General features: G+C 56.1%; 39 protein-coding genes across 43 annotated transcripts; 16 read left to right on the forward strand and 23 right to left on the reverse strand.

Annotated features, from left to right (window-relative positions):
- Nucleotides 1–4165: 4165 nt before the first annotated feature.
- Nucleotides 4166–4838, reverse strand: JDV02_001841 (uncharacterized protein). Its single transcript, XM_047982811.1, has one exon. It carries the CDS (start codon nucleotides 4718–4720, stop codon nucleotides 4289–4291), a length of 432 nt encoding a protein of 143 aa, XP_047838779.1. The 5' UTR covers nucleotides 4721–4838; the 3' UTR covers nucleotides 4166–4288.
- A 16976-nt stretch (nucleotides 4839–21814) lies between these two features.
- COX11_1 (Cytochrome c oxidase assembly protein cox11, mitochondrial) lies at nucleotides 21815–23712 on the reverse strand. Its single transcript, XM_047982812.1, has 3 exons — nucleotides 23364–23712; nucleotides 22874–23282; nucleotides 21815–22821 (listed from the first exon to the last, which is right to left on the reverse strand). The coding sequence occupies exons 1-3, from the start codon at nucleotides 23683–23685 to the stop codon at nucleotides 21906–21908; spliced, it is 1647 nt and encodes a 548-aa protein (XP_047838780.1). The 5' UTR covers nucleotides 23686–23712; the 3' UTR covers nucleotides 21815–21905.
- Nucleotides 23713–23899: 187 nt separating this feature from the next.
- On the forward strand, nucleotides 23900–25535 carry JDV02_001843 (putative secondary metabolism biosynthetic enzyme). Its single transcript, XM_047982813.1, has 5 exons — nucleotides 23900–24101; nucleotides 24216–24576; nucleotides 24642–24846; nucleotides 24914–25168; nucleotides 25237–25535. The coding sequence occupies exons 1-5, from the start codon at nucleotides 24065–24067 to the stop codon at nucleotides 25426–25428; spliced, it is 1050 nt and encodes a 349-aa protein (XP_047838781.1). The 5' UTR covers nucleotides 23900–24064; the 3' UTR covers nucleotides 25429–25535.
- JDV02_001844 (Cyclopropane-fatty-acyl-phospholipid synthase) lies at nucleotides 25426–27188 on the reverse strand. Of its 2 annotated transcripts, none has more exons than XM_047982814.1 (3): nucleotides 26751–27188; nucleotides 25688–26684; nucleotides 25426–25621 (listed from the first exon to the last, which is right to left on the reverse strand). In XM_047982814.1, exons 1-2 carry the CDS (start codon nucleotides 27129–27131, stop codon nucleotides 26010–26012), a joined length of 1056 nt encoding a protein of 351 aa, XP_047838782.1. In that variant the 5' UTR covers nucleotides 27132–27188; the 3' UTR covers nucleotides 25426–25621; nucleotides 25688–26009. The 2 variants fall into 2 exon arrangements, with proteins under 2 accessions (XP_047838782.1, XP_047838783.1); XM_047982815.1 differs by having other exon boundaries at nucleotides 25688–25946; nucleotides 26014–27188.
- Nucleotides 27189–27804: 616 nt separating this feature from the next.
- JDV02_001845 (putative NRPS-like protein biosynthetic cluster) lies at nucleotides 27805–31496 on the reverse strand. The gene is made up of 3 exons (XM_047982816.1): nucleotides 31213–31496; nucleotides 30918–31125; nucleotides 27805–30858 (listed from the first exon to the last, which is right to left on the reverse strand). The coding sequence occupies exons 1-3, from the start codon at nucleotides 31391–31393 to the stop codon at nucleotides 28533–28535; spliced, it is 2715 nt and encodes a 904-aa protein (XP_047838784.1). The 5' UTR covers nucleotides 31394–31496; the 3' UTR covers nucleotides 27805–28532.
- Nucleotides 31497–31794: 298 nt separating this feature from the next.
- JDV02_001847 (uncharacterized protein) lies at nucleotides 31795–33072 on the forward strand. The gene is made up of 2 exons (XM_047982817.1): nucleotides 31795–32494; nucleotides 32597–33072. Exons 1-2 carry the CDS (start codon nucleotides 31982–31984, stop codon nucleotides 32927–32929), a joined length of 846 nt encoding a protein of 281 aa, XP_047838785.1. The 5' UTR covers nucleotides 31795–31981; the 3' UTR covers nucleotides 32930–33072.
- On the reverse strand, nucleotides 33042–34047 carry JDV02_001848 (uncharacterized protein). Its single transcript, XM_047982818.1, has 3 exons — nucleotides 33819–34047; nucleotides 33620–33762; nucleotides 33042–33550 (listed from the first exon to the last, which is right to left on the reverse strand). Exons 1-3 carry the CDS (start codon nucleotides 33953–33955, stop codon nucleotides 33123–33125), a joined length of 708 nt encoding a protein of 235 aa, XP_047838786.1. The 5' UTR covers nucleotides 33956–34047; the 3' UTR covers nucleotides 33042–33122.
- Nucleotides 34048–34746: 699 nt separating this feature from the next.
- JDV02_001849 (Tripeptidyl-peptidase I) lies at nucleotides 34747–35846 on the reverse strand (the record flags this gene model as incomplete). The annotated part of the gene is made up of 2 exons (XM_047982819.1): nucleotides 34747–35497; nucleotides 35578–35846. 2 exons carry the CDS (start codon nucleotides 35844–35846, stop codon nucleotides 34747–34749), a joined length of 1020 nt encoding a protein of 339 aa, XP_047838787.1.
- A 141-nt stretch (nucleotides 35847–35987) lies between these two features.
- Nucleotides 35988–37004, reverse strand: JDV02_001850 (Tripeptidyl-peptidase I; the record flags this gene model as incomplete). Its single annotated transcript, XM_047982820.1, has 3 exons — nucleotides 35988–36181; nucleotides 36265–36707; nucleotides 36787–37004. The coding sequence occupies 3 exons, from the start codon at nucleotides 37002–37004 to the stop codon at nucleotides 35988–35990; spliced, it is 855 nt and encodes a 284-aa protein (XP_047838788.1).
- Nucleotides 37005–40475: 3471 nt separating this feature from the next.
- JDV02_001851 (uncharacterized protein) lies at nucleotides 40476–40700 on the forward strand (the record flags this gene model as incomplete). Its single annotated transcript, XM_047982821.1, has 1 exon — nucleotides 40476–40700. The coding sequence occupies one exon, from the start codon at nucleotides 40476–40478 to the stop codon at nucleotides 40698–40700; it is 225 nt and encodes a 74-aa protein (XP_047838789.1).
- A 2221-nt stretch (nucleotides 40701–42921) lies between these two features.
- Nucleotides 42922–44709, reverse strand: JDV02_001852 (uncharacterized protein; the record flags this gene model as incomplete). The annotated part of the gene is made up of 3 exons (XM_047982822.1): nucleotides 42922–44195; nucleotides 44274–44376; nucleotides 44491–44709. The coding sequence occupies 3 exons, from the start codon at nucleotides 44707–44709 to the stop codon at nucleotides 42922–42924; spliced, it is 1596 nt and encodes a 531-aa protein (XP_047838790.1).
- A 606-nt stretch (nucleotides 44710–45315) lies between these two features.
- On the reverse strand, nucleotides 45316–46212 carry JDV02_001853 (uncharacterized protein; the record flags this gene model as incomplete). The annotated part of the gene is made up of 2 exons (XM_047982823.1): nucleotides 45316–45827; nucleotides 45894–46212. 2 exons carry the CDS (start codon nucleotides 46210–46212, stop codon nucleotides 45316–45318), a joined length of 831 nt encoding a protein of 276 aa, XP_047838791.1.
- Nucleotides 46213–46896: 684 nt separating this feature from the next.
- JDV02_001854 (uncharacterized protein) lies at nucleotides 46897–47216 on the forward strand (the record flags this gene model as incomplete). The annotated part of the gene is made up of 3 exons (XM_047982824.1): nucleotides 46897–47025; nucleotides 47102–47151; nucleotides 47210–47216. The coding sequence occupies 3 exons, from the start codon at nucleotides 46897–46899 to the stop codon at nucleotides 47214–47216; spliced, it is 186 nt and encodes a 61-aa protein (XP_047838792.1).
- A 380-nt stretch (nucleotides 47217–47596) lies between these two features.
- Nucleotides 47597–49691, forward strand: JDV02_001855 (uncharacterized protein; the record flags this gene model as incomplete). The annotated part of the gene is made up of 2 exons (XM_047982825.1): nucleotides 47597–48134; nucleotides 48193–49691. The coding sequence occupies 2 exons, from the start codon at nucleotides 47597–47599 to the stop codon at nucleotides 49689–49691; spliced, it is 2037 nt and encodes a 678-aa protein (XP_047838793.1).
- Nucleotides 49692–50275: 584 nt separating this feature from the next.
- On the reverse strand, nucleotides 50276–52210 carry STE2 (pheromone alpha factor receptor; the record flags this gene model as incomplete). Its single annotated transcript, XM_047982826.1, has 2 exons — nucleotides 50276–51243; nucleotides 51403–52210. The coding sequence occupies 2 exons, from the start codon at nucleotides 52208–52210 to the stop codon at nucleotides 50276–50278; spliced, it is 1776 nt and encodes a 591-aa protein (XP_047838794.1).
- A 1015-nt stretch (nucleotides 52211–53225) lies between these two features.
- JDV02_001857 (uncharacterized protein) lies at nucleotides 53226–53564 on the reverse strand (the record flags this gene model as incomplete). The annotated part of the gene is made up of 1 exon (XM_047982827.1): nucleotides 53226–53564. One exon carries the CDS (start codon nucleotides 53562–53564, stop codon nucleotides 53226–53228), a length of 339 nt encoding a protein of 112 aa, XP_047838795.1.
- Nucleotides 53565–53822: 258 nt separating this feature from the next.
- Nucleotides 53823–56284, reverse strand: STP22 (suppressor protein stp22 of temperature-sensitive alpha-factor receptor and arginine permease; the record flags this gene model as incomplete). Its single annotated transcript, XM_047982828.1, has 4 exons — nucleotides 53823–55664; nucleotides 55717–55955; nucleotides 56047–56134; nucleotides 56234–56284. 4 exons carry the CDS (start codon nucleotides 56282–56284, stop codon nucleotides 54486–54488), a joined length of 1557 nt encoding a protein of 518 aa, XP_047838796.1. The 3' UTR covers nucleotides 53823–54485.
- Nucleotides 56285–59842: 3558 nt separating this feature from the next.
- BNA2_1 (Indoleamine 2,3-dioxygenase) lies at nucleotides 59843–63233 on the forward strand. Its single transcript, XM_047982829.1, has one exon. The coding sequence runs from the start codon at nucleotides 60231–60233 to the stop codon at nucleotides 61785–61787; it is 1557 nt and encodes a 518-aa protein (XP_047838797.1). The 5' UTR covers nucleotides 59843–60230; the 3' UTR covers nucleotides 61788–63233.
- Nucleotides 62112–63055, reverse strand: JDV02_001860 (uncharacterized protein; the record flags this gene model as incomplete). Its single annotated transcript, XM_047982830.1, has 2 exons — nucleotides 62112–62484; nucleotides 62709–63055. 2 exons carry the CDS (start codon nucleotides 63053–63055, stop codon nucleotides 62112–62114), a joined length of 720 nt encoding a protein of 239 aa, XP_047838798.1.
- A 1051-nt stretch (nucleotides 63234–64284) lies between the features above and the next one.
- JDV02_001861 (uncharacterized protein) lies at nucleotides 64285–65367 on the reverse strand (the record flags this gene model as incomplete). The annotated part of the gene is made up of 1 exon (XM_047982831.1): nucleotides 64285–65367. The coding sequence occupies one exon, from the start codon at nucleotides 65365–65367 to the stop codon at nucleotides 64285–64287; it is 1083 nt and encodes a 360-aa protein (XP_047838799.1).
- Nucleotides 65368–65530: 163 nt separating this feature from the next.
- JDV02_001862 (uncharacterized protein) lies at nucleotides 65531–66414 on the reverse strand. The gene is made up of 2 exons (XM_047982832.1): nucleotides 66144–66414; nucleotides 65531–66082 (listed from the first exon to the last, which is right to left on the reverse strand). The coding sequence occupies exons 1-2, from the start codon at nucleotides 66211–66213 to the stop codon at nucleotides 65856–65858; spliced, it is 297 nt and encodes a 98-aa protein (XP_047838800.1). The 5' UTR covers nucleotides 66214–66414; the 3' UTR covers nucleotides 65531–65855.
- Nucleotides 66415–67368: 954 nt separating this feature from the next.
- JDV02_001863 (uncharacterized protein) lies at nucleotides 67369–68378 on the forward strand (the record flags this gene model as incomplete). Its single annotated transcript, XM_047982833.1, has 4 exons — nucleotides 67369–67600; nucleotides 67755–67784; nucleotides 67853–68077; nucleotides 68140–68378. 4 exons carry the CDS (start codon nucleotides 67369–67371, stop codon nucleotides 68376–68378), a joined length of 726 nt encoding a protein of 241 aa, XP_047838801.1.
- An 812-nt stretch (nucleotides 68379–69190) lies between these two features.
- RPB2 (DNA-directed RNA polymerase) lies at nucleotides 69191–73700 on the forward strand. The gene is made up of 3 exons (XM_047982834.1): nucleotides 69191–71930; nucleotides 71985–73213; nucleotides 73264–73700. Exons 1-3 carry the CDS (start codon nucleotides 69510–69512, stop codon nucleotides 73424–73426), a joined length of 3813 nt encoding a protein of 1270 aa, XP_047838802.1. The 5' UTR covers nucleotides 69191–69509; the 3' UTR covers nucleotides 73427–73700.
- JDV02_001865 (uncharacterized protein) lies at nucleotides 73593–74676 on the reverse strand. The gene is made up of 2 exons (XM_047982835.1): nucleotides 74214–74676; nucleotides 73593–73974 (listed from the first exon to the last, which is right to left on the reverse strand). Exons 1-2 carry the CDS (start codon nucleotides 74307–74309, stop codon nucleotides 73807–73809), a joined length of 264 nt encoding a protein of 87 aa, XP_047838803.1. The 5' UTR covers nucleotides 74310–74676; the 3' UTR covers nucleotides 73593–73806.
- A 321-nt stretch (nucleotides 74677–74997) lies between these two features.
- On the forward strand, nucleotides 74998–76493 carry JDV02_001866 (Triacylglycerol lipase). The gene is made up of 6 exons (XM_047982836.1): nucleotides 74998–75229; nucleotides 75335–75373; nucleotides 75503–75536; nucleotides 75662–75670; nucleotides 75812–75912; nucleotides 76049–76493. Exons 1-6 carry the CDS (start codon nucleotides 75227–75229, stop codon nucleotides 76208–76210), a joined length of 348 nt encoding a protein of 115 aa, XP_047838804.1. The 5' UTR covers nucleotides 74998–75226; the 3' UTR covers nucleotides 76211–76493.
- Nucleotides 76314–78616, reverse strand: JDV02_001867 (uncharacterized protein). The gene is made up of 3 exons (XM_047982837.1): nucleotides 78363–78616; nucleotides 78261–78309; nucleotides 76314–78198 (listed from the first exon to the last, which is right to left on the reverse strand). The coding sequence occupies exons 1-3, from the start codon at nucleotides 78387–78389 to the stop codon at nucleotides 76484–76486; spliced, it is 1791 nt and encodes a 596-aa protein (XP_047838805.1). The 5' UTR covers nucleotides 78390–78616; the 3' UTR covers nucleotides 76314–76483.
- Nucleotides 78617–79105: 489 nt separating this feature from the next.
- On the forward strand, nucleotides 79106–83662 carry JDV02_001868 (uncharacterized protein). The gene is made up of 3 exons (XM_047982838.1): nucleotides 79106–80541; nucleotides 80594–83078; nucleotides 83135–83662. The coding sequence occupies exons 1-3, from the start codon at nucleotides 79720–79722 to the stop codon at nucleotides 83320–83322; spliced, it is 3495 nt and encodes a 1164-aa protein (XP_047838806.1). The 5' UTR covers nucleotides 79106–79719; the 3' UTR covers nucleotides 83323–83662.
- Nucleotides 83663–83953: 291 nt separating this feature from the next.
- On the forward strand, nucleotides 83954–86579 carry GUF1 (Translation factor guf1 mitochondrial). Of its 2 annotated transcripts, XM_047982840.1 has the most exons (4): nucleotides 83954–85432; nucleotides 85503–85685; nucleotides 85744–85931; nucleotides 86067–86579. In XM_047982840.1, the coding sequence occupies exons 1-4, from the start codon at nucleotides 84036–84038 to the stop codon at nucleotides 86276–86278; spliced, it is 1980 nt and encodes a 659-aa protein (XP_047838808.1). In that variant the 5' UTR covers nucleotides 83954–84035; the 3' UTR covers nucleotides 86279–86579. The 2 variants fall into 2 exon arrangements, with proteins under 2 accessions (XP_047838808.1, XP_047838807.1); XM_047982839.1 differs by having other exon boundaries at nucleotides 85503–85931.
- JDV02_001870 (uncharacterized protein) lies at nucleotides 86431–88229 on the reverse strand. 2 transcript variants are annotated; one of them, XM_047982841.1, is made up of 3 exons: nucleotides 87990–88229; nucleotides 87610–87867; nucleotides 86431–87312 (listed from the first exon to the last, which is right to left on the reverse strand). In XM_047982841.1, the coding sequence occupies exons 1-3, from the start codon at nucleotides 88042–88044 to the stop codon at nucleotides 86708–86710; spliced, it is 918 nt and encodes a 305-aa protein (XP_047838809.1). In that variant the 5' UTR covers nucleotides 88045–88229; the 3' UTR covers nucleotides 86431–86707. The 2 variants fall into 2 exon arrangements, with proteins under 2 accessions (XP_047838809.1, XP_047838810.1); XM_047982842.1 differs by having other exon boundaries at nucleotides 87610–88229.
- A 266-nt stretch (nucleotides 88230–88495) lies between these two features.
- On the reverse strand, nucleotides 88496–90215 carry JDV02_001871 (uncharacterized protein). Its single transcript, XM_047982843.1, has one exon. It carries the CDS (start codon nucleotides 89787–89789, stop codon nucleotides 88659–88661), a length of 1131 nt encoding a protein of 376 aa, XP_047838811.1. The 5' UTR covers nucleotides 89790–90215; the 3' UTR covers nucleotides 88496–88658.
- Nucleotides 90216–91086: 871 nt separating this feature from the next.
- LEU2_1 (3-isopropylmalate dehydrogenase) lies at nucleotides 91087–93087 on the forward strand. Of its 2 annotated transcripts, XM_047982844.1 has the most exons (7): nucleotides 91087–91235; nucleotides 91308–91328; nucleotides 91383–91454; nucleotides 91542–92136; nucleotides 92194–92310; nucleotides 92376–92410; nucleotides 92484–93087. In XM_047982844.1, exons 1-7 carry the CDS (start codon nucleotides 91185–91187, stop codon nucleotides 92682–92684), a joined length of 1092 nt encoding a protein of 363 aa, XP_047838812.1. In that variant the 5' UTR covers nucleotides 91087–91184; the 3' UTR covers nucleotides 92685–93087. The 2 variants fall into 2 exon arrangements, with proteins under 2 accessions (XP_047838812.1, XP_047838813.1); XM_047982845.1 differs by having other exon boundaries at nucleotides 92376–93087.
- A 2789-nt stretch (nucleotides 93088–95876) lies between these two features.
- On the forward strand, nucleotides 95877–98084 carry JDV02_001873 (uncharacterized protein; the record flags this gene model as incomplete). The annotated part of the gene is made up of 5 exons (XM_047982846.1): nucleotides 95877–96254; nucleotides 96325–96419; nucleotides 96482–97133; nucleotides 97226–97561; nucleotides 97635–98084. The coding sequence occupies 5 exons, from the start codon at nucleotides 95877–95879 to the stop codon at nucleotides 97674–97676; spliced, it is 1503 nt and encodes a 500-aa protein (XP_047838814.1). The 3' UTR covers nucleotides 97677–98084.
- A 166-nt stretch (nucleotides 98085–98250) lies between these two features.
- On the forward strand, nucleotides 98251–99130 carry JDV02_001874 (uncharacterized protein). The gene is made up of 2 exons (XM_047982847.1): nucleotides 98251–98545; nucleotides 98623–99130. Exon 1 carries the CDS (start codon nucleotides 98339–98341, stop codon nucleotides 98540–98542), a length of 204 nt encoding a protein of 67 aa, XP_047838815.1. The 5' UTR covers nucleotides 98251–98338; the 3' UTR covers nucleotides 98543–98545; nucleotides 98623–99130.
- Nucleotides 99131–100707: 1577 nt separating this feature from the next.
- JDV02_001875 (uncharacterized protein) lies at nucleotides 100708–102333 on the forward strand (the record flags this gene model as incomplete). Its single annotated transcript, XM_047982848.1, has 3 exons — nucleotides 100708–100737; nucleotides 100823–101920; nucleotides 101989–102333. 3 exons carry the CDS (start codon nucleotides 100708–100710, stop codon nucleotides 102331–102333), a joined length of 1473 nt encoding a protein of 490 aa, XP_047838816.1.
- A 183-nt stretch (nucleotides 102334–102516) lies between these two features.
- BTS1_1 (geranylgeranyl pyrophosphate synthetase) lies at nucleotides 102517–103419 on the reverse strand (the record flags this gene model as incomplete). The annotated part of the gene is made up of 1 exon (XM_047982849.1): nucleotides 102517–103419. One exon carries the CDS (start codon nucleotides 103417–103419, stop codon nucleotides 102517–102519), a length of 903 nt encoding a protein of 300 aa, XP_047838817.1.
- A 1603-nt stretch (nucleotides 103420–105022) lies between these two features.
- On the reverse strand, nucleotides 105023–106134 carry JDV02_001877 (uncharacterized protein). Its single transcript, XM_047982850.1, has one exon. The coding sequence runs from the start codon at nucleotides 106037–106039 to the stop codon at nucleotides 105239–105241; it is 801 nt and encodes a 266-aa protein (XP_047838818.1). The 5' UTR covers nucleotides 106040–106134; the 3' UTR covers nucleotides 105023–105238.
- Nucleotides 106135–106921: 787 nt separating this feature from the next.
- Nucleotides 106922–108720, reverse strand: JDV02_001878 (uncharacterized protein). The gene is made up of 5 exons (XM_047982851.1): nucleotides 108491–108720; nucleotides 108305–108433; nucleotides 108159–108249; nucleotides 107440–108105; nucleotides 106922–107379 (listed from the first exon to the last, which is right to left on the reverse strand). The coding sequence occupies exons 1-5, from the start codon at nucleotides 108701–108703 to the stop codon at nucleotides 106961–106963; spliced, it is 1518 nt and encodes a 505-aa protein (XP_047838819.1). The 5' UTR covers nucleotides 108704–108720; the 3' UTR covers nucleotides 106922–106960.
- Nucleotides 108721–110188: 1468 nt separating this feature from the next.
- On the forward strand, nucleotides 110189–112780 carry JDV02_001879 (uncharacterized protein; the record flags this gene model as incomplete). Its single annotated transcript, XM_047982852.1, has 3 exons — nucleotides 110189–110485; nucleotides 110611–110731; nucleotides 110781–112780. 3 exons carry the CDS (start codon nucleotides 110189–110191, stop codon nucleotides 112778–112780), a joined length of 2418 nt encoding a protein of 805 aa, XP_047838820.1.
- A 6271-nt stretch (nucleotides 112781–119051) lies between these two features.
- Nucleotides 119052–120808, reverse strand: JDV02_001880 (uncharacterized protein; the record flags this gene model as incomplete). The annotated part of the gene is made up of 4 exons (XM_047982853.1): nucleotides 119052–119296; nucleotides 119362–119483; nucleotides 119569–120692; nucleotides 120749–120808. 4 exons carry the CDS (start codon nucleotides 120806–120808, stop codon nucleotides 119052–119054), a joined length of 1551 nt encoding a protein of 516 aa, XP_047838821.1.
- Between the last annotated feature and the right edge of the window lie 8279 nt (nucleotides 120809–129087).

Consider the following 129087-nt stretch of genomic DNA (forward strand, 5'->3'; position numbering starts at 1 on the left):
GGCATTGTAGGCATTATTATACCTTGACATTCTTCCCGGGTCTTTAAATAACTCAGCCAATCTCTCCCATCGTAAAGTCACCCTGGTCAAGGTGACTCTTAAACCATCCACGTACCTCCTTAAACTTATGCGACATGACATGGACCTTATATCCTTCAGGCCTTCTTAGATTCACAAATGCCTCCTCATCTAGAGCATTTTGACTCTGCCAAGCAGTTATAGCTTCAAAGTTCTTACACTGGTGCTCAATATTGAAATCAGGAAACGGGTGATCCACGGTATCTGTCCAGAAGTGCGTATATACGTCCGTACTAGCAGTACACATAATCTTCTGCGCGAGTAGCCATACACAGTGTGATAAATGGAGCTGGTGAATCTGTGTGGTTGTGTTAAATCCGCCTGGGTACGAATGAGCATAGTAGTAATCCCAGCGTGCCTCGCGCCGGAGGGCATCCAGACAGTGAAGCTGGTGGAACACATCGATCCGCCCGAAATAACTGTCATTTCCGTGGCCCCACTCAGACGGGATCTTTACGGATGTATCAGGGTCCTTGCCGATCGCTAAAACCTGCTTTCTTGTGAGGGGTACTGGCCGAGTATCATAGAGCGACTCCCATGCCTTATCAACTTCCGAGCTAGGCTCGCGACGGTAGACAATTGGGGGCTCTCTATTGAGAAGAGTTGCGTCCATACGTTTCGGAGAGATGCGGACGTCTATGTCGTCAAGTAGTGGCGCTAGTAAAGGTACCGTTCTTAGACAATGTTTCGATAAGAATTGTAAGAACGATAACTAACAAGGCATCGATAGGGCTTTAAGATGGTAGTTTCTCAACTGGTCGTCAATATGACTGGTATAGAGGGGAGCTTGTGGCTGTACAGAAATAAAGAACAGCGTGCTCGATATTATGAAAAGGATCATATTCAGCCATACGAGACACAGCAACGATCTTCGAGATTTTGAGACATGTTGATGTTGCTGATGCGACCTAATTTGCCACAGGGTCTTGCCGCCGGATTGCTGTTCATCATCTGGCTCCTTGATGGAGGAGTATTTCAGGTTTTTGCAGAGGGAAGGAAATAAAGCATTAGAAAAGCTTAACACTGACCTCATCGTGAGATCTAAGTGAAGGACACCGCTTTAGGGATATTTGGCCATCCAGTTTACCTCCTCTATTTAGCTCACCTGATGCTACAATGCTGTACAGTACAGTAATATACGACCCGGTACGCTCTCCACAGCGATGCATGTTAGGTCTTTGCAACGATATTCCCAGCCGCCCCGTCAGCTGACCAACGACTGGGTCAGCACACACAGCATGAACCACCCGACGAACTTATCGTTGCGTCCTTCTTCTCGACGGGTGCTCGTAGGTATTATCTGTGCGGTATAAGACCATAGTGACTTACAGGCTGGTCGAGTTTCTCTTTCAATCCAGTGAGTCTTATTTGCTAGAGATCAGATATCGGAATGAACCGCCAAAATTTGCGCATGCGCATCTTTCGCCTTGTGTTTGCGTCGCTTCTAGCAACGACATGCGCTATCATGCTGGTGCCATTAGTGTTTGTCAAAATTGAACATATTGATTTTGCTTCTCGCTTCCAGGCCCCTGGCTGGGGACATAATGAGACACATAGCAGCTGTCACAGCAATCTCGGCACCCTTGGAACACGGGCAATCACATTCCTATTGGATTTGGAACATGACAAGAACAATAGCTCTCTCTTGCAACAACTCGAGCAATATCAGGGCAATGTATTCCTGCAGATGAAAGAAGTAGGACACCAGAAGCCGCTGCTCTATGGAATCTCAATGTTCCACCAGCTGCACTGCTTGGAGATCTTGAAAGCCGCTCTCCAGCGCAACACACCTGCGCATCATCCCTCGCATAAACGTTTCGGAAAGGGTATGGGGTTTGATCACGGAGCGCACGTCAGTCACTGTCTGAACTATATTGCTCAGGCACGTACACCCGGAGCTTCTGACACCTGGGGCAGGTTTAACTAATTAACGATCGACTAGGGAATTATGTGCGCCGCTGATGACACGATTGAGTCATCGTTCCCTATCGAGACGAGCCCGGGACAGCACATCCAGATCGTGAATGGCCATGGAATTGTACACAAATGCAGGGAATCGGCTGCTGTCTATGACGTCGCGATGGGCAGCCTAACAAGACCAATTTCATAACAACGGGGGCTGCAAGAGGGTGATACAGTACGAGGAGTTTAGGGAGATAGTATTAGTAATGAAAAGACTTAAGAACGAGGTATAGGAATCTTAATAATCTTAATACTAGGAGACCCTAGGGTTAAGTTATTATAGGTAGCGGTAGAAGCATTATAACCCTACGACAGGCTTACTTATAGTATAGAGTAGTGCTAGCCGCATAGATAGAAAGTACTAGCTATATAGATATTCTATATTTTAATTTTTCTTAGCCAATCTTATACTATATAGCCCGCTATACCTAAATAAAGTTTATAGCGCGGGTTAGCGTAGGGCTACCCTATTAAAACCGGTTATATAGTTAGGCCTATAGTATAATAGGTGCCTATACTAACTTTTAATACTATTATAAGTATTATATTATAATACCTTCAATACTATACTATAATATAAGTAGCTATTGTATAGCTCTTATATAGGCCTACGACTATAATATAGATCTTAGTCTTCTTCTTAGTATATTTTAATAGCTTATCGATAAATAACTTACCGATAAGTAGCTTATTAATAAGTAGCTTACTAATAAGTAGCTTACTAATAAGTAGCTTACTAATAAGTAGCTTATTAATAAATAACTTACCGCTAATAATAAGTTTCTTATAGGCTATAATACTAATAAGCTAATTAATAAGATTTTAATATAGGCTAGTTAATTAATAAGGTAGCTAATAATAACTTTATTAGGGCTGTGAGGTAAGACAAGAACAAACAGAGACGCGCGTGCCTGGAAACATCAGACTCACCCGCAGCAACCGCGCCCGTATGTCCGGGACCTTACGAATCAGCATGCCAGCGCGCGCTGCCCTGCTGGGCTCGCTTTGCTGGCCGTGTTTGGGGAAAAGTGCCAACATGGCCGGGGCAGCTCGCCGCCGATGATAGTCTGGCTGCCCAAGAGTCAGTCAAATTGAAAAGTAATAACGGTAGGCTGTCGCCACGCTCCGTCAGCTAGTCAGCCTGATGAAGTCGCTGCAACTCAGCCGAGGCGGCAATTGTGACAGGGCATACTGCTTGTGGAAATGGCTAAATCGGCGGGGTGATTACGACTATTCGAGTCGGTCGGTTATGGGCACGGCGAAGCTGCGAAAGATATCTAGACTTTTTGCTGCGGCAGCAGGAATCGCGACGCCTCGTACGTTCATGGTGCCGAAAATGAGGGGCAGCACGACAAAGAAGTCCAGATCAACCCGTCGGTGCACCAAGCGCCACCAACCTGGTGCGCAAATGCGCAAATGCTAGGGTGCATAACGCGGCGTCAATATCGAGAGCACGGGGCGAACCAGCACACCCGGCCGCGGTCGACGCTTTGTTGAACATAAACGCGGTCTCGGCAGTGCCGTGGCGGGCAGTGTCACCAGCCACTAAGTTAGTATATAGTACAGTACTATTGGTTAAATCTGCGCCAGGATCGTGCACTACAGACGCCAAGGGCAGACATCGCACGATCGCAGACCCAAGTTGGGGAAACTATTACCGCCCTATTGCATCAGCATCTAGAGATAACCGGGGCAATCGGACTAGACTGAGAGCTTGCTGGGCCCCCTCCGCCGCGTATCGAAGCAGCCTAGCGTGCACGAGGTTGCTGGCGAGACTGCGAGCGACGAGAAGTAACCAGACGGTAGCATACATCAGAGGCTGCCTGTCATTGCCTGGAGGTCCACCTGTGTCTTGCATTCCGTACCGCCGCGAGACGGACAGCTAACTTTATATGACATTAGAGGCCCCGGTGACTAGACCAGGTGTGGGCGGATTGTATGCAATATCAATTGTGTGGTCGTTGGTTCTGTTATCTCGATGGCATCCAGGAGCACTAAGGCGCTGCTTACCTTAGGCGTTATAATTCCTCCGTGACCAAGTTTAGGCTATGTGAGCGCCCGCGTGTACCTTAACGAATATAGCAAGGGCAGTACCCTTTTACCGTAGTCTCTAGCCGAATGCAACTGGAGTTTAATAGACTTTATTGATATGTTGAATATCGTCTTTAGATATGGTGAAGGCCAGCTAACACCACGGGCTGAGACTATACTATAGATTGGAAAGTTGCTTCTCCCAAGGCGTGACTGTCTACTGAGTCCTGTGCGCATGCGCAGCCTTAGCCTTCTTTGCCTTTCTTGCCTTCTTTGCCTTCTTCCCCTTCCTTCCTCGCTTTCCCTTGCCCTTCTTAGCACACTTCTTTCGCGACTTCCTCTTCCCCTGCCCTCTCGTCTCAAGTACCTCCCCGTTGTTCGTCTCGCCTTCGTCGTTAACGCGAGCAGCAATAGAGTTGGCTTCCTCTAAAGCCGTGACGGCTGACACGTCTTGTTCTTCATCACGGGCTGTGACAGAGTAGGCTTCTTCCAAGGCCGAGGAGCGAGGTACATTAGCCTCGGACACGTCGTCAACTTCTCTTACTGTGACGTCGTTTCGGTCCGAATCGAAGGCTGTGTCGGCAGCTGGCGCAGCTATGGTGGCGCCCAGGAGGCACGAGACAAGGAGCCAAGTGGAAGAGGCTTTCATTTTGCTCGGTAAATAGTGATGTAAAAAATATTGTTTTGAAGTTTGTAGAAGACTGTGAGTCTGAGTTGTGGAACTATCAAGTGATGAGTCTGAGATGTTGATTTGAATGCAATGGAACACCAGGGGACCTCAACGCCTTTATACCTGTTGAAGCTGTAGTGACCAGTGTAAGGGAACTCAAGTATAAGCATCAGCCTCCGTTGCCCAGCTGCGCGATTCTCACAAGTTGACGCAGTATGTGAGTCCCCCCTTTGTAGCGGCGCAGCCCTGGGCTGTGCACAGGAGTCTCTGAATTGTGGTTACTGTCTGCACTGCCTTAAAGGTGGCGAGGCGATTGGTAGTATGGCATAACGGTCCTCACAGGTTGATTCAGCGTATGAGCCCTGCCTACACAGCGGCGCAGCCTTGGGCTGTGCATAAGAGTTTCTAAGTGGCAGCGATTTGTTGCACTGCCATACCAGGGGCAAGAAAACTGGTACTAGACCAGTAGTGCCATGATATACAGCCTGGATCGAGGTGGCAGTGTGCTGGCTCAGTTCATTCGGATCAGTAGCTTTATGGTTTGCTTCGTATTTTAAGGGAGCCTTCGGTCTCGAATTCTTTCAAGGCTCAGTAATACGGGTTAATTAGTAACACGAATTAGTGAAGAGACCAAAATTGGTTAGTAATTTAATTTGAGTCGCGAAACCGCTTGCCTTGCTATAGACAAAACTCGTCTGCGTATGAGTATAGTTGATGTAAATGGTTTTTGCTCTCCTTAGCACTTAGACTGTATGCCTGAACTAACGTGGGGTGCTTTCACATGACTCGCTTCTAGCATAGCCCATAACAATAAAGACGGTAGAATACGTCTGGTATATCGTCCTGAAACACCTAACGAGTCATTTTCTGCCGCGTCCTGGCGTCTGGCATAGAGCAGCTATATGGCTTACAACGCCACTGGCTCATTCTCTCTAGTCGAGTGACAGTTTCGAAGGGGAAAAGAAGCTATTACTGAGTTACGATCAAGCAGTTAAACGAAACATAGTAGACTTCGGCCTACTATCTAATGTATTACCGCAATTATATAGTATATATATAGGGGTAAAAAATGATATTCTATAATAGTGATATACGATCGTGATTTCTAGTAAGCGAAGAGCTACAATAGCTATGCGTTATAAGGTTAGTACCAGGTTAGGAAATCGGCGGGTGCTAGAGTAAATTCGTAGTTTACGTAGTTGTCGCACTTATTTGCAAATGGCATAACGATAGAGGTATAACTTAGTGAAAGGGCGTGTTGACTAGAGTGAGATACTGGCTAAGCCCTCTCGGCCGTTGGATACTTGTCTGCATTTCCGATGCGAGATATTACCCGCTGCCGCCAAGAAGCAAGGCTCGGACAGATATATAGCAAGGCTCAGATGTACATCTTGTCGTTGCGCCACTAAACAGTCTATAAGCCATAATATACATAGCCTCTTAGTCACCCTCTACCATAAAGAACAGCGGTAATACTAAAATGGTACGAGAACTAACAGTGCTAAGTAGTCGCTCTTCTATGTAAGCTAATCGATGGTTAGCCTGGGCTCAAGTTTCAGGCTAGTAACAGCGGGAGATACAGGCGCTAAGCCTTGAATTGCCTAAACGCCATGCTGCGGTGACAGGTGAAACAATGATATATCCTCGGTAAGAGGCGCAGGTGGGTTAAGGCGTCAAGTATGAATGCAGCTTGTTTCATTATAGATATTTTGATACAATACGACAAATCTCTAAAAGCCGTTTCCCATTAAGTTGCGCCTGCAGACAGTTACATGTGTATATAAAGCCTTTACCATCCCCCAACCGATGTTTCATTCTTTTGTGCAGGCCCTCGGCTGGTTGTGCGGTAGTAAATATGCTGCAAACTGGTATCGGGCGTGTCCGGATAACAATGTTCTATCCCTAGACTGTTTTCGTGCAGGACGTAACCGCTGGGCTGCAGAGACTGCTGTCTGTATGCACCACCGAGCTCCGGAACGTGGATAATCGTCTCCATGGACGGATGGTAGCCAAAACAGCTCCCCCGAAGGCCAGTCAAATTTCCTGTTGAAAATTCCATGCCATAACCTGTGCCTGTGCCAATGCTTCCACGTTCATAGAGTAAACACTGGGGATCTGTGGCAATAGGACTTGTCGGTGATGCAACTGCCTCTCCTGCCATGGGCGCCTGCATGCAAAGAGCATCAGGGGAGGTGGCAACACCATTTTGGCGCAACATGGGGGGTCCACCAGCAGAACCGTGCCACATACGACGTAGCTGGGTATCGCACAGCACAAGTTGCATCCCCGTGCGATTCATGGCGTAATTTGCAGCAGTGATGCATGGAGTAGTACCCGGTATGGCCGACGCCGTTCGTCCGTCGAAGGTGAGTGCTTCGCCTTGCCGTGTATCTGAAGGCACAGGGATGATGCTTTCACTGAGTGCATACCGCTCGGCCTTATGGAATGTTTGCTGGTGCTTAACCATGGATGCTTTGCGGCAAAAACTAGAACTCCGTTAACGAGGGAATCGTGTGAGATCACGCCCTTTGGTTCTTACCTCTTAAGACAGCCATCAAGTGTGCATTTATATGGTCGCTTTCCGTCATGAATCCGACGATGTCTGGCGAGGCTCGAGGACTATTCAGGATGAGCTTCAAGACCCTTAACACAGGTACTTCCACGTACTGACATCAGAGAAACGCTTGTCGCAACCCGGGACGGTACATTTGTGAGGCTGTTCACCGGTGTGCGTTCGAATGTGAACTGTTAACGCACTGCGTTGGATGAAGCCCTTGCGACACCCTGCTATGTCACATGTATATGGCCGTTCATTGGTATGGCTTTTATGATGGCGTTGTAGGTCCGACTTTCGACCGAAACTCTGAGTATTCAATCAGTCTCCATTATCGGATTTTTGTCTCATAAAGAGTCGTACCTTTGTGCATCCTTCCCAATAGCACCTGAACTGGCGAACGGTTCTCAAATCGTTGACAAGTTCCATAACCTCCATTGCTTTGTTTTGTAATCCTGAAATGCGCCGCGCTGCGAGTGCCGTAAGTTAGTTCTCGAGCAGCAGGAGGCTGTTCGAAGTAAAGTAACACCTGCTAGGGGCGCAGAGTTAGTTCCAGGGTCCGATCTTTATTATGTGTAAATCACGAGAGCCAAGAGGAACTTACCGCATTGCCTGTACGTCACTGCTACGATCGTACTCTGTGTTATTCAATGGGTGCACATGGCTGTTCTATAAGACGTCCACACTGCACCAGCCCTCCTTTAAGCATTGCAAGCCCCCTTTTCCTTATCCCCGTCGGGCCTTTGTACGGAACATCAGGCTCTTCAGAGGGGATTTATGACTGACTCGGTTGTTCCCCGGCGTTGAGCAGGTACCAGCCACAACTGCCTTAGCGGTGTGTTGATCCGTCCTCGTATCACTAAAAAGGAAGCGCTGTCGGGATCAAGCCAAATTTGTACTGGCGCTGAGGTGGAGGCATGTACCCATCTGTTTTGTGCCACTAGCAACGTTTTCGGCACGGCGGAAAAGTTCCGAATGTAAGTGGTAACTTCTTCAATAACACTTCGCTGTGCGCCTCGCCAGGACGCTCACGTGCAATTCACACTTCAGCTGTGCGGCAATGCCTGGATGGGTACATTTCCAACTAAAAGTTAAGCTAGGCAGAAGTAATTTGTGCAATAAAATTGGAGGCGTTTGATGAATCGGGGAAGTCTTCCGTTCCACGTCGTATAAGGCTAAGGCAACGAGGAATGAGCTGGGCAGTGATATGGATATCTTGTAGGGCAATATGCCCATATTGTTTTGGTATGTTTTATCGGACGCATTATCCCTAGAGAGTATCAGATGATCGCGCTGCGTCTACGACTCTTGGGGATCTAGGAGGCAAACTTCACGAATACTTGCACGCGTCTAGACACGTACAGCGGGCGTGCCATTTGAGTCTTCAATCGTTTAGGGAAACACGCGGTAACCTGGTTCACATGCCGAACACCAAAAGCCAGGAGAGCTCCTTGAGAAATGATACGCGCTCAATGACATCATTTCGGTGCAGAGCCCTTCACGTACCCGACACACATATCCAGCAATTTTGGTTGAGATGTACTGAATCTCCTTCTTTCGACGCCAATTGATATCATCGTCGCAAGTCTTAAATGGGGGAGTTGATGATCGGATAAGGATGATTCGATGCTTACCTACAATGAGTTGTCTCATGTAACGAGAAGGTAGCGTGTTTCGTCCCGTAATTTCGGTAAGAAGCCCTCACCAGGACAGCGCACTTAGAAGCAACTGCGTTCGATCACTCTCCTCGACCTTCAAGACCCCGACCTGGCTTGCACAGGGCTAGCATGTATACCAATCCGCAGCTGTTTTGGACCTGTCTCGTCGTTTTGACTAACCCTAACCGCAGTTCCAATTATTTCGAACGAAGCCTATGGCCGTGAAGCACACTCGTTTCATATAATCGGGGCGGTAGGGAACGGATAAGACGCACCCGTGATGGACAAAGAGAGGAGCAATAGATCATGTGGATCAAGCTGCCAGCGCCACGAGTGAAGTATGGAACAATTGCGACGTACAGCACTCTTTGAGACGAGAATTGGAGGGTCCCGCTGGGCAACCTCTGACGGTTGTTGCTCTGCGTCCGAGGGGACAAGCGCACCCGCCAGATCCAAGGGTACCCTGTCCAACGGGCGCCTATCCGAAGGAGGATTTCCCGCAACGGCAAAGCAGCCTCCAAACCGGGATCGGAGGTACAGAAGGGTTACCCCCGGTGTTCCCCACGCCGTTGATCCGCCAGTTCCAAGACGGTCGGGTGTTTGCGTAGTAAACGCAGCCTCAATCGTAATAGTAAATCTAGGTCCCAACACGCCCGGACGGATGCGAACGGGCTTAGCTAACAGTAACAGTATGATAGACGGCAACGAGAAATCGACGTCTCGTCTGCGCGGATGAGAGAACAACGCTAACCAGTTTTGCCCGCAATTACAAATAATCACTTGCTGACAGATCATGTGATGCTGCGCATTGTGGAGGCAGGCTGTACGCCAGCCCCACTGTCGAATTGATGCCTCGCATTTCGTGTCAAAGAGAAGGGTGAGGAACGTATCCGCTTAAAAATGATGAAGAGCGGCCGTGCCGGAAGCTTCTCAGCTTCGGTGCAGCTGTTGTGTGGCAAAGTGTATCAAAAATTGTTCCTAATCCTGCGCTGCTTATGCTCAGCTGGCTGAGGGTAGCGACGAACCTCATGGCTTTGATGAGATGGCCGAGTCAGTGCAGGTCCTGTATCAGTTTCACACCAACAATGGTCTGGGGGCCTCATTCTAACTTTTGCCACAGAATCTACGAGTCTTTGCGTCGCCCAGGGTACCAGGGGAGGCTAACGCCCCATACCACCAGCTTCTCGGAGGCTGACTGATTGAGTGATGGCCAGAGCGGCAAAGCTATTCACACTACATGTGCTGAATTGAGACCAAATTGTGAGGGGGTCGGCCGCATTGCCTTTCACCCAAGTGCAGGCGCAGTAAATGTCCGATGAAATCAGAAGTTCGACCGCACGCTTGTTGGAACAAGAGCACCAGCAGCAGCAGAGAAACGTGTCGCTAGTCGCGGCTGCCGCCACGACAGGGGACTGACTGCCTGATCTGGGTTTCCCCCCGTCGCAGGTTCGTGCTCCTAGACCAGGAACCCGGCACCCCGCACGTCATCAGCCAAGCACAGCACAGACCCCGTGTCCATTCTGTCGGGTGCACGGTGGCTGGGTGGAGTCTGAACGACGTACGGAAAACGACCTCAGCCTTTCATGCGTCTCTGATCGTAGGCTCTCCCACTTTCCATGCCGATTTGTTGTCGACCGTATCTAATCCAATCATGTTCGGACTCGCCCTCGCAGGCCGGCTCGCCCGTGGACCTCGGAACTCTGATTCGCCTTGACACAATTGCGGCTGAGGCTCAATCCGTCTTTTCCTATCCTGCTATAGTCATATTTCGGCCAAAGGTCAGTTAGGCGTAGCCTGATGCGGTGGCGTTTGCTCGCGAGGCTTTGACATTCTTCGAGGTGTTCAAGTGATTGGTTATAAAGAACGGGAATGCGAGCCAAGGCGTGCATCGTCAATGCGGTTGTAACTTGGCGGGCATTACGCGATATGAGCATGAGCAGGCCGGACACAGATCGGCCATGGCAAGACTCCGCCCTGCCTGTCTTACTGACCTGAGACAGGACATTCATCTGGCCATCTGAGTGCAAGTTGAAGAGAAACAGGGGATTCCCCAGTTCCGTGTTTGGGGTGTTCTCCTTGATGCTCATCATGCAACCCTAGAGTGCCTAGAAACGCTTTCTTCGCAGCCTTTTGTTGCATGTGGAAAAAAGAAGATCAAGTCGGCCGCCTTGGTGAGCCCTACGGGGCCAAAGCTGCAAGGCGCCTCCGGCAACGACCACTCATAAGTATTGTCACCGTTCCACTCTTTGACTTGGCTTACGCGGTCTGACATCGAGTCAGAATACCGATGCCCCCAGCGCTACCACTCACACACTTGGTGGCAAATGCTTTTCCTGCTATATGGAATCTACTTATCGTCGAAGCATCGACCAGAGCCAAGGGTCGAGTCACGTTATGGCAGTAATGTCGCCTGATTCAGCGTCTAGTAACCCAGTCAAGCCTCCAAAGCCAAAGCGTGAGTGAATTCTAAACCGAAGACACGACGTAGGGAGAGAGTCATTCTAACTCGCGCCGTCTTATCTGCTATGTCAGGCTCTAGAGTAAAGTCTACCATGACTCCAGAACAACTTGCGCGGAAACGAGACAACGACCGGAGGTCACAACAGGCAATTCGTGTCCGAACGAGAGCCCGGATAGCACAACTCGAGAAGGAACTCTACGATTTACGGAATCAACGATGTAGCAACTGCTTGAATGGCGGCGACACTGTTCAGGAATTGCTGTGTCAGAATGCAGCCCTGCAGGTACAGCTAGCACAGCTGAGGGCTCGGCCTCTGCTCGGGGCAGTGGCGCATCCGCCTACGACGCTTATACCGAGGAGCTGGTCTGGAGAGTCACACAGTAATGCCATGAGCGATGTGGCAGTATCCTCGGCGCCAAACTACTCTAATCACTCTGCAGGAGGTATTGCATCGGTCAATATGCGAGGCAATATAGTTGTGAACCAGGGTGAGAACGGCTCCGGCCCTACGACAACACCTGGAGCTGCTAGAGCGGGGATATTCGAGTTAAACTATTCTTCCGCTTCTACTTCGGAAACGACCCGCGATCCTGGTCACGGCCTGCTGGCAGAAGACGAAACTACCCCGATGGTGGCCTCAACGTCAAGGTCGTTGGATTATAGCCTCGACACTCAATGGGGCATTGATACCCCTGCATATTCGACACTGGCAATCCGATATCACACCTAGCGACAACTGTGTAGCGACGATTTAGGGCGATTGTCAGCATCTCAGCTTCGTAGCTCCCGGGAATTGGGGGCTACTCTGTGACGTCCAGGAGAACAATGCGACTTCGATGCATCTTCCGCACGTCTAGGAAATGTGGCATTAGTCTGGCTATTATAGTTAGCTATAAGTCCATGTAATTGTAGCCACATTGCAAAACTTCTATTTCCGAATATATGTAGCACGGAAGAAGGCCATATGTCAGTATTATAGAGTGCAGCAAGAAGAATTACGCAGCGTCGGCCGAAGGGCTATTTATATCCTGATGAAAGCCACGATGCACCCTCGCTCATTTCTGTGATAGTTGCCCACAACTGCCCACGCCTGCCATAGACTCGTATAGTCACTTTAGCACGGTATGCCCGTGGGATGTAGGAGTTCATTCTACGACCCGTATAATACTCTTGGAGCTATTACCCAAGAAACACCGTATTGCGACAGTGTCGAGACGGAGTATGTGTGCCCAGTATGTAATGGCAAATTCGCTAATTAGTTACTGTAAGCGTAACTTACTAGAGTGTAAGCATCTCCTACTATGAATGCTACGGTATTATTTCTCCTGGAGGTCCCGTGGTGCACTGGACGAACAGGGATACATTGGGCTGATGCCTGGCTGTCCTTGGGCTCACGCTTGTCAGTGACCCGATTCTGACCCGTGGCAGACAGATGTCAATTTGGCTTTTCACCTTTCCGAAGTAGGTCGTCCAGAGATGACAACCGGCGGGGAACGATGTCGTTGTTGCCTGGACGTTCTCCGTGGCTGCCACGGGCGTTCCAACCGGCACGGAGGGGTCCCGAATCCCGATTCTGGCGGGGGCTGTGTTTCGGTGTTGTGAAACATCCCTACTGTGAAAATCACCCCTCTCCTATCCCCACACCCCCCCCCCCTCCTGGGGATCTTTGTTACATTTTTGACCCTGCAACCCTGTGCGTGCAATCTCGAACTCCACTATGGATGTGCGCGCGATGAGTGCGGAATTCCGCAACACACCCCGGCAGCCGATGACAACGCCACATATCCATTGACGCCACACATTTTCCAGAGGATGCCGCATAGCCCCTGACTGATGCAGTCTAGAGGCCATTACAATAAGAAGGGGACCACGGTGATGTGTGGTAACTAAACAAGAAACGAAGGGAGTGACTGTTCTGTTCAGTGATCTAATGTCACTAAGTCTATACGTTGTGTCAACCTACCACCTGCCCATCTACAATGCCAGTGATGACGCCAAACAAAGAGCGAGCAGAGCTTAATGGTGGAACCGGAAAGCCCATGCACTTGCTGCTCGGATTGGCTAAGTATGCGAAACCAAGACTACAAACATATCTATGCCTACTTGTATCTACCAATTTATTGTTCTTGCCCCTATAATTCAGACAGCAAGCTGGGCTATTAAGGGCATTGTGTGTGATTTTCTACATTTCGAACCTATATGTCATTAGGCTTGGATTTATCGGAGTGTTCCCATTTGTCGTGGAACAGTTTGTGCTTTCGTCGAGCGCGGTAGTTTATTATGTGTATGACCTTTCTAGAACTTAATTAAGACCAAACGAGCTGCAAGGTATGTCATGATTTGCCGGGCCAGTTTCAGGGGTGATGTCCGGAATGACGCTTTTAGGGCGCCCACCCAGGTTTTCGACCTGACCCACCTGATCCTGTACTAACTTGGCTCAGTTCATGCCTAAGAGTGGGAAACATCAGGATTGAAACCAACCCTCTTGTGCGGACTAGAAGAGACGTAGTAGAGGGTGTAGAATATCTCGCCCTATCGTATCATACTGATTGAAAATGCCACTTATTATGTTCTTCTCTATTGGGTATAGCCTATAGAATAAGTGATATGACATCAAAAACAAACCCTGGCGGTAATAGATGTCTTGATATCGATAGGCTGCCAATTGAATTACATCAGCCTGGAGATCAAAGAAAATACGAGATGCGGCTACTTAGTTCTCAATGCCTTTATCGTATTCGTTCGTGGCAGTGGATTGGAAATGATAAAACCCATTTGTTATAGTACATGAATGTTAACGGCGGATCTTTTAATCAACTCCTCACGTGATATAATAATAGCCATATTATGATGCAAGGAATGTCGTTATACTAGTCCCTTTTGTGCGGAATCGATTCAGGGCCAAGGACAGCTTGGTCTAGTCTGAATCGTGCATGCTGTGCTAAAACCCCGTGCACTAAGGACCTGAGTTTGTAGCTATAGCTCAATGCCACATTGGTGGCGCCATGGATCGAGCACGTGTCGGTTTTATATGTAGTGAATGGGAGAGACATTGTCTTTCCAACTGACGTTAAGCTTCAATACGGCAGCTGCAAAACACTGGGTTGCTGCTGCGACTGAATGAATTGAAGCATACGCTCAATTTCTTGTAATAGATTTCCATTGTTTCACGTATTGCTCAGAGGCAACATCGTTTCGGGTTTTCTAACGTCTATGCTTGATGCCCACATAGGTTCACAGCCACTAAGCCAAAATTATACGGTGTTGCGAGGCGGTAAGGGTCGTGGCTGTGCATTACCGTCCAGGGTCTCCCGGCAAAGGATTCAATTAGGAAAGATAACGTGGACGGGAGTTGCCCGACTGAAGGATTAAGCTGGTCTAAATGCAAGGTCCTGGCTCACCATCGTGCGTTGTAGATCGCATTGTATCACTCCGCGAAGACCCTGCTGCATTTAACAAAGGGGAGTAACATTCGAGCAGAGGGTCGCTATTAGCGAAGAATTCCGTGTGTTTCGAGCAAATACGACGTTTCTCGGTCTACGCAGATAAGCACTGAAGACGAGTTTGGCCCTGTTACCCCCTACGTATGCAAAACTACTTTCCCCTTTATACATTAGCAAATCCCCAATTCCTCAATCGGCCGCCATCTCCACACGTCGGCATCAAATCAGCAATCAACAAGTCGTACGAGTAAAATTTCAGGACCTCACGCCTCCCTGGCTTAGCTGTGCGTGGATGCATATATATTGTATAGACCAGACTTTTGCAGACTGATCGTCGGCGTTAGGAAGAAGAAAGCCCGAATTGGTACAGGCTTTAACAGATATATAATCTCATGCCCGGTCGCAGTCCCGCTACTCTCACTCATGCATACCCAGCTTCGCTCAACCATCTGACATCAATGTTATAGCCGCCCACTCTTCAGTGTTGGCTATTGCACCTCCTATATCATGTCGTCTAAGCTACGGGCGTGCGATGCATGCTACAAGCGAAAGGTATCTTCAATCTTTGAGCCGCGCCCTACGCCGATGCATCTCCCGTTTAGTGCGAGTCGATACGGTGGATTCTCATTGTTCACTTCACTCACACATGACTCTGTCAACTTTAGATTCAGTGCGACAGATCAAGCGCGACCGCTCAATGCAACTGGTGCTTTCATCATGACCTCACTTGTGTGACGGACGTGAATAGAGGCCGGAAAAGGAGACGCCAGTAGGTTTATCCACTCTAGCTTGTGGGACGGCCGTGATTGCCCATTACACATACGCTAGTCCTCTTTTCTAACTGAAATTCAGCTCAAAGGTCGACACAGTCCAGCTCCCCAAGTCACAACGCCCCAGGCTGGCCGGGGATAACCCTAGCCATGTAAACAATCGCCAACGAGCTGCTCCGGGTATCATCGAGATGCCAGATGGCAAGGTAGAGGCCCCACACGACAGCTGTTTTACTCCTACGGAGCCACGCACCTGCAGATTTTGCTGGCGTGATCTTTCGGGCCAGATGTCCCAAGTACACCCTCAACACAGTCCTCTCCGGTGTATCTACGCCGACAACTTGATCTTGAGCTCTGCATGCGCGTCGCACAGCATCCCCCATCTGACATTCGAAGGAGAACAATGGGTTTTTTCCCAGACAGGAACGTGGCCGCGTTTCCAAGAAATCGAGGCCAGCATAGAAGAGTGCCCGGAAGTACCCACCAAAACAGCGACTACGATACCAAATGGATATACAACAGGGCAGGAAGCCAAGTTGCCTGAGCCATGGGCTGTGTGGTCTATGCTCCATGCACTGCTGAGCTCCAACTTCATGGTTGAGTTTCCCTTTGTCGACGCTTTCCTATTTGAAGAGGTCGTCAAACTTGCATACGCGTCCGATCCTTCAGTCACCCCTCTAGAACAAGCTAGAGCAAGGGCATGTCTTTTTGCCTTGCTCGCGTTTCTAGCAGTCCAATTTCCTGACTCGGAACAAACATCCCTTTTTGACAGCCATGCGTGCGCACAAGAGGCACGGGACTTCACGCAGCAGTTCCCGAATGACATGAGCATAATCACCCTGCAGACTCTTGTAACACTGGCAAGCATTATTACTGCCTCATCGCACAACTCAATGCTGATTCTTTGCAGTTTCTCAGGGAGGCATGTATTGGACACTTGCATGCTGCATCTGTTCATCATGCGATTGCATGCCGGTTGGTGTTTGCCTTGGGAGGACAAAGCCTACATTCCGCATCGCCTTGGCAGCATGAAGACACGATGCTGGACCACGAGCGGCGACATCTCCGCATACTCTTTTGGACATGCTATGTGTTTGACAAGAATATCGCTTTGCAGATACGTCAGCCGCCCATTATCTGCGACGAATTCTGCGACCTTACTCTGCCGCCAGATTGGGATGGATATCGCTCAGTGTGCTACCCAGCCACAGCGAGCAGCCTCGCTTCGCCCTGGCTCGCCGCTAGCTTGCGTCTCAGCCTCATCAAGTCAAGGGTCTGGAAGCTCTGCTCCCGAATGAATCGTCTCATTTTCGATGCAGATGACGTACGCGAAATTCGTGAGCTGGATGAGGAGCTGGAAGAATGGCGCGGTTCATTGCCCATCCATGTACCGTCGGCGCTCTCTGAGCAGCGGGCAACTCAGCTGACCTCTGACCTTCAAGAGCCCTTTTATATTATAATGATCCGGCTCCATTTCGACTACTACCACATTTTACAAATTCTCCACGTCAGTTGTGGACGGTTCATGGTTGAGAAGGTCGATATTGCCTCTGAAAGCCGAATCTTGGGGCTACAATCTAGCCTCGATTTGTCGTTGCAGGCCAGCCGATCAATGGTCACGTTGGGGTGTGCTAGCGCAGTTATGGATCGGGGCAAAGCATTTCGGTACGACATGGGCCGATACATGATAGTCATGGATACCTCACTGATCACTCACAGTCATTTTATGCGGGAACCTTTGCCTCTCATGATCTTGTTCTACAATCTCCTGAGAGACCCTTTTCATGAGGGCGCGATTCAAGACATGACCCTACTCAGTCAAGCACTAGAACTGATGCGAACTCTGCCACAGCGGTGGAGCTTGACGTCGCAGGAGACAGGTCTATGGTGCCGACGACAGAAGTTCTTTTCGGAGCTGGATCGACTCGTGAAGTGTGCTACAGATAGAGTTCGTGTCACTTCGAAAAGGTGTTAGCTGGCGTTTTCACTCTCTCAACAGATTTGACCAGGTGGCAGTTGAGTGCGCTGCGCTCAATGAGCATCCTCGCCATCACTCTTGGAAACAGCTGCTGCGATAACCTGGAGGTGATATTTCCCATCACCGAGAGTCCGGATTGCGGATATTTTCGCTGCTCGTGAGAACGGACCGGGCTTCGTTCTTTCACTTAGTGCTTAGTGATTCGGATATTACATGAGCTCCAAGTCTAAGTTACCTTACTAATGCTAATAGTAACCATTTATCGGCAGCTTGTAAAAGAGATTCTAGCTCTCGAACAGGGCAGCAGGCAGCTTGAGCAGCCACGCAGCCACGCTTAGATGGTATGCGATGATTCATACCCTCGAGTGAGTCTGTGCTCCCATGGCTTGTGTCAAATGTGGTGGAGTACAATTTTGGAACATGCTATAAAGTCCGCGCATCACTGGTGGATGCTGTATATATATTTCTGGAGAATTTGATATGTGAAGGCCGAATCGGCAATTAATGGGATATGCACCTCCATAAAGTTTCAGATGCTGGATGGTTCAAACCCACCATCCTGCATACTGGTCAAGCCAACAGACGTTCCATCAAGTATGCTGACAAGCACACTCCCGGGAAGGGTACTTCGATAAGAAGTGCGGCAGTGCTTGGAATACCGGTGTCTACGACGCGATCGGGAAAGACGATGGGAACAGGGCTGGTGCAGAGCGGTCGGATCCCCCCGAGTTTGTCCGCTCGAGGCGGTATTTGCCAGCATGGATACCTCAACGATCACTGAAGGTCAACTCGCCACCCAACACGAAACAGCCGAGAGCACAGTTCTGCAAGACGCGAATCACTTCAAGACACGTTGTTCCCGGAGAACCACCAATGCGGACGAGTCACGTAGTGGAACGTGATGTACCTGCCTCTGGCTGATGTATGGAGAGAGGAAGAGCACCGCGAAAAGAATTACCCAGCTGCGCCAGATCAATGCTGTATGACGTCGTGTGTTCAATACGAGTGAGGCGACCACCACGTATCAACATACGATGACCTCAAAGTCCTCGTCGCAGAGAAATTGCCCCTCCCCCCCCTCCCCCCCCTTCCAGCAGTCGGGACTCAGGACTACCGAGCAAACCACCATCTACTGCTTCGCACTGATGCCACAGCAGCCCCAGACACCCCCCAGGACAATCGAGGGCAGCTGTGGCAGTTCAGTCAGTGCTGGGGTGTCAATTGAGACGGGTACAATGAACAGCCTCTAACGGACGTTTGAAGGATGTTGGCGGGGCTGGCTGCTCGAAGAAATCATCACGTCAAGGGTCAATGCCACCAACGTGGAGGCAGCGGTGAACGAGCCAGTCGCTTTTGTCGGCAGGATCGTGACAATAGGCAAACGTCACCCCCCCCTCCCCCACATACCCGGGTTTCGCGACTTGCTCCAAGACAGGTCTGGGCTGTGGTACGACAGAAGTTCAACCCTGTCTGTTGCAGCAGCCCAGGTGGAACCCGAGTCAGTGTAACGAGAGGCCCGCCGAAACGAACCCCCAGTTTGTCACGATGATGCAGTTGAAACAGTGATTGGCACGCGTTGCGGCGCAGTCGCTTGACATGGGCATGTGCCTGCGTCGGGAAGTCTCGGTAGTCACCAGACGACGACGACGTGCGAGGTCAACGTCGTGTCAAACTTGTATGTAGAGTGAGTGGGTGGGCACTTTGTCCTGCAAGGTCGTGTTATTCAGTGACCACATGCAGCCTAGCTCCGCAGCCACAAACGCTGCTCTCCACGCCAGACCCCGGGCGTGTGCGGTGGTGTGCAAGAGGGCTTGACGAACGGCAAGTTCACATCCAGTACGTACATACAGTACTCCCTTACTTTCATGCATGCATGCAGCCAAGTGAGTCGTACTGAAACACGACTCTTGGCAACATTCGTGTGTAGGGATCGCGACACAGAAAGTATGCTTATTATTTATGTATGGCAGGGCCGCACCGCCCACGCTGCATCGAGCACAGCTGACGAGACTTTTGCCATGGGTCTGCACGTATCTTTGACTACTACTCCGTACTTATATTGTGGTTAGAATCTGCATTTCGCATCACGGGAGTCGCGCTCGGCAGTTCCAAGTCCAATCCGAACCCTGTCGCGCACACCTAGAGTAGACGGATTGATTACCCGCACACTAGAGTAGACGGATTGATTACCGACACAGCCCGCGCACGTGGGGGCATGAAGATGGATGGGTCATGTTGACATCGGGAACTACTCTCACTACCCCACTATTATATCCGGCATCTTGGGCCCCTGATCCCGGCAAAAAGGGGGGCGAGGAGGCTGGGGGGGAGGGGGGGTGGTTGTGTCGATTTGACACAACTGTCGCAGCGGGGCATTTCCGCGCTCTGACAGCGCCTCGTGCACGGCCACCTCTGTTTCGGACAGCAAGTGACAGCTGGACCATGCAGCCGAGAACAGTCCATCGATGTTGCCACGCGGAAATTGCGGAGCATTGATCCATTTCGGCATACTGCGCGAGCTATCACCAACAAGGCGCTGTGAGGAGACGGCAGTCCGTGATTGGCACACCACCAGCCTCGAAAGCGATGTCGGCATCTACCGTATTGGGGATCATCGCAGATTTGGAGGGAAACCCAGGCCATGGCAGCATACGTGGTAGCCCCCATGCGGTGCGAAAAAAAAAGCGCCGCCTTGACAGCACATCCAAAAACGCTCTCACTGCATTGCACAAGCTCAACACGCCCGATTTTCTGATAAAAAAAAGAGAAGCATTGAAGATTAATGGTAAACCTATAGTCTCATCTTTTTTTTTGTACTCAAATACGTGTTGGGCTCGTCTTTCGACGGTCTTGACAAGAAGCTCACCCAGCGTTTCTGGCGTAAAGGCGGCGATTAATTTTCGCCCCGCATGGCCCCTTACTTGCCGACGAGGAGCAAACCTTCCAACCGCTCACTCGTCCTTTTCTTGCGCAAAAGCCTGTTCCTTCATGACGGAAACCTCGGGACCTGCTGAAAGTTGCTAGAATTATAAGGACCTCATGATCTTCGTAACCAGCTGACTGAGAACATCAACCTCCTTATCTGTACCCTCCAGTGCAGCCGCCATTGCTGGCGGACCACGGAGGAACACCCTATTATCCTGCCTTGGCATGGATCCCGCCATCTCATCGAGTAGCTCTCTTGTGACAGTGCCCTTTCAGTAAGGCGATCAATGCGGATCGTTTTCGACGTACAAAATTTGAGTCAATCTGGATGGCAATCTTGGATACGCCTAATTTCCTTCTCCCGGATGACATCTTTGTCGGACTTGACGCGGTATAAAATCGTTGCGGCCGTTTTGTTAGCTGGGTTGCTAGATATAAATACCCTGGACAAGTGGATAGACTGGCGTTGTGCTACTGCCTCCAGCAATTGCCGTGATGTGTTCATACCCGTTGGGCCACCACTGGCAACCCCCCGTGTCGGCAACAAAGCGTAACCTGCCTTCTGGATGTAAGGCGTGGATAGTTACCCTGACTTCTCACCAGGACAGCACTTTACCAGTAGATCCAAGAGACCGCGGCTATCTAACCCGGTTATGCTTCGCCAAACCAAGACATGTACTACTTAAATATTGGCCTGGTGCTGCAAGCCTGAGAATGGGGAGCTATTCTCCTTTCGGCGATGACATGGTCATGATGGCACCTTGTTTTTGTTGCGTGAGCTCGTATGTTCATGACGTCCGGCAAAGAGATATCTGACACTTCACATGCCAGGGGCAGCCCACTGATTGCATCGTTCTGAGGGGCAACCTGTATCGCAAGCGCCTCGTGTCATGGCCAATGATCTCCGAGCTCTCACAGGTTAGAGACAGGAATCATGGATTGGTTCCAAACGCTACATGCGTGCTCCCGGTGTATAAACGAGCATTATTAACGCAGAAACTAGAATTGAGGCAGATAATTATACCACCATCGAGGAGTGAGGTGATCCAGTCGCGACCGATGGAGCAACTATAGCGAGGTCAAAGCTATAGTCGGCAGATTTAGATACCTGGTGGGTTCGAGGACGGAGTTTAACCACTTAGTAGCCACGTATAGATATCACATTCAGGTGGTACCGTTTTTTATGAACATTGAGAGCCTCTAGTCGCTCTGAATACCAGACATTACAGCTAGCATTTGGCGGACAGCTAGAGTCTACGGATTCAGATATAACAATGCATTTAGGTGTGCGACGTGACCCTTTCACACCAACCACATATAACACGAATGTTGTTTATCTAGCGATGCCCTCGGAATCTGTTATATCTGCAGGTATCTACATCGCCGCTTTCGATACATCTCTTCTTCCGTCCCGCGCGTCCTTGTGTGTCCACGACAGCTGTGACACAATGTCCGCAATGGTCTCCAATGGCTGGATCACAAGTGATTGAATAAGTGTGATGAAGACACGGATTGCGTAGTCGATGATGCTCAAGTGGGGTATCTTTCCTCGGCTAAACGAAGAGTCGATGATTTCAAATGGAAGTGTTGCACCTAGGTGATCCCGGGCTACTCGTAATCCGCTGCTGAAACCGTCTTCGTGGAAGCCGTAGTTCGTCCAGGCCCCGGCAAAGCTAATGCCTCTCTTGTTCTGGATCTTTTGTAACCTCCTCTGTGCGGCAACTGCCTTCGACGTGTATATGGGGTGCGAGTAGTCGAAACGACCTTGGGTGAGTGCCGGCGTCGGTTCATGAAGAGGGTTGAGGGTTACCAAAACATGGCCAAACTGGTCCTTTGGAATATGTTGCAATGTGTTCATGTTATATGTCAAAGACACTACGTCAGTGGATGACTCTGACCGAGGAGAGAGTGTCATATAGTTCCAACTGCACCATGCTCCGCGTCTTTGGGGCATGTGAGTTAGGTCTGAGTGCAAAACAACCTCATTCTTTGATGTCTTAAAGCATGAGAGTATCGATCTCTCCTCATCTGTCGCTGCAGAGCCCAGTATCGACAGCGCTTGGTCACCATGCGTAGCCAAAATAACATGGTCAAAGATTTGCGGTTCATCATTCGTCGTGTAAAGCGAAATGTGTCCGTTGTGATTTTCCACACGCTTCACCGGGGTGTTTAGGAACACATGATCAGTTGGAAAGTCGTCCATCACAGCATCGATATAAGCCCTGGACCCATTTTTTAAAGTGAGCCACTCGGGCCGGGAGGAGAGCGCTGAGAGGTTATGATGGTTCCATCTTTAGACGCGTTAGATAGCTCGTGAGCTGCCGCACGGGGCCAGGGACTCACAAAAATCGGATAAGGGTGAGAACAGGAAACTCATCCATGCATGTTTTGGGTTTTGTGCTCCATACTGATGCAGTGATTGGTATCAGATAACCATCCCGAAATGCGTGAGAGTAGCCGTGGCGATCCAGATAAGCGCCAATGCTCTCATCGTTGCCGGGATCGTCTTCGCTCTCGCTTTGAGACTCCTCTTTGGAGTTGATCAAGACATCCAGAGCAAATTGATTGAACCGAAGGACATCGAATAACATGCGCCACATCCGGATGGAGAAGAGGTTCTTGGCCTGGCAGAACACAGATCGCAGACTTTTCCCACCCCATTCAAACGCCCCGTAGTCTCTTGACACGCCGAGAGCCATATCAGTCACCTCAGTGGCAACGTTCAATAACTTCAAAAACCGGATGAAGTTTGCTATGAGGTGTCAGTTGGGCTTAGCTATGATTTACCATTTCGGCTTCCTTCCAGCTGTCTCGGGAATGGCATCGTACTCACGATAAGTAGCCGTATTCAGCACGATAAACCCCGTATCGACCCCTACCGAGTATTTCCCATTCTGCCACTGAACCGTGTTGGAGTGGCCGCCGAGCCGAGCGTCTGCCTCGTATAGGTAAACATCGTGTACTGTGTTCTTCAAAGCCCACACAGCTGCAATGCCAGAGCAGCCGCTGCCGACCACGGCAACTCTCTTGGCTGCAGGAATCTCAGTAGCAGGACTCATGATGGGAAAAAGCGATTCAAAGAGTGGCAGCGTTCGAGCTGGACTCGCGGATGATGAGCAATGCAAATATGACGAGATATTCCTCGAGACAGACATATAAGCACTAAAAATGAAGTCTTGAGGCCGATACGACGTCAAGGGCAATTGTGACACGATCGGGTGCTGAGGGGCATTTCTGCACCTTTTGAGTCGTCATCACTTCGGCCATGCCCGCAATAAGCTTAGTGCAGCAAGCATTGCTGGTCATGTCTTGGAAGGCCCGAGACGTCGGGCGGTCACCGCCCACAATCTTTTTCGGATTGCCGAACCTGTTCCCAGGTAATGAATGACTATATGGCTTCGGCTTCGAATCTCTTCTCTATTGACTGAATTACGCTAGCGCTTGTGTTTCTGCTGTTCAGCGACTGAACGAGCTAAGACGCCATCCCCTGCCTTTTGACGCTGGAGGTGACGCTCTCCATTAGTGTGGCTGCTGATGGTAATTGATTGTTGGGCTCGCATGATGGACTACGGTGAGTTTTACTCCGCGACGTTGCTCAGTGTAAACTCCAGGGCTACTTACAGCCCCATATGTTCCCCGTGGTTTCTCGGCTGTGATTCCAGGTAGCTGACAGTTCGTGTCGCAGATTGGGCGATTGACGCGGGATATGTCCCTGAGACCATTATTAGATTTGGCACCAGACGGATACAGCAGGCACAAGAGGCAGCAATCGCGAAGAGGACACTAACAGAGGCGATGAGTCAGAAACTAGAATATGTTGCAAAATTGCGCTCCCAGCCCATCGCGATACAGACAACCACTGCCAATGAGCAGCAGTACGAAATCGGCACAGGCGTGTTTGAGGCATTCCTCGGCCCTCGCATGAAGTATTCATGCTCGCTGTTCCAAACGGGACAAGAAACGATTGCGGAAGCGGAGACGGCGATGTTACAGACATACGCATCAAGGGCGGAATTTAAAAACGGCATGAGTATCCTTGACCTCGGGTACGTAAGCTTCGCTCACCATGAAACGCATCTCCCTTTCCCGCGACTAACAACAAATGATATAGATGTGGTTGGGGATCAGCAACGCTGTTTTTCGCAGAACAGTATCCAGCATCTAGAGTGACTGGGCTATCCAATTCAAGGACCCAAAAAGACAAGATAGTTGCCGAAGCGGCAAAACGAAACCTGACAAATGTTGAAATCATCACGGGAGACATCGCAGAATACAATTTCGAACCTGAGCAATTCGATCGCGTGGTTTCCGTCGAGGTAATGACGCTTCTGCGGACAGCAGGTTGCAATGAGTGACACATCGCTAACGACGATTACGCGGAAGCTATTTGAACACATGAAAAACTACGAACTGTTAATGGCCAAAGTTGCTACCTCCCTCAAACCGGGTGGCAAGCTTTTCGTCCAGATCTTTTGCCACAACAGCACACCATACGACTTCGATGAGGGTTGGATGTCCAGATATTTCTTCGCCGGCGGTACCATGCCCTCTGCGGACTTGCTGCTGTATTTCCAACGTGACCTACAGATACAAAAGCAGTGGTGGGTGAATGGATCAAATTACGCAAGAACTTTACAGGTAGGTTCTCTTCAATTGACTATCAGCGCGTTGGCGATGCTTTTGCTGACCTGCTACCGTCCGGTCAGTGTTGGCTTTCGGCGCTCAGGAACAACAAGCAACAGGTATGGCCGCATCTTGTGGAAACGTACGGAGAGAGCAATGCCTCGTCTTGGTATAATCGGTGGCTTGCGTATCACGCAGCGGGGTCCGAACTTTTCGGGTTTGGCGGCGGCGACGTCTCAGGCACCTGTCACTACCTGTTCGGCAAGCCCGAGTGATGATGAAGTCTTGGGACATATATAGTGTATATAGTTCAAATCGTGTACTTGAACCGCAAGCCAGGCAGCGCGGCACAACAATCTATAGCGGTATTCCTTCCGCAAGCTCCATAGCCCCGACTCTACCCACCGTTATGATCACGTCGCCCAGAGTTCTAGTTAAAAAGCCGGCTTCGCAATACGAAAAGTAGTACTATCGTTAATTGAGCTTAGCAAATTATCCTTGTGCACTGTTGCGTGTTGGTGTAATGGTACTTACTTCCCATTTCCTGCGAAATACCTCACTGGCCTCATGAGATGTGGGTGATGAACGGTGATGCTGCATGGTGGGCGAAATGGTGCTGTCAAATTCCGTGATAAACTTTTCTCTCCACAGGCGCAGTGCTCTGGCGTAATGAGCTCCGATGTTCTCGATAGATTCAACAACCAATGTCCCTTTGGATTGCATAGTAATGTGATTGACCAACTCCGTCGTAGACGGCAAGTACCCACCGGGAAAGATGTACCGATCAATGAAGCTGCAAGATTGTGAGGTTAGTACAGGAGCGTGAACGAAGTAACATGACTACGATTGAAGTGTCCTACCCGGATTTACCATCGCCGGCGGCGTGCAAAGCCTCTGGTATAGTAATGCATTGGAACATGGCAATGCCCGTGTCTGGGTTCAGCAGCGTATGAATGGCCGCGAAGTATTCCGCCAGGTGAGCTTTCCCCACCGCCTCTATCATTTCTATGGAAATGATCTTATCAAATGGTTTTTCTGGCGTTGGTAGATCACGGTAGTCCATGAACTTGACCTCAATGCGATGAGCCAGGCCGGCTAGCTTGACCCTCCTTTCGGCCAGCTCTTTCTGCCTCCGAGACAAGGTTATGGATGTGATACGACAGCCGGTCTGCTTCACCGCCTCAATCGCAAAGGAGCCCCAGCCAGTTCCAATCTCGAGAACATGGTCCGATGCCGCTATTCTTGCTCCCTGGATGAAGCGTTGAAGCTTCCGATGTTGTGCATCCTGTAAGCTTTCCACCTCTCCTCTCGGCTCTCTAGCGGGGGCAGTTCGCCAGATAGGACAAGAGTACGTCATGTCCTTGGAAAGGAAAGCGGCGAACATGTCGTTGCTTATATCATAGTGAGCGGCCGTATTGAGCAGTGAAGTGGCACGTGAGTTGGTCGGCCGCCCTATCGTGGCGATGGCCGACGGCAACATGGAGAAGACGGTTTCGCCGTTGCCAAGCTCTGCTCTGTTGCTGATGAAAAGCTGGCAGGGACAGGGGCTGTAAATATGGATTCGTGAGAGCATTGGGTGGACGATTGGCGCACACACCTGAAAGAAGGCAGTCAAATCATTGCATTCAACGTCACCCAGCATGTAGCATTCAGCAAAGCCAATGTCGGCAAGGAAGAGTAGTCTGGACCAAAAAGCCTCGCTTTTGACAACCAGCTCAACATGGAGTGAGGGAGGAACGCTTGCGCCGCCGGCAGCCTCGTGGTCCTCACCAGTCAACGGGCTGTGACCGAAGACGTGCTTGGTGGCGCGACTCTCATCGATGACAAGTAGGCTTCCAGTCGTGATACGCGCGAGGATGCGCAGCACCGCCAGGCGGGACAAATGGGCTGTCCATGGCTGCGCCCACCAGAGAAGCCTTGCCGTGACTGCCTCCAGTGTAGAAGTAATCTGGGCTGCCATGTCGCTGTGATGCTGCATCTGATGGTTGGATGCAGCTTGTGAAGCCCAACGACACCGGCAAAGGGTCTGGCAATAGCCGAGCCTGGGTGTATGAATGGATGTCGGGCGCGATTTATCGCGGTAGGGCCACGGCTCCTGCAGGTCCCGGAGGGAGGCTCCGGGAACTTCTCTTTTGGGTACGGGCCGAGCAAGAACCCTTGTTGGCGCTGTGGCGGACTAGTAAGTTTTTTCTTTTGGTTTTGTTCACAATGACATGTTGTGTATCGTGACCGAACAGGACATGCAAGACATGGCAGCTTTCTGGCAAGACTTATTGACGACGGACAGCGCACCAAAGTGCCGCTACGGGTATCACAGCGGCTCGCCGCGACGCATTTGGATTGCATTGAGTTTGTTGGCTGTGAGCCGCCATACGCCTCCGATGGGAAGTTTGGCTTCTTTTCTTTTTCTCATCACAGACGGCTAGTGCTCACGTCAGATCAAAGCGGGCTAATAACGTAATGCCACAGTTTACACCGCTGAAAGCGAACCCATGCGTGTCTCCGGGGGATGCCGTGTCACTCACTGTCTGGTAGCGAGGCGAGGCAAGGCGAGATCACGGGCGCTGCCACTGAGCCTGGGCGACAAGAGCTTGAGGCGAGAACTACGCTAATGATAACATCCGCTCGCACCAGCAGAGTTTATTATTCAGGCCGCAACGTTTCCATGAATCCAGCTCCACAGCCGTAGCGTCGTCTCCCTGCTCAGGGGAGCCACAGCGCCCATGCTCTCTGTAGCCGCCTGCCGAGCCCGCCCAACCTCGAGCGTTGGCGGCAGCTTCTGACCACCAGGGGGGACCCTGCCGCTGCCAACAAACGCCTGCTTCCAAAAGCCCACCAAGCCGTGCGCTGGGTGTCCTGTGGGCAAGTCCCTCTCAAGCCGGTCAAGCCAGGTCTCGGGCGAGACCACGGCCAGGCCTGGTGATGGTGCTGCCTCTGTCGCGTCACCAGCAATCCAGCGCAACATGTCACGCCACGGCGTGGAAGCGTGCGGGTTGGCGACGTGGTACACGGGCGTTGACGATTCGCTGCTCCCTTCTATCATCATCTCCTCCTCCTCCTCGCCACCACCACGAGTTTCGGGCGTGTCGCAAGGACGACAGCCTCTCTCTTGCACCGGCGGGTCTTTCAGCACAATCTCCAAGACGGCCCGCGCTGCAACGTCGACGGGCAGCCAGCCCGTGCCCTCGTGCGGCAGGTCGGGCAGACATCCCACAGCGCTCGAAGCCGAGAGCATGAGCGGATACGCCTCGCTGCGGTTCCAGGCGCCCGTGGCGCTGTCGCCGCATAGTTGGCCGATTCGGATGACCGATGCTATCGGCCCTGCTGGTGGTGGTGGTGGTGGTGGCAGATGCTGCTCTTTGCTGATGGATGTTTGTTGTTATTGTTGTTGTTGTTGTTGTTGTTGTTGGGCCAGCATGCAGTTCGCTTCCGCGCACATCCTTTCCGCAACCCATTTGGATCTGGCGTATCCCAGGGGCGCTGCGTGCAATGGGTCGTTGGAGATCGTTTCCGCGATGTGAGACGCGTCCGTCGAGCTCACCGCCGCCACGGAGCTGACGAAACAGAAGCGCGCATGGCTCTGGACCGCCAGCGCCAGCAGCTCCGAAAGACACGAGAGCTGATCCCCAAACGATGTCAGAGGTAGGTTGAAGTTGACCGGCCAGGCGCTGTGGAGGATGAGCGTGACCTCCTTGAGCATCATTTGCGTGTCTCCCGCTGCCAGTCCCAGATGTGGCTTCGCCAAGTCGAACGGCAGGCAAACCACCTGCTGGCAATGTGCGCCGGGCTGCTCATCATCATCATCATCAGCACCCCGCGGCGGCGGCAGGGTAGGAAAGCCACGGTGCACCTGGCATGCAGACACCCTGTCGCGCGCCTCGTGCTTGGTCGATGCTCTGACAAGGCAGTAGATCCTGGCCACGTCCTGCCGCTGACGCAAAAGGGCAAGAAGATGTGCCCCGAGAAAGCCAGTCGCTCCGGTTAGCAAGACGGCATTGGCGGAGGAGTCTCGCGACGACATGTACGCTGCTGAGCTACGGAGGACGTTGGGTGCCAACCTATGCCGACTCGCAAGCGACTTCATCATGCACAACAGCTGGTCGCCGTCGTCGTCGTCTCCCGCCCTATCGCCCGGCTGGTCTTCATGACGAAGACGCTGCAGATGTGCAACCAAGCCAGTGACTGTGCCCTGGTCGTAGATGACGTTGAGAGGGAGCGCGGCGTGCTGCGACGGCACCAGCTTCTTCGCCTCCATCAGCTTCCGGATCTGAATGCAGGCGATTGAATCCACGCCTTGCTGGTACAAGTCCCTGTCGGGGTCGACAGAACGGTGCATGACACGATGGAAACAGTCGGCTACAACAGACAGCAGGTCGCCATCTTGGACATGCACCGGCGATGCGGCCGCCTGCTCAGCTGGCAAAGCCGCATACGCGCCCTCTATGAGAGCCGCAAACTTGACATTGGCTTGATGGCGCAAGAACGAGCCCTTGCTGCTCTTGGGCACCTGCTGGTTCTCCCCGTCAGCGCTCGGCACCACGACCAGCATTGACTCCTCGATTCGTGCGTGCCCGGGAACGCCGGCATTGAGGCAGCGAGTCGCATCACGAACTGCGGCCAACAGGACAGACTGCGAGGTAGCGCCCGACTGGGGAAACAGCAAGGCTCCCGCGCACGGCTCGCCCGATCCGAAGACATATACCTCGCGCAAGAGCGGCGTCGCGGACTGCATTCCCGCTTCCATCGGCGAGGGGTCGAACTTCTTGCCGTTGGCGAGGGTGATCTGGGCGTCTGCCCGGCTGTGGTACCGCCAGGCGTTTGCATTGTGCGGATGCCGCTCGAAGAGGTCAGACGTAGCGTACGAGCCGTCCTCTCGATTCGTCTTACTCCTAAACGGCCATCGTGGCTGGACGATGAGTTCCCACAGGCCGTCGCTCTCCCGGGGCTCGAAGCGCAGGTAGTCGGCATCCACCCGGACCCGGAGATAGTCCCATTCCTTGTCCGCCGTGTACTCGCGATGCGACGAGAGCAAGAAGCCACACTCGGCGCTGCCGAAGCGCGACAGCAGATTGACGCCCGAGCGCACGAGCTTGTCCCCGATGGCGACCGACAGGGCCGCGCCGCCGACGCCGACCAGGTCCATGGACGCGAGGAGGCGGAGGCCGTCTGCGTCCTCGGCAAGCATCTCGAGGACATAGGGGACCGAAGAGAACAGCGTCACGGGGACGACACTCTTCCGGCGCGCCGAGTCGACAGCCTGCGTGATGTTCCGGGCCGTCAATGGGCATTCGCCGTCGGGAAAGAGCCATATCATCGCCCCGCTCGCCCAGGCTCTGAGACAGTCCGCAAGGCCGCCATGATACAGCGGCGTTGTCGAGAAAGTCGCCGACTGGCAAGCTGGTTCGTGGAGGCGCGGGAGGGCTCCCGCCATGGAGTGTCTCTGCGGCACCGGCGACGCCAGGCCGCTGGAGGTGCCCGACGTGTGGAAGTAAAAGGCCGGTTCGGCCAGCGCCGCGCTCTGCATCATCGGGGACACACCGCTGGAAGAAGAGTAGCCGTTGGGGTGGTATGGGGGAACTCCAAGGACCTCGATCCCGCTACTACCAATCTTGGCCGCCGTCGCCTCATGTAGGTCATCGCGGACCAGAATGCGCGCGTCGAGCTGGTGGCACAAGTGTTTAATGGCCCGGGGCTCTAGCTGTGGACTGAAGTCAATGTTAGTCGAAAGTGCACGTGCTGTTCGTCTTCCGGTTTCAAGACTTGCGCGAGGAGCAAGACGGGATGGCCCAGCCGCATCAACCCGAGCCACGTCAAGACAAACTCGAGGCTGCTCCCACAGAGCAATCCCACAACTTCCCCCGCCGTCTTCACCCTCTCGCCAATGCTAGTCGTGAGCGCGCGGGCCGCGCCCAACGATAGCCGGTGCAGGTCCCCATATGTCACTGGGCCGTCGGTTGACGATGATGGTGATGCTACGCAGACGGGCGGCGGCTCAGATCAGCTTTTTTTTTTTTTTTGGACAGGGACTGTAGAACACGCCCGGATTGCTTATAACGCACCTTGTTGTACGCCGTTGTGAAACCTGGCAAACCCAACGGCTGGTTCGTCGGGGCGGCGCTGTGCCTGCTGGTCCACCACGTCGATGATGGACGAGAATGGCGGCCCCGCGTCACCATGGCACTCTGCCAGGGCTGCCTCGCCGAGCGTGCAGGTGAAGTAGTTTGGCTTCGCGGGCTCCATGGAGGCTCGCGTCAGACTTCTTCTTTTCGGCGCGCCCTGTGGCCTGGTGTTGGCAGCGATGGTTCTTTAAAGGAACGATCGCGTGGATATTACTCAGATCTGCTGGCAAGCGGAGTATATGTTCCTGGACACACACATGTTCCCACCAAACGATAGCTTGCATTCACCGCTCATCGCTGCTTGTCACCTTTGGGGTATGAAGTCATTGACGCGTTCCATCTGCCCCGTTCCGTTCCATACACACCTCGAGAAGCCGTTGGAGCGTGATAGGTGGTGGCGTCATTGACCAAGCTTTAGGCTTTGTATGACTGCCGGTTGCAACTTGCCGCCCCGCACAAAAGCTGCATGGAGCTTGATGGCAAGCATCATCGATGGCCCGCGAGCGCGCGCGCGCTGTGTTCTGTTAGCTCATCTTCATCTGGACCCAATAATAACACAGGCAAATTGCACGTCGGCAGCAGTTCAATTGTGAGGCCGGGTCTTCGTGAAGCGACACACAAGATGTGTTTCCTGCTTTCACCCTCCAATTCGGCGCGCAGGCAGTCAACACATCTCCATCATCCCTAATCATCCCTCCACGCCACAATCATGTCCTCCAAGCGAACCCTCCAAGACACGCTCACCATGACCAACTCGGTCAAGATCCCGCAGCTCGGCTTCGGCGTGTACAAGTCCCCCGAGGCCGTGTGCGCCCGGTCCTGCGACACCGCCCTCGACGTCGGATACCGCCACATCGACACGGCGCAATTCTACGGCAACGAGACGCAGGTCGGGCAGGCGGTACAGCGCTCGGCCATGCCGCGCGAGCACGTCTTCATTACGACAAAGGTGCTCGTGGCCGAGGACTCGGTCGAGGCGACGCTGAGAAAATGCCTTGACAGCGTCGCAAAGCTCGACCCGGATAGCGGTTACGTCGACCTGTTCCTCATCCATAGCCCCAACTCGGGCGCTGTGAAGAGGAAGATTATGTGGCAGGCACTCGAGAAGCTGTACGAGTCGGGAAAGGCGAGGAGCATCGGCGTGAGCAATTTTGGGATCAAGCACATCGAGGAGCTCAAGGAGTTTGCTACAGTGTGGCCACCGCACGTGAACCAGATTGAGGTGTGCAAGACCGCCGAGCCCCTCCTTCATCAGTTGCCCACCCAAGCTGGCGAGTCCATGTTCTTCTGTATCATAACTGACACTTATCGTATCACCATCAAGCTCCACCCCTGGATGCAGCAACGAGAAATCGTCGAATATTGCCACAATCACGGCATCGTTGTCGAGGCATACGCCCCCCTCGTGCGCAACTTGAAAGCCGACGACCCGACACTCTTCAAGATAGCCGAGAAGCATTCCGTCTCTCCTAACCAGGTTCTGGTCCGCTACAGCCTCCAAAAGGGATGGGTGCCCCTACCCAAGAGCGACACACCGGAGCGCATAGCCGCGAATGCCAACGTCTTCGGCTTCTCACTCAGCGACGAGGACATGGCTGCTCTGGACGGCCTTGACCAGGGTCCCGCGGGCGCCATCGTGCAAGCCGTCGACAATTGATGTGCCAGCGATGCAAGAACCCCGATGCAACGCGAATAGTTAATTCACTCTCATAAGACGACCGAGAGGGCGCACTTGACAATCTCGATTGCTATAGAAACAGTCTAGCGTTCACCACTATATATATATATATATTTGTCCCATCAGGCGATCCATGGATTGGTGTTGTGGGCTGCGGCCGTTCGTAGGCTCTTCAAAGAGCCCGCTTCTTCAGACCGCACTTGGCCAGGCACGACTCCACCTTGGTAACCATCCCCTGAGGAAGAGCATGTCGCACTTTGTCAATGTCCTGTCCCTGAATGCTCTGGCCGAAAGCAGATTCGATGATGTTGTCGTTCAGAGCAAAAGTCTGGCCCACGACTGCACTGGCGCCGCTGTCCTCTGAAGGAAAGGATGCCATGGCCATTGCCGGCTCACACTCTGGATTCACCTGCGTGTGGAACGAGCCCATCGGGAAGAACGTCATCTGCTTTGGGCCCAGCTCGGTACGAATGACGCGCTGCTTGCCGGAGCCATCCACGACGCCTGCCTCGGGGACCATTTCGGTGTGGACGTGGCCGGAGACCACAACGAAGAGTTCGGCGGCGCGAGGATGGAGGTGAAGAAAGCCAATGCTGCATGCTGTCGGCGCGTATCAGCAAAAAATGCACAAAGCTCATTTCATGGGCCTGCGGGCGTTCGTTTGCTTACGAGGAAATTCCGCAATGGCCATGCTGCCGCCAGTGCCAACCAGAGCAGGGAAAGACTGGCGATTGGCGAACGGAGCTTCGCTCTGGTTGAAGGAAAAGGTGAAATTCTTGTCATCCGGAAGGAGACTATAACGCTGAGCCGCGCTTTGGGATAGGTTAGCTGCATCACTTATTAGAACTAAAGCCAAGCAGCGACTTACGTATCCGCAAGTTGCAGTTGTGCGGTGAGGCTGAGCCTGGATGTAGACCCGTTGTCCCTATGCTGAGGAGCAGCCGCTGCCAGAGAAGAAAAGGCCAAAATGGCCGAAGAGATGAAAGAGACAAATTTGGCACCCATGTTTGTTGTTGTATTTTTTACTTCTACTTCAAAGCCCAAGGTTGAGTGATACTTTGTTGAACGCCGCGGAGTCTGATGTGTTTGTTGAGAAGATGTGATGGTAAAGTGTGTTCATATTCCGTCCACGGGAGCCGGGACGATATATATACTGGCTTGCAAGCCATTCTCCATGAAGCCTTCTAGACTAAGACTCAAGACTATGGCGAATTCCAAATCTCTCTCGGTGCGAATATCTCGAGCGCAATTGTCCGTCTCATGGTCAAGGCAGTGTAGCTCGAGAGTGTTGGTGATGTGGGGTCGTCGAACGTGAGATTGAGGTTGCAATTGGCTTGGTTCCCGACCGGACGACAACGGACGAACCTAAGTGTTGCCCGATGGAGGCTGAGCCTCAATTGGTGTCATCACCGGGCATCCCTCAGAGGCAGCCCAGCCGCCTGCCTCGCACCAGATATAATTTGACATGTTGTGTCAGTTGCAGCTTGTGACCGGGCGCTGGTGCCTGACGCGGTGAGACCATCTTCGATCAACGTCGCTGTGTACAGGTCAAGCAGCGACGCGACAAGAGACCTAGGATGACGCGTTCGGGATGACGAAAGAGGCCTTGAGCCACTGAGGCTACATGGGCAAGAAGAAGTGAATGTACCAGCCGGAGGAGCCGAAATGCTAGGCATAAAGTCTCTTCATTGATACGCGCTACATCGTCAGCCGTAACCTCCTACCATCCAGACAACTTCGCCCAACCCAGTAGTGCTACATGTTCCGCTCTGACCACACCACAGGCACGAGGTCAATTACGGAAGTCGCATGAACACCTCGTGCATCGCCTTGTAATCGGGCGTCCCCATGCCCGTGACGGGATCCCAGCCCTCCTGACAGCGGAACCCTCCATTGTCGCCGCACCCCTTGTCTGTCGGCCCGCCGCGCGCCTGCGACCCCACCAGAATGTCATTGAACATGTCCGGGTTCTGGTACAGCACGGGATTGACGAAGCCGATCGGGGTCTTGCCAGCAGTAAGTCGATCCTCGTTGATGAGGGTAAAGATGGCACCGATGATGGGCGCGGACATGGACGTCCCTCCGGACAGCACCCACTTTCCACGCCTTATAACCTGCCCATTCAGCCCAGCCGCAGAGAGGTCCGGATACGCACGGCCATTGCGGTTGAAAACACCGCCATCCTGCGGCACGCGGCCGTTGGAAGTCCTATAAGACGGGAAAGACGGCGGATACTTGGTGAGGTAGTGCCGTACGGCTTTGCTCTGGTACCTCGGCGTCGTGTAGATGTTGCTAAATCCGCCGCCAGAGGAGAACACATCAGTCGCTACTTCATCGTTTCCCGGGCGCCTGTGTAGCGGCAAGTAGGTGCTTCCGACGGCCGTTATGTAAGGACAGTCGCATGTCGAGTCCGGCATGAAGATGGTGTGGTTTGCCCCCATGCACTCCCGCGAGGGATCCGCCACGCCATCGTCGCCGCTCGCTACCAGTATGGTCGTGCCCTGGAGCGCCAGCTTCATCCACTCGTCGCACTGTCTCATCAGATACCTAAAGAAATGTCGGTCAGTAACTACTACGTGTATTTTACTCCAACACGCACGAGGGAACGGATAGGTTGAAAGGATTACTTTGCCGGGTACCAAGGCTCCGTCGAGCCGTATGAGATGGAGATGACGTTTGTCCGCGGAACGGTGCCGCAATCTTGCCGAGAAAAAGTCCCGTCAATCTCTGGCGTATCTCCCGTGTAGCCGTGCGCGCTGTAATTACAATAGCTGGCATCTAGCGCGTCCAGGAAGGGGTTCCAGATGCCTGGTTTATTGGGACCGGAATCGGGGACCATGTATAAGACGGTGTTCTGCGGGTAGATGAGAGGCACGGCCATCTCAAAGTCTAGCATAGTCTCGCCACCGGCCTTTTCCAGCCCGAATTAGACTCTGCGACATTTGGGCAGTCCCCAACGTGTGGGGAAAGTGCATGATGAGTGAGTGCCACTTACAACAAGAGGGTTCTTCGATGTCGCAGGAGTGCCGTCTATCTCCTAGATATCTGGGGTAAAGTTCTGTGGAACATATGGGGCGAGCGTCTCCAGAAATCGATTCATATCAGTTTGCCCATAGAGCTGACCCTCGCTCTCGAAGATGCCAAGCCTGTTGTTTGGATGCGCCGTCTTCCCCATGGGGATCTTGTACATGGCCCGCAGGCATTCAGGCGTAATTTTGCGGGAGCAGTCGCCTACAAGGTGGTGATTCAGAGAGATCATTAGTTAGCCATGCCCTTATGAAGTGCTATTCTGGAGAATATGTAGCATTACGTACCGGGATTAGTCATTTCAATCTCTGGCGGCATCGGCATCTCTATCGGCGAACCGCCCGGACCTCTGCTGCTCTTCCGACGATGCAGACCCTTTCCAGAGCCGAGCCGCCCGAAGGCGGTGCCCGGCACGATGAAGTCGACGTGTTCCTGGACTGCTTTCGGTAGGGAGTACTCTTCGGTGCCAATGTGATCCTCGTCACGGGTCGATACGTGGCTGTATATATGGTAGTCGGCCTGGGTGAGCGACTCAAGTTGACCAACGGTCGAGTCGAAATGGACCCAGCCCTTGGTCTTGGGCACGACGATGGAACTTTTGGCCACCCCGGAGCGAACAAGCCAATCCTTCACCGCAGCGACCGAGTCATCCGACGGTGCAAAAAGGTCCATAATCTGTTCGCGCGTGTACCACTGGCCATATTTGCCCGACCCGTGAGTCGGATCGGACCTACAAAAGCGGCAACAGCCCTCGTCAGCATGAGGTGCCTTTTCCGTGTAGCCATCTGGTGGGCTGCCGCAATACATACACTTCCATGAGGAGGTCCATTCCCCGCTCCAGGTTGCGCTGCTTGAGGGCGATGCTGACCGGGACCTTGGTGGTAGGGTCCGCGGCCTCTCGTTTGACCCACGCATCGTAGTGCCATTCCTCACTTCGCTTTTGGTGCAGCACGTGTGGTCCATACGAGGCGGGTGCACTCAGCACGCAGGCAGATAGCGCGCTGAGAAGAACCAAGTTGCGCATCATGGCGTCGAGTCTTGTTGGAGCTCACAGTAACGGAGCGCTTTTGCTACTCCTCAATGAATCACACGGGCTGTCCACACTTCACCAATTTATAAACCTCACGACCGACAGTGGCATAATCGCGCGGCGGTGGCCATCTTGTTTCTACGTACTCGGCCCAGAGCCCCAATGTACATAAATTCGTTGAGCGACCTGCCTATTTTATTTGGAGCTTCCGCTTGTGCCATGTTCGTTGGTACGCTGTGAGCGAACGTCTGACCCTTGAACATGCAGTGTGATGAGGCGGACCTGGACAATCTTGTTGTCTCCCAACGCACCCCTTTGTTGGTGGTGTCGCCGCTTTTATATGCGGACTATACCTGCACAGGCAAGCCGCAAGAGCCAATGCCCCGCGACAAGACGTAGGGGGGGGGGGGGGGGTCCAACCAGCAGAGGGCAGAGCAGCCTCTATCATACCTAACCGCGACCTCACTGGCTTGTTCGGGTGAGCGTTGGTCTCCATCGGGACCGCACCAACGGAAACTATACAGTACTGTACACGATAGCTCGCGTAAAAGATCCCTTGCCGGGCCGGGCAATCGGCTTTCTCGCACGGAAGCTGCTTCCAAAATGGCAAGTCGAGAGAGTGCATGCGACACACTCAGCAACAGGCACCCGCCCCCGCTATACTGTACGTATGTGCCGTGTTGGTGCTGGGCGGTGTGATGCGCGCTGCTCACGTGGAATGAGGTAACGGGAGTGCTCTTACCATTAACTGCCGAGAAAGAGAGAAAGTCTTTTTGCCAATCGATACACCATGTGGTGGCCGCGAAAAGCCTCTCGGGAAGTTGGCCGCCGTCATGCCATGCATTAATGTTGATGCTAGGACACCTGACCAGATAAGTACGTACGTATTTCATATTAAATTACCGTAAATTTTACCTTATATCAACTATAGAAATGCCTGTCCGTCATCAGCTAGTGATAGAAGTTATATAAGCGGCGTGGATACTAGCGCCTATCCTACACTATTGACAGACTCCTTCTGCCGGGAACACACTTATACTAGTCATATTCTCGTTAACGTACCTAATCATCTCCTCTATACTCTTATGGTCCATTCAGTCCCATATCACCTGACCCCTATAGTGAGCTGCCTGCATGTGATGGGTCTCTGCGGTCAACATGCAACAGGTGTCGTATATTGCGCCACCTTTACATCTAGTGTCTCCGAGCTAATTACTCTTGCAGCCTATTATGCCTTGATAACGCTAATCGCAATCTTTATAGTAGTCAATTGTTCCACGTGCAGATTCTCAATGTCGTTATAGGTGAGTCACGTACAGTAGAGCAAGCAGAGTAATTATATATATGTTCAGGTGCATTTGACTATGCATTCTCTTGTCATTTTCGCGCACTGGATTCCTATCAGGAAATATTATTCTCTCCTCAGCTTCTGCCCATCATGTTGCGTCAAGTCTTATGCTTTCTGGCACTCATGCCACTACTCGTCTGCACTGAGCATCTGGTTCTCATCAAATGGAAAGCCAAGAACCTACCCGCCACTGGACTGCAGGATATCAGCTTTCCAATTTCTATGCCGAAAGCGCCTCATGAGAAAGCATATTACTTCGAACAGGCTGTCGGCTTTCGCCACGTCGGTAACCCTAACGGGGGAGCAAACTGCTTATACACGGGCTTGCAACCGCGCCAGGATAAGCATGGACGAAGCATTATTCATGCCGTGTTCTCGAGCTTTTTAAAGGATTCAACTACATCCGATCGTAACTGCCATGCGGGTTCGGATGCGAACTCGTATGGGGTAAGCTGCTCAATCGACGTGGCTGCGACGTATGACACTACATACAACTTGCGCATTGCCTTATCTGGCCCATCTACCTATATCGGCACGCTCATTGACACGAACTCTGAGCAAGAATGGCACATAGGAACAATTGAAACCCATGATGTCAAGGGCATGGAGTCGAAGTTCTCAGGCTTTGTCGAGAACTTCCAAACTCGGGTAGGGGACTGCTCCAAACACCCCGATACAGCCGTCATTTTTGGTACGCCTACCACGACAACACCAGGAGTCACCATTTCACTGGCAAAGCCTTATGCGAATCGAAGCTGCAAAGGGAAACTTCCGTGGACATCGAGGCGCACGGAAAATGACTCATACGAAGTTATTATTCACGAATGAAAGATCACTTACGAGGCAGTCTCGGCTTACTAGAATTATATTTTATGCATTACTGGTCGTATATAACGCAATAAGTTCAAGGAAGTATATGTGAGAGCATATAGCGAGATGAGGTCTCGGTGATGAAGAGGAAAGGAGAGAAAAGCACAGACAGAGAAGGAGAACAACACTATCATGCAATATACTTGAGAGTAGCACTACTTACAGTCACGCGTTTCTCTATTTTACACCTCGACGACCTGCCAAGTCGGGCCTATAGTGCCACATTGTCCCCCACCGGGCCGCAGCGGCATCAGGCCCAGCAGGCGTCCATAACCGGGCATGGAAACAAACACTGAACTCTTGCACAAAGTCGACACCTGCATAGCGCCTCCCCAAGCTGGCCCCCACGAATTGGTAATTGAACAGCGACGCGTTGAGGGGGAGCCCAGGGGTCTTGATGGAAGGCCATATCGCCTGAAGATGCTCTGTGGGCTTCTTCTATGCGTTGGGGCCCATGCCAACGACACCTACGCTGGGCTGCACCGTTAGGGTCTAGAGCCGGGTGCGATGAAGGCTGCTGGTGCAACGGGGGCCATCCAGAGGACTTGACCCCGTAACACGATTGTGCCTGCGACACATCTATATAAAGAGACGATACATTCCTCAATCCCGACCGCGATACTGCAGCATATATACCTTAAAGTGTGTTCGCGCGCTGTCGCGAGGCGCGGCAAAAGGGTGAGTTGATGAGGGACGAACCGAGGTCGGCGGCACGGCCGCGGTATCATCACCTTGTGCGTACGAACTACTCGGACTTTATATACGTGTATAGCTGATGAGCCGGTAGGGAACACGCCCGCGAACTTTCCACGATGACCAGGTGACTGAGCTCAGGGTGCGAACTGTCCCACTTGACCCTCCGGGTTCCAAGGAACGGGGACAGGATACCCACAGCGGGTATTTGCAAAAGATCGAACATGGCGGTACTGTATGCTACGGCTGTGCCTGTCAATGACACTCTCGGCCGGCTCGTTCGTCATACCGTTCGTGGGCCTACGCCATCGGTGGTCACGTCAGTTTCACTGCGAGCCCTACAACCTGCTGTGATGTCCTCGACCTCAGATGCTATCGAATCCTCTTCACTAGAGCAAATATTGCCGAATTCTCGCCTTGCCGAGTCATCTCAGCATTGTTACTACCCGTCGCATGGTGAATCCTGTTCTGTGGGGCAGGCTCGTTGAAGTCACAAGCCCTCGTAAGTCTGCTCGTCATCCCAGAACCGCCCGCTCATGTCCATCATAACGTCCGCCATGCTCTACGCCACGATTGGGCTTCTAGGGAAGCAGTTTTATGCCCTCGAAGGCATTAACGCGGGCAAAGTCTCTATCGATGTAGACAAGGCGGGCCTGTACGCAGCGACAGTCGCACTCGTGTCTGCTAAAGGCCTTGGGCGGATACAGAAAGACGGGACTGTGGCCAGACCAGGGAAAGAACTGGACAGGGGCGTAATCAGCAAGACCTCCATGATTCAGTGAAGCTGGGCAATCTACCCCACCAAGAGGGTCCCCAGGTGTGGTATCGGGGTTTGGCAAACTTTTGATCCCCTCAGGTCCGTCAAGGTCTATGGTTTCGCTGCATGTGTACCACGAGACTCCTCGATAGACGAGGCGTATAGCACCATTAACAAAACATCTTGGAATTTATGACGTAGACTCCCAACTGAAATATTCACTAGTACCAGAATAGCCCATGCACCCAGAGTACCGTCGCGCACCCCAACTTCCCACTCGCCTGATCGGCTGCTATATGCAGATACCGACACATGCTTCGTCTTTGAAATAGTCTAACTTGAGCCTTTGGCCAGGTGCCCAATGATAACGCCACATCACACCACACTTGTTATAGCATCTTTTGTCCCCTCGGAGGCGGTTTTCAAGGACCGATATCGCTTGCCGAACGTCCTGAGACTTGGGTACCAATCTTTTGTCGTCCCTTATGTTTTCGAAGAAGAGGCAAAATCTACCCGTGCCTGTGCCGACTGTGTAGCATATGAATGGCTTCCCGGACTCGAATTTGGCGTCCATGGGGAGCTTCGTGGCCTTGTCTCTGAAGAACCTTATCAGGCCATTTCGGTCGTCTTTGATGGTGACTTTTTCGCATTCTTTGCTTAGATTTTCGCAGTTGCTCGCCCATGTCCGGTTAGCCGGGTCCTGGTACTCGCCCGAGACAAGAGACACGATTATTCCCAGGATGACCGCGAAGAGAGGCCGCATATCTGCTTTTTTGTGCGAGAAAATGTAAGCGATGAAATAAAAATTGTTGAATCAGCGTTAGCGAAGAATCTTCTTCCTTTTTTTCCTAAGTGATGATAGAAAGTCGCTGTGCCAGACAAAAAATACAAGAGCGTAAATGGAGGAGCCCTTTATCTATCGTTTCCTCCTGACTGACTTGGCAATAATAAGCCAACTTCATACACTATTTAAAGCAGCCACACCCTCTAGGCTAACATGATTATACATCTTCGATAAGATCCTCATCCTAAACCATGTGCGATTGGTGGCGAGGGCTGGGCGTTTTCTGTTTCGTAAACGCTCGGATGGCGGCAAGGACAAGTCAAATGCCTAGCCTTACTTATTAATATATTTAGTACTTCAGAGGCGGAAACGCAACTACAGTTCAGCGGACATTTACTTCGAATTTCGTTCCAAATAATGTACGGCCCCTCCTCCCCCGCCCTGGCTGCCTGCCGCATGCTAAACGCGCGCCGGGGCCGCCATGCGGTATCGGAGCCAACGTGACCACGGGTCTTGATTGAATCGTACGGCTTCCCTCGGTGGTCGCATTGGCGTTTGATAGCTGCCGACGGGCGGACGGCAGATACGAGGCAAAACATCACAAGAAACAAAAGAGCAGGGCTGAATCAGATAACTCGCCCCCCCTGATGCTCGTATATCTCATGTCAACGCTCCCGTTTCATCTAAATACAGAAACATGCCGAATAGCATGCCTACTCAGATTTTAGACTTATTAGGGCTTGCAGATTCAACTCTTGTTGGTGCTGCACGGCCCGTCAGCCGATTGATACCTTGAAAACGGCCAACTTGAGGCAGGACCCGGGGGAGTTCCGCCAAGTCGAGATGACCGCCCGCAGCCGTTGAGCGTGACCCTTTCAGGCGGTAAACATACCTGCGCTCGCGACCTCAATATTACGGGCGACAGAAACAAAGCGCGCAGGACCTCATAGACGGTGCAGGCCTCACCATTCAGGCCGTCCGGCTGCGGTCGCTCGAGCGCAAAGGGTTCGGGCTTTCTCCGATGTCATCGACACGGCCAACGAGCGCGACAAGGGCGTCATCTACGTGGACCTGACTGAACTGCTACGGCCCCCACTGAGAGGCCCGACTTCTCGCAGATCGTCGACGCGGCGACGGCGTGGTGGGGTAGGGATCACACAGTCTTACCGCCAATTGTCCGATACAAGGAGAACAAGTCTGCCAGCCCATCTTGGAGCCATGGGACCGATGCCGTATTGCGCGAGCGAGAGCGAGACTTGGAGGGCCTAGCATTGCTAGATATATACACAAGGAGCTGTCTATCGCTAGCTGGTGGTGAGAAGAGGATCTCGTCTCGCCTCCCGGCCAGTTCAGCGCATGCTTTGATGTCACAAGCATCAGCGGTGCTTTGCATCGTGCCTGGTGTATGTGTAGTGCAGTGGGCTAGCTGAGGGCCCCTAGCCTTTGCGCCAGCGACCCCCAGCTAAATCGGATAGATGAAAAAGGGATTCTCCATGTCGGTCAGGTCCAGCATCGCGATGCGGACCTCGCTGCGCACCACGACGCCCGCTTCGTCGACGTGTTCGACCTCGCCAAACTCGTGCTTGCGTCGCTCCGCCTCGGTCAGGCCCGCGGCCCACGCCCTTCGCGCGGCGTTCCTCCTCTTCAAGATGATATGGATCACGAAGAGCACCAACGGCGTGCCGATCCAGCTGACAACAATCTGCGCAATCCAAGCTCCGTAGTACCGGGGTGCGTCCCGCGGAACCCATAGCTGAGGCGCGACAAGGTTCCCAACGCTGTACCCGAGCATGAACATCATGTTTCGCGTCAGCTTCTTGGTGTAGCCGGCGGCAGAGGACGTGGTCCACCCCAAGGCGATGCTGTACGTGTTGCCGTTGGCGTGTCCCGCCAAGAGCAGACATGCCAACAAGGCAAGCTGGTGGTTCCAGCTGATGGCGACCATGCCGATGCCCCCTGCGATGGACGGAATGCTCCAGACGAAGCTGTGGAGCGCGAGATTTGAGGGCCACCGGTAGAGGGCAATGGCACCAACGAGATATGTGCCTACGCCGAAGCTGCTTCCCGCGGCGGCCACGAGCGTCGAGCCCAGGCTTGTGATGCCCAGCGCCTTGGTGATGAGGTTCTGCTGCCCTAACGTGAGATTGTTGGATATCATGGAGGTGAAGGACTGCAGGCAAAATAGCCATGAAACGGGATCACGCAGCGTCTCGCGAAACTGCGCGACCTTGAATTGCTTCTGCTCGATGGAGCTCTGGCTGGACTCCTGAACACGGCGGATCGTGTGCACCTTTTCGTCGAGAGTGAGGAACCGGGCGGTGCCGGGGTTGTCGGGGTAGCGGAACCACACCACGACGGACAGCAACACCGAGACGCCACCTGTCACGATCATGATGAGCTTCCAGGGGAGGACCTCTCTGCTTCGGCTCCATAGCAGCCCGTACGAGATGAAGGCGGCGCACACGGGACCGGCGGCAGCGGTGACCCAAAACAAGGGCTGTAGAAACGACTGCTCTCTGCGGTTGAAGAACATGCCAATCGTCATCTCCATGGCCGGCACGACGACGGACTCGCTCGCGCCAAGCACGACGCGCAGCACCGCGAGCCCCGCGTACCCAGTGGTGGCGCAGTGCAGCAGGACCGTGGCGCCCCATGTAAAGACGAGGCCGGCCACGAACTTGCCCAGCGGGAGCCGCTGCATGGCGTAGTGGCCGGGCCACTGCGCCGCGAGGTAGCCTATAGTTAGTAAGTACGACGTGTAAGCAGGCGGTTGAACGCAGTGCGGCTTAGAGCGTGAGTCGGCCGGCGGCTTACCGACGTAAAAGAAAGTGCCCAGGTTGTTATACTCAGCCTTGCTGATGCCCGTTTCTTCAAAGAGGCCCAGGATGGCCGCGTAGCCGAGCGTCGACTTGTCCACCTATGCGGCCTTGTAAGCAGGGCGGCGTCGTCATCGTCCTTGTCATCATCCAAATCCCCGTTGCCGCCGCCGCCCACCATCCGCCAAGGGAGCTCGAAGGGGGTAGCAACGTACAATCAAGACAGAGTTGATAGTCCAGAGCACGCCCAAGACATGCCAGTACGTCTTGCGACGCAGCGCCTTTTCGGCGTCTGGAGTCAGCGGGCCAACCCGCGCGCCATGCTCCTCCACGATGCGCAGCGTTTCGTCTGCGTATTTTTCGGCAACCACCACCTCATCCCCGCCCGCAGGAGGCCCTTCGGCGCGTCCAGCGGTCCCTTCTTTGGCAGTCATGGGACCCGAACGCTATTTGTGAAGGCAAAGGAAGAGGAGGGCAGGGATAGGAATTGGCAACAGCACGGGGTGTTTGGCTGGGGGAGGCGACGGGCTGGCCGACGGGCTGGTGCCTTTATTCACGCGCGGGCCTGTCAAATTATGACATCAGTAAGCCTCTGACAAGCCATGTCGAATCCGATGTCGTATTGTTCTGCGACACCAAGTGATTTGTACATAGTCTCGCCCTGCAGCTTCTTGATCGTATCGAGCACCAGTCCCGCCGAACCGCACCAGGAGCAAAGGCTCCGTCCGCCGCGGATAGTGCGCCGGAGAATCTCAACATCTGTCGGTCGACTGACGCAGGGTTGCAATGCGTCCGTGTATTGCCGTCGAGCTTTAGTAGCATCATATACATCGTCGTGCGCGCGTAAAACTAGTCGACTTTCGTGTGACTCGGGACATGGCTGGCGCTACGCACGGTTGGCGTACGCATCCAAAACGGTCACCGGGCAGGACGGACACGACTGCAGGTCAACGAGTTACGCCGTATCAGTCTGCGTGAACGCAAGGGGCATCTCCATCGTTCCGCCGCGCGTTTCTCGAGGTCCGAGGTCCGGAAAGCCATTATATGTCCCAGACGACATCGTTGGCCGGCGCATTTTCGCCCACGAGCGGCTCTCCCAAGCGGTCGCCGAGCTTGACAATGGTCTGCTCATAGACCCTCGCCGCGTCCATGTGCAGCCTCTCTTCATCAATATCCCACGCTACCGCTTGCCTGTCCCCCAATTTATCGTCTTCGGTGGCGTTTTCGCTGTCAGACTCGTCGTCGTCGTCCTCCTCCTCCTCCTCCTCCTCCTCCGCGCCCTGGCTCATCAGCTCGACCATGAGCATGCGTGTCTGCTCCACCAGGCTGCGGCACCGCACCATGTCCGTAACTGTCATGCCCGCGCGCAGACCGTTCTCGAAGCCGGGAAGCGGCTCGCCGGAGTCAATGTCTTGGCCACCAAGCAGGCTCGCAAAACAATGATCCAGCTTTCCAAGCAGGGCGAATGTGGCGCGGGGCGCGGGCGGAAAGGACCTGACGTACTGCGTGAAGTCGCTGGCCAGCTTGAGCAGGAACGGGATCTGGAGACTCGCTGACGAGCGCAGCGTTAGTCGGGTCCCGACAGCGACAGGTTCTGCCCAGTGCGATCACTACTCACGCGTGCCGGACCGCCACAAGATGTTGACTAGCCCGTCGAGTTCCTTGCATACCTCGCTGGCGCTGGTGAAGCCCACGACCGTGTCATTTCCGTCATTACTGCCAAATTTCTTGACGTAGCGCCTGGAGGCATTGAGCAGGCGGTCCTCGACATAGCGACGGACCATGTCCTCCTTGTTGGAGCCGGGTGCGAGGGCGCGTCCGCGGGGGTGCGGGAGGTTACCAGTCGCTCGCGAGGACGCAGAAGATGGAGCCGGCGAGGGCAGCCCCGTGTGGTGGAAGAAGCCGCCCGGCTCCGGACTTGTGGCTTGGCCAGCCATGGGTGGCAGATTATGAAGAGCTTGTGAGGGTGAGACGGGCGAGGTGATCAGTTGAGTGCCGTCGGCTGGCGCGGCGATTGTCGTGTTGCTGCAGCTGGCGGTTGATTGACTGTTCCGAGGAAGACACGCAATCGGTATTAGAGACTCGGACCGCGACTATGTTGTTGGATGCTCTGCGGCTTGCGCTATCATGTTGACGCGATGCATCAACATCATCACCATCCCGTCGGCGCCTTTTGCCGCGTGCATGGCCGTACAGTGCCAATAGCGGTTATGTCCCCGCGATCTCGCACTGTCTGAAGGCCCAGCCAAGGGTTGACGCAGAGCAAGGTACGAAAAGCCAGCAACTTTGTCCGTCGTGTATCATGCGTGCTTTAGACAAGCGATCTGGTACCGAGGAAAGGTATGGTCGGGTTCTATCGGGCGTCGAGCAAGTCGAAGTCGTTGCCTTTGAGCGGCGTGTGGACTCAGACACGACAGGCAGTAGTGGAGGCCCAACCAAACATCGGCGACAGGAAGTCACATCGACCGCTAACGTCTCCACACATTACGCCGGTGTCTCCGCGTTAGTGCTCCACGGTCGGAACCTCGAAATTTTTAGCCTCGTTATCATCAACCGGGTCGCCAACCTTCTTCCGTCACCACCAAACCACACCAATCCACCCTCACCCACAAACATCCACGATGCCTCCCAAGCGCATGTACGTCGACGGGCCTTCGCGCCGCGCTCCCAAGGGCTTCGTCGCTTCGACCTACGAGACTCTCACGTCGTCGGAAAACGCCGCCGTCGTCCGCAGCATTGCCGTCTTCGGGGTACGTCTGTGACCATCATGTCGCTGCCCGAAGTGGTTGACGTGCGACTCGAACCGTGACTGACGTCTTCCCACAGGCCGCCGTCACCTTCCTCTCCAGCTCTTGGGGCGAGCTACTCCTGCCCCCGTGAGTAGTTCCGGCTTGTCCGAAGCCACACGACGACCAGCTGACAGACCTTCAACAGCCAGTAATTGATCTCTCATCCCATCAACAACAATCGAGATGCGCCATCGCCGGCCTACGAGCGAGCGGCTTGTCATGTGTATATTAGCCGAGACGATGTGTACGCTATAGCAGGAGGAGTCGGACGCGCTGAGAGAGCGCTGGGCGACCGGGCTCGACTCAGGGAAATATCGGCCCAGGAGCAAGTGTGCCACGGATGGCAATGGCTGGCTGCAATAGACGAATGATATCAATCGCCACCGAAATACCAGCTCCGTGTGATCGAGTCCTGTCTTGTTAGGCTCGGCAAGACGACTGTTGGGTTTTTGAGGGGGATTGACCCCGCCGCTAGGGACTTGCCTCACGACCCTGCCGTCTCTCTAACGGAAAGAGCGATGGGTGCAGGACCATGTTCCCCCCAAATCCAAGTTGGATGAGGACACAGATCTGGTCCTTGGCCAACGCAACCCTCCAACCTTGTGCCATTCCGCCCAACATGGCCGACGCCCGACCGCGTTTGGGCCACGAATGCATGGCAGGGCGCTGCCCCGACATCGACAGCGCATCCAGCGATCGTACAAGTAGTCGAGAGCGTCGTCTGTCTCGTCTTATCGCCAAGTACGAGTCCCTTAAAGAACCGGACAGGCTCCGTCAGTCTGTTGGCTACGTGGAATTGCCAGCAAGTCTCACGGCTCCGACATCTGCCCACGCGGCTGGTGAATCGAATCCATTCGCTTCGGGGGCCCAGTCCGAGTCTACTTGGTCATTCCCGGCGATGAAGGACACGGTGGTCGACTTTGGGCTGTCGCTACCACGACATGCCGCGTTGGGACAGACTGCCGTTGTCTCCTCGCCCGCCAAAGACGGAGCATCCGGAGTCGAACGCACGTCCATGGTGGCAGAGCGGCGGAGATTCTTTGAAGCATCGCAGCCTGGAAGCGTCCCATGTGAGGCCGTGGATTGATCATCTGGACTGCCGACAGCACAGCTGACTGACGTCGACAGCCAATTTAACGTCTGTCCACCGTCCACCAAAAGACACCAAGGCGGGTTTGCCTGCCACATGCACGCGGCAGACTTTGCGAACCGTCTCGCCGTCGCCCAGCGCGAGATCGAACTCTACGGTGCTTTATGACACTCCGGCGGCGGCCAGTGTATACAGATTGGCGGAGCGCGATACCGCGGCGAGCATGCATTCCTCGCTGCCGGACAGTCTAAGCGTGAGCTCGACAACTGGGCTGATTGACGATGCTTGCTCATCCAGCAGAGGCGCGGCCCCGGGCTTAGCCTCAAGGCTTCCGGATCAGCCGATGGACCAAGGCGCGGCAGGCAAGGCACTGCGGTGGCCTTCAGGAGCCAGACGCGAGAGGCCTGAGACCCCGACCCGGTGCTCGGGAAAGGCAGCCGTTGGCACATTGAAGCCCACGCCAAGAGAGTGCAACACTGCGATCGTAAAGACGCCGGCCGGAGACACTGCCCGCAAACTCCACCATGGTGTATTGGCGGCCACCCCGACGCTGAGGGCCGTCAGGGCCCATTCGCCCACAATTGCGAGCCTGCAGAAGAGATTCCATGCGTCCATCCAGTCTACGTCGGCTCCGTCCCCGGGGAAGATCAGACAGGATCCGGCCATGGTGCCACGACAGCTAGTCGGGACAAGAGGTTCATACCGGAGCACTCCAGACTCTGACGGTGGCCTCTGGGCCGCCAGTGAGCCGCGGGCGCAGGTGCGGGTGCATGAAAAGCGGACGCACCCGCCGCACGACATTGAAACTACGGCCCAGCAGCCAAAACTACGAGACAGGATCGACCTCTTCGAATCGTTTGGCCTTGGCGCTGAGCTGGGGTCGTCTACCGAAAGATTGCTGGTTCCGGCATCCACGACTCACGATACAAAGGGGCTCAAGCGGCCGAGTTCGTCAGACAATCGAGTTGGAGCAGCTTTGAGAAAGTTGTCTGGGACATGGAGACGGGCGCGCCTAGGAAGCCATGCGGGGAGGATGCCACCTGCATCACAGAAGGATCGAATTGAGCAGCAGTCACCTTCCTTGTCCAGCGACGGGTCGGTGGTGACGTTTCGGGGCGCTTCCCAGACCAACTTGCTGGATGCCGTGGCGTTCGACTTTGCTGACGACTTGTGCAACCCCACGCCCTGGCTGCCGTCCGCACCGGCATCTAACGACCGAATTGAGCCCGCACATCGTGGGTTGTCCGACATGGACGGATCTTTGCACAGCACGAACAGTTATGCACAGCCTCGCCCGGGGAGCGGAAAGCGGCTTGCCGAGGGTCGCACACACGCAGGGGGGAAAAGGGCCGAGACTTGGACTCAGGTAGCGCAGCAGTCCGGACGGCGCGTGTCGAGCCGACGCTGGATGTCGCGCAGCAGCGGGACCGGGACCATGGTGGCACGCGTGCAGTGCGCGCTGCAACAGCCGAGGCCAGTGAGGGCCAACGAGGTGAAGCGGCTGGTAAGCCTCTGCAAGGACAAGGTGACGGGCTAGAAGGGCCGCAATCAGACCGAGTAAGCAGAGCAGAGCGACTAAGCATGCGCTTTGAGACCGACAGCGCTGGGCTGGACTCTTGCAAGTCGTCGTTGTAGGCAAGGGGGGACGGGCGAAGCGAGGGGGAGAGAGAGAGAGAGACAGAGAGAGCGGGGCAGCGTAGATGGCAGGTTCTGGGCGTGGGCGAGTCTGCAGAAAGGGCACTCACTGCACGATATAGTTGTGTCGACGAGGGCGTCTGTCCACTCAGGTACGCGTGGTATTCACCTGTCGGTACGAGTACATGTAGTTTAATTATGAGAGGCGCAGAACATGGCATGCATGCCAGGCCTTCCTAGCCAAGACGCCGCCTGGCAAACAAAGGAGAACCCATGTCCCCGTGAGCCTGGGGAGGGGAGGGAAATGCTACCGAACGCCGAGCTCCGTTTCCTGCTGCTGCTTCCTGCTTGCTTGCTGCCGCTGCCGCTGCTGCTGTTATCGCGTGGATTCCGCCTGCCTGCCCACCATGGCCCAACAAAAGGGGGGAGGAGTCTTGCGCAACGGCTGGACCTCTCTCCCACACTCAGGGAATACATGACAAAGTCCTAGACACCCTTTTCCAGGTCTCTGTCCTTGCCTTCGCCGCCCGGATACCCGCTGTCGCGCCGGTGGTAAGGGTGGAACAAGCCGCCGCCGGGCAGGTCCGTCTCGGAGTCGATCTGCCGGAGCACAATATCGAACTGGTCCAGTGGTGGCTGATGATGATGCTGCCGGTGTTGCTGGTGTTGGTGGTGATTATGATGATATTGATGGCCGCTGCCGCCGCCGCTTTCCTGCTCGGTGGTGGTGCTGGTGCTGCTGCCCCTGCGGCCGCCGCTGGGGCTGGGGGCAGGGACGTCGGACCAGTCGAGGGCTCCGCCGCGCTCCTCCTCGGCGGCCTTTGGGATGAGCGACGCGTCGCCGCCGCCGCCGTGGCCGCCGTGTCGCGAGGGGGCGGAGAGGGTGGTGCTAGTCGTGGGGCTCGTGGCTGTGGAGGCGAGGTGGTGATGATGGTTGAGACGCAGGGACGATGAGAGGCTGTGGAGGCGAAGGGCGGAGAAGAAGGTGAGCTTTTCGTCCTGGGCTGCTACCGCCGCCGGAGTCGCCTCCTCTGCGGTTGTTGTCATGGCCGCCGCGGCGGCGCTTGGAGATGTCGCACCGTCCCTCCCATCAGCGGCCGTAGCGGTCCGACTCACAGCGATGCCGGTGGTGCTGCGGGACGTGCGCATCGTCTTGCTGGCTGTTCCGCCTCCTCCGCCTCCTCTCGTGGCGTTGGTGCCGCCGCCGCTGCCGCCACTGCCGGCACTACGATGGCACCCGCAGGAACAGGAGCTGCGACTGCAGGCCGGGTAGCCGCCGCTGCCGTCTCCGTCTCCACCACCACCGCCACCGCCGCGGCGGCCGGCCCGCGAGCGCCCGGATATCTGCTGGGCGATGAGGGTGCCGAGCGGCAGGAGGATGATGACGGAGGCGGTGACGAGGGACTGGGACTCGAAGTTTTGGAAGGATCCCCATTCGAGGCCCGCGAAGATGGCTAAGTGTTCTCTCTGGTCAGCAAAACAGAACTGTTTTTCTGGCTTGGGATTGTTCTTGGCATTCATTCATTGTATTGTTGTCAAAACAAAGGGGGGGGTGTTGCGAGGGGGGAGAAGACGCGTGGAATGAATGTGCTGGCTGAACGAGTACGACGTACCTGGGATGATCATGAGGACACCATTGGTCATGATGAGCACCTCCATCGAGGTGAGCGTCCGCATCGACGGCAGGACCCCCCAATTGGTGACGAGGTGCTTGACGAGCTTGAGGTTGAAGAGGGCGCAGAACCAAAAGACGGAGACGGCGAGGGTGATGAGCGAGCCCTGGACGGCCCACTCGTCGCCGGGCTCCGTGGGCAAGAGCTCGACGTTGGCGCGCGCCGTGACGATGAGGAAGCCGATGCGGAAGGCGACGGCCACGGCGACGACGACGCCCGAGGCGAAAACGAGGATGGTGCGGACGGGCTCGGCCCAGAGGCGGACCGTGGTCCACGCCTGGTTCATGAGGGCGGCCTCGACGACGAGGACGAGCAGGCACGACATGACGGTGCCGGCGACGCTGTTGGCGATGAAGGTGCGCGGGACGTCACTGTAGTCGCCTGCGAAGCTCTGGTAGAAGTGATTGAGCGGGGAGAGGAAGAAGGCGACGAAGATGGCGTTGCGGACGATGCACGTGGCCAGGCCGAGGGCGTAGAGCATCGACGACACGCGCCGCAGCTTGCCGAGCGGGCGCGTCATGGTGAGGAGCACGAGCAGCATGATGAGGCAGCAGCCCATCTGCATCGCGTAGTTGATGGTGACGGCGACGGTCGTGTCGTTGAAGGCGTTGATGTCCGGGATGGGCACCGCGATGGGCGTCACGCCGTCGGGGCCGAGGAACGTGACGTTTTGCGTGTACGGGTCGAACGCGGCAGCAGCATTGTTGCCGCCGCCGCCGCCCGGAGGAGGAGGTTGCGACGTCGACATGATCCGGTGGCAACTTGGGCGGAAGAGATGCGGTGAGGCGAGGGGAGTGAAGCGAGGAGGGCGGCGTGCTCTCGCGCTACTGCGCCCTCACCGCGGGCACAACAGTCAGAGAATCGTCTTGTCGTCGTCGCCTTGAGTGCAGGCAGCAAGCAATCTGCGCCGCGACGAGATGCGGGTGCGCGCACCGCTCGTCTGCCCCTGTTCCTGCCGATTGTCTGCGTTTGCGTGTGTATGTGTGATGAGCGCGTGTGCGGCGAGAGAGTCTCGAGGCGGTCTCGGACAAAGGGGACGAAGGCGCTGCGGCACACCGTGCGGGCAGAGTGCCGTAGATATGGCTACACGCTGGTCAAAGCGAACGGGGGTACGTAGCCTGAGGAGTCCGCGTTGGCGCGCGGGTGGATTCTTCTTTTCGTGTTGACGGCGTTGTTGTCGTTTTCGGTCGCCAGCGAACGGATGTCCGACGACTGGTGTAACACGGCAACGAGCGTTGGCGAAGGTGTTCACCTCGAGGCGCCGGATCGGCCAAAAGAAACGTGGCAAGTGTTGCTGTGCAAGTATCTCTCTCTTTCTTCCCGTCGGGAGCCCGCAGGTTGGTTGATGGTGGTGTGATGCCAGATGTTGTTTCGTGATGCTTGAGTGAGATGTGGAGGTGGAGATGAAGGAGGGGGGAAAGAGTGTGGTGCGCAAGAGCCGAGAGCCGGTGATGGATGAGGCAAAAGACTTCTTCGACGTGTGAAACCCTTGGCGCAAACGGGAAGAGACGAGGGGAAAAAGAGGAGCTGCAGTCTGGAGTTGAGTTTTGAGCTTCGTGGTTCGTGGAGAGCATGCGTGTGGCCCGGCCAGCACGTATTGTACCGGATGGATTGTTCTGGCCCTCTCACCGTTTTGCTGCTAAGCTGCTGCCTGCATGGACCACGAGTGCTGCAAGACTGGCTTGCGGCTGTAGATTGCCGGTTCCAAAGTTTGGCTAGAGGCCCTTTGTCTCTTTTAAACTTGTATACACACGCGCATCGTCTCATCCCAGAACGTCATCCGCACCACGGAATGAGCCGCAGCTGAAGCCGGTCGACAGCAGGCGAGACGAAGCCAAGGCCAATATCCAATATCTCAAGCGGTGAGACGCAATCTTGAGAGAGACAGACAAACACACGCCACCCCGGCGCCGTGCGTGCCCTTGCCGTCGAACGAGGAAGGGGCTTCGCTGGGCGATGAAGGCGGCGGAGGAGGACGAGGACGGCGCCCGCCTGCCTGTGAGTCCAAGCCCGCCGAGCGTTGCTGCGATGATGCGCTGCGATGCGCTGCTTGATTGCTGCGTGCGCCTGCCCTGGACTGCTGCAAGTATTGTGCTGTGCATCGTGTGCTGGCTCGCTGCTCCCTGTGTTGTGGGCTTTTTGCTTGCTCCGTCCCGTCCGTGTCGCGCGGCTTACACGGAGCTGTGGGGCCCCCGGCCGGGCCTTGACATTGTTCTGGTGGGGCCGTGGCGCCGGCCTTGATATTGTTCCCGAGACAAACATGGTGTCGATGCTCCAGCTGCGCGCCGCACGCAGACGCCTCAACGTCGTTTCCGTGCCCAACATGCATGTCAAGGCGGGTCCCAAGTCTGTCGGAATCTGTCAGATCAAGTACACGCAGGAAGACCTACTCGTGCCAAAGGTACAACCTACGTTTTTACGCCGTCGTCTGGCGGCGCCCGGGACGGCCGGGGAGGCGCGGCCACCACGACGCCGAACCCGGTCTGGTGACAGCTTCCCTTCCCTTCTCCCCACTCTCTTCCCTCCACACCCATCCATCCTTACAATACATCGCGGCTCCCTCCGCCTGTGTAGCTATTTCGAGACCCCAGCCGCCCGCCCCTGGACGACGGCTGATCTGCAAACGGGCGGCCCGCCGCCGGCAGATGCCGGCAGCCCACGCAACGCGATCGCCGCTTCTGCCGACTCCAACACCACCGCTGCAGGGGATCATTACCGAGTCACCGCCTAACGCAGCAGAGCATGCGCAAGGTGCAAGGACAAAGAGACAGGCCCGCCATTCAGTCCGTCTTTCCGATTGTGATCGCCATGACACCTAACTCCGGCGCTGTTCCATGACGTGATACTAGACTCGATACTGCACTGGTGGCGTAAGGCGGAGACGGCTCGTCGTTGCCGGCACACCATGCATATGACACTCTGCAGGCGACGGTCTCGAACCTGCCGCCCGCTCCATTTCCTCTGCCGATCTTGGTTCACTGTGCAAGCCGGCGTCCTGGCCGAGGCCAACTGACTCGCATCCCTTACGATGCCATGCCCATGCCCTGCCCAATCTTCCGCACAAGCGCCTTCTTCAGGTACCACTCCCGCGCGAGAGACCTTGTCATCTTGGCAAACACGACGGGAGAAACGCGCCCACGCTCCACGGCACGCCCCAGCATGAAGATGGCGTCCCCGAGCGCCCGCTCCTCCGCTACCAGGGTGTAGAGCTGATTCGATACTACCGTGGGAGCCACCAGAAGCTCGTCAATGTCCGGCGCCGGATGATTCTTGGAGCTTTCAATGACGCCATCCGCCTTGCGCAAGGCCTCGTGCAGAATATTAGTGTTTGATGTCAACACATTGGACAGCTGGGTGAGCTGGCTCATTTCCGACTGAAGAGCCGGCACAGCTCCCTGCATCGCCATCCGCTGCGCTCTGAGCCCGGCCAAACTTGAGTCGTTCTGCTGCCGGCTGCGCTGCCGGATAGAGGCCAGCGTTTGGGCCAGCTGCCTTAGCAGCGCGTCCTTTTCCGGGTTCGGCGGTATGGGGGGCGCCGCGACAGCCGACTTGGGGGGCACTTCGAGTGTCAAAGGCTCGTCGAGAATGTTGGGCAGCGGAGGGGCGGCCTGGGGTGGCTGCTGGGGAACCGCGGTTCCATTCCATGCTGCCGGGGCCGCTTGCCAGTGCCCTTGCGGTAAATATGCTGGAGGGTTTTGTTGCGCGTACGGAGGCACTTGTGTCCGATTATCTGGCATGGAGTGAGGGTTCGGACCGGAAGTCATTGCCGGTCCAGCAACGTGCCGAGGTTGGGGTTGTTGCGTGTGCTGCTCGAGTGACGGCGGTGGTGGTTGAGGACGGTAGCCTGCAGGACCAGCAGTCTGTGCTTGCGGAGGAAGGGGGGGGACAGAGTCATATCGTGATGATACTGGGGAGGAATTCGCAGCGGCAACTGGTGGACTGCGGTACGACGGGGAATGAGGCGAAAGCGGCTCTTGATGAGGCTTGGGGGGCGGTCGAGGCGGATGGGAGTCGGAGGAGTTCGGTCGAGGCTGCGTCTGAGGTGTCGGCGGCGCCATTTCGGGCGGCAACGGAGGCACAGGGGGCGGCGTCGGCGTCGGTCGAGCGCCGGTCGTCGGGCGCTGCGCCTGCCGGGAGATGACCGGTGGCTCCTTGGCGAAGACGTCGGACAGCACAATGAGGAAGTCCTCGATGGTCGATTTCTGCGACGCGGTCAGCGACACGCCTCGCCCGAGCTCGGATCAGGCCACGTACATCCCAAAAGTCGGTCCACCGCACCAGGTAGGGGTGATAGACCTGGCCCTGGGGGTCGACGTGCTGGCCAGGGCGGACCATCATGGTCTCGGTCGGCGTGACGTAGACGAGGGGAGGCTCGCGAGGATAGGCGTGGGGGACCCATATCGAGAGAGGGAAGCGGTACGTGTTTGCGCGGAAGATGACGGGTATCGTGCCTGAGATGTGCAGCAGCAAAGCGCTGGCGCCGTTGGGGAAGGCTGCGGGCTCTTGGGTCAGGCTCATGCGTCGAGTCTTGGGTCGGGGAAGCTTGGGAGATGAGGAGATTGAGGGGTGGTCGGGTGGACGAACTGTGTACATCGGTTCGCGGCGACAGGGTGCTGAAGCGGTTCAAGACGCGCGCGACGTCGCTATATGTTCGGTTGACATCGTGGTATTCCTGGCCAGGCAGACGCAGCGCGTTCAGTCAGCTTGCGGTGATGATGACGATGACGACGTTACCAACAGCAGGGGCAGCGCAGCGGGGATCAAGACGTACACTGGTGAGAACGCTGTAGAGCCAGTTCAGGACGTGTTGCTGGACGGGCATCGTCGCATCGCGTCGGAGCCGGCGTCGTGCAGGCCCCTGGTCCGTGAGCGACGGGGCGGAGGTGGGAGATGAAGAGGTGAGGTTGAGGAAGGCTAGGTGAAGCTCTCTCCGCATGAGCTTCCATGACAGTGGGCAAGGAAGGCACGCCGACCTGAGCCCAACAGCGAGGGAGCTTGGAGGTGGGGCACTCACCACTAGAGAAGAGGTACCCAGCACGCATAGGCACCGAGGCGGCTGCTCTTACGGCGCGCGGGCGGCAAAAGGCCGGGTGCCCAGCTTCATCTACGAGCAAGACTTGACTACCCTGTACTTCGTATACTGTAGCATTGCGTCGTTGGCGATCGCATCATCCCAATCAGATGAACAGGACTCGCAGGCCAGGCTCGGAGCTGAGTTGGATAAAGACAAATCTTGTTCGGCAGTGATATCTACATTTTAACAGTAGCTAGCACGGGGTGATTGTGGGAGGATCGTCGCATGCACCACTGCTCGCACAAGATGAGCCTGCAAGATTACGTGCGTTGTGGTGTAAACGATTGAAATGACGAATTCACATGGCGAGATGACGCTGATGCCAACGTCTGCCTATAACAGATTGATGAATCTTGTTACGTAGGTAACGAGAGCCGGTGACCAGGCAGGCAGAAGAACGCAATTGACAAACCGAGCTGATGTTGTCATTCCGTTTTGGACGGCACTTGGCATCACTGGAGCATCGGCTCCCTCATCGTAGCTATACATACGCGGAGCTATCGATCGGTTGGACACATGGATCGCAAGCCAACACGGCACTAACCTGGATCTTGGTGCATGCCCTTCCTGGCGGCCTCTTTGTTTGTGTGCCTGCTCGCCGACGGCCATGCCAAGGTTCGGGCCAATGACGATGAGGGCGACAACCAAGAGAACATACATGAACAGGTTTCCCGAGGAACTCAACGAGCCAACCCCATGACCGGCGGGCGGCTCTCCCTCACCGGAGGAGAGCGGGCGAACCGGTCTTTGGATCGACGCGGGCCGGCTCTGTCAAAATGCTCAATGGGCCACAAAGGAACAATCCACTCCTATTCGCCAGGTGCTACTCATAATTCAGCAGCTTCCTCGTGGCGCATCTGCTGTTTGGGCTGGTGCCAGCCGGCGGCCCGGGTCCGGGCGGTGGGGCTTCGGCTTCTCGGGGGTGGCGGACGATCGTGGTGAGAGGACATTGGGTTTGGAAGGGGGGGGGGGGTGCTACCTAGTATGCTGTGAACTCGCAAACCATCATGGTCCTGGGCTGCTTTGGGGATTCGGTCCGGGGTCATCGCCACCTTACATACATGGCTGTGCTGCTGCTGTGATGCGATGGCAGCACCCGAGGCAGGCGGTGGGCGGACAGAAAACTGTCATGGCTGATGACGAATACTTCGTGCGTACTTCGTATATAGTGGTTTTGGTCCTGCAAAGACAAGACCATGGGCTGGCCTAGGAGGCAAGACGGTAACTACTACAGGTACCAAGGTAAAGACGAGGAGCCGGTTGGCAGACGTTGTTGCTATAACCTTGCGTCGTCGTGCGAGGTAAGTACCGAACAATGATGTGCTACTTACCAAAGAAGCCTGAGAGAAAGTGCCTTGGAGACCCATTGGCGCATCAACGACAATGCCAGTGTGGCTTTTGCTCACGATCGCAGCGGCAACGGCAGCAGCCATATGATTTGGAATCGAATCCATCACGCCGATGAATGCGCCGGCTGTACTCAAGTACAACCAGGCGATGGAGTCCAACAACAACAACCTAGGGAGCCCGCGATGCTTCGGTCCCGCGAACTGGCCGCCCGTTGGTGGAAGTTGGTCCAGCAGCGGTCGGTGCCCACTGGAACTCACTGATGGGGTCCACTGTATTCGCACGCGCGCGCAGGGCCAAAGTGCCCGGGCGGGCATCCACGGGCCAGGCGCGCTTCCATTGGCTTGCTTCCATGGAGGCTATTATCACGGGGAGGCGCGGGAGGACCTGCAACCGTTGTGAATGGACTCTAGACTTCTAGAGGTACGTATAATAACCTGTGCTGAATGGTCCCGGTCGGGCAATTGAAATCGGAGGGTATTACTAGTGCCAACGGTTTTCCGAATGCCCTGTTTGTTGTCTGTTCTGCGATAGGGACAAAGACCCGGGAGCGCGACGCAGCCTGCAGAAGCACGTGCAGCCCAGACCATGCCCTTTGTTGCATGCGTTCGTTCGTTGGATCCATCCCGTTCCATGGCCGCGGAGACACGGCAATTGCTTTTTTTTTTTTCATCATCAGAGTCTTGCAAGGTTTCCGTGCAGAATTCGTCATGGAAACGTTGTGTGGGCGTGCGCCCAACTCATGGGTCCCTCACCGCAGCATTGGTCTGGTGGAATCGGAATGTATTCGCAAGTTGACATCGATTTAACTTACTACTAAGGTAGTTACATTAGTACTTGGTACTCAACGGGACCATGTGAGACCATGCGTCGCTCGCCATTGCCTCTTCCGCTCGACACGACACGATGCAATCAACGACGACCGCCTTCCGCAGCCCGTTTCAGGCAGGGCCCACCGATAGGACCACGCGCTAGAGAGCGCCATGTGTCTGGCCCATCTGTCATCGGGCTATTGTTGGGCGCGGTTCGTGGGCGATGGTCCCGCGTGCCGGGAGCTATTCAATTCATCGGCGGGTGCCGGCCATGGTGCCTGCCGGCCGTTGGGCGTTGAATGGGCGAGGCATTGTTGTGTTGGCGCCAGGGAGTCTGCCATGTTTCGGGGCGGTGCGTGATGAGCTGCGGTGGGCATTGAGAGTCCTTTTTGGTGTTGCGAATAACAAATAACGTACCGGATGAAGGTGGTTATGCGGGTTCCGTGGTACTGTACAGTAGGTACTGTGACAAGAAGTTGGAAAGTAATACGTGGGCGTCCCGGTGATGCATGGCGTGACGAGATGCATACACCAACGCGGAGACTCTGCTGCGCCGTACATGGTATGTACATACTTTACTTGCATGCGCTGGATGCACGACATGTCTTGCCCAACCGCACTAGTAGAGCGCAGTTGCCGCAATGAGAGCGACGGCAGCACGCCTGAGGGCTCGCACGAATTACTACCTGGTAGTAAGCTGGCAGTTGAGAGATACTAAGTGTTTTGACTTGCAAAGGGCGTACTAACTTGGCGTGCAGTACAGTTCCAGTAGGCTACCTTGCCTACTAGCCTATCCGGCATCTGCGTTTGTTTCTAGGCCACCTAGGCCCGCGAGAGCAAGCAGCAACGGGCTTGGCAATACCAAGATTGATAACAACCCCCTCACTTGAGAGGATAATATAGTAGGTATGTTACTGCTGTCCCTCAAATCAAGTCACTTTTACGTTAGTACGTACTTGCTACGCACCTACCTGGTACCGACAGACAAACGAAAAATATCGGGCAACCTTGATGATGAGATTGGAAATCCAGATCGCCCGCCCCACATGCACACGCCTTTTGTCGGACCACCTGTTTCCATTTCTACTATGTACGTACGTACGCACGTCTGCTAGTTACTGCCATAATAATAGAGCCAAAGAGCCGCGGGAAACCTAAAGTGGGCTTTTTTTTTTGCCCGGCTCTTTCTCTCCTCTTGGCCCGAATTCCCGAGCTTTCCTCTAGGCGTTAATATACCTCATCGTCCCGGCCCCCGAAGTCGCAACTCGCTTCAACTTCTCAACAACTTTTTTTTTCCCGCGTGCCTGTCGCAAACGCCGCTCGTGCAGCCCGCCGACGCCACCCAGCAGCCACCGTGACGAAGCTTCTTCTTCTTCGTCTCTTTGGCGACCGGACCGACTGATGACAGCGTCTCGGCGCGACGCACAGAGGTGGCAGTACGCCCAAGTAGTACAAACTACGGAGTAGAGGTTGTTGCAGGCCCTTCACCACCGCCCGTCACCATCACCACCACCACCGCCGCCGCCGCCACCACCATGTCTCCTACTTCTCCTCTTCCCCCTCCCATCCCCGTCCTCGAAGACTATGGCCTCTCGCCCACCACCGGCTTCCTGCCGCCGACGCTACCGCTGACGCGCCTGCCGGACCCCTACTACAACAAGTGGGAGGCCATCGCCGCCAACCTCCAGGCCCACGTCCTCAGCCGGCGCCTCCGAGGCGTTGTCGACAGCCTACCCGTGCTGTCGACCGTCGGCCTCGAGCACGACGCCGAGTGGCGCCGCGCCTACTCGCTGCTGTGCTTCATTGCCCACGCCTACATCTGGGGCGGCGACGCCCCCGCCGACCGCCTGCCCGCCTCCGTCTCCGTGCCGCTGCTCGCCATCGCAGCCCGCCTCGAGGTGCCTCCCGTCGCCACCTACGCCGCCGTCTGCCTGTGGAACTTCAAGCCGCTCTTCCTCGACGAGCCCATCGACAACCTCGAGAACCTCGCCACCCTCAACACCTTCACCGGCTCCATCGACGAGTCGTGGTTCTACCTCGTCTCCGTCGCCATCGAGGCCCGCGGCGGGCCCATCCTCGCCCTCATGCTCACGGCCTTTGGCGCCGCCCGCCGCGACGACGCCCGCACCGTCACCCGCTGCCTCTGCGCCTTTGCCGAGCGCCTCACCGACCTGACCATCATCATGCAGCGCCTGTACGAGAGCTGCGAGCCCGCCACCTTTTATCACCGCATCCGCCCCTTCCTCGCCGGCAGCAAGAACATGGCCGAGGCCGGCCTCCCCCGTGGCGTCCTTTACGAGGACGGCTCCGGCACCGAGACGTACCGCCAGTACGCAGGCGGGAGCAACGCCCAGAGCAGCCTGATTCAGTTCTTCGACATTGCCCTCGGCATCCACCACCGCGCGACCGGCGAGACCCCGGCAACGACGACGACGACGACGGGCGGTGGCGCCGCGCCGCCCCCTCCGTCCTCCTCCACCACCACCAAGCACGGGCACGGCTTCATCCACGAGATGCGCAAGTACATGCCCGCACCGCACGCACGCTTCCTCGAGGACGCCACGCGCGCGGCCAACCTTCGCGAGTACGTTGAGGCGCATCGCTCCGACCGCGCCCTGTGTCTCGCCTACGATGCCTGCCTGGCCATGCTGAGTTCCTTCCGCGACAAGCACATCTCCATCGTCACGCGCTACATCATCAACCCCTCGCGTGAGGCCCGCGCCCGCAGCCGCTCCCGCGCCGCCGCCGACGACGACGCGCCCGCGCGCAAGCGCATCAACCTCGCCACGGCCAGCAAGATCGCACCGGAAAAGGGCGGCCAGCGCGGGACCGGCGGCACCGCCCTCATCCCCTTTCTCAAGCAGGCCCGCGATGAGACGAGCGAGCCGGCCGTCGAGGAGTGGACCAGGCGCTTCATGAAGCGCAAGATGGGCTCCGGCGGAGGCGGCGCCGACTTTGGCGGCAGCGGGCGCGTGGACATGCTGCTGCCGCAGCCCGCGGCGGCGCTGGACAAGGAGAACGTCGTCGACGTCAAGGGCCTGGCGTGGTCGTGGACCATGGAGGATGACGTCGGAGGCATCTGCATGGTGTAGTACCAGAGGCTGGAGCACCTTGTCACTTTCCATGCACGACTACTAGTGCCGTACTCGGTACCTATTGTTGTTGCTCTGCATGTGAACCCCTGCCAGGCTGATTTGATGATGAGATTGGGTCAATGTCTCACTGCCACGCCGGGTACGAACAGCCGAGGTTTGCGCCACGTCGAAGGCACACGCAGACGAAGCAAGACGGACACACACTCACACACACACGGAGAGAGGTAGAGGGAGGTCGAGCAGAAGAGAGAGAGAGAGAGACACACACACATCCCACCTCATAACTAACACATCCACTCCACGCCGTCCTTCTTCCCACACTCATGAGCCCGAGGGGGCCGCCGGAAAGCTCCCGTCATCCTGCCTGACGCACCCGCTAATGGCCGTCAGCGCCGCGGGGCACTTGACCTGCTCAAACGTCAGGTCTGGGTTGTCGGCGTTGAGGAACCAGTCGAAGCGCCAGTAGCAGCCGGCCTTGAGCTTCTGGGGCATCCCGTCGCATTCGGCGCGCGACGACACGCCGCCGTACTGCGCGCCCGGGATGCCGCCGAACTCGGGCGTGCAGCCGTCGAAGAGGCCCACGCCGGCCCCCGGGATCATGAGATCGAAGTGGTTGCTGCCCAAGTCGCCGCCCGTGTTGGTCGACTGCACGACGAGCGTCTTGCCCGCGACGGGGCCGGATGTGAACTTGAGACTATTCCCACGCAGGGCTGGTCAGCCTTTTTTCCTTCCTTTGGTGTTGTAATTGTGCCCCCGACGCGAAATCATCTCCTCGCTTCCACCAGAGCACCACCATTCGCAACTCAATTATTTGTGTTTCTGCCCAGAAGAAAGGCAACATGAAACGAAGGACACAAGCCTCGGCGATTCAACACAGAGACAGTCAGGACGAAAACGAACAAAAAGACAAAGACGTACGCATAGCACGCGCAGCACCAGCTCGACTCTGTCCCGCCACTTATCGCCGTGGCCGCGAATCCGTACGCCAGCCCGTCGTCGACGGCAAACGGCGAGTTGTTGGTGCAGGCAAACGCTGGCCCGCCGCTGCATCCGCTCTGCGCGTCGGCGTCGCCCAGCGGGCTGTCGTTCTTGTCGCACGTGGTGACGGGCGCGCTCACGGGCGCCTTGCCCGGCCACGCGCACGACGGCTTGCAGCAGTCCCAGTAGCGCGTCGACTTGCCGGAGCCCGAGGCTGCGAGGGCTGCCCGCGGGAGCCCGGCGGTGGCGGCGGCGGCGGCGGCGAGAAGAGTGTCCTTGAAGAGCATGATTGGGAGAAAGAGTTGAAGGCAGAGAGAGATGAGGGCGCGAAAAGACCAGCACACTGAGCGGAGAGCAATGATGTTTATGAATGCTTGTATGATATATCCAATGCATAGGACCGCGGTGCGTGCATCTAGAAGCGAAGCCCATATGGCGGCGACCAGTCTCCCTTTATATACAGCATTTCCTTTTCCTTTTCCATACCAGCAGGTCACCTCTTCCAGTGCCATGGTAGAGGCCTCTGTAGGCAAGGAGAAGACAACCCAACCCGTCTAGTTCTCCCGCATCGAGCATGTGACGTCCGGCCGGCTATTTCTCCCACCAGTGATTATTACAAAGGAGTACAGCACCAAGGCAGCGACCACCCTCCACCCGCCTAGGCAAGCGCCTAGATCCGAAACGCCCCAAGATCGTCGCGCTGGCGGAGTGTCGCGCCGTCTTCCCGTGGCGGCCGCCGCCCGCGACGACGAGAACGCGCTCTATGCCTGCGTGTCCTCTGCCCACACGGTTGGCGCTTCTCTGGGATGATTTGCTGATGGACGGATGCCGCAGGAGGCGCATACGCAGTAACGTTTGTAAGTGAGGTACTGGACGCGATGTACCTAGTGGCGGACAAACTGCCGTCTGGGGGATATCCCTGGCGCCGGCTGGGGAGTAGCTGGTAGTGTGGCGCGCCTCGCCTGGGGTAATAAGTCTGCGGGGAAGATGAGAGGCTGTAGGATAGTGACGATGGTCAACGAGGCTGCCACATTTGGTTATGCAGCCATCAGGGCATTGACCGCCGTAGCTTCTTCCAAGTATCGCGGTACAGTTAGCCGGATCACATGCCGCGCGGAAAACAGAGATCCCCCAAAGGCACCGTGATATACTTGGCAGAGGTCGTCGTCCGGGCAGGGCTTGCAGATGAAACGGGAGTCGGTCCGATCGCGGGGAGGAGGGCCAGCGGCGCGACGGGCCGGCGTGGTAAACGGAAAGACAACAGGGAGGCGCGCGATAGGTATGTAATGTAATGCGCTTGCGATATATATTCACCACGCTGCGTTTGTGATGGACTCGTCGATGACGCATGATGGGAGATGGTGCTGCGCTGAAGTCGGCGGCGCGCACCCATCGTCCCGTCTCGTCACACGGCATTGAACCACATGGCAGCGAGTTCGAGTCGAGTTGCGAGCGTAGGAATAGTATCAACGTTAGTAGCTACCGTGGACCAGAGAGCAAAAGGCACTAATACCTTCTAACTCACCCCAGACTCTAAAATGGTGAACTGATCCCTCTCCGAGTCCAGCCTGGCCAAGACATCAAACGGCAGAGTGACCATGGGCGTCGTATGCCCAATATCCACATTCAGCAAAATAGGAAACTCCTTCTCCTTACCCCTCTCCCCCTCACACAGCAGCTCCCTAAAAACACCAGCAAACTGCTCCCTCCGCTCCTCCGTATCATATCCAAACGCCCTGCCCACCACCAAGCCCGCCGCCTCCTCAAACACGCCCTGCGCGAGCAAGTCCGCGACCGCGATGCGCACGAGGCTCACGTCGTCGCCGCTCTCGTCCCCCTGGGACGTCTCCAGGAACACGATGCGCCCGCGCCAGTCGGGCGCCAGGGCGCGCACGCCGTTGAGCCGCGGCACGGTGAGCAGGAAGCCGCCGAACAGGCGGCCCTCGGCCTGGCCGCGCCGGAGCCAGTGCCATGGCGGCGCGGGGACCACGTCCTGGACGGCTGTGGAGGCGGGGTCGTGGAAGAAGAAGGGGGGCGCCTTGGGTGCGTAGACGGCGGAGCGAGGGACGTCGCCGAGCGGCACTGGCGCTGCGATGGCGTTGAATAGGGACCGCACGCAGAACGCGAGCGGAGACGCCTCGTCGGTGATGTCGTCCGCCGTGCCGAGCTCGGGTATGGCGCTGGGCCCGTAGAAGGTGCGCAGCCCGACGAGTCCATACAGGAACCAGTGCAGGCCCGTATTGTCTGACATGCCGACCACGATTTTCGGATTCGCCCGGATACCTGCGTGTAGCTCTCGATCACGGAGCAGGACGGGGAGCAGTTCGGTGAAAGCCCCGCCGCCAATGGTGCAGATGACGGCGGAGATGCTAGGGTCCAGGAAGGCGGAACGAATCTCTGCGTGCCGGTTCGCGATGGACGATTGGATGCAGCCTTGATCTGGCGTGAAGAAGATGCGGACTTGGTAGCCTCGGCTGGATAGTAGTGCCTCTGAGCGAGCGATGGCTGCGGGGAAGACGTTGTTTAGTCGAGACGAGGGTGATATAAAGGCAATCGTTGCGCCGGCCTTTAGAGCCGGAGCAGTGATAACGGACGGCATGTTCGCTGGGAATTTGCCCCTTGATATGTCGGTTAGCGGGTATGATGCTCTGTCTGGTCGTAGGGTTGTCGGGATGCTCGCGTCCGACTTATAAGTCGGCTTGAATGATGGAGGGGCAGAAGATGCCCCAGAAAACATGATGCGGGGTGTGATCTGTATTAATGGCAAACACATGTCTTCTTCCATTTTCGGATACTACAAGTGCTTCGTATACCCAAGGCAACCCCAAGACGATCCGGCCCGCGCGCCAGGATCAGGGGCTAACTGAATCTCCGGGTTGGGCTCAAGCAGCAATGCCTTCTGACCCGTCTACTACTCGACGAGCCAGTCGTAGTCACAGCGTCATGGAGTCCCATTCCTACGCCATCCGTAAGACTCAACATGTCTCATTGAATAATACTAACAACCTTCTGAAGCTCGAGGTAGCGCATCGCCCGCCCGCCGGGCTGTGTCAGCTGCAATGACCTTGATACTTGACCGTCGCGCTACTACCCACGGCTCACATAATCCATCTTAAGAATGCTCTCAACGTCGCCCTGGACCTCAGGATGGTCGATGGCCAGCTGGGTCAGGGTGGCCTTGATGTGCTCACCGTCCTCGCGCTTGGCAGGTCGAAGCCCCCCGTACTCTGCATAAAGAACGCTCTCAACAGCGCCCTTTATGTCGGGATGGTCGATAGCCAGCTGGTTGAGCTTGTTGATTGTCTCGTGGTCCTCTGTCGGGTGGGTGTCAGTGACACAGTCGGTCTACATCACCGGTGCATGCAAAACACATACCGCTGGTAAGGGGGGCGGCAGCTGCCGCGGCGAACAAAGCCGCAAGAGTCAGAACGCTGGAGTAACGCATGGTTCGAGTGCAGATTTCGGTGGAGAGGTGATGAAAGGATAGATTCCGATGTTCGCAGCGCTGAAGCTTAGAGGAACTAGATTCTTCGATGTTGAGCAGTGAAGAGGGCCGTATCAAATGACCCAGCGGCGAGAACAACTGTTCTTATGCTGTCTGTAGAGCTGCTTCGCGCGAGCTTCCGATTACATGATTGCTCCTACAACCGAACCTACCCGATGCGTATCATTGAGAGGATGCGCATCCCTAAAGGTAACATGAACTTTTGGCCAGCACAGACAGACTCCAAGCTTCTCGGCTGGCATCTGCCCGGGCCTAACCCTAAGTTTCCACGTCGCGATACCCTTCGTTCAATGAGCGCAGTCGCATTCTCCCAAAAGATGCCGGTGTCTACTGCACACCTGCTTCAGTGTCCAAGAATTTAAGTTCGCGGCTAATAACGGTGCCCGGGAAATGAACCGGTTCCTGCGCCTCAGGGGCCATCGTTGCCAACAAGTGTTGTTGGTCAGATATTCGAAACGTCGGCAAGGCAAAATACGACATCAACGTAGCATTGTCAACCGTTTTACACACATGAACGGTACAGCGCAGTACCCGCCAAATAATAGAGTTAAAGTCCCGGACATGAAAGCTGGGTAGGCTCAGAACCTAGGCATTGACCAGGGTCGGGTCCGTCGGTTCGTTGCTCCGCCCGGATGCACGTCAGCGTAGTATCACAGGCCGTCTGGGCAGCAACATGCTTTGCCAGAATTCGGTCATGTTTTTCGTTCTTCCGTAGAAGCACGTATCATAGCCTTTAATGGCAAGTTTTGGTCGATATTGATATCCCTCTGGCAAAACCAACCACCAATTTGCAGGACTACACGTGGGAGGGCAAGAGGTCGTTGCTGGGCTTGTGCCCGTTCAAGTCAAGACCAAGAGAGCACCCCAAGCCAGCAGAGCTTCGTATCATTTGCGCGCGCTTTGAGCCTTTATTCTGTACATTGAGTATTTGCTTGCATCGTCGCGCAGCTTTGGGTCATTCTTCGTCTACAACATCGAGGTAAGGCAATGTTATGGTCCAGCTTGTGAATCACTTGCCCTCGATTTTGCACTACACTACCCACGACGTGAGGCTCATCGAGATACGCGCTATCCTTGACTTGCCGAGCCGTCGCTATGGATTGTAGCTTCGAAAAGGAGATTCCGAAATCGCCTAGGAGCTCCTGCTCCCAAGAGGACCAATCCACCATTGGTCTCCTGACAGAGCTGCGATACACTCCTCGGCAGAAGAAAGCACCCTTCACATGGCAATGGGTCTTGTACGCCACCATCATTGTGCAAACTATAGCGCTTGTGGTAGCCATGGGGTTCATCTGGGCTTCCCCGGATCCCATCCTCACTGTTTGGTGTATGTCCAGCCTATTGTTGCAGCCCAGCCCCTTCGAAGTCATGCTTAAGAGGAGATATAGCTCCCGCTCGTGACGTTGTCACACAAAAGATGGTTACGAGCACACCGTATTTCTACAACAGGAGCCCCTTTCTCGGCACTAATACTACACAAGTCGATGCACTATGGGACGATCTTTATGATGGTGCGTATCTTCAACACCACGAAAAGGTTACTTACTATGGCTGATCTGGTTGTATACAAAACTTCTAGCCGGGTTGATCAGCGTGATTTCCGAAAACGAGGCGTCCAAACTCCTCAACAAAACCCGCGCTGCTCCTAAAGCACCAGACCTATATCTCGTTCAACTCCAAGTGTTCCATGACTTGCACTGCCTCAATCTCATCCGGAAATGGGTCTACATGGACGTGTACCCCGACCAGGCGGAATGGGTCGACGGCAGATTGAACCACGACACTGTGAATGCCTTGCACGTTGGTGCGCACTACCCTTACTCGCCAGACCACCGGCTTGCTGAGTACTGACGATCACTCACGCAGATCATTGTATTGATGCTCTTCGGCAATCGATCATGTGCACGGGTGACATCACGCCGAGGAAGTTCGCCCCCCACGACAACGAGAGGCAGTACTACGTGTACCCCGACATCTACGTAACGCAAGTGTGCCGCAACTATGAAGCCATTCGCGACTGGGCCAAGGGAAGGAGAGTAGTCGAGTGGATGATGAGCTTTGACGAGGAATGGGAGCGCACTAGGTTCGACACTTCTCTGCCGTGATAGTCTCTAGAGTTTTTGCACGGACACTACATGCCTGTGCCGTGCGGAAATGCATCTTGTCAGTTTGGCTCACCAGCGCTTCTACCTCGCGACAAGATCGTGCCCCATCTTCATGGACGAAGCAGCAGTGCGTGTGAGCGAAATGGTGCGATACTTTGAACGCCCCCAAATGGTGGCGCCGCCTGTCCATTCGCAGTCTCATAGATCCCAGAGAAGTCACCGACATTGGGAGCAGCTCCGTACTTGTTCCCTCGTTGTCGCCTTCACGTGTGCATGCTGTCGCCGGCACTTGTCGGGGCAGCGCAGGCTACCTACGTAACACGGAGAAAGAGATGGGAATGATCACGCTGCGCAGGTCGGCAAACCAGGCCGACGCCACGTGCCAGGAGACATCAGTTGCTCGGAAACACACTGCGACGATTTTCCAAGAGCACGTTCAAGAAGCTTCCATTTTGGTAAGGTTTGCATGTGTTTTATAGTGTGCCGAGCTGGAGCAAATTCCCAGCGTACCTAAACATCCATCACTGAAGTGACAGGCAACAGTGGAGGTTCTCGGTTTCCTCAGAACCGAAGCTGCAGGGGCACAGGGCCGGGGAGCGACTGCGCTGAAGCGGCCCACTGTTGCCGCCACAGGCACCCGTGCTTGCGGGGACCGGGCCAGGAGGATATGTACCTACTCATTACCAGCTTAGCTAATCGCCCACGCAGACACTGACGCCGCTAGGCCAACTGCAGACTAGCGCCCTAGAGACTCTCCTCCACGGCGCGTCAAAGCAAAGCAGCGACAACTCGGTGGCACTTCGTCGTCAAAACTTCTGCACAACACGCATCTCGAGCCTCGACGCTCGCCCATCGCCTCCATCGCCTGCCGCTCGTCGCCCGCATCAGCCGTCGCTCATTCCTGGGCTGCGCTTGCCGATGCCCACGCGGTGCCACAGGCGCCAGGTCCAGCACTGACCCGCCCTCGCTCATTTCGCACCGCCTGCCGAGCATCGCGCCCCGTCGAGTGTCAACGGCGCGCGAGGACCGACGACCGTGCTCTCTGAGTGACGGGACCCGCCTGGCGCACGCGGCTCGAAAAAATCGCAGGCACAGAGGACAGACAGACGCTCGGATAGCGTCACGGACACCATGGCGGACTACGAGGACGACTACGACTACGAAAACTACGGCGAGGAGGAGGAGGAGGGCATCACGCCCGAGGACTGCTGGACCGTCATCTCGTCCTTTTTCGAGACCAAGGGCCTCGTTTCCCAGCAGACCGACTCTTTCGACGAGTTCACCCAGACGACCATTCAGGACCTTGTCAACGAGTACTCGACGATTCAGCTCGACCAGCCGAACCCGCCCTCGCCCAATGGCGTCAAGATTGCCCTGCGGCGATATGAGATCAAGTTTGGCCATGTCATGGTGTCGCGCCCGACCATCTCCGAAACGGACGGCACCGTGACGTCCCTGCTCCCGTACGAGTGCCGAGACCGCAACTTGACGTACGCCAGCCCGTTGTACATCAAAATCACCAAAAAGGTCCACGCCGCCATCGAGAAGGAGGTGCCGCTCCACGAGATGACGGATGCGCAGCAGGAAGAGCTGGCCAAGACCGGCAAGCATCCCACGACTTTGATCTGGGAGGCCGAGGAGACTGGAGAGAACGAGGCAGAAGAAGACGAGGAGCAGAAGCACCCTGGCAAACCCTCGAGCTGGAAGAACATGGTTTTCGTCGGCAAGCTGCCCATCATGGTCAAGTCCAAGATTTGCCATTTGAGCCGCGAGTCCGACGAGAACCTCTTCATGGTCAACGAGTGCCCCTACGACCAAGGTGGCTACTTTGTCATCAACGGCAGCGAAAAGGTGCTCATTGCCCAGGAGCGGTCCGCCGCCAACATTGTCCAGGTCTTCAAGAAGGCCCAGCCGAGCCCCTACACGTACACGGCCGAGATTCGAAGCGCGCTGGAGAAGGGATCCCGCCTCATTTCCAGCCTCATGCTGAAGCTGTACGGCAAGGGCGACTCTGCCCGTGGCGGCTTCGGCCAGACCATTCACACCACTCTCCCATTCGTCAAGTCTGATCTGCCCGTCGCCATCGTCTTCCGAGCCTTGGGCGTCGTTTCTGACGAAGACATCCTCAATCATATTTGCTACGACCGCAAGGACAGCCAGATGCTGGAAATGCTGCGTCCCTGCATTGAAGAGGCCTTTTGTGTCCAGGACCGAGAGGTGGCGCTCGACTTCATTGGAAAGCGAGGCAACCGAGACCAGGCTGGTCTCGGTCGTGAGAAGCGTGTGCGAGTGGCTAAGGACATCCTGCAAAAAGAGACGCTGCCTCACATCTCCCAGGCCGAGGGCAGCGAGACGAGAAAGGCCTTCTTCCTCGGCTACATGGTGCACAAGCTGCTGCAGTGCGCTCTCGGCCGACGCGAGCCTGACGACCGCGACCACTTCGGCAAGAAGCGCCTCGACCTGGCGGGTCCATTGCTGGCCAAGCTGTTCCGTGGCATAATGCGCCGCATGAACACCGAGCTCGCAAACTACCTGCGGCGATGCGTCGAGGGCAACCGGCACTTCAACCTGGCAGTGGGTATCAAGCCCGGCACGCTGTCCAACGGCTTGAAGTACTCCCTGGCCACGGGCAACTGGGGCGATCAGAAGAAGGCCATGAGCTCCACGGCCGGTGTGTCTCAGGTGCTGAACCGCTACACGTTCGCCTCGACCCTGTCGCATCTGCGGCGGACGAACACGCCCATCGGTCGTGACGGCAAGCTGGCCAAGCCTCGCCAGCTGCACAATACACATTGGGGCCTTGTCTGCCCGGCTGAAACGCCAGAGGGACAGGCTTGCGGTCTGGTCAAGAACTTGTCTCTCATGTGCTACGTCAGTGTCGGCTCGCCGGCGGAGCCGCTCGTCGAGTTCATGATCAACCGAGGCATGGAGGTGGTGGAGGAGTATGAGCCGCTGAGATACCCCCACGCGACCAAGATCTTCGTCAACGGAGTCTGGGTTGGCGTGCACCAAGACCCAAAGCACCTGGTGAGTCAGGTGCTGGACACGCGGCGGAAGAACTACCTTCCGTTTGAGGTGTCCCTCATCAGAGAGATCAGAGACCAAGAATTCAAGGTCTTTTCCGACGCGGGCCGAGTCATGCGGCCCGTCTTCACCGTGCAGCAGGAAGATGACCACGAGACGGGCGTGGGCAAGGGGCAATTGGTGTTGACCAAGGACCTCGTCAACAGGCTTGCCAAGGAACAGTCCGAGCCGCTAGAGGACCCGAGCATGAAGATGGGCTGGGAAGGCCTTATCAAGGCCGGCGCCGTGGAGTACCTGGATGCGGAGGAAGAGGAGACATCCATGATCTGCATGACGCCCGAGGACCTAGAGCTCTACCGCCTGCAAAAGGCTGGCGTTGCAGTGGACGATGACCCTGGCGATGATCTTAACAAGCGCCTGAAGACGAGGACTAACCCGACGACACACATGTACACTCACTGCGAGATTCACCCCAGCATGATCCTGGGCATCTGCGCCAGCATCATTCCCTTCCCAGACCACAATCAGGTAAGTCCTTCATTCGCTTCTTGTTGGGTGTGCTCACGTCACTGACGGCTGCAGTCCCCCCGTAACACCTACCAATCCGCCATGGGTAAGCAAGCCATGGGCTTCTTCCTCACCAACTACTCGCGCCGCATGGACACCATGTCCAACATCCTCTACTACCCTCAGAAGCCGCTGGCCACGACGCGGTCGATGGAGTTCCTCAAGTTCAGAGAATTGCCCGCAGGCCAGAATGCGATAGTAGCCATTGCTTGCTACTCGGGCTACAACCAGGAAGACTCCGTCATCATGAACCAGAGCAGCATCGACCGTGGCCTGTTCCGCAGTCTCTTCTTCCGGTCGTACTCGGACCAGGAGAAGAAGGTCGGCCTCAACTACACCGAGGTGTTTGAGAAGCCGTTCCACCAGAGCACCCTGCGAATGAAGCACGGCACGTACGACAAGCTCGACGAAGACGGCATCGTCGCGCCGGGTGTGCGTGTGTCGGGAGAGGACATCATCATCGGCAAGACGGCGCCGATCGACCAGGAGAGCCAGGATCTGGGGACGCGCACCATGGTGCACCAGAGACGCGACATTTCCACGCCGCTGCGAAGCACCGAGAACGGCATTGTCGACTCGGTCATCGTGACGGTCAACGCGGACAATGTCAAGTACGTCAAGGTGCGGGTGCGGACGACCAAGGTGCCGCAGATTGGCGACAAGTTTGCGTCTCGCCACGGTCAAAAGGGTACGATTGGCGTCACGTACCGACAGGAGGACATGCCCTTTACGCGGGAAGGCGTCACGCCCGACATCATCATCAACCCGCACGCCATCCCGTCGCGAATGACGATTGCTCACTTGATTGAGTGTCTCCTTAGTAAAGTTTCCACGCTGGAGGGCATGGAAGGTGACGCCACGCCCTTCACCGACGTCACGGTGGACTCGGTGTCAGAGCTACTGCGCAAGCACGGATACCAGTCTCGCGGCTTCGAGATCATGTACAACGGTCACACGGGCCGCAAGCTGAGGGCCCAGGTCTTCTTCGGCCCGACGTACTACCAGCGTCTGCGCCACATGGTGGACGACAAGATCCACGCGCGAGCCCGCGGTCCGGTGCAGATCATGACGAGACAGCCCGTGGAGGGCCGAGCGCGAGACGGTGGTCTCCGATTCGGAGAAATGGAGCGTGACTGTATGATTGCTCACGGTGCGGCCGCCTTCTTGAAGGAGCGTCTGTTTGAGGTGTCGGACGCGTTCCGAGTCCACATTTGCGAGATTTGCGGACTCATGACGCCGATTGCGTAAGTCCTCTGTGCCGGCAAGACGAGTAACGTGAGCTGACCTTGCGCAGGAACCTGTCCAAGCAGTCGTTCGAGTGCCGCCCGTGCAAGAACAAGACCAAGATTGCGCAGATCCACATCCCGTACGCCGCCAAGCTCCTGTTCCAGGAGCTGCAGTCGATGAACATTGCGGCGCGCATGTTTACGAACCGCTCTGGCGCGTCGGTGCGCTGAGCTGGATGCGCAACGGCGCAGAGAGGCCAAGACGAGGAGGGCGGTGTACAGGCGGAGCACGGGGAGTTTAAAGGACAAGAATGAATATAAAGCATCCCCCTTTGACGAGGCTGGCTCTGAGGGGACTGGCTCGAGGGGGGTCGAGATGAGGCGCATGCATTGATGGGGAACGGGTTGGTTGCTTCTTCTTACTCGCTGTCTCTTGTCACACTATAAGTGCCCGGCGCACCCTGGGCGCGTTGTATCAATAGTAGGATAATACACAGGGCAACGCCAAATGAGTATTGTACAGTGAAGTGTGTTGTGTGGTGATACAGGTCCTGTTGGTACAAGTGCGTAGCACGATCGAACCGTCGCGAGGGCGGCTCCTCCTTGTGTTTCTATCTCGGGGCGGGCGCCTTGCCGTCGTCTGTTTCTGACGTCGAGTCGCGGACCGTCTGATGCTGCTTGTACTCTTGCTCGAGGGCGCGCTGCATGTCGAAGTCGAGCTGGCGCTCGCGCTTGACGCGCTGCTGCTCCAAGTCGCGGACGACGCCTTCGTGCATGGCCTAGGTTGTTTGATGGTGTGTCAGCCTAGATTCCTATTCGGGTATTTCTTTTGTCGATTCGTTGATTCATTGGGTGAGAGAAGGATGGAAGGGGAGGAGTAGGAGGAGGAGGAGCAAGAGGCAAAGGAGGAGCGGCAAGAGGCAAAAGAAGAGCAAGAGGCAAAAGAAGAAGCAAGCGGCAAAAGAAGAGCAGTAGGCAAAAGAGTAGCAAGTTGTGAAAAGAGGAGCCCACTACGTACAGCCTGCTCAGCCTTTTGCTGGAAATGCACAAAGACAATGGTGGCGGCGGCGAAGAGCGAGGTGCCCCCGAGGGTGAGCTTGGAGGCGCGCGACATTTGACGGACGTGCTGTCTGACCAGCCAGCTGGTTAGCGGGTTTCTTCCCTCTCTTCTGTGCAGGCCGGTTTGTAGGTGGTGGTGTCGCGGGCTCGTCGTCGAGGCTCTCAAAGTCGATACGGCGCCCGAATCATCGTACGGGTGTCTGCCTGGCTGTATGTATTCTGTGCGTGATCGGTCGGGTGGAGGTTTTTCTTCTAGTCGCTTGGGAAGGGGAGGAGACGTATGGCAAGGCGGAAAGGGGAGGATTCGAGGTGGTGGACGGAGGAGAGGTATGAAGAACGACCGAACGAGGCTGCGATGCGCGCGATGGATGTTGGTTGAATTTCGGGTCCGGCGCTGCGGCGATGGGTGGTGTCGGGTGCTGTGGTGCCGTGCAGTCCGGTGCGGTTCAGAAACCTGGAAAGCTCCAGGCTACTCACGGCGCCGGCGGTGGGGCTGCCGTTGCTGGATGGGAGCTGGAGACGCTGCGCTGCGGGCAGGGTGCTAGGGGAAGGCAAGGTACTTGCAATCCTGCGGAATATGGGCTGGCGAGCAAGTACTAATAACTCTCCCTCCCTAGCCTCGTTCGTTACAGGTACCAGTAACCAACGCCAGCTCGTCGGCGGTTCGCTGAGACCCGGACGCACCTGCAGGTGCCTCTGGTACCTCCCGACAGCTGCAGTGGCTGACCTGCCGTCATCCTCCACCTCAACCACACATCCCTCATCCACGACAGCTCTCGTCCTCTAGAAACCGCCTCCCCTTCTGCCTTCGCTCGCATCTCGCCGCCGCCGCCCGCACCGAACACGAACCTGCCCGCGCGCCCGACGCACACACGAGCGGAGCCGTCTCTACCTCATAACCCCCCCAACCGACGACCGACGCCGGGTTGCCTATCCCCATCCATACATCCGTCCACCACTCTCCCGCCCATCATGGTGCGTTGCGCCGCGCTGCACCCCAGCTCTGCCCTGCCAAATACCCTCCTCTCGCCCCCGCGGGGTGCACAATGAAAGGGGAACCCAAAGCTAACGGCGATGCAGTCGGCCCAGAACTCGGCGGGCATCCAGACCCTCCTCGACGTGCGTAACGCCGCCCCCGAACCCCCATTCCTCGCTGGAGTCGTGGCTTGCGCAATTACTACGTTCGCCCGCTCGCCCGAGCTGAGGACGAGATAGACGCGGGAATGCTAACGAAGCCGAACCGCGCAGGCTGAGAGGGAAGCGTCCAAGATTGTCCAGAAGGGTGCGTCGCGCCTCTCCCCCGCTTCCACGTCGCACCTATACCTGTGCACCACCTCCACTGCTGCTCTCCGCTTGTCATAGCCGTTGTTGTCCTCGCTAACTCGTGCTCGCTCGCTGTCACACTAGCCCGAGAATGTCGGTAGCTCCCGTATCCTTGTCCCCTTCCGCCCCGACGAAGACGAGCGCCGGCCAAGGCAGCAGTCAAAGAAGGCAGCAAGAAACGAACAAATGTAAAACGGAGAGATGTGCTGACCGTGTATGGGCGTTGGGCGACAGTCCGGACGAAGCGCGTCAGAGAGGCCCGCGACGAGGCCAAGAAGGAGATTGCCGAGTATAAGGCCCGCAAGGACGACGAGTTCAAGAAGTTTGAGTCAGAGGTACGCCGGCCATAGCCCACGCCATGCCACCGCATCATCTCATGCCCCCCTCCGTCCTCTCCATCTTCACAAAAGGCGACGCGGACACGGAGACAGACTGGCGAGCAGACAGATGCTGACGCTCGCCCCGCTACAGCACAGCAGAGGCAACAAGGAGGCCGAGGACGAGGCCACCAAGGAGGCTGACAAGGAGATCAAGGCCATCAAGGACGCCGGCCAGAAGGGCCAGGCCGGCGTCGTCAAGAATCTCCTCAGCGCCGTCTTTGACGTCAAGCCTGTGCCGCCTGAGAAGGCGTGATTTGGTCGTTGCACGAACAGACGGACGGATTGAGGCTCCGGCGTGTACATGGCGTATGTGCATGCGTGAGTGTGTGTATGTGCGACGGGTGGATGAAGAAGGGGGCGTGTAGCATTGTTTCAATGGAAGGAGGCGCGGTCGTGGTGGCGGTGATGGCAGCCGACACGGGCTGATGGGGACCTTGTACGTCCTCCAGCCATGGATGCATGGATGGCCCTGTTTTACATGAATACATACACATCGTTACAGAGACGTTGGCACGAGTCTATATTTTCACTCCAGGAACTCGAGCAACGCCCCCAACATGTCGCTTAGATCCTTGCTGTCCTCCTCCTGGGTATCCAATCCGGCCCGCTGCTCCTTGATGACGGTTCCAATGGCCGCGAGGTCTTCGTCGCGCTCCGCCAGCAGCTGCCGGATCTTCCTGCGCGCGCCCGCGTCCTCGGCCACGAGCCACGCCAGCGAGGCATCGATCTGCTGCAACGTGAAGAGCCCCGCGTCCAGCCTCCGCGACAGGAGCTCCACCTCGGCCTCGTCTGGGTCCGTCGTCGCGTCGTCGTCGTCATCGGGGTCCTCCCGCCGCCGCCTGTGCTCCTCCTCGGCGCGGGCGACGCGGGCGCTGTACTCGCGGTGCAGCGCCACCAGCTTGGCGGCCTTGGCGTAGTCCTTCTCGACGAACTTGGCCAGCGTGCGGATGCGCTCGGGCGAGGTCGCGGGCAGCAGGCGGAGCATCGAGGCCAGGATGCCGAGCAGGTGCTCGAGGAAGCGGTGGTCGTGCGTCTTGCCGAAGAGCGTGAAGATGCCCTTGAGGCCGCCCGCCTCGACGAGCTTGGAGCACACGGCGCCGCCGGCGCGCCCCCCGGCCGCGTGGTCGAGGAGACGCAGGGCCGGGGCCTTGCTCATCTTGCCCTCCCGGAGCATGATGAGGCACAGCTCGACGCCCTCTGCCTCGATGAACTTGTCCTTGCCCGACGGCTCGTCGGCGAGACACGTGAGGGCCTCGAAAATGTTCTCCATGTATTCCTCCTCCTCGCCGCCCTTGTCGGGATCGCGTTTCCGGTAGGGCGCCACGAGTTGCAGCAGCGTGTCTGTGGCGTCCTGGTCGATGATGCGCCGCCGAGACTCGGGGGATGACTGGGCGAGGATGGCGAGGATCTCAGCCGCGTACTGTTTGTTCTGGGAGACGACGGATTCCTTGCGCTGAATGCGCTGCAAGAGCCACTTTAGTAGTGCCGCCTCGCTACCGACACGAGTGGCCGTTGCGGACCTCGAGCAGAGGTTCTCGAGGATGCCGAGCGCATAGTAGACGCCGTTGCGATCCGTCTCGTCGTCTTCGTTGAGGCGCGAGAAATTGGACACGAGTAGGCCCACGACGTCGCCGTCGATCAGGGCGTCCACCAATGCGTTCCACTGCTCATCCTCGGCGGCGACGTCCTCGTCCGTCAGCTCACCAATAATCTCCATGACGTCAATGGCAATGTCCGTGTTGTCGTGCGCAAGCAGACCGGCCAGGTTGGCGACGCACCCGAGCTTAACAAACTCAGGATACAGGTCCGGGTGCTCGGACAGTATAGACAGGCTCTTGATGTCGGCGTCGAGGTCGCCTTCGCTGCCGATGAACTTTTGCGGCTCGCTCTCGAATTTGGCGCGCAGCTCGGCGTTCTTGGCGATGCGCTTCTCGAGATTGGCGGCCGTCTTGCGCAGCCATGGGACGTCGATCTTCTCGGGGCCCTGGTCGGCCTCACCGGCTCCCTCTACGTAGTCGAGGATCTGGGACTCTTGCTTGGTGATGCCGCCGCCAAAGAAGCGGCCTTCTTCATCATCGCCATCGTCATCGTCGCCAGGTGGCATCGCGGGGCCGAAGTCGCCATCGTCGTCGGGAGGTGCCGCTGGCCCGGCCTCCTGGTCGTCGTCGTCCGGCTCGTCTTGCACGTGGGCGTGGCGGCTAGAGCCGTTGGCGCTCAGCTTGCTGGACTTGTAAATCTCGTCTGGGGGTAGACTGTCAGCAGCAGTATGGCAGAACACCAGCCGAGGGTCGGGTGGGACGAACTAGGGTCCTTGACGGCGTCCAGCTTCCGCTTGCTGGGCACGCCCGCATTCTGGCTGGACTGTCAGAAACTCGAGCCAAACGCACGGGCTGGCAGGGCTGTACCTTGAAGATGTCGTCGACACTGGCCATGATGATGCGGTGCGGTGCGGTGCGGTGCGGTATCGCCCGCCAGCCCGACTGATGATAAGCGCGACTGGTGCGCGAATGCGCGAAATGAGCCGGCGTGACTCCCGATCGTGTGCCCAATAGAGATTGATGGCCGACGTACGGCGTGACGACGTCTCGAGCTGCTACGCGCCGAGGAGCTCGCTTTCAGCTGGCGGCGAGATACGTCGTGCGTAGGAGCTTTGAGGGTGGGATGGTGGTTGGATGGAAGCTCGATAATGCAGCGGACGGACCTCTGCAGCTAAACTGGAAACGGCAGTGGGCACCAAGCCGTAATCGGATGGCGGCAAGATACTAAGTTAGCACACTTTGCTGGATGGATCGCTGGCATCCCTTCTGCTCGGGTCGGGCCCAGGCAGTTTTTCGAGAGCGGCCTTTTCAGTGGGCCATCGGTCCGGCTAGCGGGCGGTGCTTGGGCCCCCGAGGACCCCTGACCGCGGTCACCTCACCCACCTCACCCGATACAAAAGGGCAAAGGGCAGGGGCGGGCCAATAGCCGCGCGCCCCTGGGCCTGGCTGGAGCATTGGAACCGCAGCACCCCTTGGAGCTGCCTCAGCGGCCCAGCCACTGACGAGCCTACCCAGGTCACAGCACAGGAACCTCGACTCCCCTGGCCACCTACACCACTATACCTTGGACGCAGCCTCGCCGCAGCATAAACTTGAGTACCTGGACGACACTGCGGTACTATCACCGCCCCCAGGAGCCCTCCACTCCACTAAAGCGGACACCTTGGACACTCCGGCCGCCAGGGTCCGTCCCTCTCGACTCTCCCTCGCCCGACTTCGACTCCCTGCTGGCTTGGCCTTGATCCACGCCTCGCCTCACATTTGCTGACACAGTCAATGCCAACTTTCCTCCAAGTCGAACCCCAATTCTCATTCTGCCCCGAACGCGCCAGCAATTCATACGCGGGCGTCATGACGGCCGTGTGTGCCTGTTGGTGAGAGACGACGCCGCCCGCAATCCCGACCAACCTACACAGTACGAGTAAAGCTTCATCAAACCCCCCGTTCGTCATCGTTGTGCCCCTATCGAGGGGTTGCCGATCGTCGCACTCGCCGCCGCTGCCATCCGGACCGCCACGAGCCCACGACACGACACGGGGCGCGCACGAGTCACGAGTCGGCGAGGTGCGCGAACCATGGACGCGGGCCCCGACCGTGCATGACCAACACTCACAAGCTCCACGACTGCGATCGACGTTTCTCTAGACGGTGTCCCCGCCGACGAGCCCTGTCCTAGCCTGGATTCGACGTCGACGACGACACTGGAGCCGCTGCTGCCTGGAGAATGAGCCATCCGAACCTGGCCGACGACTCTGACGTCTTCTTCTCCCCGTCCACCGCCGCCCGACCTGCCGTGACTCTTTCCTCCTCCTCCGCATCCTCCTCCTCAACGGCCGCTCGAGAGCCCCCCGCCCGCCCGAGGCCAGCCCCTGCCCTCGAGGTATCGCGCAGGGCCTCAGCCTCCGCCTCGCCTGCGCGGCTGCCGCGATCGTCGTCGCTGCTGCCTCCCCCGCGCGCCGTCGCAGAAGCCGCAACCACGTCTGGCCCAACATATGCGCTCCATGCCCCGGAACACCCATTGACACGAGAATCCGCGGCACACCTCGACCGGCCCCTGACGCCCACGCATCAACCGGAGCGTGCCGAGAACAAGGTCCCGTTCCTCTCCCTGCCTCCAATCCTCCCGCTCCCCCCTCTTGAGGAAGGATCTGAGGGCAGGCCCTTGAGCCTGGAGGTCCTGCCCGGCGGCGACGTCAGCGACCGCGACACGTCCGGCCCGTCGCCCGATCCCATACGCCCAGCTACTTCCCACACTCTATACAGAATGCCCAACGAACCGGCCCGGGACGGCTACGCCGATCGGAACCGTTCCAGAAGCCGCAATGGCAAGAGCAGCGTCGACTTGACCAGGCCCAAGGCCCCAAAACCGCCATCCCAGAAAGCCATGCTTTCTCGTGCGCTGCAAAAGGCAAACACGGCCGTCCAACTGGACAACGCACAAAACTTTGAGGGGGCCCGGCTAGCCTATGCCGAAGCATGCGACTTGCTGCAGCAAGTGCTCCTCAGAACGTCAGGCGACGATGACAAGAAAAAGCTTGAAGCCATTGTAAGCTCGCTCTCTTGTCCCTATGCGGCACTCATATCTAACAGCTTCCTAGCGTCGAACCTATGCCAGTCGAATCGAGGAACTGGACCAAATGGGTCCCTGGAACAGCAATGACTCCAACAAGGCCTTGCCAGCCAGGCCAGAGAGCAACGAGTATCAGCCGAGCCCCGATGTCGAAGACGACAACGAGGAAATTGTCATTGGAACGGCCAGCACGGTCAACTACGCCAGAGACGATCCAAGACGCAGCCCTGCGTTGTATCGAACCGGCGCCTCGCCAACACGAGAACGGAGAGATGGCCACGTAAGAGACGCCTCTGAAGACAGCTTGCGAAATACTACGAGCACTCCAAGTGCGCCGCTGCGTTCGGCCTTTTCACGGTCGCCCGCCCGACTGCGACAGCAGAAGGAGGCCGCCAGACGCGAGAGCGAGTCTGTGCCGCCGCCATTATCGACCCTTCGCGCAGCGTCTCCCGCAAAGCCCTACACTGACGGTTCCGACGAGACGCTGCCGCAGGAGAGGTCCTTCACACCTGGATCATGGGGCGACACACCAGACGTCGGGGCGTATGGCCGAGACGGCAGTCAGAACTCTTGGTTGGATGCCATCGACGAGTCTGGTGGCTCGAGCGGCTCTTCGGTCCATTCGCGCACATCGTCTATGGGCTACAGGAGGAAACATCTCCGAGGCATCAGCGGCAACACAGAGAACGAATTCGACACGGCACTCGATGCAGCCATTGAGGCAGCATACGACGATGGATACGAACCGATGGGCTCCGATAATCTCGACGCCGACGACGCGAGTGACGAAATCGTCAACAAGGCGCTGCGAAAGGTGGAAATGGCCCGGGAGCGGGTGCGCCAGACGGAGCGCGAGGCATACGGCACCGAAAAGCCGCGGCGGCGGCAACCCGAGCCAATTCCCGAAAGACAGGAATCGCCTGCCGACTTTTACGATGACGACTCATCAGAAGAGGAGGAGCGAATGCTCGAGGAGATGACGCGTGGCTATGGCATCGAGAGCTTCATCATGAACCAAGACAGGAAGCAATCTATATCGCGACCCGAGTCGAGAGCCGCCGCCGGTACACACCGCCAGACTCCCTCGGACCCTGCGTCGGCGATGGACATGAAGCCGCTGCCGCCCATCGAGAAGCCGGGGCCACGTGGCCCCGTCTCCAAGAACCTGATGCCATCTGCGCCGCCGCCGATGCAATCTTTGCCGGAGCTACCCGCTCAACGGTCCGCCTCGTCGCAGAGCGTTCGCAACCGTCGGCTGTCGGGACAGAACCCAAAGCAGCTCAAGATCGAAACGAGCACACTCCGTCCACCGCCTACCCCCGTCAGAGAGGACGCAGGCCAGCCGCATGCGGGGTCTACGCCCGTCGGACGAGAGGCCGACGCCATCACGGCCGACACGGCTCGCTCGTCGGCGGAGGCAAGACAGCAAGAGTCGCCGCCGATGGCGACAATGCCCCCTACTCAAACGATGACTCTTGGGTCACCGCCCAGCAGCCGAGGGCGAGTGGACGGAGACGACGCAGCCGGGCGGTCCGGGTCGCCCATCGCACAGCGTATTCGCAAGAACTTCTCGTCGTCGAGTCTGAGGAGCATCAAGAGCAGGAACGTGTCTCTGTCGAATCTCGACGATGCCTCGGACATGTCCCCAGGAACGCCATCGAGCAACACGCCGGTTGGCAACTTGCGGGCACCCGCAGTGCCGGCGCTTCCGACGCCGCTGAGCTCAGGCTTCCGCGAGAACCCGGACGGATCCGCAGCGGGTGGCCTTCACCTGTTCGAGGACAGCTTCCATCTGCCGACCAGTCCGGGGTCACCGAACCCGATGTCGATGGATGCGCCCGTCGCCCTGGAGCCCTGCCCCAACGACTACATGCTTCGGCCGTTCTGGCTGATGCGCTGCCTGTACCAAACAATGGTGCACCCGAGGGGCGGCTATCTCAGCACCAAGCTCTTTGTCCCCAGAGATGTGTGGAAGGTCAAGGGCGTGAAGCTCAAGTACCTGGAAGACAAGATCGCCAACTGCGACTACCTCACGGCGGCGCTGCTGAAGCTGGCCAAGGTGGACACGTGCGACGCGGATGCGGTTCTCGAAGAGATGCAGTTGCTCGAGGGCGTTCTCGAACAGGTGCAAGCAACGCTGACGCGGGGGAGGCTCGGCAGCGAGGTGGGCGTTCACAGCTCGGGCTCACTGTTTCGGGAAGCGTCCAACGTGGTTGAGGGCGACGGGTCCACGAGTATGCCGCGTGCGCCAAGCATGTCGAGCAAATCATCGTCGTTCTCGTGGCGGCGGCTGAGGTCTAAGAACTCGGCCGTGGGCCTCGGCGGCGCATACAACAGCAGGCTCAGCAGCGTGGAGGGGACCAAGGAGGCGTTGACACTGCCGACGCTGCCCATGACGGCGCAGCCGACGAGCCGGCCGGCCAAGAGGGACGTGAGCTCGGCGCAGTTTTCCGGGCCGAATGCGCATTACATGGCCTCGCTTGCGCGCTTGTTTGACGCGGCGCAAGTAGTCGGTAAGTCTTTGAGACGCCCCGGGTTGATGATGTGGTGCTGACGAAGACGCGAATAGACCAAATCGCGCGACAAGTCGAGGATCCCGGGCTGCGTCACGCCGACAAGACGCAAGTCGGACTAGAGTTGTGCACGCGACACGCGGCCGAGTTCTTTGGCTTCTACATCTGTCGGTTCGTGCTGACTGACGTGAGCCTGTTGCTTGACAAGTTTATCAAGCGCGGAAGTGAGTGGGTGCTGTCCTGAGCGCGAGTGTCTGGCGCTTTGCCGGGGGGTTATGAGGGAACCTACACTTTGCTTTTGCTGCATGGCGGATGAAGGAATGTTGAGACTTTGTGTTTGAGGACTGTGGCATGGTACTAAGCGTCGAAATGCCCGATTATATATACCTCGGGGCCTGTCGTGCTTGGGACCTACAGCGAGGCTGGTAGAGAAGTTGGGGTCTGGGCGTCGCGGGATAGCACATTATAGAGAGCGTTGTCAGTGCATGGCGAACTATGGAATGAGAGGAGTCTGGGTAGCCATCTAGGTGTACATCCTTGATCAGCTGGGTTTCCTGGCGAGCGGCGTCGGTGAGTGTTTGTACGTGTGTCGTGATGTCCTGTTCACGTTGCTTCGCGACCGATAGAGGAGGAACACGATAATCGTCGGGTGGCCATCTTGCCAGCGTACCTTTCAGAGAAGACAAGAAGCAGTACTTGCTGTGCCAGCGCGCACGAACGTAACGAGCGGCGTGCATTACTAGAAGGCTCTGCGAGCAAGAGGGTTGAGATAAATGTTCGAGTTTATCGTAAATGTGCTGGTTTAGGGTAGGCAGTTATGGGGAGCGTTTTATATCGGGTGGAGAAATTGTCACAACCAGGTGCCTGCCTTCCTCGAGCTTCAACCCGAATCCGAAGACCGCCCACGTCAAGAGCTCCAATGCGCTCGCGGCCGCATCCTCTCCCACATCCGCCTAGATGAGCTGGGCCTGGAGAGCCGGCGCGGTGTGGACGCGGCGGTGCCTGTCGCCCGCCGCGGGCCCTACATGTATGGCGCGGTGCGAAGAGCGCCTTTTCCGCCGCGCCTACGCCGCCGCATCGACCGCGAAGCCGTCGCCCAAGGAGCTCGAGGCGCGCATCGCCGCCATCCCGATCGAGCGGTACCGCAACTTCTGCATCGTCGCGCACATCGACCACGGCAAGAGCACGCTCAGCGACCGCCTGCTCGAGCTCACGGGCACCATCTCGGCGAGCGACGGCAACAAGCAGATCCTCGACAAGCTCGACGTCGAGCGAGAGCGCGGCATCACCGTCAAGGCGCAGACGTGCACCATGATCTACAAGCACAGGGGCGACGACTACCTGCTGCACCTGGTCGACACGCCCGGCCATGTCGACTTCCGCGCCGAGGTGACGCGCTCGTACGCCAGCTGCGGCGGCGCCCTGCTGCTCATCGACGCCAGCCAGGGCATCCAGGCCCAGACCGTGTCCAACTTCCACCTCGCCTTCGCCCAGGACCTGGCCCTGGTCCCCGTCATCAACAAGATCGACATGCCGTCGGCCGACGTCCCGGCCGTGCTCGACCAGATGGAGACGAGCTTCGAGCTCGACCCCGCCGACGCCGTCCTCGTCAGCGCCAAGACGGGCAAGGGCGTGCCCGCCGTGCTGCCCGCCGTGGTGGAGAAGATTCCGCACCCGCGGGGGGACGAAAGGGCGCCGCTCAAGTTCCTGCTGGTGGACTCGTGGTACGACAACTTCAAGGGCGTCGTGCTGCTGGTCCGCGTCTTTGACGGCACCATCCGCGCCGGCGACAACGTCGTCTCCCTGGGCACGGGCAGCAAGTACACGGTCGGCCAGGTGGGCATTCAGTACCCCGACGCGACGCCCCAGACGGTTCTCCGTGCGGGCCAGGTCGGCTACGTCTTCTTCAACCCGGGCATGAAGCGGATCCAGGACGCCAAGCTGGGCGACACCTTCACAACGGTCGGCGGCGAGGACAGGGTCGAGCCGTTGCCCGGCTTCGAGGAGCCCAAGCCCATGGTGTTCGTCGCGGCCTTCCCCACGGACCAGAGCGACTACCACCGGCTAGCCGACAGCATCGGGCAGCTGGTGCTCAACGACCGAAGCGTGACGCTGCAAAAGGACTTTTCCGAGGCGCTCGGCTCCGGGTGGCGGCTGGGCTTCCTGGGCAGCCTGCACTGCTCCGTGTTCCAGGACCGGCTCCGCCAGGAGCACGGCCGGAGCATCATCATCACGGAGCCGACGGTGCCGACCAAGATTGTTTGGGCCGACGGCAAGGAGGAGGTGGTGCAGAACCCGGCGCTGTTCCCGGAAGTAAGCGACCACCGGATCCGCAGCGCCGGGCTGTTTGAGCCGTGGGTTTCTCCTAACCCTCCTCCCTGACCAGCTGACGTTCCAGTCGCTGACTGTAATTGTTTTTACCAGGTTCGTCAAGGCGACCGTGACACTGCCGCAAGAGTATCTCGGCCGGGTGATTGAGCTGTGCGAGGCCAATCGCGGCGAGCAAAAGAGCCTCGAGTTCTTCCACGGCGACCAGGTCATCCTGGTGTACGACGTTCCGTCGGCGCAGCTGGTCGAGGACCTGTTTGGCAAGCTCAAGGGTGCCACGTGAGTCCCCCCTTCCTCGACGTCACATGAAGCAGAACCTATGCTAACATGGCCGCAGCAAGGGGTACGCGACGCTCGACTACGAGGACGCGGGCTGGCGGCAGAGCAAGCTCGTCAAGCTCCAGCTCCTCGTCAACAAGCAGCCCGTCGACGCAATCTGCCGGGTGGTGCACGCGTCGCAGGCCGACCGCATCGGGCGGCACTGGGTGACCAAGTTTAAGGAGCACGTCGACCGGCAAATGTTTGGTATGTGTGCCCTCTCTCCCTCTTTGTTTCTTTTTTTTATTTTCGTTTTTTATTTCCCTCCTTTCAACGGCGAAAACTATGCACAGAGAGTAAAAGAGAGAAGCGGCAAGCAGCTAACGCGGCGATGGTGGGCAGAGGTCGTGATCCAGGCCACCGTGGGCAACAAGATCATTGCGCGCGAGACCATCAAGCCGTTCCGCAAGGACGTGCTGGCCAAGCTGCACGCCAGCGACATCACGCGGCGGCGCAAGCTGCTGGAGAAGCAGAAGGAGGGCCGGAAGCGGCTGCGGGCGGTGGGCAACGTGGTGATTGACCAGTCGGCGTTTCAGAGCTTTCTGTCCAAGTAGAACGAGGACGTTGGGGTGTGCGGCACATGAGCACGAGTCTCAACATGGGGCATTGGATAGGTGGGTATGTATGTATATCAAGGCGAGGGTGGCGTTGTATCATACGTCGGCGTTTTTTCCAACTTGCATGGGCAACCGGTGTTCAAAGAAAGGGGCCAAAAAGTATACCAAGTTGTACAGTATGAGGGGGCAGAGTAACCTACCTATCCCCTGTGTAATCTAGAGACATGTGGATGTACGCTAGAGTAGATAGACATGAAGAGGCACGAGCGGGAAGGGCAAAATGTCAAAAAAAAGACCCATCCGTTCAAGCAGCATCACCACCCACCCACACCTTTTTGTCTATGCCGTGAACGTCCTTTTCACCTCGTGGGGGGGCCCTTGTGTTATGTCGTGATGCCGTTCTCACCTCGCGGGGGGCCCCTTGTGTTATGTCGCGACGCCATTCTCACCCCGAGGTAGGCCCTCGCCCAGCGCTACCCTCTCGGCGAACGACGAGCCAAGCCCGCCCTTGGGATCCGTGCTGTGGTGCTGCCTCAGCAGGAGCCGGTTGTCTTCTTCGCCGCGCGCCTGCTGCTGTTGCTGCTGTTGGTGGTGCTGGTGCTGGTGCTTCTCTTCTCCCCCTTCCTCCGAGGACACAGCAGGGTCGTTGACAGCAACAAAGTCAAAGTCAAAGATACGGTAGTCGGCGTTAAAGAACCACCAGCGGCAGACGCCGGCGCGCAGGAAGCCCGAGTGCGAGACGACGAAGACGAGGCGCTCGGGGCGGGCGTGCAGGGCCTCGAGGGCGCGGCGGCCGCGGGCGAGGATGCTGGCGCGGGTGTAGCCGAAGAGCTGGGCGGCTGATGCTGATGCTGATGATGCTTCCGCTGATGCTGATGCTGATGATGTGGAGGGGGAAGAAGAGGAGGAGGAGGATGTGGTGGTCGTCTTGTCTGGCCACAGGGGCGACACGTCGGAAAAGGAGACGTGCGGAAAGGACGGGGCGATGGCGGCGAGGGGGGAGCCCGTGTCGCAGGGCTGGTCCGAGTTTTCTGCAGGCAGGCGCGGGTAAGTGAGTAAGTGTCTTGGGAGTGAGGATTTGAGTGCGTGCGTGCGTGCGTGACTGAAGGTGATGATGCTCCGCGGACGGGGGGAGCAATGCAGTCAAGTGTCATGACGCCGCGTCCCGCTCCACCCATCCGCCCCGGGATCGGAGCTCCGGCTGCGCCCCCCGTCCCGTCCCGTCCCTGCCGGACGCTGACGGCTCTTCCGGAGAGAGAGAGAGAGAGAGAGAGACAGACAGACAGACAAAGAGGAAAAAAAAAGCGAAAGTAAAAGTCCCGACATACCTTGCCAATCCGCGCTCGCCTCAAAGCGCACCCCCCGGTCGACCAGCCAGTCCAACGCCAGCGTCGCCGTCTGCAGCGTGCGGCGCATGGGGCTCACGATGACGGCCACGTCCTCTGCGCGCGGGGGCATTAGAGCAAGCTGCTGCCGTCCCTCGGCATCGTGGCCGTCGCCGAAGCGCTCGAGGAGGGAGGCGCGCAGGGAGGCGCACTGCTCGAGGCCGAGGTCCGTCAGCGGGGGGTCGTGGATGGAGTGGTCCCGTGCTCTTTTGCTTGTTAGCTCATTGCCCCATCCCGTCTTGTTGTATCACTCAGTCAGTCACCAAGATCATGAATGACCGTGGTGAGAGGAGCAAAGGGGGGTGGGGGCGGGGGAGACGTATTGTGGGCGTTGTGTAGGGCTTGGGCGTGTCGGATGAGGACGATGGTGGGAGGCATGGCGGGCGGCGGCGGTGTGCGCGCCGGATGTGAGGCCGCGAGTGTGTGTGTACGTATGCGTATGCGTGTGCGTGTGCGTGTATGTGTATAAGTATGAGTGTAAGGGAGAGCAATGGAGAGCCGGAGAGCAAGGTGGAGGGAGGGAGAGTTGGAACAGAGAAAGACGATGATGATGATGGCGTAGGTTGTTGGTGCTACGACCATTTGTTGGCGGCCCCCGAACTCGGCCAGTGAATAACTAAAATTGATGGTTTAGTGGAGATTTTTGTTGGCGCTGGCCTGGCCTGGCCAGTGATTCACGGCGGCGGCGCTGAATTAGGCAACGCCTCAGGCGGGTGGTCTGTCTGTCCACTGGCTGGAGCCGATTTTCTACCACTGCATCGTCGGCGGCGTCCGACAAACGGACGGAATCTATACACTTTTCTTTCTTTTTTTTTTTTTATAAATTCGAAAAAGAGGGTGCTGATTCATGTCATCTAAGCGAGCGTATCGAGAAACTCTCGGTATTACAGTTCCTTTCATCCCTCAGCAAAAAGGAAGCAGCAGCATCATCATCATCATCACGTCTGCCCCCCCTGCGAGCGAGCCACGAAGCCACGGACTCACGGACGGACTCACGCCACTGTCTCCCCGTGCTGCTGGAACCAAGCCGCAATCTCGCCAATGTTCCGATCAATCGCGTCCGGCTGATCGTAGTGCTGAAAGTGCGACACGTCGTTGTCCCAGATGAGCTTCTTGTGCTTGGTGGGGATGGACTCGAAGTGCCGCCTCGCCGCGGGGCCATTCATGCAGTTGTCGCCGTGAATGACGAGCGCCGGCTTGTCCAGCTTGGCCACGCCCGGCACGGTGGTGTAGCCGAAGTGATCCAGGTCGCTCATGACGGCGTAGCGGTTCTCAAAGTTCCTGAGCGTCCACGGCCCGTACCACGACCACACGACGGGGCCCGGCAGCCCGGCGAGCGACCCCGTCGTGGGGTCCGCGACTTGGGGATCGACGAGCGGCTGGTAGACGACCTCGCCCGTCTTGTCGTATAGCTCGCGGGCTCTTTTGGCGCGCTCCAGGCGTGCCTTGTACAGCGCCTCGCCTTGCTCCGGCGTGGGCATCTTCATCGACGCAATGTCCGCGCCGGGCTCCCAGGCGACGCACCCCGCGCAGATCATGTAAATGTCCGTCTCGTGGTCGCGGAAGTAGCCGCTCACCGAGGCGACGCCCCTGACGCGGTCGTCGTACGAGGCGATGTCGAGGGACTCGGGCCCGCCCTGGCAGATGCCCACGAGGAAGAGCCTCGACGCGTCCACGTCGCCGCGGCCGACGAGGTAGTCGAGCCCCGCGACGGCGTCCTCGTTCTTCATCACCGGGTTCTCGAGGCGGCGCGGCGTGCCCGAGCTCTCGCCCACGGTGCGCGGGTCGAAAATGAGCGCCGCGTAGCCCTCGTCGGCGAGCCGCGTCGCGTACTGCAGCGGCGCCTGCTCCTTGATGAACGAGTAGGGCCCGATGACGACGACGCCTGGCGGGTTGGATACGTTTGTCGGGCGGAAGAGGACGCCGGCGACGATCTCGCCGTGGGATGGATACGTCACCTTTTCGGTGGTGTATCGACCGTGCCCAACCATGATGGCTTGCTTGCGAGTGGGAGAGAGTGATAAACGAGAGGGGGAAACACTGTTATTCTGGTAATAATAGGTGTGCTTTGTCGGAGGGAATTGGTGGCAGTATAGGACCAGCATGAAGAGGACGAGATTCATCAGCCTTTTGACCACATATTTATACACGACTTACCTTTACTTCTTCCCTCTTCCCCCTCCGCGGAAACATGACAGCAGCTTCGAGACCGGAACCGTAGTTTTCGGTGTCACCGTGAGTGTCATGACATAAAGCTCAGCTCGTCCCGGTTCCGTGTTACCTCCATGTGCCAACCAACACCACCTTTGGGGCGTGACATGTAGAATTCCAGTACGCCACTTTCGGCGTTAGGATCTACGCCCTCTTTCTTTCGGCGATAGAGTGTGTGTGGGAGAGACAGAGAGAGAAAGACGGAGGGGGAGAGCCAGCACAAATCAGCAACCGCGGCTGAAGGGCTTGTTTTCAACATTGTAACTGGCCCCTACCTAACAAGCCCCGCACCGGCAGGGCAGGCGGCACCTGAGGTGACGGCATTTGTTTGACACATAGGCTTGTTGGTTACAGATTGTTCATGATGCAAAGCGCTTTTACTTACGCCCACGAATTGGGGTGGGAAGTGCCGCCGCTTTAGGTGGTCTCGACAGTGATCGGCAGGCAGCGCCCGTCAAGTACAGCAGTGTACTTTGGTGGCGGTCAGGCCGACAGTACGTCGCTGGCGGCTACGGCACGACGTGGCCAGGCGCTAATAATCCACAGGGCACGGTAGGCCACCAAATCCCTTGACCCAACACACTGAGGTGGTGCTCGCACGCTCCCTTCATCTTCTCGCAAACAGAAAACGAGAGTCCATTTCTTGACACCAGCCAAAATGAACGGAAGCGGGGAGGATAACGGCCGCTACGAGCCACCACTGCCGCAAAAGCGCCGACGTACTGGAAGGACCTGCGACAAGACGACGGACGGTGCTGTAGGGGAGCAGGGCTGGTAGCTGATACGAAGTAGGTAAGGGCAGCAAAAACCATTTATGTGATTCACAGAGGCGATACCTGGTGCGTAAGAGGGCGACTCTTGGAGCTTGCCTTCGGATGTATTATCGGATGTCTTATGAAGTCGTGGGGAGTGCTGCATCGACAGACTGAGCCCAAGGTGACATCTATCAACAAGTGCATCTCCGTATCCGTATCCAACAGGCCGATAGAGGAACGTTACGGCCATTTGTATATGTATGCGATCATATGCAACTATATTGCCTTTATGTGCTCCTACTCTATACATAAACTTTCGTTCCTTTCTTGGATTGAAGCGGGTTGAAGCAGGCTGAAGCTTCCCCCATCTCCGATCTCGGCAAGTGCGGGGGGGTTGGGGTTCTGCCGAGGTCGGAGAGGGAGGTGAGGGGCGGGGTGGGCGAGCTGCGCTGCCAGCGAAAGCATGCCATTTCGAACGAACAAGCCGTCTCCCTTTTCCAATCTCCCTTCCTGCGATATTTGGACGAACTCCGTCGGACAAGCATTGCAACCATGGCGGAACACAACATTGTTGTTTTTGCGGGCGACCACTGTGGCCCAGAGGTGACTGACTACCCCCGAGCTTTCCCACCCTCACCTCTAGAAGGAGAGAGGCTGACTCTGGTTATTTGACAGGTCATTGCTGAGGCAATCAAGGTACGATTCTGGTATTTGCGACCTGCAGTTGAGCACATCTGACGCAGGATTCAGGTCATCAAGACGGTCGAGGAGCTGAGCCCGACTGCTGGCAAATTCAATCTGCAGGACCACCTGCTCGGAGGGGTAAGTCGTCCCCCTGGACGACGCATCACACGGGCCCAAAGACATCCACGAGAGAAGTCTCTTGCTGACCTCGGCGTTTCTCCCCAGTGCTCCATCGACCAGACCGGCACCCCCCTCACAGACAAGGCCCTCGCCGCCGCCAAAGCCGCCGACGCCGTGCTCCTCGGCGCCATCGGCGGCCCTGAATGGGGCACCGGCGCCGTCCGCCCGGAGCAGGGCCTCCTAAGGCTACGCAGTGAGATGGGAGCCTATGGAAACCTCCGCCCCTGCTTCTTCGCGTCCGACGCCCTCGTCGAGTCCTCCCCCCTTAAGGCGTCCGTCTGCCGCGGCATCGACATGATGTTGGTCCGGGAGTTGACCTCAGGCATATATTTCGGAGAGCGAAAAGAGTACGATGGGCATAATGCGCTCGACACGACTGTTTACACGAAACCGGAAATCGAGCGTATCGCGCGAATGGGCGGCTACCTGGCCAGGACGAGGGGAGACTCGCGGGTCATCTCGCTAGACAAGGCAAACGTGCTGGCGACAAGCAGACTCTGGCGTAGTGTGGTTGAGGAGGTCTTTAAAAACGAGTTTCCTGATATCAAGGTCGAGCATCAGCTTATTGACAGCGCGGCCATGATCATGGTCAAGAACCCGAGGCAGCTGAATGGCGTCATGATAGCGCCCAACTTGGCAGGCGAGCGAGGCCCCTCGTCCACTCTCGATGGCGGTTTAGCTAACGAGTTTTCTGCAGGGGATATTCTCAGCGACGAGGCGAGCGCCATAGCTGGAAGCATAGGGCTCCTCCCGAGCGCGAGTCTCTGCGGGATTCCGGGCTCTGCAGTGCCTTCTATCTGTGAACCGATTCATGGTGAGACACCCATCCTCCACTCGAGCCCTCCTCATGTAGACATCAGTCGCTAACGCAGAGGACAGGTAGCGCGCCGGACATATCAGGGAAAGGGATTGTCGTGCGTCAAGACCCCCTGTTTTCGGACGATTCCTGTCCATTCGCTGCAAGTACAGAGCTGACATCATTTCCAGAATCCCATTGGCACCATCCTTTCCGTGGCCATGATGTTCCGGTACTCTCTGAACCTCGCCCACGAGGCTAAAATCGTCGAGGACGCGGTCCGCGCCGCCATCGACGCCGGGCTGAGAACCAAGGACATGGGCGGCAGCACGGGCACTGCAGAAGCAGGAGATGCCATCGTTGCTGAGCTGGTCAAGATTCTCAAGGCGTGACATGTCTCACGCGAAAAGGAGAATTGGACAGAGAGGGTTGAAAGGGGAAAATAGGGGTGGAAGATTTGAAGAAAATAGAAGTGGTGGAGAAAAACAGACAGACGGTCGCCCGGCTATCATACAGTGGCGGCGGGCTAATAATGGTGGCAAGGGCGGCAAGGGCGCCTCATCCGATCGGGGATGCCACCTTTCCCCGTGGGAGCAACAGCTATTCCATCTTACAATATGTAACGGGAGACGCCTGCCATGTTGGTTACAAACCGTATTGAGTGCATACCAAGTACGTTAGTACGAAGAAGAAAAAAGCGCCCATGGGTTTTATCCCCGATTGCGGATGCCCGAAAAATACGTGGCGGGGTGCGCGCGCGCGAAGAGCAAGCCACCAATCTAATAAGACGGCGAGATGTGGTTCGTGTAAAGGGAGGTTATCGCCGTCGTGTGGACGTCGATCGCCGACGCATGTTGGTCGTCAGTCGTGTCGGTGCAGCCGAGTAGGTGTCTCTCTCTCTCTCTCCCCCCCACACTTCTGCCTGCCTGCCCCCTTGTTCCCCGCCTTCAATTCTCACTCTATGTGTGTGATCTTATTGTTCAGGCCCAACTCGTCGCCGCCCATGATGGCAAGGTATACGTACATGTAGGGAGAGACGAAGAGTGACAGCTCTCTGCCGCTGCCGGGCCTCAGCGACTCGAGCTGTCTGTCTGTCCCTGTGAGAGTGAACGGCGCCCCCCAAAACACCACGGCGCCTAGAAAGCGGCACGCGTGAAATGCTAAGACTCCTGCTCAAGACAACTCGCGTTGGTACCGTAGGCGGATGGATGGCCGTCGTCGCCTTGAGAGCAAGCGCCGAAACTGGCAGTACAAAGTATGTACAGTACGTGTGCTATGAGGGCTGTCCTTTGTAGCCCTATTTACGGCCTCGTATACACGTTCGACCCCCCAGCCGGCTGAGCCCAGCCTCCAGTGCCCTGCTGCGGGTTAACTAGCCACGTGCTGCAGCTGCAATTGAGGCCGGCAGAAGATGGCTGGGCAGCAATTCGAGGCTGCCCCGGCGCCGCGCCCAATCGAACCCATCGCGGGCAGCTGCAGCAGTGGAGGGCCTGCGTGTTTGTTGGGGTTGCCGGGTTGTGGGATGAGCGGCGGCGGCTCCTAGTCGACGATCCCCCCCGAATGATTGGCCCTGAGTGAATGTCCTTGGTCTATGCATTCAATAGATCCTGAGGGTATACAGAGCCTACACTTCCCTTTTTGTTCCTCCAGGGAGATCTATGAAGCAACAAGGGCTGCTCGGTTGCTCGCTCAGGCACCTTTTCCCGTCCCGGTGATCTGCCATCTCCATTTGCTCGCTCGAGTCCCACTTGTCTGACACAGTACTATTTACGTATAAGCTTGTTGGTCCTGCAAGTCATTGATCCATGGCTGAAATCAAGCTTTGTATTGTTTCCTTTATACGAAGTACTATGCGCTGACTTGGTGAGTTAGTACCTACCTAGGGAGTACGTTCTACCCCGCAAATTGTGACTGCCTTGCATAGTGCCATGTTGCTCCCTTTGCGCGAACATGATCCGTCCCTCAATCGTGCGTCAATATCCTTGGGTAGTGCCATATCGTGCGTCAACATGCTTGGGTAGTGCATCTGCAGGGAGCTTGCCACAACTTTTGTTGTTGTAACCAACAGCAGACCAAAACAAGTGCGCTGCGACAATATATCTAGCAGACCAAAGTACCTCCAAAGACCTGGTTCGTTCACTGCACTTCACTGCACTGCATGGCCATTGCGGGAGCCCGGGCCATTCTACTACGCGTGCCGCTGCCGTCACTGGCTGTCGTAATGCTGCTTGCATATCGCGCATCGAGCCACATTTTTGTGAATTTCAACATCGGTCTCGTCTTTGCAGTTGCGGCACCAGCGGGTGTTTCCAGTCATGACTGCTACCTATGATGATGTCAGTGTCTATGAAGTGGGTTGCACTCCTTACGGAACGTCCTAACCTGGAAGTTCTTGAGTAAATGTACGAAAACTTTGGTGTAAAGTTGACGGGAGGGGTTTTCGCTCTGTCAATGTGCGTATGTCCGGTCTTGTGATGTTCTGCGAGATGTCGCTTGGATTATCGTCTCCTCAGATGGACATACGCCGAGCTGCCGTAGCTTTATATCATTCCACGGTGTTGAGTCGAGGCGCTTCGAGTGTGCACCCTCGAGTTGGCTTGCTGCACGCCATGCCTTGTGTGTTCTGAAGGGGGCATATCGCGGCCTCGAGCCGGGTCAACAAGCACATCATAGGCAGTCATCCATGCCCGGCAGCAACAAAACGCGCCCCTCTTTCCTCCGACGACCTCGCTGCTTGCCCCGTGTCCTGGAGAAAACTCCCCGTTCCTGGACGTAGTCATGTGGTCCTGAGACGGAAAGCTCTCGTCATCACACCCGATCGTTCGCTCTGCAGCAAGCTGTTCGGATGCGAAATTTTCGCATCTTATCTGCGACTGCATAAAAGCTCGCACCACTTTTTTTTTTTTGGTAACAAAGGCTTTGCTCGTCGTCATGGGGTTGCTTGTCCTATAACAGACTGTTCGAATGGAAGCGTGCTCTTCGACTCCGTGTTTGCGTTTGCCACCGTAACTCGTACCACCTGTTGGTCACATACAGTGGCTGCGCTCGTCCAAACAGGACCCTAGTCCAGTTATTACAAACTCCCTGTCTCCGAATGTGCATACGCTGGGCCCGGCTTCAAGTTAACTGGACGGCTGCCAACCCCTTGTCTATCCCGGCCGCAGTGCAAACAAATACGATTGGCACGAATCGCATGGAGGATGCAGGAAAACACCCAACACCGTGCATCACAGCAAAGCAGCAGCAGCAGCAGCAGCGGCTTCCTCTTGCCCATAAAGGAAGAGCGTCGCGCCGGCTCTCTGCGATTGCTTTTCCTCATCTAACAACACAACATCATCGCCGCTTCCAAAAGAAAACTTGAACACACAAACTGAGCAATCATCAAATCTTTCCCACGTCAGCCCGTCTTAGCAACCACGATGCTCCCCAGCCAGATCTTGCCCACGGAGGATAATTTGTCCATGCTTCTCCAAAAAGTTGTTTCCGTAATCCAGGACGATTTTGTCCAGAATGGCCAAACCACTCACCACCCCCTTCAGCGGGAAGCTCATGACCAGGCCATGGCCAGCCTCATCTGCAGGCCAATGTCCGGCAACGACTTTCACGTGCTGCCGTCCATTTCCGGCCAGCCGGCTTGGGAGGCCATGCTCCGTCTCGAGAATGATGGGCTCTCCATCGCGGTTCCATTGCGCCGTGTCGCTCACCCGTCTCGGTTGAGCGATGGCGAAGCCGGAAACATTAGCAGGGCCGTGCAAGTGTTGCGAGTCTCCTGGCCCGATGCTTCCACCGGACCGTCGAGGCGCCGTCAGCTCGGCCCTGAATTCGACGATGCCGAGTTGCCCTCGACTCGGCTGTTCTCGTGGCTGGCCTCCAAGCACTTGAACCCCGTGTATGAGGGCTTCTTCGTTGATGACCTCTTCTTGTCGCGGGGCAGGCTGCACATACCGTTGCGTCAAGAGACGGTGCGTCGCCATTGCCTTTCCTCGAACATTATCCACATGGCTTGACTGATGACCTGTCTCTGATCTCCAGCGAGGCGTGGCTACTGCGGCGCTGCCGGAGGACGCTTGGAAGCCGCTTTCGACAGCCTCGTCCCCCCGAGGTCCGGCCCCCGACGCGCAGCTTTGGTATGTTCATGATCAGATTCAGAACAAGGCCGCGTCAGTCCGCCAACTGCGCATCAATCTAGGTCATTCACGGGTCCGGATCCTTGGGTCATTTCGCTGCCAGTATTCTGTGCGATCCTACTCTTGATGGTGAACCCGACGAAACAGGTTCACAAAGACCTCGACTGCCCCGATCGAGAGCTCTCCTGGTGTCTAGACTCTATGCAGGGGTTCTGCCGAGAAAAGGGGCTCGACGAGGGGGACCGCTGCCTTGCCTGGTCTCTCGGCACCTTTCCCGACTGCTGGACATACCTTCACTTCACCTTTCACGTCTATCTCCCTGACACCGCTACTGTGGAGAGGACGCGGCCGGAGTCTTGGCCGGGTTCTGGCGTCATGTGCCCGCGAGGCAGTGTCGTCGCTCAAATTGGGCACAATGAGGAGGTGATAACCTTTGCTGAGGATCGATTCTGGATTGGCATGAGAACCGCCACGTCATACGGCGGCAACTCGACGCACGTCAATAACCCCCAGACGGTTGCCTTTGTGGTATCTGACACCGTGCATTTTACTGTTAAGGCGTCGCAAAGTGACTGGGATGAGCGCGGTCTGAAGAGTCCCGAGGGAGCAACTGGCATTGCCCTCTTCCAAATGCTGCTCATGGTCGGGATAGACCGCTGGAGCGCAGGCTGGGATCTCAGTCTCAAACGCATTGACGAACTGTACACGGCCGCGGTAAGTAAGCGCCCGGATCGATGCCCACTTTGAGCGTCTTTCTTTACCATCCCATTTTGCTCGTAGCCGCCTTTTACTGACGAGGAGACAAGGTCAGGGAGCTGGGAAAAGGATGGGATACTGCCACGCCGCCGCCCTGCCACCTCCCCGATCGGTTCGCAGAGAGGATGTTTAGGATCGCCAGCGTGCTGAACGCCTTCCAGAAGCACATCGACACCGTTCCTACATTTCTCCAAGCCATGGCAAAGAGATGGCAGGACGCGTTCCCGGGCAAGTACGCGGACCTTTGCACGCGCTTCGACGGGGCGACGCAGGCGGAGCTGCTTGACAACTGGTCCTTGGTCATGGCACACGCGGCGCATAAGCACGCATACCTGTCTGAGAAGATTGACAAGAGAGCCTCCGCCATCATGAAGCTTGGCGATAGCGTAAGTCTACCAAAAAGGCTCCCCCTCTCCCCTCGCAAGCCTGGTTGGGCGCTACCACTAATTCTTGCCCCAGGCCCTCCTGATGAGGCTGAGCAGCGCCGCGGCTCACCCATAGTTCGGGAGACTCCATGTCAACACGCTTGCGGTCACCAGGCGTTCGATTCACGGCCGTTTTCATTATTTCAACATCTCGAGTTCGATGCGAAGGAGGCAAATGTTTTGCGGCTGCCACCGAGAAGATGATCACAGACTGCATTTGCGGTCCTTGGCCCGGGCCTCCTAGGAGCCTCGCGCCTACTCGCCCTCGCATCAACCCAAGTGGGATGATGTCAACGGCGCGCGTCGAACCGTGCGGGATTTGGGTTTTGGGTTCGGAACAGATCATGCGAGACTGAATATGCACACACACGACTGGACTGTGCCTCTCTGCGGTCATCTTTAAGTGTCGGCGGCTACTCCTTTCGTGAGCTTGAATAGGCAGGTCGTCGAGGCTTTCTCCGCAGGAGGGGGGGTCGCACAGAACTCCGACACTCGTTTAGCAAGAAAGTAGTGAACTTTGAGTTCTTACTCACTAGTGCTCCCCATTGGCGTGACTCCCGATGGCGCGGCAGGGTTTACATTCCTTTAAGAAATAGTATAAGAGCGACGACCCGATCAGACAGTTCGTACGGACGCTCGCTCGCTGCTCGTGTCTCTCTTCTCAGAACTTGCAGAACTCAAACAACGATTGAAAATCTCCATTCTGCTCAAACAGGTTTCTTTTGCTTTCATTCCAACATGAAGACTTCATTTGTCCTCCTCCTCTCCGCCGTCGCCACCGTCATGGCCCTTGACTCGGCGCCCAAGCAGGCTCTGCCGCGGGACCTCTTCTCCCCGGCCACCGAGGCGGAGAAGAGAGACTTTGGGCTGGGACCGCGCGGCGTGTGCTGCTGCCTCTGCGACCCTTGCAACAAGCCAGGCTGCCGGACCTGCCTTTGCTAAAAGGTAATTCCCCTTTTCGTCTTCTTCTTTCTGTTTGCCTCCATCGCCGTTCTCACCGCATGGTCTGACTCGGCAATCAGAGAAGTGGTGTTAGTTGTCAGCACAAACTATGATAGCTATAGCCATGGCAGAATCAGGGACGGTTTCAAATTAAATCCCCAGCGTTTATCTTGTTCACTCGCACCGAAATGTTGTGTTGGCTAAAATGGCCCGACCAATTTTGTGCAGCAGCATGTAAATGAAATTTACTATTTACCCAAGGGAATATCTCTACTGGCCCCGTCAGCCCATACGAACCGGGGGCCCCTATACAGTCGTATGAGCATAATAATGGACTTTCGAGGCCTGCGTCGATGCTCTATGCCTCGGCTGGCAGGCTGCCGGGCTGCAGCAGGTATCGAGGCCTACGACAATAGCAGAGGCTGCGCGTAATGAAGTCATCGCGGGCTGCTAGCACTGGCCCCTTGTATACGGTGTGCGGGGTTGACGCACAAATACAGACATGCCCTTGGGTAAATAGTAGTTTACAATAGTAGTTTCTCTAGCGGATACGATGGCATCACACTCGACACGTAATCCAATAAGAGCTCTCGTATTATAACCATGTAGATCTGGTGAATCGTATTGAAGCTTAGCCTATATCCTTCTCGACGTGGAAGCCCCATTAACTTACCTGGCCCAACACTACCATTTGCGCGACCACGGGTATGTCGGCAGGCAACTGATCCGTTAGCCCTACTAGCTACGCCGCGGGGGTCGGTCTGTCGGCTGCGACGGCGCGCTACCTGATAACATATTAATATACGAGCCGAATCCCGACATTTAGATTTCCTCTTCGTTAGTTTCCCAAGCTCCCGCCGCTTCACCCTAAGTAGCGCCGGTTAAATGTGTTTGCGTATATGATGGAAGTAATAGTACGGAGTACAAGGACAACTTGTCGTCATGCCTCTCCCTGTGAACCGTGGAACGAGTCACCCGTGTCTCACTCACAGCACTGGTCCCGGTGACCAGCCAGTGTCAATAGGCCCCACCTAACGTGCCGTCTCAGCTTGAAGACCCCTAACAACAACGGGCAAGCCGGGGCAGCGCCACGACGAGGGGGGGGCGCCTTGGATTCTGTCCACGACAAGACTGCACCAGACACCAACAATTGCAGCGCGTGTTGGGCGCCAAACGGCCACAGTGGGCACTCGCACTCTAAGCGCCCGGTAGCCCTACTTTCTTCACTGGCGCGCCATGCGTAAGCTCCAGAGGGCGATCTGCAACGGGGACACTCAGCGATAGGTGCTGCCTTGAGACATAATGAATGTCAGACACGGACCAGACCCTCGCCGTTGGGGTTTTGCTCATGTGCGATGCGCGACATCTAAAAGCCCTTCTCATGTGTGAGACTGGTGCTTGTGTGCTTGTTGTGGTGGCCGAGCCAAGTGCCGTACAAGGCTAGTAGTAAGTTAGTATGGGATGCCACGGCATCTCGCGTCTTCGTGAAGCGGACGCCTTTTCGCGGCCTTATGATGAACACATGGGCAAAATTTCCCTGCATGTACTGACTGGAGGAGTGCATGTGGACTCGCTACCGTGTGGCACCGGCCAAATGTCGCGACGAGTGTAGTGTGTATTCGCCCGCGCCCATGTTGGGTGGCTGGTGTGATCAACGCCAGTCTCAAGCCATATATTTCCTTATCTTTCTCATGTTAAAGAGGCCGAGAACAGGGCATGGACATGGATGGTCCTGTCGTATCTTGCGAATTGTCAGCCTCTCACCTGCCTGGAACACGAAGCCAAAGCGCACAGCGTCCCATGTCTCGCCCGCCCGCCCACCCCGCCGCCCACCCCGTGCATGCGTGCGTCCGTCCCCGTCGCCTTCACCATGAGATGCATCTTGAACCCATGTTGCGACCACACTGGCAATGCGGACACTGGACATGGTAGGTACGTGAAAAAGTCCCACACCATCTCCGGCAGATGGATCCTTTACCGGGATGGAAACGACAGCGGTGGGTTCATAAGACGAAGAGACGCATGAGGTCCGGCGAGCTCCGAAAAGATTCTCTTCCTTTTTGTGTTCATTAGTTCGACTCGGCAACCCTTGTCATCCGTCCAAGTTGTCCAGTGTCGGGCGTGGTCTCAGCGCTCTCAAGGCTCTCGCTCATCACGTAGACAGCATGGAGACTCTCTGGCTCATCGCCTCGTTGGTAAGTTCGACAGAGATTCGTCCGAGTCCATGGCCGCCCGCATAACATTTGGCTATCAGTCGCTCACTCTCAGCTCCGGTCGTAGACACTGGCGTACGGTATCGCCTCGGTTGTTTACCGCCTCTGGTTTCACCCACTGTCTAAGTTCCCCGGTCCGCCCCTGCTGGCCGCTACATATGTTCCTTATGTCTATTCCAATTTCCTTCGAGGAGAATGGACAAGAAAAATGCCCGCCTTGCACCGCAAATACGGCCCCGCTGTTCGCATCGGGCCTAATCACATTGCCGTCGACGGCTCAATTGCATGGCAAGAAGTGTTTGGCTATCGCAAGGGTCGACAGGAGTTCTTGAGGGTACCCAATCTCTATGAGGCAGAACAAGTCAACATTCTCACGGCCCACCATGACTCCCACCGCCGGCAGCGCCGGCAGCTCGCCCCGGCGTTCAACGATTCAGCCCTCATACGACAAGACCCTACTGTCCGCAAGTACGTAAAGATGCTTTTGGACCGCCTCGAAGAGCGTGCGAGGCAAGACCAGCCCGTAAATGTCGTCGAGTGGTTCAATCTAACCCTCTTCGACATCACCGGTGACCTGCTCTTCTCCGATTCCTTCCATAGCCTGGCCAACAATGGCTATCACCCCTGGATCCGCTTCATCGTGCAAAGCTTCCGCGGCACCGCCATGCAGCGCGTCTACCAAATCTATCCCATCGCGGGCCTGTTCCGCATGATTCCGGTATGGAGCACGCCGCAAACTATCCGCCGCTACGGAACAGAAAAGTCCATGATGCGCTTGGCGCGTGGAGAGGAGATTTCGCCGGGACACAAGGACGTCACGTCGTATATGCTGCGTCAGGCCAGTCACGGCGGTAAAGCTATGACCAGAGCCGAGGTCCTGTCCACATCGCCAACACTGGTCGTGGCGGGCAGCGAAACCACGGCCACGGCCCTATCCGGCTTTTGCTTCTATACAGCGCGTAATCCCCGGGTTTATGCTATCCTTGCCGAGGAAATTCGATCACTATTTCAAACGGAAGATGAAATTACGCTACAGAGCGCCGCAGCAGCCGAATATCTTCAAGCCGTTATCAATGAGACGCTCCGTGTGTACCCCCCCTTCGCAGAGTTGCTCACACGACTAAGTCCCGGCGACACGGTTGACGGCAAATACGTCCCACCGGGGGTAAGAATCTCCTTATATAATATCATGAGAGAGCTAGGCTGATGTGTCCGCCCATACGGTTCGTGTAGACACGCGTGTCCGCTTATCACTGGGCAACGTTTCGGAACCCCGAGCATTTCGTTGACCCCGATGAGTTTCTCCCAGAAAGGTGGCTCACGAAGGACCATGCTCTATATGATAAGCGGTTCGAAGTCGACAATAAAGCCATCTACAAGCCCTTTAGCTGTGGGCCCCGAGACTGCCTTGGCAAGAGGCTGGCACAGGCCGAGATGCGGTACATCATCGCCGGACTGTTCTTACGATTCGACTTTGAGTTAGCACATGGGCAAGATGACTGGCACGATAAGCAGAAGACCTTTACTATATGGGAAAAGAGTCCGCTATACGTTCGGCTCCGACCGCGTTTCGACTGAATGTCCTACAGGAGCTCCGGAAAGACGATACGCGGGAACTTGGTAGAGCATGCATCATGGAGTGTATCAAAGCAAGTGGCTCAGGTACTTTGAGTAGAATGGACCAGTCAAGACTTGTAAGCCGTAACAGTGGCGGTCATCCTGAGCTTGCATGAGCTACATGTACCTGTCTTCGTCTGTGGTTCATCGCAGCGCCAGCATATCCAACAGAGCATGCATCTGCTTGTTCCGCTCCCCAAGTTCGTCACACATGACCCGTGCTTGACAGATCAAGTCCAGTATCACTCGCCGGGTGTACTCGAGGCTTCCGGTGTTCTCGATACGCTTCACAGCGTACCGCTTGACCTCAATATCTGTAGTCTTCATCTTCAGAATATTAAGAAGTTGCAGGTTTGACGGATCGTGGCGGATGCTGTGAATGATAGGAAACGAGAATTTTCCCTCCGTCAGATCTTCATACATCCCCTTGCTGTCGTGATAGGCCTTGGCCGTCAAATTCTGATAATCGTCCCGGATCTGGAAGAGAACGCCGAGGGCGTTGACCAAAGGCATGCAATTCGGCGGCATAGCGTCCTTTCGTGACTCCCCTTGCATTAACCTGACGGCGAGCCTGAACAGGCCACCCGTCTTCTTCTCCACCATGTCCAGATACTGCTTTTCCGACGGGCAAGTGAGGGTGTCGCGCCAAAACAGGTCCATTCCTTGGCCGAGATGCAGTTCCAGCAGCTCCTCGGTGAAAATCTCCACCGCCCTCGGGTTTGACAGTTTTTGCACCTCCTGGAGCGCGCGGAAATACACGTAATTCGCGCTGTTGATCGTCTGTGGTGTGCCGAATACATGATGTGCAACAGGTACACCTCGCCGGAGCGATGAGCCATCCTCAATGTCATCTACCAAGAGGGATGCGATGTGAAGCATGTTGACGGCATCCGTAATCACATCCAGGCTCGCTGATGGAACGTCCAGCCAAGCATTAAACGCGCCTATCATCTGCCCTCGAATGTTCTTCCCCGGAATCGCTCGGAGATAGTCAAATGGACCGGTGATGATCTTGACGTTTCCCTCTGGCACAGCGTCGTCCTCCATTATGGAGAAGCTGACATCTTCCGAGTCAGTAGTTGACGGATCAGAGAGAGCGGAGTGTCGAATTGCTTCGACTATACTGAGGAGTCCGCCATTCTCGCCGTCCGACTCGGCGCACGGCAATACACGAGGTACATCCTTGCCACTGGTGTCTCCAGGAACAGCTCCGCAGTCGTAAAATAAGCAGTGGATGCCCTCCGATGATGTGGATGCACAAGTGCCATCGCCAAATTCTGGCATGTGAGGAAAACGCGGAGAAGGCATCTGAACGGTATCCATACTTTGCTTGCCTTGGAATTGTTTGCAGCGTAAGTCACTGAATAGCATGGTGGCTTTAGCACCGTTGATGAAATTGGCGCTGAGACTGCGTTTCTCCTTCTATTTCAACGTTGGCCAAGTTGCCCTGCTCTTCAGCATGTGGTGAAGCTGCCCTCTCCGTCAACGACCAGGGCTCAGTACAGTGCGTACTTTCCTGCCTGGTCGTCGTGAAGTGGCCACTGCGCAGTTGGGTAGCAATATCCCACCCTTCAATGGGAAGCTGAAAAGTGGTAAAACGGCAGAGGCTGCATCCGAACTAAATGAGACGCGTGAGGCTTGCGCAGTGTCTGTGCTATCTCCACCCCCATCCACACTGGCCGCACCTCGCCTCACTGCAACATGTACAAGACTTCGTAGTAACAGTACATACTCTCCAAAGTCGTTATTCACTTGCTAGGCCCCGCATTGGCATCCCACCTTAGCGCCACGATGCCGAGTTAGCCACTGTGAAGCACATCCCGCAGCGGTGCCGGAGGGATGGTGCCGAATCCTCCTCGGGGTCCTCCCTAGACCGGTTATGGCGTAGTTCCTCGCCGACTTGTTCAGTTATTAGTGGCTAACTGTGTTGAAAGTGTGTATTGGGCTTGTTTATGTTATCGGACCTAGTGCGCTAATTACCTTAAGACTCCTGCATTCTAACAGACTGGAAGTCGCATTAGCCTGCACATTCTGTTGAGATGTATGTGGCTCCAATGGCAAAAGGGAGCCGACTCCACAGTTAGGAGCTACATAAAATCTCATATATAGCCTCAGCTAGGCCTGAGGCTGCACACCGTTCCACACATTCGAACGTCTATACATCACATAAGACACGGCCATTTTATGATCGCTGCCATTACCACATGGCGGCTCGCCATTGGATTTAGACAAAGAAGTCTCACACAGAGGGAAACTACGGGTACTAAGACGGCGGGTTCCGCAAGTCAATGATTTGAGGTCAAGTTGGGCTGGGGGCACGGGGAGCTTCGAGTCCATTTGCGCCATTCTCAGGTACCTTTTACGGCTAAGTTCCCCGGAGATAGACAGAGAGCTGCCAGCTGAATTAGTACCATGACTGAGACATTTTGCGGGTACGTCAGATGTTACATGCAGTTGATGACAACGCCGAAAGGTGATACACTCGGCCATCCTTGCAAGCCTGACTCTCCCTCTACGGACTACAACTTCTTGAAAGCCAGGAGCAGAACTAACGACAAGAACCGGGCACACTTTGCCCGGTGACACGGCGGATACAGACAAAATCCTGCAAATACTGGCACCGATGGCGGTGAGGGCTGTTTCGTATTCATCGTGTTTGAGAGCACTTGTGCTGCGAGGTGGGCTTTCTGTGTACTCATTCGCGACGCTCTCGAATCGGAAACTACTCCCGGGCCACGTTCGCCGAACCAAAGCATTCTCAATTACAGGCCCGGGCGGAGTACCGTGGTGAAACTATGACCTCTTCCGCAAGGTCCGACTTCACTGCTTACGGTATGCAGATTTGCTATCTGCTTGACTTGACCTCTTATCTCATCCTCCAGTATCTCCCTGCTTTCCACGCGATCAAGCCCAGAATCATAGCCCCCAAAGTCTGCGCGATAACCAAGCCGGTGGCGGACAAAATCCGAGATATGAAAACAGCAGTGCCCCTTCTTTTCAGCTCAGCCATTTCGTTGATCCGCGGGAACTCAATCTCAGGCACCGGTTTTCCCAAAAAAGAGCATATCGGTTCCCAGCCATCGCCCATGCGATAAATCAGTAGCTGTGAAGCGGGAACCATACTCTGAATCGTCCTGTGGTGTCGCTCGTAGACCCGTAGTGCATTGCTTCGGATCTCGCATACATTTCGTGCCTCAAAAAATCCCAAAACAAGCTTCCTGGCTACCGTAGTCGACTTTACACCCAGCACAGGCCCCGCATATCTGACGACGATTTCCGCCATTGGATTCCATAACAGGCGGATGATTGTTTCATCAATGCTGTTGAACCATGGGTCAAAGTCTCTGATGGTGAGTATGACCTTGGCGCGCGGGTAAGTCTGAACGAGCTGCGGAGCGAAGAATGAAGCCGTGTCGGTTGCGGCCTCACAGGAGCCGAAAACCTGGTCCCATTCCTGCCTTTTTAGGACTTCCTCGCTGTAACCCGGGAGAACCGAAAAGCTTGCATCGGCTGCGCGGTCAAATAGGCGCCAATCACTTTTGTTGTCGATGTTGTTGAGACCGTGATGGACATTTTTGTAGCCGAGAATCCTCAAAGCCTCGGCTAGGGACGCCGAGCCAGTTCGCGGCAACCCTAGGGCAAGGACTTTCATTTCCCTCTGCGACATCGGAATTGGTCACAAAAAGACTTTTCCCAGCTCAGGAGGCGGGTAGCTCGTCGACAGTGATATTTGACAAATAGCCTGTTCGGCGACAGAGCCAGAGGCACCGGAAATTTGCCACACAATCTCAAAGACCCGAGGCGTAGACTGGTTGAGTGACCACCCACGCCTATTAAAGGCAAGCCTAGATGTGTATCAGGCGGCTTGAAGTGCTCTGTATCTCAGGTGCATAGCTGGTCAACACGGTGGACACATATGATCTACAGCTTGCTCTAGCGCTGTTAATACAACCCTGTGCCCCAGATCGTTCACGAGGTACGTAGTCGGTAAAGCACGCAATTTTACACTCAACGGGCTCCCAGTCCACCATTGCTGGACCGTCATTGCGCAAAAGGCGGGATACGTTCAGCCGTTCGCAGGTCCCTGCTTGGTTTGTGAGACACGCGCGGCCAAGCGGCAAAACGATTCAAGGCCTTGGAGCTTCTCTCGTGTGCACAAAAAACCTCGGCAAAAGCGGCTGGAACTTGGTATGTGGACATGGATGGGCAGCTATTTCTCTCTTCTTGCTGCAGCATAAAACAAAGAAGGCTAGGTCTCAGCAACGCCGGTTTCATGCGCAGCAAAGACAAAGACATGGCTGGTCTCGACCTACAGCTCACAAACTGACATATCACACCTTTGTCTCAGTGCGCAGATCTCCAACGGCTTGCATGCTGATCGCCGTTGGGCTGTGCTCGGGTCGCGGCTCGATTGCGTTTGGGGCCCACTCTAGTGCCTTTAGGGTGCCTGCTGGGGGAATGGGAATCGTCGTGGCCACGGGAGAGACAGAAGATAGTACGCCAATAGAGACAGTGGTTTATCCCATCATCAAATTGGATCCACTGTTTCGTCACACATCCGCCTTGTTAATTGACCCTATGTTGTCGTCTAGGCTGCTCGAGGCACAAACACCAGGCTCTGCCTGGGGTCCGGACGTACAAGTCCACCCTTTCTCACGTTTGCTGGACGCGACGTCTGCCCGCGCGGGAACGAGATGTCGTAGTTTAGGAGAAGATTTGCGAGCACTACCTTAATCTGGGCAGTAGCAAAGAAGCGGCCGGGGCATGCGGTTTTCCCGTAGCCAAATGCGAGATTTTCGGGCCCCGTTGTGGCGAACTGGTGACGATTTGCATCTGCCCTGGACGACATCCTCTTGTCGTAGAAGCGGAAGCCATCAAAGGTTTCGGGGTCTGTGTAGATTTCAGGATCGCGTGCTACGGCGTCGCTTGGCATAGTGATGTACGACCCAGCCGGCAGTGTAACATCGGATAGTTGAACAGTCTTTACCACTCGACGGTTAAAGGTCACTGTTGTTTTTCAGTCAGCTCATCAAGTCTATGTCAAGGCGCTGGGCAATAATTGCTTACTCAGTACCGCCTGATTCAGTCGCTGCGACTCCTTCATGAAGCTGTCCAGCTTCTTCATCATATTAATGGCTGCCAACGTCCAACCATGTTCCCTGATGGCGCCCTGAGCCTCGTCTCTAAGTGGTTCCATGTATTGGGGGTTTGCACAAAGGTCAAACAGCGCTTGGATGGCCGTCGCAGAACTTGTATGCACCGCGGCCATGGACATGAATAGCATGTTGTGAGCTAGTACGTCCGGGTCTCTGTCTGTCCCGCTTGCCGAATCGACCATCCACTGAATCATGTCAGCAGGCTTTTCGTGGTCGTCCTGCTTCTCAGAGCTTTGCAACTCGAGTCGTTTCGCGAACATGGGACTGAAGACCATCTTGGTCGTCCGTAGGTGATGGTCCAGGATTTTTGACCCACGCAGCCAGGGAAATATCAAGGGTCGCAGAGCGGCCGGATACGGTCTTAGCTTCATGGCGACGCTCACAACGTCCATGGAGTATGCAGCTGCTGTTTCGAGCCATTCTTGGTTTCGGCTGACTATAAGCCCACCCAACATTCTCGATGCTGTTGCCGATATGACTCGAACCATTGTATGGTAGGCCTTTAACTCCACCTCACCAGGAATGCGTTGCGACAGCCAGAAACTAGCTTCATCGTTGAGGGGAGCTATCAACTTGTCTTGGACACGTCAGTCCGGATCGGCCGTCGTGTGCGGGCTTGGCTATGCTTACGGAGGTTCTGGCTCAATTGGGTCTTGCAAACATCGATATGCAGCGAGCTCGCAAAGACGGCATCGAGGTTTGTCTGTGAGCTCAGTAGTCTCTATTTAAGCCAATTAGTTATCCGAGGTCAATACTAAAGCCTCGTCCTTGGGTACCTCTCGTAACCCGTCGGCAACACTCAGGCTTGCTTCGGGTACATTTCTGCTGATTTCTTCGATATACCTGGGGCTAAGTACGATGCGCTCCGTATTCAATGTCTGAACGACGAAGGCACTGCCCTTGTACTACAGCGAATGTGTATGAGTATATTTTATTCGAGCGGTAATTGGAATGTCTCTAACCTTGCGATACGCTTCGTTGATGATTTTTGACCCGTTGACGTGGAAGTCGCGTTTTGCACCGGCTGCTCCGATCCCAAAGAACCCTGGACCCTTGCCAGCTCTTGGGATTGCACTCAGGTCTGGGCCAACAAACAATTTTGAGAATACCCAGCAGGAGATTACGACCGCAATCGCGAGAAGGACGCCATCAGAAAGTCCGCACCACCTGGCCATGGCTGCAGTCACCTCTTGTATGTTCGAGCGAATAAATGCCCCAGGACTCCTTTAAGGCTACAAGCAGTCAGCGAAATGCGTTGACGACCTGATGTGAGATTTGGAGCGTATGTAGGTAGCAAAGAGCGTATGCCTCCCGGACACCAAGTTTTCTTCCGACTCACCTAGGTAGGCACTCACTGAAGCTCTTGCTTTTTTGTGTTCACCATCGCTGTTACAGCCATTCCCAGCAGGGCATGCCAGATACCAGAGTTGGCCGCTGCAATGGGCGAGCTGAGACTCACTGACCCATGACCGTGAAACGGGGACCCGTAGGCCAAATTTCGTGTAAGACATCCATTCGGGAGTAAGCCACATGGAAAGGTAACTTGCATTGGATGTGTCAGAGGGGTGGCCTTGCGACTGCTACCAGCTAGCCACCCAACCTTGTCCTCCACTTCTAGGTATCTGCACTGCGCACACCCCTGATGAAGAGAAAAGACGAGACCCTTCGCCAAAAAGTACAGCACAGGTTCCAGCACTGACTATGGATGCTACCAGGTTGCCACCTGGCCCAGGATCTCTGCGGAGGCCGAAACGAAGCTACCCACATGCAAGGACACATGGGCAGAAACGCCCGTCATGTTCTTGGCCGGCTGCAAGGGTCTCCCGAGCTTAGACACTGTACGTACTGTGAAGTTGGTGTCCAAAACTGTCTCAATTTCAGCCTACTGGAGCCTGTCGGGCGTAAAGTGTGTCTCACAAGTGAGTCCACGTCCAGCATGTGGTCGACGAATGGAGTCGGCATTTTCCGCTTAAGACGAGCAGCGCGGCTATCCCGCCCTACAAGTAGGCGGTGGTTGTTGTACTGCACCTGGGTGTAGATACTTGCCAGCGTGTTCGTGTGCCTTTACCATCCGTGCTGTGTTTCGAACGGATCGGATGAGAGGAGGGTATTAATACGAGATTGGGAGCCCAACCTGGCCTCGCCGTAGATGCATGCAACCTGGAACTTGATCCAAACAATGCAAGTCTAAATAACTTCGTACCTAGTCACACAACATGGGTTCCATGGGGTCAACAAACCGCCTCCTCGAACAGGCGAGGTCGCTGATTCGAAGAAGCGTCCAGGGCTACCATGACCAATATGGCTTCGGGACGATGAGCTGTTCCGCTTACGATACGGCCTGGGTTTCCTTGGTAGCCAAGCTCGTTGACGGCCAGAAACAGTGGTTGTTTCCTGAATGTTTCGAGCATCTCCTTGCCACTCAGTCAGATGAAGGTGGTTGGGTAACGGGGAAGGCCTCACAAATTGATGGCATATTGAACACAGCGGCTCCATTGCTGGCACTTATTCGCCATGCGGCGGCGCCTCTCCAACTCAATCACGATGCCGGACTTGTCGCATGTCGAATTGAAAAGGCCACTGAATCGTTACGATTCCAACTGATGGGTTGGGACGTGTCGACAACAGACCATGTCGGCTTTGAGATCATCGTGCCGGCCATGCTTAACCTCTTGGCGCAGGAGGATTCGTCTCTTCTGTTCGACTTTGACGCCAAGGAGGCGCTGATGAGTACCCACGACACCAAAATGGCGCTTTTCTGCCCCGAGTTTCTCTATGGCTCTCGGCAAACGACAGCTCTCCACTCACTCGAAGCCTTCATAGGCAAGATCAACTTCGATAGAGTGTCCCATCACAAGGTCCATGGCTCCATGATGGGCTCGCCGTCCTCGACAGCTGCGTATTTGATACACACTTCAGAGTGGGATGAAGAATCCGAGGACTATCTCAGGCATGTGGTCAGGGCTGCTTCCGGTCAGGCTGGGGGAGGAGTTCCAAGCGCATTTCCCTCAACGCACTTTGAGTATTCTTGGGTGCGTAGGCAGAGATGACACCATCAAGGTACTCAGCTAACTAGCTATAGATCTTGTCGACGTTGCTAGGAGCAGGATTCTCCAACTGCGAATTGGCGTCCATCGAACTGAAAAAGATGACAAACGTTCTCAGTAGTTCTTTTGACACCGAAGGTGGTGTTCTTGGGTTTGGTACGTGCGAACCCTTCGTACCAGCAGCACTCACTCATTCAGGCCATAGCGTCTTCATTCGAGGCCGATGCAGATGACACCGCCAAAGCCATCACCGCTCTGCACCAGCTGGGGCACCCGGCTTCCAGTGCGAAAATGGTCGAAGCATTCGAGGCAGACACCCACTTCCGCACGTACCAGGGCGAGCGAGATCCTAGCTTCACGACCAACTGCAACGTCTTGCAGGCCCTTCTTCATCAGCCTGACGTGTCCGTCTATTCTTCCCAGGTGTTGAAGGTCGCCAAGTTCTTGTGTGAGCACTGGTGGACGACTGATGGGAGAATCAAGGACAAATGGGTGCGCAGCAGTCCATTCATAGACAGTTTCGTGACTCAGCTGACACAGAGGTCGAAGAATACGAGCTACCTTTATCCATCTTTCCTCTTGGTGGGGTCTTTAGTGAGCTTGATGGCCTCACTGGAGCAGAAGAGACTGCCGGACATGTTTGACGAAGATCTACAGTCCAGGATTGCAATTACTCTTGTTCAGGCGTGCTTGCGTCCGCTGTTTGACCAGAAGGATGATGGATCGTGGAATCAGTCAATGGAGGAGACGGCTTACGGCGTTCTCATTCTCTGCGAGGCGCGGCGTCTATGCGTCTTTGATGGCCTCCGGGAGCCGTTGGACTCCGCCATTCTACGTGGTGTTGCCTTCATTGACTCCAACGACACTCAGGTCCAAAATTATGTCTGGATCGAGAAGGTCACCTACGCGTCCCCTCTCCTGACCGAGTCCTACCTGCTCGCAGCACGGAAGGCAGCAAGCTGCCCGGTCGTCGCCTCGGTTGGAATCGGGGTCCAGCATAAGTCGTCGTCGAAGCGCATGGACCAATATGCCAGACTATTTCATCGGACGCCACTCTTTGAGTCCCTTCCGGAATGGGAGCTTCGTGCTTCCCTTATCGAAGCCTCGCTCTTCCTACCTCTCCTTCGAACTCGTCGGCTAAACGTGTTCCCGCGCAAGGGTGTCGAGGACGACAAGTACTTTGATCTCATCCCGTTTTTTTGGACGAGTCCTAATAACCGTGCCCGTACCTACGCCTCTACCTGGTTCTTGTACGAGATGATGAACATCACCCTCTTGACGATGCAGGTCGATGAGTTCATGGAGGCGGTGGCGGGACCATCGTTCTTGGGCCACACCCCCGAACTCCGCCAGCTTATTTATGACGTCTTTCGTATGACAAAATCCGTTGATGCGCACCCGGTCAAGTGCGGCGACGCGGTTCATGAGCTTGACGGTCGAGGCAGAGCTGATGGAAGAACAAGCAACGGTCAGCGGTCCTGCGACCCTCAGCAGTGTGACGATGACATCGTCACCCCCTTGTCAAAGTTCACAAGGTACATCTTGGAAAATCCGTCTATCCAGGCAAGTAGCCATTGGGATCGGGAAATTATCAGGAGCGAGCTGCAGGCCTATCTTCTTGCACATGTTCAGCAAGCAGAAGACAATTCCCGCATTGCGTGGCGGACAAACGGTGGCGGGCGGGCATCGACATCCGCCGGTACCTTTTACGGTTGGGTGCGAACTACGGGCGCAGATCATTCTGCGTGTCCCTTTTCCTTCTTCGTGGTAAGCTGTCTCATCCGCTCTTCCTTGGCCGCCAAGGGCGACGGCGGGGACTGCTTTCCGACAGTGGAGGAAAAGTATCTCGCCACCTCGGTATGTCGTCACTTGTCAACCATGTGCCGCATGTACAACGATTTGGGATCCGTCGCGCGGGATGAAGATGAAGGAAACTTAAACTCGATCAACTTTGTCGAGTTTGACTGTCACGCAGACATCGAAGAAAAGAAGGTGGCATTGTTCAGCATGGCGTCTTTTGAGCGCGCCTGTCTGCGTGAGGCGCTTGAAAGGCTTAGGATGCAAGGAAAGAACCGTTGTGGCAGTGCGAGGAGACGAGCTGAGCGCTGGGCATGCATTCTCACCATGTTCTGCGAACAGGTAGATCTCTTCGGTCAGGTATATGTTATTCGGGACCTGGCAAGTCGCTTGGTTCAAAAGTGCTGAGAAGTTTATGAGAATCACTATTCACGCATATCCTTATTCTGGATAATCCCCTCCGAGTACTGCTGCTGTGGGTGAGACGTTCACTACTAGTGGGCAGCATCGATGGCGGATGTGGAAGATGACCGCGCTGCTGCGTAAAGAAGTCTGAGAAGTCTGGACTCGTACGCCGACTCCAGCTACCGCTACTACCAAGATAGGATAGACGAATGTGACCGTTGTGTTGAGAAACCTCCTCACAGGCTGGCCGGCCCCCAACGTACATGTTGGGGCATTCAGCCACGGGCCTCGGCGTAGGATCCTGTCCTGTGCAGAGGAGTAAGGATCAGTGACGTGAGGAGAAAAGGACTTGGTTTCCAGGAATCCCCCCCCGGGGGCCGAGGGAGGCCATGTAACCGTTAAATTGGTCTCCAAGGGCTGGTCCAACGGGTATATTATTTCCAAGATCAGGGCTGCATTGCGGCGGGGGATTGTCTTTGTAGTCTGGGAGGCGCTGTTGCTCCCACCGGGAAAGGTGGCTTTCCTGATCGGGTAAGGCGCCCTTGCCGCCATTCGCCCGCCACCCTTGCTGTGCCCCTCCATCACCGCGTGCCCGTATATATAGCCCCGACCTCATCCTCCCTCCTCGACCTTGTACTCTCGACTTTCTCTGCTCCTCGTTTCCCCCCCTCAGCTCCGGCCACCATGCTCCCTGCGCCTCCTTCGCTTCGCCATTCCTCCCTACGCCAAGCCTCCATCTAGCAGGATCTTCTGCTTGTCATTTCCGACCAGGGGACGGCGCGTGTCACCTTTCCGCGGTGTTTGGGCCGAGCGAGGCTTGGAGCGTGCCCGTAAGTGATGCCCTCGTCGTTTTGGCCGCAATGCTTCCTGCGTCTGTTCTGTCGGCCCATCCCGTCTGTAGACTCTCTTCTGCTAACTTTCTCGGCTCGCGTCTCTTAGACAGCACCGTCTGCTTGAGTAACCTGCCTCTGACCCGACCGACCTTGCCGTCTTTCGATGCGGAGTCACTCCAACTCCGCTCAGCTACCAATGCCGACACGAATGAGCAGATGAACGCAATCGGCCCTCGTCCAATGGCAAAAATCCCGCATGATACGACCTGCGCCCGATGGGTACACCGAGTCGCCGTCTAGCACGGTTACGACCGGCGCGGCCGACATCCGACATCCGACACCCTTGACGGGCTGAAGTATGCCTCGCCCGCATCTTGAAATGACACGTCCCAGGAGACGGTCTCGGGCAGGAACTTCTGTCGCGGGAGACGCGCCAAAGGTTGATCCATGATGACGCTCCTCAGACCGTCTTGATTGGTCTGCTTTGCTGTCAATGACGGTCTGTTGGTCATTCATCCAAGTTGGTGTGGACCGAGGGTACTGTTTGATTGGGCTTCGTGAACGAAGCTGACACAGAGGTGCATCGATAGATCAGAACGGAAGATGGCCGAGGCCGCGCGGACCTTGGCTGCCGACTGTGAGGCAGACACGGTATTATCATCATGGTGAGATTAGGCTGACTTCGGAGGTGGCGAGCGCACATCGTGGTGATGCAGGGAGCCGACGTGACGTGGGTATTCGGCGATGCCACTCAAGGCGGCGCAACCTCCGCCGTCGTGGCACAGCGACGGCTGTGGTCAAGTCGATGGCGCGCTGCAACACTGGACGGTCCGAGGCAAGCGTCGGAGGATGCGGGTTGCTGGAAGAGCATTTGAGGACGAGCGGCAGTCGGCATAATGTCGAGCCGCCGGCTCCCGTTATATAAGACTTGCCTTTCGGCCAGCGATCTTACGAGACTGCACGCCCAGCACGCTCAACTCAACATTCTCTCGCCAGCAAGGACCTCGGCTTTTACATACACAATGGCTCCCTTGGGGTCTCTCGACAGCCAGGCATTCTGGCATCCTCCAGTCTCGGTGCACACGCGCAGAGGCCCCTTCACAAACCAGCTTCGCGCCCCCGAGGAGAAGCGTCAAACTCTTGCAACACGGTGTGCTCCCCAGACTTCTCCACTGGCACAAACGGTAGAAGACCGTTCCTCAACGGCCCGATCGTGGACTTCCATTGACGTGATATCAATATCCTCTGACGACGAGTCTGATATGGGCGAGTACAACGATTGTGATGCCGACGGCGGTTTATATGACCAGGTGTCCGGGGAGTCGGACCCAGACGAGTCGCTTCCATCAATCTCGGCGCTTGTCTCGTCAACAGCTACGTCACGGCAGAATCACAACAAGCACACAGGTGAGCGGTGCCAGCAACACAAAACGGATCAATTGCTAAAGGAATTCGTCAAGAGAACTCATCTGAGGGGTTTGACGGGTCGAAGGTTGCCGGCGGTTCGGATGCCTTGGCTTGCCCTGTTGCGGACCAGCTTAGCCCGGCACCTGACTCCGAGGCGGCACCTCCCACTTCGGCCCCGAGCAGCTCTCAGCGTTCCTCGCCACTCATGACCCCCTTCCTGCAGCCTGGTCCTACTACATCATACCGAGAGGATGAGCTACACCATCAGCATGCGGACACATCACCCGATCAGCCCGTTTTCGTGACCAGCGGCACTCAGCCACGTGCTTCGCAATCTCCGAGGGACAAACCATTACTGCTAAGTCAGTCTGGCCACTACTCGAAACGCAGTGCCGGGGACGAACAGGATGACGTCGAAGACTCTCAAAGTGATGCCGGCCTCCGTCTTGTCGCCCAATCTGCTCTTGCCCTTCCCTCGGCGGCAAACTCTAGCTGCGCAAGCCTTGACCGGAGAAGCTCGAATGAAGGAATTGCCAAGCACCCAGCAGCGGGCCAATCCGTCTCTCCCCGCCGTCGTCGCTCGACGCCACCGCCTCAAGGGCGAACGCGGGGCCCACGCCGGAAAGCCAGTATCGATGGCCAGTGTGCCAGTGAGTCTGATGGACTCAACCAAGACGAGCAACTCGGATCGCAGGAGCATCGTGGCGCCAGGACCAAGCATAACCTTCGGCTACATCCACCGAAGAAGCGTTTCTTCGGGGAATGTACGGACAGCGAAGACGACAGCGATCTTCTAGTCCGTAAACGTCGCAGAGTCCCAGTTCCTGCTTCCAGACGGCGGGATGCACAGCGTGATTCTGAACCGCCTAGAGTTTGCGGCCCGTCTGGTGCAAGTGGAGAGAAAAGAGGCAGAGAATACAGTGACGGAGCTGCCGCTGCTACGGGCTCTGCGCATGCAGCCATTGCGATGTACGAGGAATGGCCACTCTCTGATGCAATCCTGAAGTGCGTCCAGGACAACGGCACAGCGACGTTCCAGCTGCAATTCACAAGGACCACTGGGTGTGGGGCACATGTTCCCCAAGCTCAACCAGCTACCACGGGCCATCGATCGTCAAAGAGAGTCCGAGGCAAGCTCGTGGCTCGGAAAGGGCGACCGAGAGTGCGCCGGGCGCCAACATTTAAAGGATCGGCCTAGCTTGAAGACCGGCCATGATAGCAGCATCTACAAAACTGGACAGCCTTCTTTCCCGGCATGCTCTCTTGCATGGGCAAAGCGGGGTGAGATAACCTTACTTGGCTTGGGATGTGTCACCCTCCCAAGTCGTGGTTCATTTGCTTGGTGTATTTGAATTGGCTTGGGTTTGGTGCGACCGCGGACGTTTCGGCAACCCGAGTGAAAACGTCGCCATCACCCTCCACCAAGGTGTTCTTGCTACGAAAGCACGCCGATGGACGAAATGTAACTAATAGGGTGGCGGTGTTGGCCAGCCAGAGTCGGCAGAAGGCGACGATGGCTGACATTTGCGCTCGGCCGGCACGCTAGGTAGCTTTCCACTCAGGACCCTTGAGTGGATGAAAAGGAATTCAGGCTATCTCTGCCGGATACCTAAAACGAATTCCTGCCATTGATGGTCTTCGCCATGCGGCCCCTGCGTTCCTGCTGGACCCTAATCTCCAGGAGGACCCTGGATGCCGGGTGGCCCTTGAGGACCTGCCGGACCTTGGATTCCGGCGAGGCCAATGTCACCCCTTGACGTCCCGGTTCTCCTTGAGGACCTGCGGGACCGGGTGGGCCACGATTGCCTTCCTGTCCGTCGTTTTCCGGGACGCCCATCCCGGCCGTCACGCCCATCATGGCCCATTCGTCCGTCCCATCTATCTCGTCCGTCCCATCTATCTCATCCGCATCACCGGGGGGTCCTTGATTCCCTTGAGAGCCCAGCTCCCCTACAGGCCCTCGTGGACCAGTCGGCCCAAGTCTACCGCGGCAACTGCGCACAGCACCACATCGACAGGATTCCACGCATCATTGCACGGCGTTGCTTTGGTGTGCCTCACGGGCCCTTTCCGGCAGACACAAGCGATAATGAGTCCTAGAAGAAACACACCAAGAAGAACGCCGACAAGTATGGCGACTTTGTCATCGCTCATTCGGCCAGTGCTAGCACTGGTCTGCTGCGTTGGGGCCGTCCCGGCTGTGGGGGTAGTTTTGTCATTCCCAGTACGTGTGCCCTCTAATAATATGGTCTTGGTGTGAGTTTGCCAGTCTCTTGTCACGGTGAAAGTAACGAAGCGGAAATCGGAGGCAACAACTTTCTTGGGCAGATTTGTGCAACAGGACTTCTGAAGGGGAGGGTCGTGCTCGGTTGATGGCCATTGCCACTGTCAACGTTAACGTTTCACGCGATACTAGTATGTTGAAAGCATAGTTGTCAACCGCCCGGTGCGTTTGGCAGCGACTTCTGGGTCGGTAGGCGGGAGGATATGTCTATTGCCCGTGCCATGAGCCTCCGTCTTTCGTACCGAATCGTTCATTCAGCCACCTTGGCTAGCCACGCAATAGGCCAGCTTCTGCTGCACGTGCATGCCGTTCGAACCAACAGAATAAAGCACCCAACCAGATGCTGACACGACATGGAAATGTCGACGCGGGGTATGTACTATCGTGCAGACAAGTCGTGTCGTTTCCCCAGGTGCATGTCCAGCTTACGCCGCGCCCGGGCCGTCCCGCAGGTCATTCAGCCGTTCATGCAGCAACACGGACATCTTGCCGCACCACTCGGGGGAGACGCTCCACTGAGCGCCACGCAGCTGCGGCTTCGTTTTCGTCGCAACGACGACCCGTGTCAAGCTTCTAGGAAAGCTCAAGCTTGTCGCCTGTCTACGCATCCTTGCGGCTGTGCCGCATTAGGTCGCATCCGTGCAAGCCTGTCGACGTGATTCTTTATGTGCCGCCCGGTTCTGCGACAATTCCGACCTTACCAGTCGACTGTCGCTATTGCCTATCCTGCGCGTACCTGACGGTGCTCAAACTAGGTCGTGCCCTGTCCCTTTCCCGATCACGAAGACTACAGAATCCAGATTGATTAAAACAAACTCCCTAAGATAGATCGTTGCCCATCTTCATCACGCTTAATCATGACCTCCCTCATCATTCCTAACCTGCCCCCCTTTCCAGGAATGCTGTCCTCGCCATCATAGTATCCTCCGCAAAGTCACAACTTCTCATGCCTTGCCGCTTGCGTGCTTTGTCCTTCTCTGGACCCGTAGTATTGCCCCAGTCCAGCCGTCTCTTGTTGGGCACAAGATGCTCAAGCGGGCGTCTTGCCTGTTCAAGCAATCTAGCACGCTCAAAGTCGATCATCATCACGCCATTCGTCTCCCTGTTGACCAGCATGTTGGCGCTTCGTACATCTCTATGCGCCACGCCTTCCTTATGAATCGCCCGCAGGGATGCTAGCGCCTTGGCCTCAAGGGTTGCTTTCGCGCTGCCTGAGGCGTCGACGGCCTCGTCAACTGTGCCCCCCCCCCCCCCCCGGTCAATTAGTTATACGTCCGTGCCGTGCGACAGCCTGCATTGAGGCAAGCGGAGGAGACACCAGCATCCGCAAACCCATGACAGCTCCGTCGACTTGTCATGTTCTGGGTCGGCCTTGATTGCAGCTGAAGCAAGTATCGACTATCGGAGAGACGCCGATTGAGGAAGGAGCAGGGTCGAGAATGTCACGGCCGGCTTCCTCAACGGCCAGACTCAGCTGCACTGACGCGCTGACAAAGTACGGTAGGAAAGGAGACCCATTTCTCAGGCCAAATGCAGCGGTGTACGACTGCGACAACCCGACAATAGAATGCGCCGCTTGAAGGCATATTTCGCGGGGCCGAACGTTGAGGTCCTGCCGAACGTCGAGAAATGGGCGGAAGAGGCAAAGCAGGCAATATTGGTAGTACATACTAAGAAAGACGTTAGAACCCTGATCATTACAGAAATATGCAAGTCTACGCATGAATATTTGTCAAAATGTAGAAGTTTCTTACTGGATAAATAGGCCGAAGGGCGAATTGCTGCTGCCCTTCTTGAGCAGGGCAAAGAGGCTCTGGTACCAGTCGAGACACCGGGTATATACGGCCATTACTTGGCTCGCCCCGACGTACGTGGCCGGATCCCGCATTCGGGACGACGCGACCATCTTATAGACCCACTCAGTCAACTGGAATATCTTAGCCGGGATGAGCTGCAAGTTGTAGAGCTGCGATATGTGGGCATCCGGGATCTCGTCTGGGCGTTGCTGTCAGCAACAGAGTACGTCTACCGTGGCCGTGGCACCAGGCAAGCTAACTCACGAGTATTGCACTCTACGAGGCAAGGCGTGCCGCTGCCACAGCTCTGGTCGAGGACAATACCATCGTCTTGAAGGACGTTGGCATATTGGCCGGCGTGCCGTATCGCCGTCAGTTTTAGTATCCTGACCGGTCAGCGTATTGGCTAGAACACACCGCTGCAAAGTCGCCGAGGGATCTTCCCTTAGAGAGGATGCAGCGGCCGCTTACCGTTTCAAGGAGATGGAACCGCAGTACGCCATAGCGAGAACGCGAGCGTATTGTTTCTCCTGCGTGCCCATAGGTGACTCCTGCAGGCAAAGCGTCGTCATAGATGCGGCAAACACTTCAGCCTGAACCGCCGCATCGGCTTCATGACCGCAGCTGAGGTGATATATCGATAGTATCCCCAGAGCTTGGATATCTGGCAGGGTGAGCGAGTGTGCGCCGCCCTTGACGAGGGCCTCTGCCTCTTCAAAAAGGGCCAGATCATCCGGTGAGTTTGGCATGGACGCGAAGTTCTCTCTGCCGTCTTGTTGCTGACGTTGGTGCTCGTCTAAGTTGACGGTTCGAATAGCCAGGGCAAGTAGGGCATTGACTAGAGCGGATGAGCAGTACCGACTGTTTCCAGTTGTGTAGTCGTGCAGGAACGGCTCCTTGCACACTAGGCAAAAAGGAAGGTAGTCCCAGGTGAGAAGCGATTCGAGAAGCTTCCGCACGCCTGCCTCTGCCCATCCGGTCCGCGTCCACTTGTCGACGAGCGGCAGTGACAGCCCCTCCTCGCCCGTTGGCGGAGATACGGAGAGTATCCAGCTGGGAATCGAGAGGGGCATCAGGCTCTGTGTCGCAAAATCTTCAATATCGCAGGCCTTGGCAAACAGGTTGCGCTCGCTATTCCTCGTTGGAGACCCTTCGTCTCTGGTTGTCCGAGACGACAATAGCTGCGACTGCGACTGCGACTGCGACTGCATAGTGAAGGGTGCTCCCCGGCAGTGCGGGCACACGGCTGTCGGCATGGCGCCTGCGGATTTTGCAGCGGAGACAACAACCGATGGACGTCGTTCCGACCTAGTGCGGGCCCTTTGATGGGCAACACCGGCCTTGATCTCGGCCAGCTCGCCAAGATTGTCTTGATGCGCCTCAGTGCCATCATTGACTCCATCGGTAACCGCACGGTACGTGCCGATGTCAACCTTGGATGAAAGGGCGTCGAGTAACGCGTCCTTTTGTTTGTTGATCTGTCTCAGCCGTTCAATCTCGGCTCTGAGATCGTCCTTTGATTCGCGTCCGGACCTGTCAAAGGTGCAATGCTGGCGCGCCTCTTTGCATCTTTCGCAGGGATTGTCGCCGCTGCACTAGAGGGAGCGCGCCATGTCAGGTCAGTTTCGTTTCCGGTCAAATGCTTCCTTACCTTGGCTCGTCTCCTGCGGCAGCGCAGACAGGCCATTCGCACCTGCTGTCGTCGAGGCATGGCTTCTTTGCCAATTGCAGAAATCTGCTGCAACAATTATTCGACATGGTGCTGGTGCTGCTGTACTCTGGATGGCATACAAGCAATGCCCTGTCGAGCTGTGGACAACAGAGCTAATAGTTCCCGGCATACGTATACGTCATTTCGCGGGGCGGCCCGGAGCCACCTCCGGGCCGTCACAATTGGTTCGAACCGCGTACCACCATCGGCAAAAGACGTCGCTGCTGTTCCTGTGGCTCGTTTTCCGCAAGGATAGGAGTCCAAATCATCTGTGTGCTCACGTGCATTGTGGGTGCTTCCTAAGAGTGTTCTTATGTAGAAAGGCGACAGAAGACCGTTCCAGGAAGGGTCCTCAGTATCGGATTGCACAACAGCCGTGCCGCGGGGAATGCTGACGTTGTTAAGCAACGATATCCTGTCGTTGTGGGGTGCTTTTCTCCCAACTCGGCTGAATTCGATTGAGATGAACAGCCATGACCGTCGGGCACATCTGCGGGGCTTCAGTATGCCGTTATCTTGGGTAGTGGGCTAGTAAATCTTACTCCTCACAAACGTGGATCGCCCAGTTACCGGTCCCAGTTCCAAGGTCCAGCATACGGGCCGGGTGGTCGAGCTTTTTGAGATCGTAGGTTGACAAAGCGTTTTCTCGAGCCACAAGTAGGAATTTTATGAAATATGTCGTTTCGAGGCAGAGCACGAACTGTGGCGTCGCAAAGGACCTGTCGGAAAGCTGCACAACCTTGTAGCTGACGTTAGGAGATCGGACCATCTCACTTATATACTACGGAGCATACAGCGCGCGGAATTCGACATGTTTTCGGACCCGAGAGTTAGAGCCAGGAAGCCGCTTGATCTGATCATGGACAACGACCAAGGATGCAAATCACTCAACGTTATTCAACCGGGTTGACGAAATTGACCAAAAACGTCAATTCAACTCAATCAATATCACTCTTGATTATCTAATACGTCAATTCAATTTGAGCTTTCGTGGATTGAATGGGTTGAAGTCGTTGATTTAGGGTAGAGATTTTGCTCCACGCCCCGACGGCTGATATTACCCCTTGGCTGTGCCGCCTACTGCCACCCGCACTAAGCCCAAGGTGGTATAGAGGTGACGTTTGGAAAACAAACGCGACCTCGCGACCTCGCGACCGCGTCTGACTGGGCCCAGTTGTCGCCAATGTGACCGACATCATGGAAAACCATGTGCCAAGCCGGACAGAATGGAATCTGCCACGCCTTCCACGAAAGACGAATTCGAATTCCTTGCCCGCACTACACCTGCAGATGTTCACCTAGCATCGCCTGCGCCCAGCGCGGTGTCAGAAACCCCCAATCAAGAGCCAGAGCATGACTACCTGTGGCACCGCTTTCCCGATCATGTGTGGTCACAGCGCGTTCGTGATACGTCATCTTGGGTATGGACCTTTGGATATGATATCCAGAATTCCAATGGGAGCCGGCGATGGGTCTGCAAGCGCTGCATCCGAAACAGACGCCCAACGCCGAGGAACTTCGCAGAAAAGGGCATTCAGAACGCGAATGATCATCTGTTCAAGGATCACGGAATATGCGCCCCAGCCGAAGCAACGAAATCATCAGCCCAGAAGAAAGCAGAGAAACTGAAGAGCAAAGATCAAAGGTCCATTGCTGATGTGATGAAGCTCGACGTAACAGTACCACGAGAACGAGACATCGCGAACAGCCTTGTCAAGGGCTTCGACCGCAAGCATTTCCAACGTCTGCTCCTCGAATGGATCATCGAGGAGAACCACTCGTTCAGCGTCTGCGGCCAGGGAAGGCTGCGTCAAATATTCGAATACCTCAACCCACTGGTCAAGATAACCGATGCGAACATCACTCGAACAACTATTCGCCGCAAGGTTCTCGCAGCTTACGAAACACACAAGGATAAGATCATGGCGATGTTGAGGCAGTCATGTGGCCTGATCCACGTCTCGTTCGATGGGTGGAAGTCAGGGAACAGGTACAGCCTGTACGGGATTACTTGTTTCTTTCGGGACGAGAGCAGCCAGCCGCGCAAGCTTGTTCTGGGGATCCCTGAACTACGAACGCGCCATTTCGGACACAACATTGCAGCCGAGATCCTTGATGTCCTCGATGCCTATGGGATCCAAGATCGGATTGGGTACTTCACTCTCGACAACGCCGAAAGCAACGATACAGCCATGGAGGTCATTGGTGGCGAGCTTGGGTTTGTCGGATCGACGAGGCGTGGGCGCTGCTTTGGTCATACCCTGAATCTCTCCGCCAAGGCGCTGCTCTTTGGTCACAAGGTTGAGGCTTTTGAAGAGCAGCTGTCGGGCGCAGCGGCCCTGTCCGAGACAGAGCACGAATTATGGCGGCGCAAAGGCCCTGTCGGAAAGCTGCACAACCTTGTAGCTGACGTCAGAAGATCGGATCATCTCACTTATCTTCTGCGGAGTGTTCAACGCGCGGAGTTTGACATGTCTTCCGATCCGAGGGTTAGAGCCAGGAAGTCGCTTGATCTAATCATGGATAACGACACTCGATGGCTTTCGCAACTCTACATGATCAGGCGGGCCATCAGTCTTCGCCCGTTTCTCGAACAGCTGATACTGAAGCATCGGCAGCAATGGGAGCAGGACAACAGGTCCAGGAGGACAGGCAATCTCAGGAAGTCGGCCAAAGAGCCCAGGATATGTCTGGAGGAAAACCAGCTGATGGCGAATGATTGGGCAGTTCTTGAACACCTGGCCAGGCTTCTGGGGTTCTACGAAGATGCTGTCAAAACTCTAGAAGGCGACGGTCAGCAGCGCAAGCGGAAGAGAGGATGGGTAGGCTCGTATGGGAATGTTTGGGAGGTCATCCAAGGATTCGAGTTCCTCTTGGAGGTCCTCGAGGACTATAAACAACTTGCATCCGAGATGCCCGATCCAGAGCACTTCAGGATCAACATCAACCTTGGCTGGGAGAAGCTCAATAAGTACTACAGCGGATTGGACGAGACACCGATCTATTATACGGCCTTAGCATTGCACCCGGCCTTTCGATGGGGGTACTTTGAGAACGAGTGGAAAGATAACCCAACATGGGTTACGAAGGCGAAACAGATGGTTCGGGAAGTATGGGAGACGGAATACCGCCACTTGCAGACGGCGCGAAGTGCAGTGGCCGACAGGGCTGAGGAGCCGGTTGCGAAACGACAGCGGAAGTATTACAACCCATTTCAAGCGTATTGCGAGCGCACGCGAACGGCAAACGGGTGCACTTTTGTGAAAGAGGAGGACACTTTCTTGTCCGACTGTGGCGATGAAGACGTTGACGAGCTTGAGTTGTAGCAGTCCTCGTTTGAGGATGGCGACAACGAAGTTAGAGATCCAATGTCGTATTGGCATGAGCGCAGACGACGATATCCACGCCTTTCGCGAATGGCGCTGGACTTCCTTACGATTCAGCCGATGTCAGCGGAGTGCGAGAGACTGGTTGCGGCGGCAGGGCGAATGGTGACGCCCCTACGAAGTCGGCTTGATGCGGACATTATTGGGATGTGCCAAGTTCTGCGGTCGTGGTTACGGGCTGGGGTGATTGACGATCTGGACGTACTACTGCTCCCTGTTGCGAAATTCAATGCAGAGGATGAGGCAGAGGACAGACAATGGATGAGAAGATTCGAAGAAACTGGGGCAGAGGACGAGAGGTGGGAATAGGTACACTTGGGGTGACACGTCAACTGGTGGACATTCAACTCAAAATTTGACCTCCGATTGATCAACTCCACTGGAGAGGGCCGTTGATCAGGTCAACTCAACGCAATTGAGGCATCTCGTGGATTGAATTGAATGGTTCGCATCCTTGTCGGTGTCGCACTCTTTAACAGTCTCCCAACCGTTCCGCATACATGCATGCTCTCACATTGGCCACAGAACCCGCCTGTGACGAGGGACAGTGCGCCAAGTGCGCGTCATACTCTGATTCAGACACTCAACAGCCTCCTGCTGGATTACCAACCGTCCAGGCAAGCAGAGTATGCCCTTGAATGTCTGGAGAGCATGCCGCACCGTATTTCACTAGTAAGTCCACGATAGGAGTCTCTCCACGCATAGTAGCCCACATCAGGGGAGTTCGGTCCGCGGTGTCCCTCGAGTCCGGTTTTACCTCCGGCCGTTCGAGAAGCAGCTCCACTACCGCGGAGTTGCCCCACTGCGCAGCCCATGATAATGCGTCTCGGCCGTGGTCATCTCTCGTGCTTGCGTCAACGCCGTCCCGAGCAAGGAAATGTTTCACAACACCCACATGGCCCCATTGGGACGCCCGGGAAAGTGGTGTTCGTCCGCAGAAGTCCCTCGAGTCGACAGCCACATCATGGTTCTCGAGCAGCAGCTGCACTGCGGCTTCTCGGCCATATTCCGCAGCCCATGATAAAGGGCTGCGGCCGAAAATGTCCCTTTGGTCACCCTCTCCGCCGCTTAGAGGCAGGAGCATGCTAAGTACCTTGACGCATTCTCGCGCTGCCCAGGACAGGAGCGTTGCTCCAGTTCTCTTCAGGCCTGGAAGTACTCTATCCTGGCTCCACAGGAATTTCACCATAGCCAAGTGGCCATTATCTCCAGCTATCCGCAAAACGCTGTTAAGACTCGCTTCGAAGCCGTGATCCATCAAAAGCATCACGACATCGCCATGCCCGTTTTCCGCGGCGCAGAATATCGGGCACTCTTGACTGATGTTGAACGCGTCATAGCGCACGTCGGGATGCCGTAGAAGCAGCCTCACGACACCAATGTGTCCATTTTTGGCAGCCAGTGAGACAGGCGTTCGACCCTCTCGATCTATTGAATGTGCTGAATGGCCGTTCCGCATCACGACCGACTGATGGTCATTCTCGGCTGGCAAAGACAACGAGGTTCGACCATGCCCTGCGTATCCATCCAGCTCAATATGGGGCTGTGCCAGAACTAATTCCACAAGTTCTGTGTGACCTCTTTCGGCTGCTAACGAGAGCGCGGTTCGCCCGTTTCTGTCTGTCGCATCTGGGTCGCAATCGGCTCGACTCATAAGTAGTTGCACCACGGACAACTGACCGAACATAGTTCCAAGGAGTAAGGGCGTTTGACCAAGCATGTTGATTGGGTCCGCCTTGCGGCCAGGTAACATGAGTATGCTTTGAAGCAAGTCAACCTCTCCCTCGATTGCCAACTGGTGCAGGACTGTGTTACCGCCACCGTCGCTCAATGTCAGGTGTCGAGAGCCAAGCAGGCGGGTAAGCATAGGTATGGCTCGGAGCATCAATACTAGATCGGGAGGTTCTAGTAGACCCGCAACGACAAGAAAAATCTCCGCCGGAATTCTGATTGTGCGGCGTCGCCTGTACTGAGGTAGACCCGGATCGCTAGCAAGTGTGGCGACATGGTCACTGCAGGCGATATATCTTCCATCTGCAGCGCAGCTTGGATCCGTGATGCGCATTTCGGCTCTAGAGCAGACAGTGACCTGACTCTCAGCGTATAAGCTATTGCGCACTTAGCCCTCACGGAGTCGGCCATCAAATATTTAGGTTGTGTACCTATCTTGGGACGGGCACGGCAGACGGCTAAACGTATACTGTACGAAGAACTTGATATATACCGCTTTACTCAGGTGTGACCAAGTATGGTTGGGGGGCTGGGGGTGAGTAGGTAGTGCTGGAAGCACGTACAGTATACCGTTCCGTTTCGTGATGCTCGGAACTGAGTCTCCTTATGTAGGGATGCCGAATATTATCCCACAATTGACCCCACCGGACTCTACAATCACTGGCTGCTATTGTCGTCCATTTAATCCAGCATGTCCACAGACAGGGATGGAAACCGGTCGAGAGGGAGGTGCAGCGATCTGTTATTGCGAGTCCGGCGTGGAGCTCATTGGTCCCGGAGCCCGCTCCGGCGTGTACCAACCAGTAATGGGAAATTCCGTCGAAATGAGGGCGCGCGCAGGTGCAATGCCCCATAAGCAGATTCCTGCATCCTTTACTGTGACCTGCGAAATCATTTGATATAGTTCAACCCCGTTTGGATCGTACGGCGGCTGCGGAACCTGCATATGCCATTCAGCCAAAGCTCAATCCATTTCATTCCGTGGCAGAAACACTCACTGGTTTACAAGTATGGCCGTTCTTCGCGCAGTCCCAACATGCTGCGCGCCAGAGTCTAAATATACCCATTAGCACGGCGACATTTATCTGACGGGATTGTGCGCTTCCTGTTCTGCGAGGCACACTCGTGGCCGGGAGCCTTCGTGGCTCGAGTTACACATGGACGGCATGGGAACTCACGTGGCGAGCCAAGAGGAGGAACCTTCTTGATTTGTTGCTTCCGCTTCTGCGCGCACATTAGCCGTGCTCTATGGCCAGATCAGGGCAAACTATCTCACGGTGACCTTGCCTGCCGGTGTTCGCGCGCTCGGCACCGGCTTGCCCCTGCCGATGCTCGCTCTGGTGTTGGCAATACTGGACATTTCACTCCGCAATGCGCACCCTGATGTGGTTAACGTGCGCCCGTGACACGGCGCAGTCGGTCGCAATAAGCCGTAGACGTATGTGTGTCGAAGCGTCAACGACCGATATGCATCTACGGAGAGCGACAGAAGGGTAGCCGAAGTGGCAGGGTTCGAAGAATCCCCTAGTTCGAAATGTTTTACCGTCCTATCAACGCTAAGCCGCAGCGGGCCCTACCGGAAAGCGTCGGATGGTACTCGAAACGAATCGACAAGGCACTGCCGGGCAAGCATACCCGTGCCATATACGACTCGCTGAAAGAAAAGAATCAGATGTGCTGGCACAGCTCCGCACCGGCATGATTCGACTAAACAGTTATCTCCGCAGGATTAGAGCGACAGATTCGGATCTGTGCGATTGCGGACAAGCGACAGAGACGGTAGAACACTTTCTCTTCCGGTGCAAGAATTGGACGGCACAGGGGAAAATCTTGCTCAAGTGCGCACGAACAAAGATTGGAAATTTGTCTTTCTTTTTGGGAGACAAAGCCTGCGTCGGATGACGACAGATGGAACCGGACATGCAGGCCGTGCGCGCGGCGATCAGATTTGCAATTGCAACGAAAAGACTGGAATCGACTAGCGTTACCCAGGGCGTGGATCTTTAACATGCGACCATACTGACAAAATAGCCTCGGCTGTGGCAGACCGTGCTTCAGTCGCTGAGAATAGGATGCTGAACACTTGAAGAACTTGGCCTTCAAGCAGGCCTGTCATGGAATCAAGTGCGACGAGGTTGGCTTACAAGTGGTGCGACGATTTATTCGTGGGGCTTGGGGTGCCACGTACCAAACGAACCAGATTGTGATTAGGTAGTGCCAAGGCCCTATAGGGACTTCCCTCCGGGCGTAATAAAATCCATCCATGCAACCATACACCGGCTCGTCTGCGCCACTTGTGGACGCTTTGGGTTTGCAGCTCCCAGTTACTAAGCAAAGGATTCCAATCCACCTGCCAGGCATCCTCACTGGGGGCTAGATCCGTTCCCGCTGCCTAGGCGACTGTAACTGCGAATTCCACACAGACCTAGAAACACTGCACCGGCAGTGGGAAGGAGGCCGATTTACCGCACGTATGGCTCGACGAACCCCACTCTATGTCACTATGTGCATCGTGCGCGACCAACAGAAGACGCAACTTGCGAAAGTTTGCGCCGGTACGGGCAGCCCTTCTCGACAGTAAGCACAACATAGCGAACTTCCAGCATGTCTATAGGTAGTCACCAAAAGATAGATACGGAGCTATCAGGAATAACTAACGTCTCGCCTTATGTGAGGAGTGCTAGATATGCGATGAGACTTCAATCGCGCGGGACTCATCGCCAAACTTGATACTCACGTCACGGTCGGCAGGACAGCAGGACAGCATTCAACCGTGTTATTATAAGAGCTAGGTTCTGGTAATAAGGGTTTTGGGGGGGGTTCAATCTATTTTGCACCTCGTTGCCACACCTTCCTTTTCCCGTGGGGCCTGTGCCCAATGGGCAGGAGCCAACAATGGCATGCTTCGACAGCAGCGGATGCATTATTAGCGCTGCGACTTCGCTCCGCTAAAACTTAGCGTGCGGCCCTCCCCGCTCCCACGTTTGGGTGCCATCGCCTCGTTCGTTGCTTCGTCGGAATCTTGCAACGCAGTGTGAATCGTACTTGGGAAGGGCGCAGGAAGCAGGATATCCCGAGTCCACGCCGTGCCGTGCCGGGTACCATGGAGGACGATGCAAAGGATGAGAATACGACCCAATCATGACTTGTTCCCCGCTTATC

The sequence above is a fragment of the Purpureocillium takamizusanense genome, chromosome 2 (genome assembly GCF_022605165.1).
Source record: "Purpureocillium takamizusanense chromosome 2, complete sequence".
NCBI classification, from domain to species: domain Eukaryota; kingdom Fungi; phylum Ascomycota; class Sordariomycetes; order Hypocreales; family Ophiocordycipitaceae; genus Purpureocillium; species Purpureocillium takamizusanense.

Bases quoted from the DNA above. Each gene is read 5' to 3' on its own strand.
- JDV02_001841 (XM_047982811.1), bottom strand. From the start codon at position 4,720: ATGAAAGCCTCTTCCACTTGGCTCCTTGTCTCGTGCCTCCTGGGCGCC.
- COX11_1 (XM_047982812.1), bottom strand. From the start codon at position 23,685: ATGTCTGTCTCGAGGAATATCTCGTCATATTTGCATTGCTCATCATCC. The intron at 23,283-23,363 runs GTGAGTACGATG...GACACCTCATAG, and splicing joins GCTGAATACGGCTACTTATC to CAAACTTCATCCGGTTTTTG. The intron at 22,822-22,873 runs GTGAGTCCCTGG...ACGCGTCTAAAG, and splicing joins CTCACCCTTATCCGATTTTT to ATGGAACCATCATAACCTCT.
- JDV02_001843 (XM_047982813.1), top strand. From the start codon at position 24,065: ATGGTAATTGATTGTTGGGCTCGCATGATGGACTACG. The intron at 24,847-24,913 runs GTAATGACGCTT...ATTACGCGGAAG, and splicing joins ATCGCGTGGTTTCCGTCGAG to CTATTTGAACACATGAAAAA. The intron at 25,169-25,236 runs GTAGGTTCTCTT...CCGTCCGGTCAG, and splicing joins ATTACGCAAGAACTTTACAG to TGTTGGCTTTCGGCGCTCAG.
- JDV02_001844 (XM_047982815.1), bottom strand. From the start codon at position 27,131: ATGCAGCATCACAGCGACATGGCAGCCCAGATTACTTCTACACTGGAG. The intron at 25,947-26,013 runs GTAGGACACTTC...ACAATCTTGCAG, and splicing joins GCCGGCGATGGTAAATCCGG to CTTCATTGATCGGTACATCT. The intron at 25,622-25,687 runs GTAAGTACCATT...AATTAACGATAG, and splicing joins TATTTCGCAGGAAATGGGAA to TACTACTTTTCGTATTGCGA.
- JDV02_001845 (XM_047982816.1), bottom strand. From the start codon at position 31,393: ATGGAGCCCGCGAAGCCAAACTACTTCACCTGCACGCTCGGCGAGGCA. The intron at 31,126-31,212 runs GTGCGTTATAAG...CCGTCTGCGTAG, and splicing joins TCACAACGGCGTACAACAAG to CATCACCATCATCGTCAACC. The intron at 30,859-30,917 runs GCAAGTCTTGAA...CATTGACTTCAG, and splicing joins CATCCCGTCTTGCTCCTCGC to TCCACAGCTAGAGCCCCGGG.
- JDV02_001847 (XM_047982817.1), top strand. From the start codon at position 31,982: ATGTCCTCCAAGCGAACCCTCCAAGACACGCTCACCATGACCAACTCG. The intron at 32,495-32,596 runs GTGTGCAAGACC...ATCACCATCAAG, and splicing joins CGCACGTGAACCAGATTGAG to CTCCACCCCTGGATGCAGCA.
- JDV02_001848 (XM_047982818.1), bottom strand. From the start codon at position 33,955: ATGGGTGCCAAATTTGTCTCTTTCATCTCTTCGGCCATTTTGGCCTTT. The intron at 33,763-33,818 runs GTAAGTCGCTGC...CCTATCCCAAAG, and splicing joins CAACTGCAACTTGCGGATAC to CGCGGCTCAGCGTTATAGTC. The intron at 33,551-33,619 runs GTAAGCAAACGA...ACGCGCCGACAG, and splicing joins GGCCATTGCGGAATTTCCTC to CATGCAGCATTGGCTTTCTT.
- BNA2_1 (XM_047982829.1), top strand. From the start codon at position 60,231: ATGTCTCCTACTTCTCCTCTTCCCCCTCCCATCCCCGTCCTCGAAGAC.
- JDV02_001862 (XM_047982832.1), bottom strand. From the start codon at position 66,213: ATGCGTTACTCCAGCGTTCTGACTCTTGCGGCTTTGTTCGCCGCGGCA. The intron at 66,083-66,143 runs GTATGTGTTTTG...CCCACCCGACAG, and splicing joins TGCCGCCCCCCTTACCAGCG to AGGACCACGAGACAATCAAC.
- RPB2 (XM_047982834.1), top strand. From the start codon at position 69,510: ATGGCGGACTACGAGGACGACTACGACTACGAAAACTACGGCGAGGAG. The intron at 71,931-71,984 runs GTAAGTCCTTCA...TGACGGCTGCAG, and splicing joins CCTTCCCAGACCACAATCAG to TCCCCCCGTAACACCTACCA. The intron at 73,214-73,263 runs GTAAGTCCTCTG...GACCTTGCGCAG, and splicing joins GGACTCATGACGCCGATTGC to GAACCTGTCCAAGCAGTCGT.
- JDV02_001865 (XM_047982835.1), bottom strand. From the start codon at position 74,309: ATGTCGCGCGCCTCCAAGCTCACCCTCGGGGGCACCTCGCTCTTCGCC. The intron at 73,975-74,213 runs GTACGTAGTGGG...CAAACAACCTAG, and splicing joins AGCAAAAGGCTGAGCAGGCT to GCCATGCACGAAGGCGTCGT.
- JDV02_001866 (XM_047982836.1), top strand. The intron at 75,374-75,502 runs GTGCGTAACGCC...CGAACCGCGCAG, and splicing joins GCATCCAGACCCTCCTCGAC to GCTGAGAGGGAAGCGTCCAA. The intron at 75,913-76,048 runs GTACGCCGGCCA...GCCCCGCTACAG, and splicing joins TCAAGAAGTTTGAGTCAGAG to CACAGCAGAGGCAACAAGGA.
- JDV02_001867 (XM_047982837.1), bottom strand. From the start codon at position 78,389: ATGGCCAGTGTCGACGACATCTTCAAG. The intron at 78,310-78,362 runs GTACAGCCCTGC...CAGTCCAGCCAG, and splicing joins GTGTCGACGACATCTTCAAG to AATGCGGGCGTGCCCAGCAA. The intron at 78,199-78,260 runs GTTCGTCCCACC...GTCTACCCCCAG, and splicing joins GGACGCCGTCAAGGACCCTA to ACGAGATTTACAAGTCCAGC.
- JDV02_001868 (XM_047982838.1), top strand. From the start codon at position 79,720: ATGAGCCATCCGAACCTGGCCGACGACTCTGACGTCTTCTTCTCCCCG. The intron at 80,542-80,593 runs GTAAGCTCGCTC...ACAGCTTCCTAG, and splicing joins AGAAAAAGCTTGAAGCCATT to CGTCGAACCTATGCCAGTCG. The intron at 83,079-83,134 runs GTAAGTCTTTGA...AGACGCGAATAG, and splicing joins TGACGCGGCGCAAGTAGTCG to ACCAAATCGCGCGACAAGTC.
- GUF1 (XM_047982840.1), top strand. From the start codon at position 84,036: ATGAGCTGGGCCTGGAGAGCCGGCGCGGTGTGGACGCGGCGGTGCCTG. The intron at 85,433-85,502 runs GTGGGTTTCTCC...TGTTTTTACCAG, and splicing joins AGCGCCGGGCTGTTTGAGCC to GTTCGTCAAGGCGACCGTGA. The intron at 85,932-86,066 runs GTATGTGTGCCC...GATGGTGGGCAG, and splicing joins CGTCGACCGGCAAATGTTTG to AGGTCGTGATCCAGGCCACC.
- JDV02_001870 (XM_047982841.1), bottom strand. From the start codon at position 88,044: ATGCCTCCCACCATCGTCCTCATCCGACACGCCCAAGCCCTACACAAC. The intron at 87,868-87,989 runs ATACGTCTCCCC...GCAAAAGAGCAC, and splicing joins AGCCCTACACAACGCCCACA to GGGACCACTCCATCCACGAC. The intron at 87,313-87,609 runs GTATGTCGGGAC...GCCTGCCTGCAG, and splicing joins GGCGAGCGCGGATTGGCAAG to AAAACTCGGACCAGCCCTGC.
- JDV02_001871 (XM_047982843.1), bottom strand. From the start codon at position 89,789: ATGAATCTCGTCCTCTTCATGCTGGTCCTATACTGCCACCAATTCCCT.
- LEU2_1 (XM_047982844.1), top strand. From the start codon at position 91,185: ATGGCGGAACACAACATTGTTGTTTTTGCGGGCGACCACTGTGGCCCA. The intron at 91,329-91,382 runs GTACGATTCTGG...CGCAGGATTCAG, and splicing joins TCATTGCTGAGGCAATCAAG to GTCATCAAGACGGTCGAGGA. The intron at 92,311-92,375 runs GTGAGACACCCA...CGCAGAGGACAG, and splicing joins TATCTGTGAACCGATTCATG to GTAGCGCGCCGGACATATCA.
- JDV02_001874 (XM_047982847.1), top strand. From the start codon at position 98,339: ATGAAGACTTCATTTGTCCTCCTCCTCTCCGCCGTCGCCACCGTCATG.
- JDV02_001877 (XM_047982850.1), bottom strand. From the start codon at position 106,039: ATGTCGCAGAGGGAAATGAAAGTCCTTGCCCTAGGGTTGCCGCGAACT.
- JDV02_001878 (XM_047982851.1), bottom strand. From the start codon at position 108,703: ATGGCCAGGTGGTGCGGACTTTCTGATGGCGTCCTTCTCGCGATTGCG. The intron at 108,250-108,304 runs GTACCCAAGGAC...TGGCTTAAATAG, and splicing joins TTGCCGACGGGTTACGAGAG to AGACTACTGAGCTCACAGAC. The intron at 108,106-108,158 runs GTAAGCATAGCC...GACGTGTCCAAG, and splicing joins CCAATTGAGCCAGAACCTCC to ACAAGTTGATAGCTCCCCTC.